We start from the raw sequence: 113363 nt of genomic DNA, 5'->3' as shown, positions 1-113363 counted from the left end.
CATTCCCAGAGGGATGAATATTTAGGTTCATCTTCTCCACTGTGAGCCATGTCTAATTCATTATAATTACAGAAAGTGTAAGTGAAGGCAGCGTGTTATGAGCAGAGGTAACAACCCTAACATAACCTTATTACAGTGAGGTTACGTTTCCCCAGTGCAGAATCAATGTAAAACACGCGACCTGAAACAGCTCAGGACAGGTTAATGAGGCTACATTTGGGATATGCATCTCATCACAGCAGCCAGAGGGAAGGTCACTAAACTCCACTGTTTACCTTAGCCCGCTGTTTTTGAGAATCATCCTTGAAAAGCAGTGTGAAATGTACCAAAACACCAGCAGACCATCACCCTGTTATGGTATCACTGGGAAACAGAAAACACCCAAGCTCACATTCCATTTGGGAAAGGTCATCTGCGTTTGTCCCACGACGATCACGACCGCCATGTTTGACCTGTTGTTAAAGCGACGATAGCAATTGTTTTACGCCAGATGAGTCTGATACACAATATGATTTAGAAGCCATAAAAAGCGATGAGGTAGTGTTGATCTCTCAGACAGCTATCACGGCTGATGAATGATTGAGCCCGGGACGAGCTTAAAGCCGGCGATGGGAGGCCATGAGAGGGTGCGTGTTCATTTATGTGGCAGCGTATCGTAGCCAAAAGCGGTGTGTGGCACTCCTGTCTGTGCCCGCATGCGGAGCGTGGCATTAGTCAGAGTGTGTAAAGCCCTACCAGTCAGACGGGAGATGGGTTGAGGGAGATGAATGGGAGGCAGGTTCACTTTATTACTGTCACTCTGCTCTCTCCCAGTCTGCCTCAACCTCCCCACTACCACCCATCCATTAATCACATGTTACTGCCTCCTCCCTCCCTCTCTCACTGTCTATTTCTCCTCCCTCCACCTTTCTACTCCTCCTCCATCACTCCGGCTATCCATCTATCCTTCTATCGTTCACAATTGCATCACTTTTTTCCAAACTCTGACTTACTTCTCTTCCTCACACCCCCCTTTTTATCATCATATTAATTCCTAACTGTCACGAGTGTGCTACCCCCTCCCTCAGCTTGAAGCCTACACAGACTTGTGGCATTATGTCAGAGGAATGTACCTCTAACAAGACATATATCAGCATAAATAAGAGAATCCTCTTCTGCTGGATTAGGTTTTTTGTAAATGCATAACCATGTTTGTGTGTTAAAGTCTCTTTTGAGTTCTTGGTGACTAGTTATATTCTAAATGTCTTACATTAGGTTTAACAATACAAACTTAGGGTTACTTATTAGTAAAGGAAACATTTGTAGCACTATCCAGTCATGAGCTGTAACACAAGTGGCTGAAATTGGTTTAGGGAATCGTGATATCAATTATATTTCAAAGCCAATTCTTTTTAAATGTACGTACAATGCCTCCTTCATCTTTTTCCCCTTATCATTATTTATTTGGATTTACTGTAATAACGTACCCTGTCGCTAGTTTGTTAAATTATTTATTTTGTTTTGTGTGCTTCAGTGGCTTAGACGCCATCATCCCATGCCTCGTAAGCTTTAACAACTGTTATTGTGCCAGTTCCATTGAAGGGCAGCAAAACATATTTCTTATGATGTAACTATGCTTGCAGAGAGAATGAGTAAACAATATAGAATCATGCTAATCTGATCAAGCCCTGGTTATTACACAAAGTGGCCAATTTAAGGACTCATGATTATTTAAAAGAAACTTGCCAAATAAGTGTCAGATCAAATATTTTGACCACATTTCATATTATCCTATTTTCTCTTTGAGCTAAACAGATATTAGCTTACGATAGCTTAGATAGCACAACATATCACATTACACCTGGCAGTTACTAAACACGAATCTCCATCCAATAATTAGTTTGGTGGTCAAAGCTCTAGGATAAATTGCATAAAGAGCTGAGACTGACTTGTTGTCCATAAACATACGGTGTGTTAAGTTTGGACACGGCAGATCATATGGAGCAGCAGTATTACCCCTGCAGTGATGCCACCAGCCCTCCCTCTGTCCCAGCAGCTATCAGCCTCTCTGCAGCTCCCCTGGGCCTCACGTCAGACAGTACTGCTGTGTTGATGCTTTTGCAACATGCCGTATATATATATATATAGCCATCTAGCTGCCTCTCTGGGGTACCTGGATGAGCTGTGTGCTACGTGGATACCAGGGCTGAGGGGGAGGAGGGAGGGAGGGAGGGAGGAAAGAGAGGCCCCCATAGGCCGGCCATGCCGCCGCTCCCCCGGATCCTAGCGGCTAATGGGTCGGCAGGGATTTGGGGAGGGGGGTGGAGGTGGACAGAGACGGATGGCTCCTGACAAACTCACACTGACAACCAGTGAATACAGGGCAGCCTAGCAGAAAGGTCAGAGCAGGGATGGATAAAGGACCGCTTGACTTTCAAAGTTTCACCCTGCTTGGTGCCACCGCATTGTCAGCGCGGGGAGAGAAGTGTTTACGGCTCGTCGGTCTGTCAAGTTAGCCGGCAGTCTTTGTTAACTGCCCTTTCTTTTAAAATACAAAAAAAGTTTGAGAGTCTTTCAAACATTTACATCCTATGCGGCACACTAACAGATTTGTGGTTACAGGCAAAAAAGGGAGGCAATTTCCACAATGACTATGCCTTTAAAAACAAACTCCAGGTGCAGCACATATATGCAACAGCACTGACATTGTCATTAAGTCCTTAGTAAGCTGTGTACCTTCAAGGAGAAAGAATCAAACCCTCTCTAAATGAACTAATCTGGTGTTCACCCTAGAGGCTCAGTTACTGTGTGTATGTGTTTGTGCGTAGGTGATGTGTTTATTGACTCCAGTAGAGGAGTGGATAAGAGGAGAGCTTCTGACTGAACAACACTGATCCAGTCAGATGTCACCGGCCCTCAGAACTGCCTCTAATGGGGCCCCAGGGACTCTCTCTCTCTCTCTCTCTCTCTCTCTCTCTCCTCTCTCTCTCTCTCTCTCTCTCTCTCTCTCTCTCTCTCTATCTCTCTCTCTCTCTCTCTCTCTCTCTCTCTCTCTCTCTTTCACCCTCTTCCTCTTTCTCTCCCTGCCTCACTAGCTCTCTATAGTCGGTCTCTTTCTGTCATCTGCCCTTAGCACACTGCTCCTATTACACTTTGTGAATCTACAGATACAAGAGTCAATTAAAAGACTGGTTCTAAATACACAAAGTCCGACAATAAATGTTTTCACTTCTAGGAAATACCATTGTTTTCTTTGCTGGTTACAAATTTGATATTATTTTTATGTTTGTAGAGTAAAAATGAAGCTTGAACTCCCATTCAGCTCAGTGGTTACATCTGGCTCTTGTCCTGGGATTCTGTTCCTATACTGCGAAGGACGCAAGTTCTAATCCAGTCTGTGGTGCTTTACGCATGTCATCCCCTCCATCCCCCCCTCTCAGCAGTGTCACTCTCTAACAAAGGCTAATCCAGTGGTTCTCAAACTTTTTCTGTCAGGCCCCCGCTTTGGAGAAAAAAAAAAGTCGGCCCCCCCAACACAAATAGTCACGTAATGGGCCAAGTTAACATTTATTAAAATACATCAATATGAACGTGTGCATTCCTTTGCTAGAACAGTGATAATAAAACAATGCTCCATAATTTATTTTGGGGGTGCTGTGGGGTAGCTTGACGTTTCATAGAGGGTGCTCAAACATTTAGGGTTTCCCATTAATGTACCGGGCGCTACAGTGGAATTTTCTACTGCAACACTCCCCACGCATATACACAGTACCCGCGACTGTTACAATGAAGGCTCGATAATCAGCTCACGGCATATAGGTGTAAGCAGGGGTAAAGTGCTATTTTTACAAGTGGGGAGTGGACCTCACATAGGGGGGTCCGGGGGCATGCTCCCCCGGGAAGATTTTTGTTTAAATATTGAAGTTAAAAGCATCAATCTGGTGCACTTTGAGAGCAAAATGAAGAGATCTATGGATACATCTCTCAACACCCATTTGAAACAGAACTGTAAGCAGATTTACTTTTTCTTTATGGATACAAATCACTCCCCTTATAAACTTTATTCTTTTTTTACTGTCATATAGTATTTCATACCTGTTTTTAATTTATTCTCTTATTTTTTTATAACTATAATGATCATATAAACGTGTCCCTCGGAAACAATTGTTTACATTAATCGTGACCAAAACGTTTGAGACCCGGCCACTAGCTCGCTAGCACCAGAAGCTAACGATCTCCGGTACCGGTGCGCTCTCTCTCTCTCGCTCGCGCACGCACACAAAATGGCTCGTTCCACACACACACAGAGCCGAGCTTGAATGAAACACAGAGACCCAGACGTACTTGTACTGTACTGTATCATATTATTTTCGAATCAATAATTTTTCAATTATGATAAGTAGTAGTAAGGGGTGGGAATTAATAAGCATTTGCTTCCTCCTACTCCCTTTCGGGCACATATGATTTTTTTATTATTATTATTAATATGAAGACTTTTTTGGTTGAATATATAACTATTATCATGAATGTGGATAAATACTGTATTATAACAATACGGTATTCTGTTTTTCACATTTGTTATTATTATTATTATTATTTTTTTAATTTGTTCGAAATAAAGATTGAAATGAAATGAAATGATATATATATTTTTTCAAAACCGGTTGGGGGTTCCTCCCTGTCATGCCTCTGAGCCCCCCAGGCGGGGCGCGCCCCCCACTTTGAGAAACACTGGGACTAATCTGACCCAAAAAATCTTGAAAAAGATGAAGCTAAAATGGAGTGAGATGAGTGAAACTTGAAGAGCAGAGAAGGCTTGCATTGCTCTGTGGGTAGGTTTCAAAGTAGCCTGTTCCTAACACAAGCAAAACACATTGTGTTAATTATCTATCTTCTGAATTGGTGGTAGGCAACTTTTGTTATATTACCTTTCAAAGTTGTTTCCCTCATTAATGTTAAAATAAGATAAGCTAAGTAGCGATATTATCACATTAAAGAGACATATCTGAGAGTTGTTATGCTCATCTAACTCTCGACAAATATACATAAATGAAAATAAATATATCTTGTTAATAAACACTTTCATATAATAATTTGTCTTCTCATTGTGTTGTTTTAAAAAGCAAAAAATCTCATTAGGATTATAACCTGCCCAAATAGGCAGGGCAATACAATCAATGCATAATACATACAGTAAGTATGTTTGTATTTAATCTTCTAAAGTAATCCAAAATCTTAACTTAGCTTAGCTTAGCTTGCTCGGCTAGAAGCTTTTGCTAAAGTGTCGCAGGGTTGGGTAATATAATATATTTTACACAAGTTCCAACAGTCTAATGAATCTAGAAATAAATGCAACTCTATATTTTTTATAGTCAGCACTTTATAATACATTTTAGAGTGAAGCACATACACTTTTAAGCATCGTTTGCTAAGGTTGGTCAGCAACCATGCGAATATCTAATAAACTTTTACAAGCACCGACAAGAGTCAAGCCCCCTCTGAGTACACGAGAAACTGTCCGCACTTAACCACATTTGATTTGCCTTCTTAGCGTGACTCTCATCATGTGAGATCAGCGAGGACACCACTCGTCAGCGGGCCGGAGGAACCAGAAGGGACAGTTCCTGGCAGGACGTCCACTCCTCCCACCGCTCCCAGAAGGCCATGCTTCAGCCATGTGTCCATCATCACCGTCGGGAGGCGTCCGTTTTTGAGTCCTCGCGTTCTCAATCTGAGGCACCCCTGTCTCTTTGACGAGTCGTGTGACCTTTTCCCCACGTCAGGTGTCGTGCTCGGTTACGTCAGGGTGGCGGCTGAGTGTCAAAATGTGCTCCTGTTTGTGTCCGTTCACTCTGTTAATGGTTTTACCCAAAGAGCACCACTTTGGAGTGAAACAGCATCTGATGAGGGGAGACAGGGGTGACACAGAAGAGGCCGGCCTGGCTGTGTCCGATGAACTGGCCCCGGCTCGGTGGGAAGCGTCTTATCAAGATGGGACACACACTGTTCAGTATCAACGTGCTGCAGTGTGTTTACCAGGTTGAATGCCAAATAAATAATGTAGAGGTGTTACTGACACCTTAAGATTAGCAGAGGGTACTGAGGAGGCAACAAGAAGGTGCAGTCACTTTAACACAAGTATCACCGACACTCACTAGCATCTGGCAGTTGTCTTCAGAGGGAAAGGTTACAATTGCCATTCATTCGAAGGAAAATGTACTCTTCTGTAGCACTGGTGTTTATTGGCTCCAGAAATGGAAACATGACACCTGGGACAACAACATCTTGTCCATTTTGCAATGTGATGCAATGACATGTTTAAGTGTACATCTAATACATTACATCAACTGGGATTTGAACAATTATTCTACTGTATTAAAGGTCCCCTATTATACTGTTTTTCATCAATATATTATAGGTCACAGATATATACAAACATGTCTCTGAAGTGTTTGCCTCGAAATACCAAACAGATCGTGCATTGTAGCATCCCATAATCCCCTCTGTTTCAGCCCTGTTTCAAAAGGGCTGATTCTCTGTCTGTTACTCTAGATGAAAATAAGGAGCCACTCCCCACGCTCCTATGAGAGATATTTGGTTAAAAAAAATGGTGCTCTAGGAGGAGATTCAGGTGATAAGGTGGGGGGTGTTACCTTGGTTGGTGATTGGCTAATGGTTACACAAGTCAAAAAATCGTTATGACATCATAAAGTGGCCAAAATCTGATCAGCTCATTTTCAGACAGGTTTTTATATAAATGGATCAGGACAAAAAGTGAGAGAATCGTTTTTCCTGAAACTTTCAGAATCTCTTTACACAGAGGGGACACATGTTGATGTGTAAAAGACAGGAAAAAGTGGATTTTGCATAATAGGTGACCTTTAAGAAACAAAAAATACTATTAAAATGCTCTCCTTAAAGCCACCAGACACAATTGACAGAATCAGTAGTCTTAACTCATATCATTGTAAAACACTGTTATTATTTCCACTAGTCCAACAATGATTTACTATGCTAAGAGAATTTTATAGAAAGACTGAATAAGTAACATATATTAAAAGAGAAGTTACAATTTTCACTGTTTGCTGACCCTGCTTCTGGTACCAGCTGGGCTCGTTCCTGATGTAGAACGTGAAAAATAAAACAGAAAAGACTGCAATACAAGCATTAACTTTGTTGAAAAAAGCACTGTCTTTGTTACAGATTCTTGTGAGATGTAGATGTGCACTGAAAAAACTGAAACGTTGATTTAATTAAATGTATTTACGTTGAAATGTTTTCAGTGTGTTTCATGGCCAGCTTTTAAAGAGGCTTTAACAGGGTGAAATTCAGGTGAACTAAAAGGTTGTTTTTTTTCAAGTGCATGTTTATGTGAGTGTTTTCAATGCACAATGGTGTACATGCTGACCTTGCACCCCCACAAGAGGCTTCATCTAATGCCAGACAGACAGACAGTGTATGTCTCTCCACTGTGTCATAACCCCTTTTCTTCTCCCTCATTACATTTCTTAGGGTGGACAAAACACATTGTGCTCACACACCATTGCCTGATCATGTTAAAGTTGACTGGGACACCAGAGCTGGCGTCCACTAGCCTCCCCTGAGGCTTCTTCCGTACCCCCCCACTGCGACTGTACAATGACTGGAACAAGGGTCAACCAGCCAACTCCTTTGAAAACCTCTAATATGTTCCTGTACATTAGCAAGCGGTGTTAAAACCCCTAACAAACACTTCAGCTAAAGACCTGTTTTGATTGATACGTGTCATTATCTCTTTGTCATGATTTCCCGAGGTGTTCATTTAAAACAGATCTGCATTTGTTTCAGCGCACAGCCATCTTTTGTATTTGACACACATTTTCCCTGGTAAAACACGTCTTAACTGATGGTTTTGTTCCAGCGTTTAAACCTGTGTGAAAAACCGGTTTGAAGCCTCGAACATTTGGTGTTAATAGGGCAGAACGGCGGGGTGTATTTGATAACCGCAGCAGCTACAGTATGACATCCACAGCCAAACGATGGCTACCAGCTTTGCAAACAACCACCACACCCTCGATCCATTTTTATTGTATTTGAGCAGCAGTGTTATATTTCCTGGCCTCCCCTTAGCACCACACACACAGGGCACTCCAAACAAAAAATCCATAGTATCGACCCGCCAATGTCACCACAATTACTCTTCCCAAACAGCCATTGAGGACAAATTACATCTGCACTGCCTTTTCACCCGGTCACTATGGCTGAGCAGTAGCCCCCTCACAACACTGCCTCCTCCTCCTTCTTCTCCTCCTCCTCCTCCTCCTCCCGTCTCCCTCCCTCCATTTGCCCCCTAACTGAAGTCTGGATGGAGATATGGAGGGGTCACAACAGGGGAAAGGACAGCAACAGAGCAAAAGAAACAGCAGCTTAGACTAAGCATATTACAGAGACATGAAATATTGCTTGAGCTTATCACTGATCACACAAGTCTTCTAAGCAGCTGTCACTAAATGCGCAACAGTTATTCTGCTTGAACACTCACTTATCAAAGCAGAGATTTCTTCCCCCCTACACTAACATGATGCGTGGGCAGTCAGAAAAAATATTGCCTGATATTTGCATACGTCGTAATGGAATAGGTGATGTTCAAACATCATCTCCCTGCCGGTGGCAGACTCAAGCTGAGAGCTGCATCTTCCTCTGCACTCGGGCAAGCCTCCAGTGGTGAGAGGTAATCTCGCTCTGAGGTGTGAGGAAAACCACTTCCCATGTTTACATGAATACAGAAGCCCAACGCCACAGAAAACCCTCTGGTATTGATTTCCCTGTCTGTATACACTGCCAAAATCATTTATTCACTATTGGCAGCAGTGCTAGCAACAACCAGCATTTAATGCTCTTAGCTATTAAGTTTCTTTGCAAGTAATCTCGGGAAACGTTGTCCTCCCTCCAACAGCAGACAGGGTGATTGAATTTTCCTGATGCTGCGATGGCCCAGGAGGACATTTAAATGACTTCTGGTGCAGGTGGTGTATACCTGGGTGTCGGGGTTTGATTCTGTTTCAGACGATGTGTAGGTCCCCTTTCTGAATCAGGATCATCAGTCACCGCCCACACACACTCTCTGCCTTTCACCTTCATCTTAAACAATGAAAGGGTCTACAGTCTCTTAACTGTAATAGCTCCAATGCCATCTACTCACTATTTCTCCTCATAGGAGCGCTCTTGTAGAACAATTTCTCTCTAAGGCACATCAGCAGTTTCAGAGATATTTTCTGCAATTGTAAGGCTGGAGCAGATTTTTCTTATTGATACCACATCCAGAACAACACGCATGCAGAGGTGCTTCTGCTGAATTTAAACCAGATAAAGCATATGACTTGTCGGGAGGGTACATCTGAAAAGAAAGAATATAAATAATTTAGTTCAATTTATTGAGATGAGTCAGAAACTGACATCAGATGTCATGCTTACAGATATAAATGATACTCATAAACAAACATTTTTCCCCTCGCAGAATGAAAACAATAGAGTGAAGTTTCAAAAAAGGGAGAAAATGTGAGAGAAATACATCTTTTTTGGTGGAAAACGTTGCAGCCTCGAGTCATACATCAACCAAATCTCATATTCTTGAACTTGATGGAGAGACGGATGATATTTTACTCATATATATACGCTATGTCACTAAGAAACTAATATTCCGGTGGGGAAAAGATGAGACTTAAAATTGCATTTGCACCGGCAGCTGCTGCTGTGTTTCAGGCCTGAGACTCTAATAGCAAAGCAGCATTTTAAACCATTTTGCACCGCAGAATAGCAACAAAGACGTATCCAAATAAATCTTAACTCGCACAGCAACCTATTACGCTCGCTTTTTAGATCCTGCATTAATGCACCAATCTGCATTATAACACTAAAGCTCCACCTATCAAGAGCTTATGCGTGTGTGTGTGTGTGCGTGCGAGGGAATCATTCATGCATCTGTAAGTGTGTATGTGTATGATATATGGTGATCAGTCACAGGAGGGGTTTTTACTGCGTGATTATTTCTGCTGTGACACTAACGAGCTTCGGCTGCAGATCCACTGCAGACCAATTACACCGGAGAAGAGGCTGCTTGCTTATTACACTCAGATAATCAGAGGGTTTTAGCCTCCGTGTTACAGCTCCTGCTACACACATGAACATTTGATTTTTCTGCAGGATGTGCATGACTGAATTGTGCTTTTATATATATATTTACAGTATACATATGTGTGTGTTTGTGGGCATATTACAGCCCTGCAGATGGACAGCAGGCTATTGTCTGTGATGCTGTCTTTATTGTGGAGCTCCAGCTTGTTGATTTATCACTCCTGCATTGTGTTGCCAGTGCTCTCCACTCGATTTTATCTTTTGGTGCACCAATATGCCACCTCTGCATGTGTCAGATTGTGGCCAGGCCCGGTATGAGGGATTTGTGACTGGAGGGGAACCGTGCAAACAGGAGACCTATGAGAGGAAGGCGAAGATGAGGAGAAAAAGAGGGGATCAAAATCTCTCTGTATCCAGTGATTGGGTTATTCTAGACAGCACTGTCAGCACTTTCCACAAAGAGTTGCAGGAAACCAGGGAGGGGCGGTACTGGGGAGAGATCTTTTGATGTATACTGTACAAGTGTGTGGATGTGTGTGTGTGTGTGTGTGTGTGTGTGTGCGTGCACGTGACGCACTCTAATCACCTTAATTATTTCCTCTAATTACCTGCAAACAGCTAATGAATTCCTCAGGAATCCTATCATGTTGTGTATGTGCTCACATCATCATCCGTTTTGCACGGCTGCCATTAATTTGCTCATAAACAAATACAATTAGCATAAAATGTTTCATTACAGGCTCATATATCTGGTTTAGTCTCTGGTAAGGATATGAAACAGCTGAACAACACACCAAAAGAAAAAAAAGCATCGTTCTGCTGGCTTTATAAACGACGTGAGGAAATGAGCGGGGTTTAGTAAAATATTTCATGGTGTGTATGTTTGCTGTCCTTGGGGATGTTGATGTGTGCACTGGTATGCGTGTTTGCGCTGCGTCTGTGTTTGTATTTGTGTGCGTTTGTTATTTTTTCGCTTTATAAATTTCCCTTTCAAGGTCGTCCGGAGAAGAGGGACAATGCACTCTGCGCTGGGCACGCTGATGATGAATGTGTACATTTCATGACAACAAAAGCATAATGACCTTATTCTATAATGAATGGATTCATCATTAAAAATCTCTGGCCTGCGGCAAAGTCTTTTTTGCATATTCTGATGTCACCTCCTCTACGAAACATCACATGCATTTGTAGTCTACGCCTCTGGTGTACGTGTGTGTGTGTGTGTCTCTGAGTGTGTTTTTCTTAGTGCACGTCTACATGTGTGTATCCTCTGTGGTGCACCAACAGTCCAGACACAGCTAACTACGCCAGCCATTTACACAGTGAGACATGCTGGTGTTCAATCACTCTTGTCACAGACATGTTTATGGAAATACTCTTGTTTATGTTACTAATGCCTCCGTGATTGCAGAGTGTATATGCAGCATCTTTCCTCAGATCATTAGAGAAGAAAACCCCCGACCGAAGTTCTCTCCTACACAATGTCACCAAACCCAACAGTGAGGAACAATGTTTATCAAATCATGAAACAATGTTGTAACTCTATTGTGAAATAACCATTGAAAGTAACAGATGATCTGGAAATGGATTTATGGTTTGGTTTTAACTTAATGATGTTTAAGGGCAACTATTTTACAACACATGGCTCTGATGTGACATTACTTGACAACAAAAAAGATAATAACATACTGTTACGGTACGATACTGGTTATTTAAAAACTATTGACATTTAAAGGGACTTTATGCAAATATTGTACTTTTACTGAAATGTATTTGACAGATCGCTCCTGTATAGAAATATGGGATATCAAAGTGCATTTTGCTTATTTAACACATTTATCTTTGCTTATTCGTAGTAGTGAAAGAAGAAATTAGCAAAACTATAGCCAAGAAACCTTTCTTACGTGTAAAAGGCCATCATAAAAGAGCATTGATATATAGGTAATATAAGTACTGGCAGTAAAGCCACTCAATATCTAATATTGTCTTATATTTATTCATGCATTATATGCATCACTTTGTTGCTGGTACAGGTGGGGCTATAGTTTATACTTTATATACTGCTCAGTAGTTTTATTTACAAAAATAATGATTATTTTGTAATAATAAAATGGTTCTGAAGATTGAAGATACCAAAGCTTGACAATAAATGTACTGAAAACACTGAAACGTTGATTTTAATTAAATGATGTCAACAGATTTCACATTACTGTATTAGGTTGGTTGAAAGCAATGATATTAAGTTTAAATAAAACACATTAGGTTCAACTTAATATCATTGCTTTTCAACCAACCTAATACAGTTATGTGAAATGTGTTGACATAATACATTTAATTAAAGTCAATGTTTAGGTCAATGTGTAGGAAATAAAAGTCTGAAGTAGCATACAGTAGTTTGTCGAAATTGAGCTTGAGTACAGTGACGTCCTAACCACCAATGTGACATTTTCAATGCACATCTTCCTCTTGATATTGCAGTATTGCTACTTCTACTTCAGTAAAGGTTCTGAATATTTCTGTCATTGTAGCTGTGAACTTCATTAGAGAGAAAAATCTCAACCTTTTCTTTCTTTTCTCTCACCACGCCTTCTCTACTTCCTCCTCTCACAAAGAGACGGTTAATGGCTGCACAAACACGGCGCTGATTGATTGACAGCGGTCAATTATCAGTGCCTCTCTGTGCCGTATTGATTCCCGGGGCGAGATTAGTATCTGTTCTCTAGCTCTCTGTCCTGCAGGTCATGTAACATGCTCTGACCCTGCCATGGATACAAATGGCACATACATCTCCTGAACCGCTCCAAATGTCACCTGTCAGACAGCGACACAGAGAATGGGAGGCAGAGAGTGGTTTGAAGTAAACATACACTTAAGCACACACTCCCATCAGGGTAAAGGATCAGCAGCTGTAGAGACGTGTCTTTTTAGAAAATGGCAATTATGTCATTTGACAGGTTTGCATCTCGTCCTCTTGTAGAACTTGTCTTCTTCTCTGCCCTGCAGGTGTACATTTTTCCTGAGGTGAAGCAAGTAAAGGCCCTTGAACTGAATCACCCTTTCACAACATTCAATTGGAATATCTAATGCAGGGCGACACTATTACTGAGCCAGCATCGCTTTTCACAGATAAAGAACTGAAGGTGGATGCAGTGAGGGGGGGGGGGGGGGGAGTAGTAGAGGAGTCTGGGTGCCAAGTTGGGAATTCAGAGCCTCCCCTCTGTCTGTAGTCAGGTGGGATGACAGGGGGGGGGCGAGCGCTGCTTGGTGGCTCTCGCGGGCTCTGACAGGCTGTCACAGGGAGATCACTGCCACATGCCTGTCTGTCCACAGCGCTGACGGCTGACCCGTCCAACACGGGCCGGCCCGCTGGTCATGCCATCCCTGTCTGCTGTCCGACGTCTCTGACAGCAGACAAGACACCTGGGACACGCAGGTAGGGGCCAGAGAACTGCTACCTGTATAGACATCAGGATTTACTGCTGCCAAGGAGAAGAGAATAAAAGGAAAGGAGGAGAGCATATTTCTTCAAAAGGATCACATACTGTAGTCGCTTAAATCTATTATTATAAACAATGGGGATTTGCCTCTAATTAGTGAGTCTTTGTCATCAGTCCTTGTCTAAACATAGATACACAATACAGCATATCCTGGCTTTTGACAAAAACGTGTTTCTAAATGTGCTTTGTTTGCGTGTGTGTGTGTGAGCATTACATTTTTCACAGCATAACTCCCTTTAGATGTGGAGACAAAGGAGGCTGGCGGCTAGAGTCTCGGCTGCTGAAACATATGTGGCCTGTCATTTATCACGTCTGCTGGTGAAGGAATGAGAGCCCATCAGTGGCCTGGCATTGATCCCTGTATGGGCCAGCCATTGTTTCCAGCAGCACCTGGTGGAGTTCACTCTGCAGTAATGGGGAGGAGGAGACACGCAGAAGGGGGTAGGGGGGGGCCGTTAAATTGGAAAGGGTGGTGTCAACATTTTCTAGGCTACCCTTTTTAAGAATTTGGAACAAAAGTTAAGGTTGAATTCTAATATAAGCTGTCTTTTTTTATAAGATTTCATCAGCAACGTCTTCTGTTAAAGTAATAATTCTAAAGACTGCAGTCCTGGTTGATTTGAAAATACCCCGTGGGAACTGGGGGTAAGTGTGAGAGTGCTTTAATACTACAGGTCCCAGAATCCCGAGGGCAGCAAAGACTCCTTGAGCAGCTGTTTTGTCGGAAATACAACAAAAGAACAAGTGGCCGTTACAGTGCAGCCACACTAACACACACAGTAGCAATGCACACATGCACTTTAAATCCAGGCTGGGAATGGCGGACTCCTCCACTAACAATGGAACAAACTCCATAGAGAGGTCATTACAGGAATTACAGTCAGAAATGTTTATTGGAGAGATAATGTCCTAAAAACAGGTTGTGATTTGAATTGAAATCTTAAGTATTATTTTATATTTATAATGTCATGTTGCAGTAAATGAATAAAATGTGGTCTATCATAATAATAATAATGAATTCGATTTTTACATAACACCATTTAGTCTCCCTGTGTGCATAATTATAGGTAATGTGATTTTAAGTATTTACCCCTTTAAAAGACACCAAATTCTAATATCTTGCATCAGTATGATACCAGATGTTATGACATACATGTTATGCATTAAGATACCATTTTCTGATAAAAACAGAAGCATGTTTTTAAAGAATTTTTAACCTTTTAACAGCTCCAATTTGTTAAACATGTCACATGCTTAGGAAGCATATTAAATAAATGATTGCATTTTGAAGATAACAATTTAAACAAAATGTGTTATACGTATTAAAATGCTGTGCTTTATTCCCTGCTGTGTGTTATACGCCCCCATAAAGTGAAGCATGAATACAGCTTGTGTTTTGATGTCTGAAGCTCTGAAAAGAAGCCGTAATATTTCCACCTGGCTTTGTTAAAAACACATTTGCTTACTCAGCATTGTTTGTCTGCAGTAATTCATCACGCAGGCTTTGAGCTATTGATGGAGCCAGCATCCGTTAGCAGGCCCCTGTCAATGATTCACTCACTAAGCCCATCTGTCAGACGCCCTCTGCTTCTCCCCTCTTCCTCTCCACCACTGCTGTTCTGCTCCACCCTCCTCTTCCTCACTGATGGATGCATAAAGTCCTCGACAGCCTCAAATGGCCACATTCAACACAAGAACACCTCACAGTTTCACTTGTTGTTATGTAATCCTGCAATCAATTATTGTCTCAAAGTCACCTGTGGCGCAGAGGAAAAACCATTAACAACTTTAGAACAGAAAGGCATTGTGGATGAATTCTTGAGGTGATTGGTAACTATTTGAGTATTCACAGCTTAGCTGAGGACAGTGATCAATAAATCAACTGCTCACAGAATCCATCACGATTGTGCCATTAAAGGCTCCCAATACAGTCAATGATAAAGTGCGGCCAGCGCATTTCTGGGAGGCGGTGTGGTGCATCCTGCAGAGAGATGGAGCACTCAGGGGGGGGGGGGGGGGGGGGGAGGTCTATCTGTCTGAGTTTGAAAAGAAACCTGAGGATCTTGATGTGAGCACTGATCAGTGGAGTGAGTCAGAGCTCAGGTGTGGCAGAGAGTGCCATCTGTGGGCGGAGGACCAGAACTGCATTATGGGATGTTGTGAAACCAGTCCAAACTACATCTATCGCCATAGTTTTAAATTTGCCATTGGAAACAATATTTAGGAGGTATGTTTAGCAGCTTTTCTTGAGCTGTCTATGAAATTGCATGATGGCTGTCGGGTAGTTGAGTTTGCCTAGTTGGTGATTTTTTAAACCTACATGACATCAAAAAATAAATGTGGCTTAAAAGCTGAGGTTCAAATTCAAATCTTTAGGAACTGCTTAAGATGATGATTGAGGCACAATGCAAAACATGACTTGGATGGGGTGGTCCACTCTTATATTTCTATTAAAAAAATATTTGTATCCTATCCCTGACGATGAAAAGAACCGTCACACTCCTTTTAAAATATAATAATGGTTTGGTACAGCTCAAAATGCTAATGAACACACACAATTTAGGATAATGCTTTCTAAATCAAACTTCAATACGGAATAATTGTTTACAACTGATTCTGTACATAGTGAACATGTTTGAATGTTTCTCTTATTAGGCTCTGCTTTATCCACTTGGCATTACAATTAGGGAACACAACCAAAGGCTTAACTTGACTAATTATATCTGGACCTAATTTAGACCACTTTAAACTTCTTGTTTGTTACGATGCATTAATGGGATGGAATATGGATCGATACTGCAGCACCTTCATGACCCACTGCACATAAGAACAATTAATTGTTACTATTTCATTCCTTTACCCTTCGTTAACCCTGCAACGGAGAGCTGAAATGAAAATATGGGGTGGTAAAAAACAATATTAACTTTTTATAACCCTAACCCCCTAACCCTGCAAAAAAGACTACAATTCTGTATCCTCTCTTAATAAATATCTCAGCTCTGATACCAAATCAGACTTCTGCTCCTTCTTCATTATAACATCTGTTAGGCTTTTCTCAATTTATTTGTTTGTCTAAAACCATTTAGTGCTATTCTATGTAAAAATAACGACAATACACAAACACTTCTGCTTCCTTTTTCAAAAACAAAGTTTGAGTTGATTTTTCATTTCTCCGCCATCTGTCTCTGGTGGTTTGGATTCCCATTGCACATACCGAGCCTTTCTCCTGCTGTGTGCAAGAAACTATTACATCTTGCACCATAAAGCAATCCAACATTCATCCTAATATTAAACGCAGTATGGAGGCATAAAGAGGCCTGCCAATCTTCTCAGTGATTGTCTAGTTTGTTAACAACGTCCCAGGATGAGTTTGGTAATGATTTATTGATGTTAACACGCTACACGTGGAGAACCATGTCTCCTGACACGAGGACAGGTTTCTCTTACATCCATTTAGGAACAAAAGACGGTAAGTGAGGTGTAGCGTAGTCGCTGCGTCTCCAGCTGTGCAGGGATCACTGCAGCTTTCACTCACCCTCTGAGGGGCCCGGGCCTTCAGCGGTGACCCCCTCACATCAAACTTGACTGCTCGTGTCCTGTCTGCACGCCGAGGTTGTCGTGTAGGCTGTGTCGCTCTGTCACAAGACATGTCCCACATTTGCAGCCGCCATCGTCGGCCAGCAGGATGAGAGCGTCTGTCAGGAGAGCTGACACGCATGCCACTTTACTGGGCGACTGACAGAGGGCCACGCCACACTGTCACTTCTCCTAGATCCATTGCCTGAGGATAAGCACAGACACACACACACACACACACACACACACACACACACACACACACACACACACACACACACACACACACACACACACACACACACACACACACACACCACACACACACACACACACACACACACACACACACACACACACACACACACACACACGTTAATAACACAAGAGTAAACAGAGCTGGATTCTCAGAGTGACTGACTGACAGTCTGACTGGGTGACCAGGCCGGGGCTGAGGATGCTGCAGCTCTGTGTCACCCCTCATTCTTACAATCTCCAGCTGTCACATCAAACACTCTGCTCCTGTGTTGCTCCGCCTCCAGATTCAGCCCCAGCATCCCCCACCAACCCCCCAACCCACCCTCGCCTTGTGTGCTGAGAGCTCATCAGAAATGTATCCTGTAGAGCGAGAGCATGTACCCAGGCGCAGTGTATCATCCATCCTGATAGGCACTGAGTAAACATCGCCTCATGCTGTTGTCATTCTTTGCGAGTGGTTATCTAATGATCACTCGATGTGAAGACGTTGCTCTTTTCAGGGTTTGAAGTTGCTGGGGACAGCAGTTAACGCTAAAACATGATGTACATGTTCAAATAAAGTTGGGGGGAAAAAAACAAAGGTGTAAGAGGTAGGGGAGAGTGGGGTAAGATGAGCCAAATTGTACTTATGTTGTTCTCTAGGCAAGGAAACATTAGATAGAACTCCAATGAAAACAGCAACCTTTACATTGGGATGTTTCTGTCAATCAAAATGACACAAATCACAGAGGGCCTTTGACTTATCAAAAATAAATTGTCTTGTGGTTTAACTTGCCCCATCTAAGGGGTAAGTTGATCCACGTCAAGGGGTAAATTGAGGCAATCGATCGATTGTATTTTCCAGTTTAAACCTGAGTCGTTTGGTAAGGCCATGGAACTGGTCAGCCAGGTTTTTGAAACGGTCTGCAAGCTCCTTCTCTCTCCTGTGTGAAGACCCTCTTTGCCTCTGCTGCTTCACTGTACCCTGCTGTTTTCATTTCCTTTCCTCCTTCCTTTTTATGTACTGTATCTACAGTATGTCAATATCTCTGTCTTTTGCCACTGCTCTGATGGATTTCCCACTCTTGCCATCAGTGGCTTCTCTGTCTTTCTCTTACTATTTCTTGGCATGATAGCTTTTCTACAATGCTAAAACATAAAAAAACAAATCAGTTGTGTTGTGGGGGGTTAAATTGAACCACTGGCTCAATTTACCCCACAGCATCTGGCTCAATTTACCCCACTGCCACTTTTTGGGAAAAAAACTGTCTAGCTTATTCATTCGTGCCGATCTTCAGCTAAATGATTCACATGGTTTTACACCTTGCTAAATAACCAACATGTATGATTTCAGACCCGGATACATTGACTATGACATAACAGTAATTATACCTGACATGTTCGACATTTCCTTTTACAAGCAAAACATGGTTTATTTTGAAATAAAACCTTTTACCACTTTACCATGTGCTTCTCTCCATCACAGCAAAATAGAAACGATAGGTGCTTCCTGAATTTATGGTCACATGACAACAAATGTGCACAGTTCCCTAGATAAAGGGGGTGGGTCAATTTACCCCCCGGCTTATCTTACCCCATTCTCCCAAATTCAGATAATTTACTTGATTTAAAGTATTTATGCCATATTGTGAAAAAACTTCACTACAAGTAAAAACCTGCATTCATAACTTTACTTAAGTACAACTAGTGTGTATAATTGAATAAGTCAATACAAGTATCAAAGGTAACGTTTGGCATTGAGCTGCAGAAAAAGGTCCATGGTCAGTGTTTAACTATTGAATGTTTCTTGATTAAAGTTGCCGGTGCATTAATGCAGTTTTTACTGTGATAAATGTTCAAGGTTGTACTTCTTTTAACCTGTTAAGCCCCAAAGCCCCCGTCGGCGGGTCTTTTTTTTCTTCCACAAATTAATAATAATTAATTAATTAATGTTTTTTCTTCAGGCGGAGGTAAGAATTTACCTTTTTTTACTATGTTCCATCTGAATTTACTCTGACTGAGAAAAATCTATATTGATTCTGACACTTCTACATCCAACTCACAGATGTAACCTTGCTTTGATAAAAGAAATTATTCATATAACCCTTTTAGAAGTGAAGTTGTAGTCATTTGTTTTGGGCATGTCATTTTCGAGCCTGAAACCTGAAAAACAGGCTCGGGGCTTAACAGGTTAAGCTCTTCATACTGTGTTCTGCTACTTGAATCTACAGCAATGCATCATATTTTATAATATCATCATACGGTAACAGTTAAATTACAGTCTGATAAGAACCAAATTAATGAAAGGTCTATTCATCAGCTAAAAAAAAATATATATTTAAATATATAATATATAAATAGATATTTTGCAGCTTATCTGAGTGTTTTTTGTAGATTATAAAGTTTAAACAGAAAATAAACACTTTGTCCTTCAGTTTATACAAATATTAAATCAAAAATCACCAAATTTGGAAATGTTTTCATTGAACAGGAAGGGTTTTGTAATCTGAAGTAATTTAAGATGTCAAATAAAGGCAGTGGAGTCAATATAACAACATTTGACTCGAAACTTGAAATGTAGTGCAGTAGAACGTTAGAATGGAAATACTCAAGGACAAGTTCATGTTTCTTTTTTTCTCTAGTATAGTACTCCAAGTCTCTGACCTTTACTTTAAGAATGAGCAACATCTGCCCTTATGAGGTGTTTAGCACTGATGGTAAGTTTTAGACGGAAATACATTTTACTCCATTAAATTCATCTGAAAGATATTCTTTTGTTCATGTATCACATTAATAGAAACCCACATTTTTAAATAAAAATGGTAAGTGTATATCAAATAGCTTATAACTTAAGATTCCATTTCAAAGCATACCAATTTCACCTTTGATTCAGTTAATTTTGGTGTCTTACAAATTAATATTTTATGATGCAGCATAGCTTCTTTTAAATAAATGCTAATTAAATTACATGAAATAGTATTTGGCGCCCTCTTTTATCCAAAGTGACTTATACACACTTCAATACCAAAGACATGCCTACGGGGGAAAGTTGGGGTTCTTCTTCTCGCAGTCAGCATGTCGACACTTCGACATGTTGACTACGAGGGGTAGGATTCAACCGGTAACCTCCTGATTTCAAAATCATAAACTTGTGATAAGGAATGCTTTATCATAAATAAATAAATTAGTACGTAATTTTACTTTACACAGACAATGATAACTTATGATACTGCATGGACTGTACTGATTATACTATGAGTCCTAACATAGTAGATTGTTGAGGCGTGTAGGTGAGTACAGGTATAATGTACTGATAGCCCTGTAAGTAAAACTACAACAAGTCAAAAGCATCAATAAGACACATCATTAATTATAAGTCACTTCTTTAATGCTGATAGTGCATATGAAAGCATTATGTGTGTTTATGTGTGGCTATAAAGCATTGCCATTGTCTTGGAGGGGCGCTGCGCCCCGCCAACGGAGCCCCGCGCCCCCCCTGAAATTCAAGGTGTTTAAAAAAATAAATAATTGCAACTAATCTATATCTACTGTCACTTTTCACATTGAACATGTGCTCTTTTATTAAATAAACTAAACGCTTTCATTTTCAACAATAATCCACAGCTCCTCTCTCTGCTCCAGAGGATTTATAAAAAATATAAAATGTTATAATTTTTTTTAATTTATGCTCCCATTTATCGTCATGCAGCACCCTAAGGTTTAGCTTGTGACCTCTGGAGGGGCCTGACCCCTAGGTTAGGAACCTCTGAACTAGGGCTGTGCAATTAATCGTATTTTAATCGCAATTACGATTTTGGGTTGCCACAATTACGAAAACAACATAATCGAAAAAAACAATTATTTTGCTTTGCGAGGTTGTGACAGTGCACTGCAACATATTTGATCTAATTTATTTTTATTTATCATATCATATGTAGTAGCTTGTGGAAGTGCGCTCCAAAATATTTGTTGATCTTGTTTATTGGTATTTATTATTTTTATATTATTCATTTAAAATGTATAATTTATTTTTGTATTGGTTTTTCAGTTGAATTATACGTTCAGGGTAATCAACATTTAAAAAGATATATGTTCAAATTATTATTTGTATTTGTTTTAAAGTTCAATAAATGGATGTTTTCAAAGTCAATGAATAATCGTATTTAATAATCGTGATATCAATTATTGACCAAAATAATCGTGATTATGATTATTGCCATAATCGCACAGCCTTACTCTGAACTACCCAACTGTATACAAATAAATTAAAAACCAAGATACATTTTTCAGCATTTTGTACTTTGCACAATTTTATACTTCAAGTACATGTTGCAAATTATACATTTCCACACTTTATTTTTGTATTGTGTTATTAGTACTTCTATTTAAGTAACAGATCGGAGCACTTATTTCCACCACTGGTGTTTTGATGACGTCTTTGCTCTCAAATATCCCATCGTTTTTCAGGTGGGTTGAGATTTGGTGACTGTGAGAATAATAGAATATGTATCACATATGTGTGTTGTACTTACCAAACCATTCAGTGATGTTTCTCGCCTCATTATCAGGTTTGTTCTTACTTGCTTCTCAGGCTCTTTTTTCAGTTTGCTCCTGTCACCATGCTGCTGCTCGTGGACCACAGTGTCCTCTGGAGGCTGAAAGTTAAATTACATCTATTGCAATTAATAAATGATGTTTTGCTCAGTATACTTTTAAATGTGACATCTGACTTTTTTTAAAATGAACAGTTCACCCTCATGAATGTAGGTCTATTCGAGATCATTCGAGACTGGTTTTGTGTTAGTTGCAGAGTGTTGGAGATATCAGCCGTTTAGTATCCTCTCAAATATAACAATATGGCGCTCAAAGCGTATACAAAATACATTTGAAGAACTCAAGAGCAATGTCTCTTTCAATATCATTACCTGGTTACTCAAGATAATCCACAAACGTAGGTGTGAGCATTGTCATGTAGGAACTTTTCTTTTGAAGCACATCAGCAAATGACCGAGCACAACAGTGTCTATGAGTAAATGCCTTTACTAGTAAATAGTAAATACAGTCTATAGTAAATGCACACTTCCTACAGGGCTGAGATAAAGTTGGTGGATGTAGTTCAGTAGAAGCAAAATAGTTCCTGCATGAAGCTGCTCACAACAAGGTCTGCAGATTATCTTGAGTAACTGGGTCATGACTTCAGGAAAAAAACTGTTTTTCATATTTTGTTGGTATTTAGAGCACCATCCAATTCCATTCAAATTGAGAGAAGGCTGACATTTCTAAGGTTGATATCTCCAAATACTCTGCAAAACACATCAACACTATCAAGATAGATAAACAGCCTTTCAAGTAAGAGGAAAAATATGTTTTAGATTTTGGGGTGAACTGTCCCTTTAAGAACAAGCACCTGGAAGCTGCCCAGTGTTCCCACAGTCTGGTCTGTTGGCTACTGAGCAGCTCCATTGGACCATTTTTTGATCCAGGAATGTCTAAATGTAGCCCCTAAACATTAATGACCTGCAAACAGATGCATGCAGCACCGTAGCCCGATTTAAAATCTTGTTTTTAATTCAAATGTAGACTCTTGTTATGTAACTGTTTATACAGTCAATAGGTAGAAAACACAACAGTAAGTACAATTAGCATTTTAAATGTAGCTCAATATGCATACAGTAATTGGGCAACTTTTAATAAATGTAATTAGAGCATAATTGTAATTCATGACGCCAGAAACAACCATGAACTCATTCCTTAGATCCTGCTTTTGGGAGGAAATCCCACCAGTGTGCACCGCAGAGATAAACTGCAAATCTGAAGTAATGTGTGTGTATCAAATGTGGCGCCAGCAGCTCGCCAATAGGTGGCAGTGTGCATTCATGCAAACCAATCATGACACAGATAATGACTGAACAAGACCACATCAGAAAGATAATTCAGTCATAATATTAATAAACGTACAGAAGCAGATGTACTGTAGCATTAATGTAGTGATGATCTTTGAGCTCACACAGCGAGATCTGGTACTTTATATGTATACGCCGAGGCTCATGAATACAAAATGGATCAGTGTGAAGCTCCTTAAAAACCCACAGGGAGTTGAAAGCATCCTCTCAGCCTGCATATATCTTATGATGCATTATGTAGATGGACCGGATACAGACATCAAGACCATCATGGGCGTGCAGCCACTCTGTGAAGGTCCCCGGCGGCTCGCTCCTGTGTCACAGCTGTTTAACTCCAGTAATGCCGGATAATTAAGTATGGTGTAGGGCGACCTGCTGGGACCCCCACGCTTCTGAGTTCATGCAGGAGACTCCCAGAAGCTCAGGTCAGAAGGCTACAGGCTCTGGACATGAATGATTCATCCTGGAAATTGACTTCTCATCAAAGGCTCTTGTTGCTGGTAATAGTTAGCAGAGTAGATCTGTTCCAGTTAGTCATCCTAATCACCAGGAATAAAAGAAGACAGGAAATATGTAGAAGATGAATCAAGTGTGCAGGTAATAAGATATTACTTCACTTTGTCTCTCCAGAGCGTCTTCATAAAAAAAAAAAACCCATTTATGATGAAAGTTGTTCTTGAACTTCAAAAACGAGAGATTTAACGATCACTAATGCGAACTGGTGTCGGAACAAGATCAAGCCTGAAATATTATCAAAGATAATTATTTATTTAAAAGGAAAAGGATAATACAAATGAAACAAAATCAGTTTTGCCACATAAATGATTTCATGAGTCATTAACGGCAACAAGATCCCGCTTCTCTCGCAGGAAGCTCATTTGCAGTCAGACATTACTCTAGAGAGCTTTATGACATGGATACTTTTGACACAGGGCGCTTCCTGAAAAGTGCTTTCTGTGGAGTAAATACTGTACAGTGCAATGCCAAGTAAACAATACATCACATCTGATCATTCATTGGTAAACATGTTTTATATCAAAGAACTTAAATGTTCAAAGTTTCATCAATACAGTACATTTATAGCAGACTTCACATAGACCCTGGGCAACCTCCCAGTCTCTGAGTATTTCACATTTAATGACCTCCCTTTGGAATTCCACCAAAGCCTTCGGATTGGTGTTGCTTTTCTGCAACCTTCAGTTCGTTTTCAGCGAGTGCAGCCTCACCCGCTCTTCTCGCAGTTCAGCTGCCCCCTGCTCTCCTTCAGTTTGTCTTTCTTGCCCTCTGGAGTCTTGGAGTCTCCTCTCAAATCGCTGACCACGGCTCGGAGGGTTTTGAACCTGTCCATGCGGGCGCTCTGGGCCTGAACTCTGACCTCTGAGCCCTGAGCCGCACTGAGGGAGCTGAGGGAGCGCACCGCGGCCAGGCCGCGCTCCTTTCCGTTGGGGCGGCGCGGCGTTGTCATGGTGCCCAGCTCCCCCGGGTGCTCCATGTCCCTGATGACCTCACACAGGTAGCGGGCCAAGTCCTGGCTGGAGAAGGAGAGGGTTTTGTGGGAGCGGCGAAAGGTCAGAGGGGAGGGCGGGGTTTCTGTCTCTGAGGGGGGGAAGGCCAGGCGCAGAGCTATAGCTGCACTGCCATTCCCATTAGACACCCCCTTCTTGTTGTTGTCCTGGGGAAGCTTAGTCTGTGGGTAGGAGATGATGCTTTGTGGGTAACTGTAGCGGAGCGACTGCGCCGGGCTGGGCTGGAGGGAGCGCTGCAGCTCCACCATATTAAAGGCGTTCTGGAAGACAACAGAGAAAGGCAGACGTTTTTTCCCCCCTTTGTAATCTTTTTTTTGGGGGGGGGTTTAAAAGATAATGAAAACAACACTGACACCAATCTGTGCTCAGAGCAGTGAAACTAAGTTAATGCCTCTGCCAGCAAATGAAGCTTCAGACTACGACTAAGATCCAGCGTGTTAGAAGGAGGTGTTGGCATAAACAGCTCCATTGATCAGCCAAGTAATTAATGATCTGATTGCAGAGGGGGGGGGGGGACTGCTATTACCAGCACTATTAAAGCAGAGGCATTAACAGCTATTGGTGTCTACTTGCTTAATTTCAGCTAATTGGCTTCCCAGATCTCCAGAGAGCTGATATTTGATTATCATTTCAGGGCAACAACAAACACCGTTCAAATGTCTCCGTTTGATGCTTTATCTTCTTCACAATGCCCTGAAACATTTCCAATAACAAGATGGAAATGATAACTTAAAAGCAGTGCAATGTTTACAAGAAGGTACGTTTCATTCCATTGGGGGGTTTTATGCAGCAATTTATGTAGGAAATTATTTAAAGGAAAACTCAAAATCAAGGCGCCAGGTGACCAATCAGAATGTAATGTAATAAAATGCATAATGGCTCTTTTGTTCAGGGAAGCAACCTCACTTCAATAATAAATTAACTTATTCTAATAAATGTATAACCCCTTGGATTTCAATAGCTCAAAGTGTTTTTGCAAGGTTGGCTCATTATTAAAACTGTCTGAACATTCAAAACATATACCATATAACTGTTTTATGAGAAGTGTTTATATTTTGCAGAGAGAAAAATATAATGTAATAAGAATAAAAAGTTAACTGTTGTGTATACATCGATTACACACTGACAGACGACACAATACTGCAAGGAACAAATAAGAAGTTGGTGGATATTTCCTACCAGATCCACACCCTTGAATGTTTGTTTGTCTATTTACTCTCCCTCCCTGTGCAGTAGTAAACACCAGTGTGTGTGTGTGTGTCTCCCCGGGCGCTGTACAATAGCTGCCCACTGCTCCTAGTACTAGACTCCTGGTACTAGGATGGGTTAAATGCAGAGGGTTTCATCCCTCCCAATTATATTCTATGTGTGTGTGTGTGTGTGTGTGTGTGTTTACCTGGTCCTGCTCGCCTCCCCCTTCCTCGTCGTAGTTGAGCACATTTTCTCGGATGTCCTCCCACTCACCGTGGTGCGCGGACACATGGTACACACCTTCTTTCAGACCTTTGTGTCTCCTCCAGCAGGAGTACAGGAACAGGCCCAGCATCAACACTGAGGGGTGCCAGAGAGCAGGTTAACACAGCGGGAACACACACACACACACACACACACACACACACACACACACACACACACACACACACACACACACACACACACACACACACACACACACACACACACACACATAATTAAAAGGAGATGCTGAGCAGAAAAACACGTCTTTGGGTGTAAATGAAATTGACAACTTGAGCGGGGAGAGTGATGATGCAAACACTGAAATACTTAGCACTGGCTATAGGATGAGAATATAGATCCTTCACCAAACATCCTTTTTAAATAAATAGCTAATACATACTAAATGGATTTCCCATCACATTAATTTGTCCTGTTAGACCTATTAGATGCACTTACCGTACAGTTAAGACAAACTAATGGAGCATGCATGGAAACAGAGGCAGCACCTTTCCACCTATTCCCATTGACGTAGCATCTCTGTTTCCTGTCTTATCAAAGACCGCAGCTCCTTTGGAAACTATTAACTGAACGCGTACTCCTCCCAGCTTAAACTCTAAGCCTTGGTGGCTCTGCTGAATGTGAAGAGGAATGCAGCGTGAGCCGAGCAGAAAAGGTCCTAAAGCATACACATCAATCACAGCTATTGTGTGCTGAATTATACAACATGGTGGACTGACCTTTGAAGTCCATTAATCTCAACCAATATTTTTCTCCCATCTGCCATCCCTCTTTCAGCGTCTCCCTTCTTCACTGTCTGTTTTCTCCTAGTTCACCCTTTCTTTTTTTTTATCTCCGTAATTCTTTTTATTTGTCTCTCAGTATTGGAGCCTCCTTCTGTCTTTCTTCTTCTCTTCCCCTCTCATTAAGTCTCTCACGGTTGCTGTTTTCCAGTCCCTCTCTGGCCCCTGTCTGGCCCCAGCTTTTATCTCTCACAGTCGATGGGATCCATTTCAACTAGAATGGTTTATATGGTGCGCGCTAAGTAGCAGTTTAATTGGAAATCTTCTGAGAAATGCAAGGTAATCACATTAGTCTGGATTTTTTAAGTAATTGCTTCGAAATAGAAGAATGTACCGACGGCTCTTTGGGGTCACACTAACAGGCAGGTATTCATAAACAAAGAGAGAAAAACAACTCCCCGGGAGCTAATCTTTGCTTCAAAGAAAAAAGTGATCTCAATTAAAAATCATCATCTCTATTTATTCACTGCCTGGAACATATTTACCACTTCAGCTCCTGCACTTTTTCTTTTGATGCTGCTCTGAAATTATTTAAGAAAAGAGAGTGTCCCTCCTCGTTCCTGAGCTGGCCATTCTCAGTATGGGGCGGAGGGGGGGGGGCTGTATTGATCAGCTGATCCGGCTCTTTCACCGCTGTGCCGGAGCGCCCTCGCAGAAAAACACCAGAATCTCGATGAGGTAGGCGCCAAGCACAAGGCGGCGCTCCTTCTCATCCCCAAAATGACCTGCTCAACCCTTAACACCGCCTCATATTCTACCCATCTATACAGGGGGGGGGGGGGGGGGGGGGGGGGGGGGAGCTCGATACACAGCACAGAGGGCAGCACAAGACCTCCACAAACACACACACAATTAGACCCAGGTAAACACACCTTTGCACACACACAGTAGTTACCTGCTGAAAAACGTACGCCGTCAGCCTCAACTGCCCAGATTTGTATGTGTGTGTGTGTGTGTGTGTGTGTGTGTGTGTGTGTGTGTGTGTGTGCGTGTGTGTGTGTGTGTGTGTGCAGCTACATTCCAGCGAGATCAATATCACTCAGGGTGGTGAACAAACATCTCAGTCATTCATCAATCCATAATGCTGCTGCCTCTCTGCCCTCTAACCGTTGCCATGAGCAGGCTATTATGATGTTAGCCTGGACTCCAATGTGCATTATGAATGAGCGCCGAGTAAACAACTACAACCAACTTGATCAAAACACTTAACCCCTTCACTGCCTCTCTCAGTCTGAGGTTAATGAGAAGAAATGAGCTGCGAGGTATAGGACGAACATCAATGGGAGGATAGGGGGGAAAAGAAAAAAAATGATGAACGAGCAGAAGGAAATGAGACAGATGAGAGATGGGAAAGAGTTGAGAAAATTATTTATTTATAAATCTTTCAGGGAATGAAAAGTACAGGCACTTTACATGATCGCTGAGCACACACGGACCATATGGACAGCTAATTTCTTCCATTCTTCAAAAGCCATAATGTCAGATTTGATGTCGGACTAATGAGTTTCGCTCAGACTTCAGATCATCTGGCGCTGTCAATATCACACGCTCAACATTCTGGTCGGCCCGTGATGGCTTATGTTGAACTTAATAATGGATGATCATTTTAACTTTTAATGCACGTTGAGGCAGAGAAGGAATCCCCCTTTAATTTAGCACCCGGCCAGCAGCCTTACTTAGTGCAGAGTGAGAGAGCATATTTATGCAGTGGTTCCTGTGGTGAGGAGGGTCATTGTTAAACTGCTCCATATTGTATAACCACCTGTTCATCCAACCGCTGCATTCCTCTTGTTGCCACATTCAGAGCATTTTATCCTGAGGTAAAACCAGCTCTTCTTTTTGCTTTCAGTCTGAGAGAAAGAATTGTTTAGCTTGTTTTATTCACTCTTTTTTTCCAAGGTGTGAAAATGTAATTAGAGTCATCAAAGACAGCTCTTTCCAATCTTAATTATATTACGGAACAGTGAGGTGAAGCACTGAAAAGTTGGAGCCTTGAATATAAATGCCTTCGCGACAGCGGGCGAAACCTTTTCAAATGGACTGCACCTTTTTCTTTGGTTAGCATGCAAGCAACACATGAATTTTTATGAAAGATGCCAAGGACACACTTTATCATCTTTGAATTCATTATCAAATATTGAAGACCGCTTTATGCGTTTCACTCTCAAGTGTCAACATAACTGATGTCCCAATACTAGCCACATGCCCTGGAGGGAACGTTGAGTCAGTTATGGAGGCAGGGACAGTGTATTGAATTGCCCAAGCGTTTTATAAGCCTGTCTCTGACAGAAAGACTCATAAACAGTGATGTGGCCCTACAGACGGCAGTGAGCGCAGCAACATGCAAGCCACTTACACACATTCGTCCTTCAATCTTAGTGAGGACCAGAAAACCACATTTCCTTTACTATAATAGCCCATAATGCCTTAAACTAACATAATTAACCCATCCTTTTCCTCGGCCTTAACACTGAACTAAAGGGACAGTAGAGATATCGATGCATATACATTTAACAGGGCCCGGCTGACAGCAGATGTGGGCAGATATTGCATCTTGATCTTATTAGATCTTACCACAGCTTATTACACCATCAACTGTGCAATTGTATTAGACTATCTACATCTAAAGCTCACACATTAACCAAGTAATCAGCATTTAACAAGCAACCAGTCCATGGTTCATTTCAGCTTTTCTCTTAAAAAAAAAAAAAACACTTTAAATGGAAAAACCTTAGACTAAGACTGTTGATCTAAAGCTTTGGAAAATGCATGTGTTGATGCATTGAGAAATCAAATAGAAGATTCATCATTGAAGAAAAATAGCCATTAGTTTCATCCAGATTCAGGTTTAGCTTTAAAACACCTTTTTCAGATTATACCAGAAAAATGGTATGGTGTCCCACAGGGTTTCATTTTAGGCTTTCTGTTTTTCAGTTTGTATATGCTTCCACTTGATCACAAAATGTAAACAAATATAACATTTCTCCATAAATAGTAAACAGATATACTATTGCAGTTACCTAGCAGTGTTTCGCTTTACCTCGGATTGAATGAACTTGTTGATGCTGGGAAAAATAATGTAGTTGAAATGTGCTTTCTTCAACAAAGAAATGTACCCCAAATTATTTGTTGAGTACTACAGTACATACATGTCATTTTACCCATGTATTCATACCATTTTGCCTCAAAGATTTTAAGACCCTACTGCTCATCCAAAGCAGTCAGATATCGGGCTCTGGTAAACATTTCTGAACTTGTGACCTCTTACATGTTAGAAAGCAGCCTTAAATCATCCTTTAAGTCAAAATCTTCAAAGGGAGGCTTTTTCCATGAAGTTCTTAAAACTCACATATTCTGTACCCAAGGCTTGACAATCCTGTTTTTTACTTTTACTAAAATCATTTTTGCTCTCACCTGCTTCTTTTCACACTATTATAAACTCTTTATTAATCTTAATTTGCTTTTATAATTATCTTGTTTAGATAATGACATGACAAATCAGATTAAACATGGTTTGTTGTTGTAGTTTGTTATCGCCATACAGAGGCTTTAATATTAATTTAATTAATTTTCTCCCAGTATTTTTCATTTAGAAAAGCCTGGTTATGAGTTGTGAGACTATAGTTAGTTCAACATTAAGATATCTTATAAATCGTTTTATTTTTCTAAGGATTACATTCCTCAACAAACATTCAAGGGCTGTAGAAAATCCAGCTTCCAACCACATGACCACCTACTTCATTTTAAAAACATATTTCTCAGTCGGTAGCTAGAAATATTTATGCTGAAGTAATCATTTAAATGTAAATAGCAGAAAATGGTGGAGTATCCTCAAGCTAGCATACATTTAGAAATACAAAATGGACAAACAGCTGATATGAACGGCTACAACTTTTTAGCATTTTGGCACATAAGGTTTTTGTAGATTACCTTGATCACCCTATCCCGTGTGTGTCTAGTAATATTATAATGAGACAGAACATAACCAATTTCTTATCTAACCCAATTCGTACTCTAGAAATAACCTGAATAAGGTAAGAGACAATACAAAGTTTTCCCTTAAAATAGCTTAAAATAGTGTACATGTGCACAGTATTGACACATTTAGGGCAGCTTGGGAAACAGGAATGTGAAAGAAAAGGCTGGAAAAAATATATCAAGGAAGTAAAATGGGTGGAAAGTGGGATATAAAATAAGTTGGACAGATAAAAAGTAAGGCGGTAAGGGAAATTGACTTCTGAAGTCAGAGCGTAACATTGGAAGAGACAGGGAACACAGAAGTGAGGAGAATATAGAAAAACACATAAAGAAACTCCACGATTCTCTGGGGACTTGAACAGCTTCCCCGTGAATCACAAATTAAGACATACAATGTTTCCCTCCCTTCTTGTCTTCCAGTTTTCTTTCATATCTCCGCCAACCACCCATGGAGAAATCACATCCTGCCACAACTCAAGAGATCAATAAGGCTAACAGATATATGTATGTAGATTTCACCGGGGTGGAAAACGAATAAAACAGGAGATGTTACAGACATGGTGCAATGATTATACCATGAAGACAAGAACACACACACATAGAAAGATGAAAATCAATGCAGTGAAGATGAAAAAGAAAAAAAATGGCAAACAAAAAACATACATTTAAGAAACATAAGAACAGATGAGGACACGAGTTCCGGTTACCACAGGTAGAAGATGACATAGTCAACATAGCTACCTAGAAAGGCCAAGACACAGATGCTGATGGCGAACATGGAGCTGAGGCTGAGGCTGTTTCCGTCCACGTTGTGGAACATGGCGAGCGTCATCTCGCAGTGGCGTCCCTTGTAGCCTTCGCTGCAGCGGCATGAGTAGCGGGACGGAGAGTGGGCCACGCAGGTGCCATGGCGACAGGGACGGCTGGCGCACAGCGTGTAGACGCACACTTTACCAAGGGAGCTCTCTTTGGTGATGTGGCCTGGAGGGCATCTGAGCAGAGAGATGGCAGTGTAAGGCAAAGAGACACTTGGGGAAACTGTCAGATAAAAAGAGCATTGACTTCTATCATGATGAGAGTTATGTCACCTAAGCTGTCAGTGTAAAAATAAATCCCTCAGGAGTAACACCTCTTACATGAGATTCAAGATATGCTTTTGATGGTTCTAGCGTTGACTGTAATGAGATAAAACAAACGAGGAAAGGAACTGAGAAGCTAGGATTGGCTTTGCAGTAGAAGTCCCACAGTATATTTGTGCAAAACATTCCCTGAACATCATTCACCCCTGCTGCCCCCTGCCTCTCTCAGCGCTGTGTGACCTGAGGCTGTGCTGCAATCACAGAATATGGATATCCAACTGCAGTAGAAAGTCCCACGCTGTTTCAGAGTCCTAAATTCACAGCCAGGGGACTCAGTGGTCCTGCAGAGTTTAAAGGGGCAGCCGAGACTGTGACAGCCACTGCTGTTATACTCTGTTCTCTCAGGTTGACACGTGATTAGACACACAGAGTAAGGGCTGAACTCAGCCAAGCTGCCACCTGGTGGACACTTCAAGGGTGCTGCAGGAGACTCACATTGTACTATAGATGCACAAATACTCACACCTAATCTGCTATGTCATTATGAAATGATTCATAAAACATAACAAAAAAAACATTAGTTACAGCTTACATTTTTTTCATAAATGTTATCTTATTTAAAAGCTTTACCAGACTTAATTTGAGAAAAAAGACACTATTAATAATTTGTTGTTTGTTTTTATCATTTAGTTTATTTAAATCCCAACTCAAAACCTGGTTAGTGAAGAATCAGCTCTGCCAACACTGACACAATCTTCTGCTCCTTACCACCCACTGCCTGTGTTTTATCATGTTCTTCTTTGTTTTGTTTTATTGTTCTGTCTTTTTAGTTTTTATTTAAGTATTCCAGTAATGTATGTTGCATGTTTTTATTTGATTGTATTTACTTGTTTAAAATGAAATGTGTTTTAGGTTGACTTACAACATCTGTCCAGGGACTACAGATGAAAAATAGCCTCTTGGCTAACTGGTTATTTGTCTCAATGTAAAGCCGTTTTAGAAAATCCTCTAAAAACATGAAGTCTAATATCATCATTATTATGATTCATCACTAAATAGTGACATGGTTGTTTGTCTTTGTTTTTTTCCAGGCCATTTTATCTTTGGTTCAATGACCCTGCAATCTGGTCACACATGATTTGTTTTCTTTGGGTAATTTCTTTTGTTTGTCATATGATGCTTTGTAAACTCACACATATAAATGCAGAGTTTGTTTATACCTGACAAATGATAATAAATAGCATTCAACCTAACGTGACCAGTTGTTAATGTTGTGAATGTGTTACGTGACATTTAAAGTTCCTCCCCGAAAGGTTATATTATTATTCTATCTACCTTCAGTAACAGTACTGTGCGAGTGTATTTGCCTTGATGTGGTTTTCTTGTTAAAATGAGCAAGCTCATTGCTGGTGCTCCTAATTTAATATAAGCGAGGCCTTGCAGTCCTTGTCTCTCGATGTATGCGTATAATTTACAGCACCTGCACTCGTGGTGTCTCCAGAGGTCCACGCAGACCAGGGGAGGGGAGCAGTGATGATTCCTGCAGGCGTCTGAAGAGCAGCCGGCAGAGACCCCCTGCAAGGTGACCACCTGAAGCCCATCTGAAGGCGGCTCCTCACCCAGAGGTAAGGAGCGGCTGTTGAACCTCACATCTCGCAAACATCCTGGTGGGCAGATGGAAAAAAAAAAGAGAACGGGAGGGTAAGAAAAAGAGTTTACAATGCCAAAAACTACCAGTCCTCAGGCTAGATCTCTTTATGGTATTTTCACCATGGCAGGGGAGTAAACTCACACACACACACACACACATATTGACACACATAAACAGGCTGGCTGAAACACCTGCAGACTGACGCACACTCGCGCTCAAGCAGAAAACACACAAACAGCCCGAGGCTAAGCTGTCAGCATGGAGCTCTTTTTCTTTTTTTTAGAAGGATATCTTCTCTGCTGGTTAGTTTGCTCACTCTGCAGGACGCATGATGTCCAACACATCTTTTAGATACAGTTCAGTCCCACTAACTCGCTTTCTATCTGCTTGAAACTATGGGATCCAACAACTTTGTGTGCGGTAAGGATAAGCACTAAATTATTTATATGTTCAATAACTTTAACAGGTATACAAGTAGCTGTGGAGTCCACTCATTTGCCAATGAATATATTGATCGTTCACCTCATCCATTGATTTTCTCCCCTCAACATTAATTAATTCGTCCACTCATACAGTCTCATTAAACCGAAACACGTAAGTATCCATCTACCGAGGAAGCTCCTGTTGTGTCCCGAGGGAAAAGAGTTTCCGAGCATCACGGCGGAGGGGTCGATAATGATCTCGTGACTCCGCCCAGGCGAGGCTGTGACTTCTCGTCGCCCCCCGCCCCCGTCCAGTCGCAGGGTGAACTCCCTGCCGTACCGATCCAGCTCCACCTCATGCCACTCTCCATCACTGAGGCGGTGGTGGGGCAGTGTCAGGTTGTAGTCTCCATCCCCGAGGTTGTAGAAAACAGCGAGTAGACCCTGAAAAACCTGAGAAGCACAGCGAAGCTTTGCTGATTGAAATGCAAGCATTAAAACAGACAAGGAAACCTATGAAATAATAAAATATGTTTTTATAGATGGGCTATGGATTTAGTACAAGGCTTCATTTGGAAGACTTATGCATTGTTAAAACTAAAACAAGCTGCTATGTTTTGTCATCAATCCTTAGCGAATACAAATTGTTATATGAGGGTGTCACACATTCTAATCCAGCTGACCTGGACTCCTGCCATATTGATGATGGGCAAAACAGATCTTCAGCATAACAACATCATAAGAAGTAGGCCAGCTCCCGTGGTGGAGTAAAAAAGGCAGCAAAGGTTGGGCAATACAGAAACATGTGAATTTAACTACTAAGAACAGACCCTCTGTGGTGAACCTGCCAGAAAAATGGCATGAAAATTTCAGTGGCAAAAATTAATTCAGGCAATTTTGCTGCGTGGCAAGAGCCGGAGCCATCCCGAAGGGAAGGTACACAAGAAACAACAATTATCTTCAGCAGTTAAGGATGAGTGAACACAATGGACCCAACCAATGAGGGGCTCCCATAACTGCTGCTTGTACATGTCCAACGCTTAATTGGAAACAGTGGGGCAAGATAATTCACATTCAGCCCAGCCTGCATTAACTATTGCTCCCTCAGCATGGGCATCTCAAACGCTTCTCCCCCACTGGACACTCTCTCACAGTAAAAGCTGACTTTGCTCTCCCGTCTGCCTCATCCTGCCCTCGAGTCCACAACAAAAAAATGAACAAAGGACCAAGGACTCAATCAATACTCAGGAAAAGATCTGATTATACAAACTTTCTGCAGCGCCCCCAGAGATCTATGCAATCACCATTAGGCGCAAAAAGTGTCTTCCTGAAGTCTGAATGTCTATAGAACTTTTAAATCACATTTAAAGCCAAAAAAAGTAAATGATTGTAGAGTGTTACTGCTCTTAAGGGTCACTGGTCTTTGCCAAAGCTGAGCATGCCAGTCGCTCCCCCCCAAAAAACCCTTCACAGAGCATTAGATGATTTCTTTCTTTACAGAGACACCATATTCCTTGGAGAGCTGCATGTTGTTTATACCCAGCTGGCCCTTGCTAACCTCTGTGTGAAAGTGTGGTTATTTATTCAGTGTGCACTCTATCCCATATCTACCCTTAAGAAAAAAAAAGAGACAGCCCTTTAAATTAGGGCTTGTTGTCGGCAAACACAACAGGCTTAGGCTCAAGTATTTCTAAGAGCTTTGAGACAACCGGGCTGGAAATGCTGCTGCGTGCTGCTGCGGACAGACATCAGATGTTTTATACAGCTCAGCAGCTCCGCTCCAGAGAGGCTTTCACAGAAAGGCTTCACAGACAGCACACAGTGAGGGTTACAGCTTTTTCCTCTTCCCGTCACCGCGGGGACTGCAACAAGGGAAAGGGGACAACATTGTTTTTCCTCATGAAGTAAAGACCCATAGAAGAACAAGATATGAGGGCGATGCTTTTACACAAAGCTGTCCAATGTTTAACAAGCGCAAAGACAAGATGTTTTCAAAGACAGATCAGTGTTGTGGAATACCCTAAACGAGACAGGTGTGCCGCAAACAGCTGAACCTGTGAGTTAGCCAAAAAATAAAATGACAGTCCTAACCGAGCCATTTACTTCCAGGTGCTGTTTACACTCGACCTGTCACTCAATGAGACGAGAGGCCTTGACGAAACACTGGCTTCAAATCCACTCAAGAATGTGTCAGCCGTGCTATTATGGAGGTTTGGCAAAGTGAGGTAGACTTGTCTCGAAAAGAAACTCAGTGTGAGCACCACTCCACTCCGGGCTGGTGGCAAAGGGAGCAGCATGACTGCAGTGCAGACATGACTTTGAGCCTGACACTCGAAACAGACTGTGTCAAAACCCTCAAGTTCAGAGCAATGGGATCTGACCTTTACTTAAGAGCACTCTCTCCTTGAATTACAGTGCACACAGTTGCATTCTTTCCATGTTGAATTGTGCTTGAATCATTAACCACAGACAGAAATAACCTTGAATAAAGAAGTCCTCATTTCTTAAATAGCAGCCTCTCAATAGCAGTTTTCTTCAGACTCTCTGAAAGACCTCGTCGTGAACATACATATGTCAATCACCCGGCCCCCTCAGTATCCACCCATATGTCTCCAACCCTGATATTACTCACTCTCAGCCTGACAAGCGTTTTCAGAAATCATTGTCCGGGCCCTAATTATCATCTTAAGGCCTACAGAGAAAGACAATCAGAGCTGTCTAGGTGGTGTGGTGCACTAAGCCTCTCACTCACCTCTAAGCGTAGGTATTCATTCTGCTCCTGGGAGAGCAGGCTGAAGATGACACCTGCGGCGGCACGCGTCCGAACCCCGACCTGGACCCTGGTCCGTCGCGCAGGCAGCGACCACAAGAGCTGGAACTGTACGTGGCTCCGGATGTCGAAGGAGAACTCTGGCGCAGCTTGTCAATCAAAAACACACAAGGCTTGTTCAATTAATTCAGCTGTCATGTGGGAAATACGCGAGGATATCGCAGCGAGGGCTTGCTGTTCTGCAGAAGCACTTTATGCAAGGCGAGGTTATCTTCACACTGCAGCAAAGTGACGTTTGGGAAGGTAGAATATTCCTCTATGGATTCACTTTGTGAGTTTTAAAATCCCCAACTCCACTGAGATCTGACTGTTCTTCCCCTGAAAACGTTGTGGTCAATTAAAAAAAAAAACTTGTTATTCTCACCTTGATCACACTGAGGCCCTGTAAAGCCAGGTTCACACAGGCAGCTGAAGGACCCCCACTCTCCATGACAGTGGCCCCTCTTGCCGCAGGAGGACAGGGGCTCCATGTCGGTGCAGTGGTCATCAATAAGAGAGCAGCCTGGCACAGTGTGGGAGGATTCAGCCGGGGAACCAAGGTCGTATAGCTGAGTGGCAGAAGAAGAAGAAACAAATAAGACTCAGTAACCCGAGGAAAATGAAAGGATTGAATGGGGATGTGATTGCAGATTGAGAAAGAAAATTGTATCTTATCATTCAATTTAGGATACCATAAACCGATGTGATTGCTGATTGCTTAATGATACATTGCATATTGATTTACCACACACAGTGACATTGAAGTGGCGCAGCAGCAAAAAGATGTAAAACATGTACCAGAATACTAAATACATTATGAATTTCTGCTATATTATATACAACAAGAACACAAGGAAGTATGAGAAAGGAAGAACTATACACCATGCATACATGGTATAGCAGGGTGCATAATCAAAGTAACGTCACGATATACTATGGACAGTATGTATATATGCAAGTAAGTTCTGCCGTTAACTTACAGAGTAACGTAGTAGGAGTAATTTGTATTGAAATTCAAATTGTATTTGCTGCTGTTTCACTCCACTATACTTTTTATGCCACATTTCACAACATGTTGTACTTTTGACAGCTATAGTAACTACTCATTTTGTATTAAGATTTTACATTCACAACTAGGATCACCTTAGAAAATGTTCTAAATCAAACTATCCAGCATTATGTAAAGTATATAAATGTAGCTCCACCAAAGCCATTTACTTAACAATATTAAAATGACATTACATGGTATTTGGCATACACTTTAATACTGTAGATGTGCCAATGGGAGCAATTTGGGGACAGTTATCTCTTCCAGGGGATTTCTTTAAAACTGCACCAAGTTAGAGAACTGACTTGTAGTCAAATCTTTTTGGGAGTTTGTTCCTCCAAGGCTTATTTTGGATTTGTCACAAATTGCGAGCATGTTTACTACAATCACACAGAAAAAGGTTATATACGACAACAATATGTGTGTGTGTGTGTGTGTGTGTGTGTGTGTGTGTGTGTGTGTGTGTGTGTGTGTGTGTGTGTGTGTGTGTGTGTGTGTGTGTGTGTGTGTGTGTGTACAGTGTGCCGACATGCATGTGTGTGTGTGTGTGTTTGGCTGTGATGACACCATGTGCCACTGTGTGCTTAATGTAAATTGTGTAAATGTGACCGGATATATGAGACTCATCAACTGTTTGTATTAAAGTGGTGTATCTCTACCAGCAAGCAACAATGCAGGTCTGTGACCCAATAAAACCCACCATGTTCTTTGGTGAGAAACGTTAAAACAGAAACTATATTGAGAAGAACACCACAGGGCATTTTTATGAACAAACCTGGATGTAGCACTATATGTTTAGTTTGTTGTGTTGTGGTAGTGCTTAAATAAATAATCTGAATGCTTCTTTTATAACTTTCCTTTTTGTAAACTATTTTGTAAAAGTATATATTGTACATCTGCAATAACAGGTGTAAAAACAACAACATGGATCCCCCAGCACCTACTGTATGTGGTCAGCCATCCAGACAGGTAAACACAAATCCATAGAATTTACAATTCAATACAGAAATCTCTTTATCTACAACATATTTTATAAACAGTCCCCGGGCATTGTGTATTTATTTAACAGCCTGCTCCACACAATACCTTGCTGTCCAGGAGCAGGTTCCTTATGCATCCAGTGTAGTGTTTGTGCTGCAGCTGGGGGTATTCATAAGATATGTTCTGGTTGACCCCTCCGAGCTGCAGTACATGACTTCCATTCAGGTACCTGGGAAATAAAAGCAACTTTCAATAGACAATAAACAGATGAACAGAAAAGGAAACAACACCATGTAGGTTCCCAAGGTTAGAATTCATAGCGCAGCTCTCAATATATAAAGAAACACACAACGCAAGCACAGGAAAAGGAACACACACCTTATAATCCGTCAAGGTTAACATGCATGGTTTATTGTCCTGCTGAGGGTGTCATCACTGTTACTGCTCCCAAAGAAATATGATATCTTATTCCTTTTATTTTTCCCTTATTGTGAAAATAAATCCATGTATAAATTGTATTTACCTGAAACGATAAATACACAAACTCTCTTGCCTTGAAGAGATAAAAAAACTCAATGTATTTCAATGCTAGCTTAAATACATGTTCAATGACACAAGTGTTTATATTACCTAATAGGAAAACAAGGCATCAGGGTTAATGGTTTTCTCTTTTGTAAGTTATTCAAATGAATAGCAGTCGTAAAGCCCTGATGTACATAGTTAAACTTCATAAACTCTTAGCTTAATTACTGAAACAAAACAATCAGCACAGTGCCAGGCCCAGCCCGCGATGGGGGAAAAGAAATTGAGCTGTGACTATGTACACAAACAAAGTCAGACGGATTAATTGGCATTTTAAGAAAATGATATCTGAGGATTTTATTAACAGTTTCTCCCCCCCAGAGAGGACAGAAATTAAACACTGTGAGCTCACAACAGTCTGAGCCACTACATGACTTGATTTCCATAACAGATTCCATGCAGCTGGTGATTAACACCTTTTAAAACACAACTCACGCCACGAGAACTGCCTGATTATGCGTATTTCTTTAAATAAAACCAGAGGGAAGGACATTACTATTTTATTTTTGAAAGATCATAAGCAGTTAAGGTTGTAAATTATTACTTTTAGGGAATATACAGTAAGATGCTAAAGATCCTCCAACTAGATTTTGCATGTTGTAAGGGGATACTTATGAGCCGAAACAATTTACAAAGTTATTTAATATTTGATAAACGGACAATTTATCTGCATCTGTTATTTATTTGCTATTTACTATTAATCAGGTAATCAATAAATATTAATCAATAATTTAAATATTAGGACCTAATCCAAATTGTATTACACATTCATTGCTACTGCGTTATCTAATCTTTCGATCCTAAAAAAATAATACTGAATGTAATAATACATGTATTTTTTGTAGTTTTGCATGCCAGCACACCTAAATCATTAAAACACTACTAATATGGTAGAATAGAGGTAATCCTTTAATATTCCTTATATAAAGTCAAAGCAGTGTACCTAGATGCCACATGTGTATGCAAAGATTGACCTTCATTTATCATTTTTCACTTTTAGCACCTTTCAAAGTGCTGTGCTGTGACTACTAATGCTGCTATAGGATTGTTTACCCCTGTGGGGACATCGGGCACTAAAGACACTGTCCCCATGGGCCAGGCATCCTTTTAGATTTATAAACACTGAAAAAACAAATCCTTAGAAGATTAATAGTTTGCAACCACAAGAAAAACCCCAGCAGGACCTCTGGAGGATTTCTAAACCCTAATTGTTGGTTACCTCAACCAAAAAGACACACAAACATTAAACTCAGTTATTCCTACACCTATACTGTATGTACCATGTATCTATTATAAATGATGATACATACAGCGTGTTATTTATCCCCTGATGAAGTACTTATTGGCTCCCTGTTGGATTCAGTTTTTTATATTGTGCAGTGCTGGTCAGATTTGATCCACTGCATCATTGATCTTACTTGTCCCTGTTGGGTGTGACCCCGCGGATTTCACAGGATGAGCGGTCTTCTGTCATTGCCCATGAGTCCACGCCTTCTGTCTCCATGATAATCGCACTGGAACATCGATCGAGAGTGAGGCGCACTTCCTTTAGATTGGGGGAGAACGGAGAGAGGTCACCGCTGCTGCACATGTGGATATATTGTAGATAGGCGCTCTCTACAAATGACAGCATGTATCTTAATCTGACATATCCCTACACTCGGGTAGACTTGTTGAGGTGCTAATGGGAATCGCTTCTCTTACTTTGCTGTTGCTCCTCACATCGAGGCGGTGCCAGCGCCTGTCAGTCACCCCGACGTTATTGGTTAACTGGAGGACCAGCGTCCCAGAGCCGTGGTTAATCTTCAGACTGGGTGTCCCACCAATCAGCTCTGAGGGAAAGGACGTTCAGAGAAAAACAGACAAGATGTGAATGTCATACTCATGCAGGCATGTAGCAAAAAAAACAAGGGGCATATGGTAGCATCTTGAAGTCAGAACAGACAAACCATAGTTAATAAAAGAGAATTACAGCAGGGACTCAAATCACCTGCTCACCAGAAATAATGGAACTTATTTGCCCATGGTTGTAAAAATAGGAAATCAAAATCAATCAAGAAGAAAGGTTGGTTTGACCAAATGACTGTTCACAGGGAGCTCGGTAAACTAATTATTCAGTAATGATAACACTGTTTCCAGGTTGAGATATTACTGCAGAATGTCCCACAAATGAAATTGAATTAACCTATAATATATTGGGGTGGCAGAAATCTGAAAGACAGACATCTCAAAACAAAACCAAACATTTCTGTATGGCCAAACAATGAGAGAATAAAGGAGAATGTTTTTAATTTGGGTAAACCAACATTTAAATCATCCCCAGCAAATACAAATAGATATGTTGGGAATTTAAGACTGTATGTTTGTGCATCTAAAAGGGAATGGACCCCACGATAGCAATTGGTATAGATATGAAAGACTGGTTGCTATCATATTTTATATCCAAAAAGATTCCCGATACATTCAAATCCCAACATGACTTTTACAGTTGTCTTTATAATTTAAATCATTGTTTTCCGATCATCATTCCCGTGGCAGTAACTTCAACAACAAGCAGCAGCAGTGTGTTTAATGCACTCTGTTCAATGTACTGCTGTGTAATGAAAGATAATCTGGTGAGACCACTATAATACAGGGGTTACAAATCTGTGTACCTTGTGATACCGTAAGCAAGGTGTGTATGGCGCAATCTTTACAAAAAAATCACATTTTGGGAAATCTGTCATAGTAAAAAAAACACACCGAAACATGCATAAGAAAGCATACATGACTTTTTATGCATTTAGAAAAGCGAAAACTGCAGTTGCATTTATCACATGTCCCTGTTACCCTGAATCTTATTTGCAATCTGAGTAAAGGCACAGCCATTTGTCTATATAAAACATATATCTATATATATATATAAAAAATAAAATGCAGGATTTGTTAAGTGACAGATTAAGTTTATAAAAGTTGTAAATATAAAGATGACTTGTATTTGAGAATCGACACTGTATCACAGAACACGTTGCCATTACAATGGTATTTTCTATCTCTACAATGCATTTCTTTTACAATTCAGCTATTTAAAAAGACACCCATATTATCATGAAGTAACATGAATCATTTCAGTAATGCACTTCGGTTTACACCAAAAATATTAGTGTTATGCAATCTGATGACTAACTATCAACAATAGTAAGCTTTATTTATTTACTGTAGATGTTGTCTACTGTCCTTCACATATAGAATTGATGTTCCAGCCTGTATGTCAGCAAGAAGAAAAACCTGCTGACGCGTCCTTGAGTGAGACGCTGAATGTTTACCAGCCACACAGCGTGTTCAGGAGCTGAAGCATTGCTGTGACACTGAAGCGGGGGGTAAGCAATAATACAATTCCTCGTGGCACAGACAGGACAGTATTATACACATAAAACAGTAAGAACGAGTCGCCTGTGTTGCAGCACATTAGGTACTGCACTATAACTCGGTAGACTGAGCGCTCAAATCCCTCAACAGCAGTATACTAACGAACAACATTTGCCTCATATATCTGATTAGCTACCACCAAGTAATTGAACACACAAAATGAAGGTGCAAGTTTGAGCGCAGTAATGGCCCCGCAGGTCCCCCGGCATGCATCTAATTACACAGACTCATTTATTTACCTATGGCCATGTAGTCCTCTTCCTCCCCAGGCAGCAGAGTGGCCAATGGGCCTGCGTACAGTAACAGTCCATCGTCTTCCTCCGTCATAAACTCCAGTGAAAGATGGCTATCAAAGCAAGGCCTGATGGGGGGAAACCAGGCATAACCGTTGCCAAGGAAACTAAGCCTCGTCTGCTGACAGTCTGGCCCTTCGAGCTGCGGGGGGCAGTGACACCTGTAGCACACAGAAGGGGAAAAATAAGAAATAAGAGTGAGGACAATCAGGGCGAAAGATGGGGAAAGAAACAATCAATGTAGTTGATGTTTTTGTGCGCTGTGAAATCTTCTCACTGTCCAATCTCAGCGCAGGGGACTTTGTGTACGTGACGGCGCTGTCGATTCACACAGGAAGGGGCTTTGACTTTTCTCCAACATGCACAGCTAAGAAAGCTCTTATCAATCTATTGTTAGCATAAGCAACAAACCCCTGAATATTCAATCCTACATTAAATCACTTAATTTCGCCGGCCTGTTCTTTATCTGTCACCCGGGCTGAACCCTCTGGAGACGGCTGCTGCTCAGCACATCTCATCTCTTTTGTTCGGAGATAATTCATTATATTTCTCCCACTTTTATAAGCACCATACTATCGCTGATTTCGTGGACTTTTTCTCACTTATCCCCACCTGCCCTGTTCTCATTCTTAAGGTATTACACGCTTTGGTTGATAGCTGTGCAATTGCCTCTTCTTGTAGTCATCTACTTTGATTAGAGCTTGAGTGTTGGCGATCACCGCTCTTACAGGCACTGGAAATTAAATGTTTTCCATGCCTATCTTCAACATGTAGGAGTAGGAGACCGTGATGGTTAATATTAATAATCGTACACAAAGAACGATAAAGGGAGAGATCCCAGCAGTGATTAAAAACAGTCCATTCCATCACTGCGATGCTAGGGCCCGCTTGATCTCATCCTCTCAATGTGAGACAAGCTGGCTTTGCTGATAATGTCAAAGCCATCTATTTCCACACAGTGTCTGAGGGAGGCTGTGTGTGCTGAGACCGTTAGGGGCTGTTTCTCCCCATCTCTGTTTATTCTGCAGAGGGGCAACACATGTCAGGAATACTGATCCATACGCAGCGAAAAAGGACGGATTAGGCGGAGCGTAGCCGTATGCATACATATGCACACGCCGTGCACATCACCTCACTCGCTCATGTGACTCATGAGAGCATTGCCGATCTAAATCAAGAAGTGCGGAGCATGTTTTTCCCACTTCTGACTGACAATATCTGATCAGCTGCCTTCTGTAGTTGCCTGTTAAGCTCCTTCGACAGAGTATAGAATCAAACATTGGATTCTTTATAGTTCTGCCGCATTCACATGAGGGCACATATAGCACATACGGGGAGATAGCCTTGTTGCAGAACAAGGGCTTCTCTCAGCAGGGAGCAGATCAACCGCTGCAGAGGAAATTTAAAAGATAAGAGTAGAAAAAAAGAAGCTCTGTACACTGTTATATGAACGTGCATGTTCATGTTAATGGCATTAAATGAGATTTTCAGAAGTTGTGAGCATAGAGGGGGGCCAGAGTTGTGCTAATCCTCTTGCCCTATATTTATTTAATCTGAGCATTAGTGTGTGCATGAAATGAACTGCGCGCTGTTGCCTACTGTATGACTTCCACAGAGACCCTTACACTCAGTTGAAGGCCTTTATATTGACTTCAGAATAACATAAATATTTAGGTTGAATATTCAAACTACTAGTTTATGACCTTGATACAAAAGTTCCCTTTCTTATTTATCTCCAAGTTCTGCAGCACACAGTGCACCAGAGTTTCAAATATCCGACTAATACCTAAGACCTAATTTAATAATACACGAGAGACACAGTCCTAGTTCGGAATGATATGCACATTCATGCGCATTTTCCCTTTTGCAAATAGCCCTATGTCTCTTGAAAAAACTTGCTACTCTATATTCAGCTGACAACACGGCAGAGCAGCTCAAGCAAGTTAGGTCAAGATGCAGGTGAAGGAGATTTTTCTCACGAGAGGCACCTTCTTAGTAATGCTGGGCTCATTTTCCAGGATGCCACTCTTGCAGTAAGTCTCACAGGGCTAGAGAGAAGACTGCAGCACATCCCATTTAAAGTTATATCCTCTTAAACCCCCTTAGTCCTCCTGAAGAACTGCAGACGTGCCTCTCACCTGTATCCACTCTGGGTGTCGACGCACGTTCCCCCGTTAAGGCAGGGGTTGCTGGGGTAGGAGGCGCAGGGTTGGTGGGTCATTTCCCTGGCAACGCAGCCACACACGGCGGAGGAAGTCACCTTCACTGAGACCAGGGAGAGAGCCCCCGAGTCCACCAGGGTGGGCGAGTCACCGATGCTCAACTGTGTGGAGCAGCCGCCGGACGTCCTGCAGTCCGTGCGCACACACTCATCTATCTGCACCTGGCTCACATTCACACGCAACACTGACTGCAGCTGCGGAGATTCAGAGAAGGCAAAGCAAAAATGCAAATTACAATAATTGTCAGTGAAGATAAACTGATTTGTATCTCTATTGGTGTGAGTTACTAAATGATTTACACTTCAAGGGGAAAAAAGACTTCACAAGCAATACAAAGGAGTTGAAAATCAGGGCCTAATCTGCATAAATGCTTTTAATATTCTATAACTGCTTGTTTATAACAAATAGCTAGACAGGAGGATTAAAAATGATGCACAACCAAAGCATGAAAGATGAAAGCCATTATAGAAAGGAAAGAGAAGAAATGAATGGGAGAGACAAAGAGACATGACAGGGCCAGGCAGTTAACCGACAGGAAGTTGGTGTGGAAATAAAAGGGCAGATAAAAAGGTCTGTTATCTTTTCCCCTCAAGCTCCCAAGTGTATCACTTGATACACGAGCATTGATCTATCTATCAGACACGGCGGTATATATACCTTCTTTTTATGTGCGGCGAGGACAGCGTGCAGTTTCTCTGGGCGCAGGTAGCCATTATCAGTTAGCACATAGAAATGAACGTCCACAGTTTTCTCCTGGCTGTCAGCGATGCTGAATATGTTGATGCTCCCCGATTTGACAGACAGGGTTTCAGACAGGAAGTCCCAGAACGTCTCCAGCCGACTCCTTCCCTCGACGTGAGAGTCGATAAAATCTCTCGCTGTTATGCCTTCAGGAGACAAAGAGAGGAGTACTGACTCGTCAATGACAACTACAGGGCTGATCAAAGTCTACGAGTTCCTCATTCCATTAGCACCAGCGGTAGTCTAACATCTCCCGCTATCGATCCACTCCCTCACTGAATCATCCATAAGGTGAATGAGTCGTGATGCAGTCAAGTACAAATCTTTTATGTCTTCAGTGAAAAAAAGTTAGGGACTTGAACAAAATATTCGAATGTCCGTCAAATCAATCACATACGTGGTGCCACCTCTCAATAACATCTGGAGAATGTGGGCAGGCATCTTTAATCTCCAGAAATGATAATGACTTGGAGTCAGAGGCATCCATAATAGCCTTCGTCGCCGTTCTCCAAACGGCTTTTTAAATGTCAAGGACTTTACCTGACACTTCCAAATTGACCTTTATAACTCCGATTTGCTCCAAGAGACTGACAGAGAAAACGAACACTCGAACATAAACTTTAGAGTGTTAAAGACTACGACGAAGAAAGAAACTGTTACCAACAGGCAGTGTGAAAGGTTGCTTTAGAATGCTTAGAAATGTTAAATAATGCAAGTGTAAAAATGTCTCTTGACAGCCTATTATTTTAGCGTTAACTGGATTGACAAGCTGATAATAAGCCAATGAAAAGTACCATGCCTGTGGCAGAGGCTGTCTCTTTCAACGTCAGCTTCAAAACACAATTGAACAACAACAGCAACGAGGAACACATTTTTATTTTGCGGAGGATGACTGAGGCAGGGAATCCATTTGAATACACAGAGAAACGCACTGCAGTTTCAAAGACGATGCAAATGTAAAACCACAAATATGCCAAATCACATGCAAAAGGAGCAACATCTTCAGCAATATGTCAACTCAAGAAGCTCAAAACACGACGGAAACGGGGAAACTAAAAAGTGACGCACACAGCTGGGACCGGAGCGCCAACTGTCACTGTCTCAGAATTAGTCTGTTTCATGATTGTAAGGGTTTTGTCAGTATATTTGAAAATACTAGTTAGATACGTTATCTAGCTAGCTTACAGCAGATCTGCAAAAATATCGGAAGGAATCAAGCGATCAAAATATTAAAATAAGCCAATAAAACTTCGATTTAAGGCATGGTTCCAGTGACAGTTGGCCAACTTTATAATCCCAGAAACGCTCCGTTGTGTTCTGAGCTTCTTGCAGCATTTCGTGTTTGCAGTGTTTAGTTCATGCAGTGCTTTTAGTTATTACATGTGTTGTTAAGTTGGTGAAGATGTTTCTTCATTTTCACGTGTTTATTTTCTTGTTTGTTTTGGCACATTTCTCGTTTTATATTTGCAAGTGCAGTGCATTTCTCATAATGGAAGTGTTTTTTGGGCCGTAGCGCGCTTGCCCCTGTCGGCCATCGTATGTTTGTGAGTGTTTGTGCCATAAGGGGAGTCAGTGTTTGTGCTAATGTTACCGGTCAGACGCAGCGAGGCGGACGACAGGATGGCCTTTTCCTCCAGATCCCTGACATGAACTCTGACCCCTGAGAACACGTCGGGCCACACACCATCAGACACCCCGACCCTCAACCAGTAGCTGCCTGCTGGAGTGTCTTGGCGGAGGGTCAGCACTCCTGAGCTCTGGTTCAGACTGAAGTATCTGAGGAAAGCAGAGGAGCTGTTTAGGGGGAGAAGACGGCTTCAGAGGAAGATGAAAGAGAAAGAAAAAAGAGAAAGACAAGTGGCCTCTTTTGTCTCTACGCTTTTGTTCAGAGGAAAGAACACCTGACAGATAGCAGACAGACAAGAAGAGAATTGGTCAGCGATAGCAGGGTTTAGTCAAGACGAAGGTTCATTCAAATGAATTGTAAGAAAAAACCACATACATAAAAAGAAAAAGACGACAATTTATTTGCCACCAAAAGAGCTACATAGTTGTCATGGTAACTGTCAGATTTTTTTATATGAATAAAACAAATACGCAATTGGTATTTCTAATCTGATCTTGACGGTATGAATACTGAATAGCTGCACAAGGTCCCGATGCAGTCAGACGGTCGTCGTACAGTTGGTTTCATCTCGGACGGGAACGTCACACAGGTAGACCGAGATTGCTTAATTTGTTTGAATCTCGTCGCATTTTCCAGAAAGGCAATCACTGTTGACAGCTTTTAAAAGTTCCTTTGGAAAGTGTGCCTTATATTAGATGCCAGGGAATTGGATTAAGATTAGGAGAAGTACCTGTTAGGCAAGAATCGCCTGTTTCAAGCCGAGTGATATGAATAAAAGAGATTTTGATAGAGAATAAAAGCCTCATAGCTGAGTCCACATCCTCTTTATTTCTCAAATTCTACACAGCTGGCAGTTCTTCTTGTACTGTATTGCTTTAGCGCTTGTACTTGTGCTGCACATTTGGAGATCAGCAGGTTTTCAGTACAAATGATATGCATGTGACACAGAGCTCTTACTTGGCTGCACTTGTCTCCAGAGTGTAGGTCTTGTTGTCCCAGTCATCAGGATCTGGGGCATACACCATCCCCAGTGCCGCATTCGCCATCCTTCCTGTTCCAGGTAAACACACACACACACACACACCACTCACACACACACACACACACACACACACACACACACACACACACACACACACACACACACACACACACACACACACACACACACACACACACACACACACACACACACACACACACACACTGATTCAGTCCGGACAGAATCTGCTGATGCTAACACATATCTTTTCGTCCCTCTCTTCTCCTTATCTTGCATTCCTGTGTTCTGTTCTACTTATTATGCTCATAACTGTGGAGCCCCACTGCTGGAATGAATCGGCTCTCAGTGCTCCACTTCAGAGAGCGTGGAGCTTAAGGAAGCAGGGCTATCTCAGTATGGATTATGTTATTATCGACCTGCAGTGCCAGAGTACTGCAGCTGGGTAAACAATGGCAGCCTGGATGATTCACGGCATTCCTGTTTTCAACAATTACCAAAACTGCCATGTAGCTGAGTATGCGATCAAAACACTAACAAGCCGACATACCTAACCAACTCACCTGAAGGGTAATAAACTAAAAAAGGAGAAGAAGAATTATGATCCTCATCACAATGTGATGCTCAGATGAGCTTTAGGCGTGGGGCTTGAGAAAGGATTTGACAACGATATTACCATAACAAAACACTGTTAGAATGTAAAAGGAAGAGCACAATTATGAATTCCAGACTACACAGAGCAGGTATGGGAGTGAAAAATGTGGCCTCAGTTACCCCTCTTCACTCAAGCTCTGCCTGCAGTGAAAAGCTCTGTAGCGAAAGCAAGGGGCAGGGAGAATGAAATGAGGGGAAGCCAGAAACTCACCCTTGCGGCTATGCACATAGACATCTTTCTCTCCTGCCTGATGGGCGTTATCATTCAGGTCACCAATGGTGATTGTGAGCGTGTTTGTGGCTGTCATTGGCGGATCGCCGCTGTCAATCATAATCACGGGCAAGTGGAACTCGCTCTGCCTTTCCCTATTGAATCTCCTCAGAGCAGTGAGCGTGGCCGAGCCGTTCCCGTGATCCTGCAGATGGAAGTCAGTGGAGTAAAGTGAGGGCAGAGAGAGTCTGAAAGGAGGCCCGTGCTCTGGGGAGTCTCTGTCCACAACGTGCAGCAGAGTGGAGCCCCCGCTGAGCCGCACCACTTGAGGGGCCGGGCTGTTCTCCCACAGCACCGGAGCGTAGGCTGTCTCCAGCTCCGGCCCGTTGTCATTCAAGTCAAGCAGCGGCAAGTGGACCGTGACACTGCCAGTATGTGCAGGGGTACCCCGGTCTGTCGCCATGACAACCAGCTCATAACCCGCCACTGTCTCCCGATCCAGAGGCCTGGCAACTATGACCACGCCGTCTCGGCTGACTGTAAAGTGTCCATGCGGGTCAGACTGAGGGAGAACGCTGTACAAAACGTCCCCGTTTGGCCCCGAGTCAGAGTCAGTGGCTGTGAGCTGAATAACAGTAGTTCCCACGGTTACATCCTCGGGCAAAGGGGCGAGCAGGTGGGAGGTGGGGTTGAAAGCGGGAGCGTTGTCGTTCTCATCCTGCACAAGAACCTGGCAGTGGATGAGGCTGGAAAAGTCAGAGTCCTCCACCTTGATGGTGAGGTTGAACCGCTGCTCCCCTTGCTTCTCAAAGTCCAGCTTCTTCTTCAGCATCAGGGTGCCCGTCTGCTCCAGTCTGTGACTCACCATGTAGAACCGCTGCTCGGGGTCTCCTGCCACCACGCTGAAGGCCAGCTGTCCGTAAGTGCCAGCGTCAGGATCCACGGCGCTCAATTCCAGGATAGGAGCATCTACCTCTGTGCTCTCCGGCACACGAGCGCCACAGCGGTCTTCTCTGAACTTCGGCACATGGTCGTTGATGTCCGTCACCACTATAGTGGCGGTCGCTGAACCTGTCATACCTCCGCCGTCACGGGCCTCCAATACCAGACGGTGGCTTTCAGCAACCTCCCGGTCCAGACCCTCTGCCGCCACAGATATAGTGCCAGTGCTGGAATCAATAGTGAAAAGGTCTTCCTTGTTTGCGTTGTGCACGTTCTCTGTAATCCGATACGTGAGGATTGCGTTCTGACCTACTGCTGCGTCGTCAAGGTCTAACGCCGTCATTTCCACAACAAAGGTTCCAGGAGGGGAGTTCTCCACAACGCTACTGTGGCAATTATCAGGCGCACACGTGAAGGCGGGGGAATTGTCATTGATGTCCCACACGTTGATAATAACATCCGTAAAGCCAGTAAGTCCCTCGCCCTCTTCGTCCGTTGCCATGACAACGAAGCGCCAGACGGCACGCTGCTCTCGGTCCATGGTGCGCTGGGCATACATCTCCCCCGTGATGTCATTGATCATGAAGTGTGACTCTGCCCCTTGGCCGTGAATGGAATACCGGATGGCGCCCTGGTCTGCGTCTTTGTCGGGGTCATTCGCTGTCACCTGCAGAGACAAAGACAACTTCTTTAGAGAATGGACGTTCATTCATCCAGTCAGACCCAAATGAATGCTTCTTCTTATCTCTTTTCAGTCATCACCTATTCTTCTTTGCTTTTGGATTTTTAAGAGAGCCCATTTAAGTGTTTGCACATTTTCCTGACCACCTAAATTAAAGCAATGAGCTCTGATCAGGCATGGCTCTTACATCTCGCCTCAGAGTGGGTCTGACAGCCTTACTGCTACCTTTCCCTACACAAGATCCATCACTGCTGATTCTCCTACTTAGTGGAAGGATAATTCTGTAATGGTAAGGAGGACATATTATGCTACTTTTCAGGTCCACATTTGTATTTTGCTCTTCTAATGTGATATGTTTACATGCTTCAATGTTCAAAAAGCTCTTTATTTTTCTCATACTGCCTGTGCTGCAGCACCTCTTTTTACAGACTGTCTGAAACCAGAGCCCAGTCTGCTCTGATGTGACCGGTCAACTGCTTAGAGATGTCCCGCCCCTTAGCAAATCACGTACAATGTGTTGGCATGCTAGCCAATAGAAACGCAAGTATTAGTGATGTCACTATGTTACTGAAGTAAACAAAGAGTCCAATCGAGTCGGTTCCCTCTGGAGGGAACTTTGGGATTTTAGTCTTTGCAGACCATTTACATGTACAAAGACCTATATAACACATTACAAGAAATGTGAAAGCCCACAAGAGCATAATAGGGCCTCTTAAAAAACAACAGTTGCGTATAAACACCACAAGACTAACAGAAGATGCACTTCAAGACCATGTGACCATATGAAGTTGTAAGTAATACTAAGTGGCGGCTACACTTGAGAAGCGCTTAAGATAATTATGAATTGCAGTCATTTTTATAAAAAGCAGTGGAGCAATCCTCTCAGCCTCTCACCTGTAGCACGAACACAGGAGACCCGTCAAGCTCCTCTGTGACGGATCCATAGTACTCATTCATGGAGAACACAGGCGCCTCGTCGTTCTTGTTAACCACGGTAACCACCACAGCGGCGTAGTCTTCCCACTTCCCATCGGAGGCGAGGACCAGTAGCTTGTATCTCTTCTGCTGTTCATAGTCCAGTGGCTGTGCAATAAAGATCGTCCCCACCTCTGGCTCGATGTCAAAAACACCTCCTTTGTTGCCAGATGTAATCTGGTAGCGCAGTTTGGCATTGGCTCCTGTGGCAGGATTTACAAAAATGCATGATTGGGAATGAGTAATCACTGTCCTGATTCTGCAAAAATGAAATGTTTTATAATAAACGATTACTGAAATCTAAACAGGGAAACATGAGTATAGCAACATTTTAGGAAGGTAGTATACTTTATAGCAGGTGTTATTCTATATACAGTATTCTTTAAACAGAAGCCTAATTATTCTAGCAAAAACAGAACGGTGAACCACGAGGGTATTACACCTCATTTCCTCTAAGACGTGAGCATTAGTAGGTTTTCATGTATCCCTTTCTTGTTTTGATTACTTAATTAAATGGAAACGTTGTACCTCGTCTCCTCGGCTTTAATCAGATACTAATTAAAAAAAGAGTGCTCGAAAAAAGTAAAAAGCAGCATACAGTAATGCACTTTGATAGTGGCCTCTAGGGAATGATTTCAAAGCCCAAGAGAGGGTGGGGGGATGTAGTTTGGTAAAGAGGAAGTCAATATCTTGAACTTATCTACTGTGTCTCCGAGGACACCACATGGTCTACCGGGTTAACATTGGAATAGATCAGATAATCTCCTGGAATGAACAGTCTTCCTTTTCAATCATCCTGTTGGGTTAAAGTAGCTACAATCCCATGTAAATACACTAATCTCTACTATTAACACAACCCTGGCTGACAAAGTGCTCCCAGCCTCCCACAGGGTTTTGGCAGGCTTACAGCAGGCAGACCCAGGGTGTTGGTTTTTTAAACAAGACAGATTGAGCGTAGCCTCTTAAGACACAAGCGCAACCCTATTGCAACTTTAATGTTGGGGGTTGGTGTTATTTCACGGCTATTCATCATTAGTGCTGCAGCCAAGCCTAAGCTGCACCCCCGCTCTCCATAAATACTTGATTAACGGACCTAAACATGCCTGATAAAGGGATCTTAGACTACTGCTGTACGGAGGATGAGCAACTGCTTTATTTGTGAAATCCCGCCCACCTACTGTGTGGGAGCGTGTCACTCTTTTTGGAACATATGTGCGACCGTGCATTACCAAGCACTCAAATGACGAGTGCTAAATCTAGAACACTGCATGATTTCAGCAGAGCTCAGGCCGGATTGGGAAAGACTGCCCACAGGGTCATTTATTGCATTCTGCTATGAATGCTGGCCATTTTGAAAGAAAGTGTGACATTGGCACACCAATCACTGCTGGAAAACTGACGGATTGACTGCCAATAAATATTATTTCGAGACATAGTGAGAGAAATAAAAGAAGCGCAATTTTGAAACTGTTATCATAAAGTGGTCCACTAAAACTTCTATAACTCAGGTTCTGGTTGGCTTGCTTCGTCAACCTTTTGTGGTATCGGTACAAATCTCCCAATCGGTCTACTGCCTCTTCATGCATACCTTCATCCTCGTCATTAGCACTAACAGTGACAACAGCCAGGCCCACATCTGCATTTTCATCGACACCGACTTCATACAGTCGCTGAGCAAAGACTGGTTTGTTGTCGTTGACGTCGCTGATGAAAACCCTGACATACGCTGTGTCTGCAAGAATGACAGAATGGCAGAAGATTAAACGGAGCAACATGCAGACACACATGCACATACAAACACACACACTTAACGTCAAACAGGTTATGTGTGTATACTCGCTCCATCTGTTTATTGATTCTACAATTTATTGTCACTGTTTAGCGGGGAAGTGGCACTTAACCAAACGCAATGTGCCTCATTGACACGAAAATCAGGAAAAACACAACTCATAAATATGCGCTGTAAATTACATAAATGATTCATTTTGTCAAGAGTTGTATTGTTTTATTTTCAGAGGGAAACTGTTTTAAAAAAGAAGGAAAAACAGTAATGGAGCTTAACCCCTCCAACAAGCTGCTTTTTTGCAGAGTATAAAGACCCTCTCTACAGGGAGGTTAAATATTTATAAGATGACAAGTGTTTGTGTCTTATCTGTGCCCTCCTCATTACACTGTTTCTTTACTTTAGTTAGGAAGAGTAAATTATCTGCTCACTGAACATGGGTGACATGTTCATTTGGAGCTGCTGCAGCAAGAGATGATAGTGCTGGAGGTGGCTCTTTTTTCTTAGCTTGTTTTCACATTTCCCTCCTCCTCTTGGTGTATCCCAGAGGTGACGCAGTGAGACAGGTAATGTTTGCAGAGGAGATGAGCCCCTTCTGGATATGGGAGATTCGTAGCCCAAGACGCAGCTAAGGCTCATTGCAAATGCTAAGCAGCCATGGCACTTCTGGAGAGAAGACTTTACTGCTCCAAAACATCACCCTTTACCCCTAATACCTCCTCTGCAAACATTTGCAAAAGACCCACATGGGAATAGAAAATGTCATATTCTGTCACTTTAGACACAGGATAAAGTTCTATGACTGCCCAAATGTCGTAGAGAGAACATGGTAAACAAACAAAGGACACACAGGTTAAATATTGAACAAGAAAATTCAAAAAGGGTTTGTGACGAAAATAAATCTGAGCTAGTTTCACATTGTATAGAGTCGGTCTGGTCATGGCAGAAGACTAAATCAAATTAGGTTCACCTTTCAAAGTCAATCCCAAGGTGTAAATGAATGTTTTGCCAATGCAGTCTGTTTTTGAACTCAGTGCACAGAGGACAAATTCCTCATATTGTTCAGTATTGCCCTGTAGGCTTGAAGGAAAATAACAATGATGTTTCTTATGAATAGGACATTGCAACAGGCCATAGGTCACTTCAAAGTTAACTCCGCGGCTAACATTGTTTCTTAGAATGAAAAAGAACCATTTTGTATGGCTTAAAATAGTAGGGATACACTAAATCTGTTATAGCTGTAAAACACTGAACATGGGCTTAGAAATAGCTTTATCGAACAGTTTGACATTTTGGAAAATATATTTTCACTGTCTGCCAAGAGTTGGTCAAGTAGATGGATACCACTCTCATGGCTGTACTGTAAATAGGAAGCTAGCAGCTAGCTGATGCTAAGCTTAATGCTTAGCTAGGGAGTTAAGTGGCAGACTGTTTCTGGCCTGACACAGGAGCAGTTTTCCGAATCAATTGAAAACAAAATAAAAAGTGGTAATTTGTTCGTTTTTAGAGATGCTGATGGGATGATTTTGATGCCTTTGGAGCAGGCTGGATATTTCCTTGTGTTTCCTGTCTTTATGTTAAGCTATAGAGAGGCGTGGCATGTGGCGTAGTGGGTTAGTGCGTTGTGCGTTGGTGTTCGGATCAGGAGGTCACAGGTTCAAACCCCACTGCAGTCAGCATGTCGTTGTGTCCCTGGGCAAGACATTTCACCCCAAATTGCTCTTGTGGGGATTGTCCACAGTATTGAGTATGTAAGTCGCTTTGGATAAAAGCATCTAACAAGTAACATGTAATGTAATAGCTAATTGTACTTGTATGAGGGTTTGCAATCTTCTTCAAATTTGGAAAACATCAATAACAGTTGCATGGTAGCTTAAAAAAGTTTGATGCATGTTAAAACAATCCTAATATTTTCTCACCTGAGTTGGGCAGTTTGTTTTTGCCAGGTCGCGCCGACTCCTGGCCGTCTTCTGACTGAACCTCCAGCAAATAGGAGCCACGGGCCTCACGATCAAACACAGCTTCTGTGTAGATGGTCCCAAGTGTTGGGTCTATGCGGAACAGATGGTGGTCCCCGCTGCTGTCAATCAGCAGAGAGTAAGTGATCTGTGGAACACAGGGAATTTGAAAATCAAGCCACAGTATTCTTTCAAGCAAAAACCTGCAGAAATAGGACAAATTAAAGGCTTTGTAGGTGAAAATGACAGGAGCCATCTGTCATTTTCACCATCTGTCTTCTTATTACAGAAAAAACTAGATCGATACTCCATCCCACTGATATTATCACAATCAGTTACTCATTTCCTCTGCACAGTTCCCAATAGCACCTGGACAAATCTGGAACAAAGGTTTCCGCACAGGAGGGATTAAGTTGTTAACATTACAGAATACTTCTTGTCTATTTCGTTGAAGATCTCTATATTGTTTTGCACCTTCACAATATAACAAGATATGCAAAACCACAAACCTCTCCATTCAGACCCAGGTCTTTGTCGTGAGCGGACACTTGGAGAACCGAAGTCCCTATCTGAGCTCCTTCTGTTACTGAGGCCTCGTAGATGGAGGAGGTGAAAAATGGCACGTTGTCATTGACATCTTGGGAGAGAAGAGAGATTTAGTAGCAAATTGATAATGTGTTAATTTCCAGACAGTAATTAGGTCATAAATTCTCCAGCATCCAAAGGTGTAGCCTCCGTAACAGCACACATAAAAGATTTAGTGTCTTCAGTGCAACACAACACATCTTATTGCAGATGCCGAGGGGAACATTCTGGATGCTGAACTTGTTCACCTGCAGATGAACCCAGCCTTATACTTAACAGCGGAAAGATAATCGAATTGTCATTTTAAGAATTAACATGGTCTTTCTATAAATGTACTATTACCTTTTCAACAAATGTCATTCTATGATATTTTGACAATTAATTAAATCATCCATCATTCTCTCACTGTTGACTTAATTATACAAATGTGATTAAAGTGAAAATTGCCAAAAACACAATTAAATCTGAAAGTTTAAGAATATTAATAAAAACTAGCTAAGGGAATAAAGTGTGACAATTTCAATTTGACACCAAAGAACAAAGATAGCTAAGTGAGAATATGATCACACCTGTAATATTGATATAAACTGTAGTGAAAGCTGCGAGAGGCACGGCAGCCACGTTCTGTGCTCGAACCCGGAGAGAGAAGACGGGTGTGGTCTCATAGTCCAGCGGCTCGGACACCAGAATGGACGCAGTGCCGTCTTCGCGGTTGGGGGAGAGGTAGAAACGGACCGGCATGTTGGTTTCAGGGACCATCCCATCCTCCAGGTTATAGGTCACCCTCGGGTCAGCCAGCCGAGAGGTCGCCTTGATTGTCTGAATTAGATGAGAAGTAAAATGTATAGCTGAAGGCCTGAATACAATTTAAAGTAGAGAAAGCCTGATACACATATGATGGGAAACCCACCCTTAGCTGAAAGGGTTAAAAAGCCTTTAGTCCTTACAGAGTGTGACTGACTGTCTCAACATCTTTCCAAGTCATTCCTCTTGCTTTGAAAAATAGTTCAACATTTTGGGGGGAAATACACTTATAAACTTCACAAAGTGGGAGGGAAAAGTTAGCAACAGTAAGCTTAGCATAAAGACTCACAGCTAGCTCTGTTTACATTTTATAAAGATCTGTACCAGTCTTTGCCTAGTCATTCTTTTGTTAACGACATCAAATTGTTAACGCTACAGCACATGAAAGAAGAAGTATAACATTTGTATAAGTCGTTTTCAGCTTTGACACAACCAGGTAAGCTGTTTCTCCGTTTCTCTGTTAATGCTAGGCATGCTAATCGCCTCAGAGCTCTGGTGTCATGTTAAATACTCATCTGCTTTAAGCTGCTAACCCAACAAAAGAAAGTTATTATTCTGATCATAAAGAAAAACTTTCATGCCACGAATTGGATGATACCAATTCTTATGTCAGGAGATAGAGCTAAGAAGCGATTGGCTTAGCCTAGTGAAAGAAAATGGGACATCTACCTGACAAAACGTGTTCATTTCTGAAAATTACACCTGGTGGTAGTATTATTTTTAAACCTTGGTTAGAGCCAGTCCTGATGCTGAGCCAAGCTAACCAGCCGCAGGCTGTAGTTTCATAATTAACGCTCAGGCATGAGAGTGGTATCAATCATCCAACTCAAGAGTTGACAAGAGAGCAAATAAGGGTATATTTAAAATGTTTTCAAGGTACAAAAATTGTGTCTGCAGTACGTCAGGTATCATTTGTCTAGTGACAGGCTTGATTCAAATTAGGACAGACTGTTTTAATGGTTTAGAGCTGAGGGAAGCAAAGGCTTGTCAAATACATATTACAATTGTTTCGTGATTAATTATCTGAGTCAAACATATTCTCAGAGCACCTGAAATCACCTCATATCTGGAAGTGAATCCTCTTTGTGAAAACCTTAGGAGGAAAAGGAGGATTTTGTGCTGTACAGTTTGACAGCAATATTATTTCTCACATCAAAGGAGACGTTTGGAATAGTTTTAATAAGCCTGGAGTCATAAAACTTGCTTAGCACATGTGATACAATGTCAGCTTTCTTCTAAAACATCAAACTAAAACATGTTTACAGATTTTACAGCATGCTGACAAGCTACCAAAGCTGTATTTTGAGCACAAAGAGAACACGCTGTCTGAATAACACTGTGCACTAATCCAGGAGAGTAAGCAAACAAACATTCAGCTGATTCAAGGTGGCAAGAGATAGAGGATAGAGGAGCCAAATCTACAACATATGTGCTCATATACAGTGTTCCTCCAATCATAGCCACACGTACCACTATATGTGTGTCCCTTGCAGAATTTTCAGGAATGACGACGCTGTAGCTGTCCGTCTCCCACTGTGGAGGCTGGTTCTTCACGTCGGTGATGGTGACCGCCAGCTCCACAGAAGTGTTATGATTCCCCCCGTCCGTAGCTATGATGTCCCGCGTGATGTAGGTTCTCTGTAACAATCAGTCACTAAAATGATTATCATGGTATTTAGAGCTGAAAAGATAAACTGATGAGCACATTGTCGACTGAAAATTAATTAGCAACCATCAAATTATACACAGCTCTAATTTCAGTAAAAATTATTGAGACACTCAGCGTGATCAGCCTTTGCATTAACTCCATTAAAAAAAAAAAATTTGATTAGGTGTTAATAGAACAACAGAGGAAGCAGTGCGAGCCTTACACAAAATGTATTAAGCTGTAATTCAGGTTGCACAAAAGCTCCTCTACTTTTGTAATTGTGCTATAATTGAACTGCCACGGAAATAAGGGGGTACATTTGACCGAGGAACTGTTTTTCATCAAGGTGGACAATGCAGGGAAAGCACATTTCCTTAACAGGTCATTAGAGTATTTCATTCTGTTTATCTAGTGGACAATGGGTAACATCAACATTAGACTCACATCAGGGAAGAAAAGAACCTCTAACAGGGGTCTCTTTATGGCCACCCTAGGAAATTCCATTCTTCTAGTAAAAGGTAATGTAAGTCATAGTCACATCACTTTGTTAATGAAAAACTGCTCAAATAATAAATTCAACATTTCAGCCATCAGCTGCATTATTCTATCAATAGAAATCCTGGCCTAGCCACTCTTTTGTTGGCTTCTGATAAAAAGGAAATCTCACTTAAGTATAGTGATTCCATTTTCTATGCCTGGGACAATCCAATTAGTGTTTGTGAACAAGTACAACTCTTTTCTCAAAGCTTGAAACCAGAGAACAAAGATTGTAATCTGTGAAGTCCAACATGGACTCAGCAGCTGCTGCTTTTACAATAAATGAATGAATGACTGTCTTTGTGGTAACATTCAAACAAGGTTTTAAATTAAATTTGTAGGAAGAGTGTCAGATCTGAACCAGAACATAACCATTACATATTCTGAATGTGGTAACAGCAACCTTTTTCCATCATCTCCACTTACAGTAATTCTCTGCGGAGATGTACTGTACTGTATGTTGAGGCTGGCTCTGGCTGTGCTGTCTTAAGAATAAGACTCACTGTTGTCTAATGCTGTTTCCTTCAGGTTCTACTGAAGTCAATGGGGAACCATACTACACACTTGAAGTGTTGTGTGAAAATATAGCCTATAAGTATTCACTGTAATCAGAAACTGTAATGAAAAATTGAAATAGAACAATGCATCTGACTGAGACATTTAACATTTAATGAGGTGCTTTTACAATCTTAGTTACATGAAAGGATTGGCGGATGATTCAAATAGCTTCTGAAACCGTGTTTAAATATGCAACAGCTTTGTTGAGCGAGGTTTTGGGCTTAACATTTTCAATTTTGCATGAAGTCCACAGCAGGATTTCTAGAGAATTATAACACTAAAAAGCATGTTAAATATTGAACGGTTCTATAGTGCTTTATCAAGTTTCTAGCCAAAGAACAACTACATTTGAATAAGTGGAAGACACAAACAAGAAGAAAAGTGCTGATAGGCTACAGAAAACATCAAAGTTGACAACACACCTATCAAAGATGTAGAAATGGGTTACATCACTGAAGTTTTGACTCGGTAAAACACTTGCGGTACATGTATTTGTCGACAAACAACAACTAGACAAGGACAACCTGCTAATAGTTATAGCTAGTTTTCATGTTGGAAATAATAATTTATACGACTTAAAGCTGGAAGGACACTCGCTGGGTAAAGACCTCTGCCAAGGCCAAATGCCTCAAAATGTTAAAATAACTAATGTCCTCGCCCATGATTCTCCTCCAAATAGCTCTTCCTTGGCCGATGCTACACCTTTTGATACAAATCAAGCCAGTAATTTTTTCCTTCCAAGCTGACAAAGAAACCAAACTGAAAACATAACCTCTTTGGCAGAGGTAAACATTAACCTTTCAGGTATTTGTGCTTTGATCAAATGCTTAATATTCAAGGTGCCAATTTGTTTCAGTTAATTCCATTAAAATACAAGAGTCGTCTAAAGCTGCCTGCACACTGTCAGTCTTCCTATTAAAACCTCAGATGATAAACTAAAATGAAATAGCTTTGAATCTGTATATCAAAGCCAGAATACTGAAATGGACAACGGGTCGTGCTTTGTAATAATTAGCTTCTTAAAAACCTGTGCCATACACTTTAAGATAGTCGTTTTCTTCTAGGAGCTTTTGCCGATTTATGCATATTTAACGAATACTTTTTAATATCAGTGCAATGGACAGAAGTGCAGTCATCAAATATAGATCCACAAGAATCCCATGCAGCTCAAATAATTTGTTTAATTTGTTTGCCTAAATTAGTCTCCCTCCGTGGTCTTTTATGGTCATTCCACATGCAGCACCTCTGGGAGTACACACCCCAGATTGGGAGTAGCAGACAGAAGCAGAGGTGGCTTATTCATTAACTTTATTGACACAGAGTCACGGGCCAGCCATGTGTGTGTGTGTGTGTGTGTGTGTGTGTGTGTGTGTGTGTGTGTGTGTGTGTGTGTGTGTGTGTGTGTGTGTGTGTGTGTGTGTGTGTGTGTGTGTGTGTGTGTGTGTGTGTGTGTGTGTGTGTGTGTGTGTGTGTGTGTGTGTGTGTGTGTTTGCTGGCTGACAGAGAGCCTGCTGAACACTGCTGACTGACCTGTGAGATGGGCTGATAAACGAAGACCCATCCAGTGACAGGGTTGACCCTCAGGTACTCAGGAAGCTCCAGGGACATGGAGTAAGTGATAGCTGCATTAGTTCCAAAGTCATCATCGTGAGCTGCCACGCGAAGGAAACTGGTACCGACCAAAGTGTCTTCTCTCAGAAAGTCTACAGACGACAGAAATAATGCATGTGCACTCAGTTTGCCGGACAAAGAGGTAGAAAACCTCACAGGGGAGGGTAAGATCCTGCATGAGGGGTGTTATGGACGTCGTTATTATGCAAAACTAATTTGGGTTATTGCCATGGTCTATTTTATGTCTATTTCCAGTTTTAACACTGAGATACTCATTAAGCAGCCGAATGGATGGTATAAATGTAGAGGCCTATTTACTGCCACACTCTAAAACACATCCTCAATTAAATGTAATTACTAAAGTAGAAGAGGAGCCCCTTTTCCATCATCCCTTTTTACCCTTTTTTTCTTTTTAAAGGAATACTTCACCTCAAATGAGGCATGTGAGATTACAAAGTATTCTTCAAGATGTAAAGGTAACACAGGAGGGGACATTGATATACAGTATAGACATTGTGAAGGTGAATCACTCCTTTAAGGACCTAGTAACGGTCTCGCTTAACTATACTAATTTTTATTTTTACAGCTGTACCATCATCTATAATTTTGATCACTTACACTCATAGCGCAAATTCTCAAACTTGGGGCTGTTATCATTCTGGTCCAGTATTTGGATGGTGAGCTGACAAATTCCGATGAGCGGCTCCTCCGCCCAATCAGTGGCCGTTACTGTAATTGAATACTCTCTCTGCCGCTCCCTGTCGAAACGCCTGGCTGTCACAATCACTCCTGTGAATACAGAAGAAAAAACCCGGTCCCCCGGCAAACAAACACACATGAAGTCTTGTATATTCATCCACCCATTCAGCAATTCTCCAATTCTCCAATTCACCAATCAATGCATGCATTCAACCATCCATCATTTCATCTTGCAACCGTAGATCTATCCATTTAACCATCCACCCATACTTCAAGAAAACAAGTACACATTTTCTTCTGAACAAGTCAATAATCTTTTTTATGTGCAGTGGTTTTCTTATGAAATCAAGAGATAAAATAAATAGGGAAGCCATTAAAGAAAAATGAGTGACAGAATAACACGTGTTCAGACTTCTAAACAGCTTCCCTTCGTTATGTGTTGTCAATTTCATCACATCCATCTTGACCAAATGAACAGAATGAGGATGATATTTTGGCATTTGACTCATTCTTGAGAATACCAAGCATACACATTTCATGTCCTGTTAGATCACAGTTCTACTTGAAAGTTAAATTCGAGTTGTCATTTGCATATAACTCAGCTCTATCTTTTCTAAGGTAACTCTTGGCTCTAATTGAGAGCTATTTTAGCACAGACAATGCGTGACCGCTCTACCTGTGTCTTGATGAATTCTGAAGGCAGGCATGGCGCTGTCTCTGTGCATTAAGCCATATTTGACTTTTCCATTTGCTCCCTCATCTGCATCCGCCGCATGCACTTGCAACACAAAAGTCCCCGATGGCTGGTTCTCTAGCACTGTAGCCTGCTCACGATATTGCTGGCACTGAGATAGAGACAGAGAGACAGAGAGAAAGAAGTGAAAGGAACACAGATACAAAGAACACTTATCATATGTGAGACTATAGTGAGAGTACATTACAGAGAAAAGAGGGATCAAAGGAAATAAATCATTATATAGAAGGTCAATACGCACACATGAAAACAATATGGGAAGTTATAGATGGGGTAGACAATATCAATGGAAAACACTTGCGTTGATTTCTTTTGAAGAGCCAACATTGCACAGCTTTGTCTAAACCAGGAATCCAATCCATTCCCCCTAATGAACGTATGCCCCAGATAAAGAGCAGCTCTCTGGAGACTTTCTTTTTTAATTCACACATAGATGCTAGCTACTCTTTCAAGTAGCTACTCTTTCAACAGAATGACCATGAAAAAATAAAAACAATAGGCAAGGTGGAGCGTGAGCGAAACAGAGGGAGGGAGACGGATCAAAGCATGTGAGCGAGCTAAAGTAAGGAGACTAATGAAAGGGTTCATAGGACGTGATGGCACACACAGTATGGCCTGAAGGTAGCTGTTCATGAAAATCACATAATATCAAACATAAGGTCATTTTAGCACAGATGGTTCTGAGGCGTTACTTGATATTTAAACACATCAAGTTGCAAAGACTTCAAGCCCACACAAGAAAAAAAAAACTCAGGAGCTACAGTAGAGCTCCGCTGAGAATGTCTCCTGCCGAAGTTCAAGTCATTCCTAATTAAGGAGGAAGTTAATTAAACAGGTATAGTATATTGTGATGATATTGCACTTTTTTTCATATAAATTAATTGAAATCCCAATGGAGCGCCTAAAGATAGAGTGGGTGTGCGGGCTAATCAGAACTCCTGGGAAAACAGAGCGGAGAGAGACGGAGGCCAGGGAAAGGAGAATACATTGGCAAAAAAATAAAGCTGGAGTGGGATGAGGAGAGGGAGGAAGGAGTGATCGACGGAGGAACAACTGAAGTGCTCCGAGAGGATGAGCCAGACAGGCAGAGGCGAGGAGACAATATTGTGTAGGCACATTGTTTGAATTGAGGCAAAACAACTGACTGTCAGCTATTTAGAAGAATGCAGGTTGACAGCAATGTCTACAACAACAACAACAACAACAACAAAACTAAGGCTTTAAAATAAACGTTCAAGATTTTAGAAATGTTCCTATTTTTTTTCTGTCATATCTACACGGTTTATTTGTAAATCGAGCAAACAGAAGGTTAGATGTGCTAAGATTTAAAACAGACAGAAACAGCCAGCCTGGCTCTAAAAGGTAACAAAATATGTTTCCTGAGGTCACAACGGATCAGAATCAGAATCAGACACAGATTTATTGCCAAGCAGGTAAACACATACAAGGAACTGGTCTTGGTGTACATGGTGCATACATAAACACAGTTAAAGAAAGTAAGAAAGAACAACCAACAAATCTGGATATACCAAAAAAACGATGTGCAGCATACTATTGCAAAGTACTATTGTACTAAGTAGTATCAAATATGTGCAGTATTGTTTTGGAAGGTTGTAGTATGGCACTTGATACTTACAACTTGGTTCTTGTTCCAATAGGTTTAATTACTGAGATGTAGAGGGGCTGATAGGTGGATTTTGTCACTTTTCGACAGAGCCGATCTAGCTGTTTTCAACTGTTTCCAGTATTTATGCTAAGCAAAGCAACTTGGTGGTATTGATCTTCTGAACATACTCACAGCAGGAAGAAAACAGGAATATTTCAAATATATAAATGTATTGTCTTAAAAATAACTGAAAATGTATAAAAAGGGAAAGTCTTGTTTCTTTGTTGAAATCATGCTCATCATGAATCTCTGAGAATAAGACCCAGGTTGAAAAGTATGAGGGTTTCAGTTAAAAAAACATATCCTTACCTCCCCAAAAACAGGTTTGTTGTTGTTGACATCATCAACTCCCACAATGACTCGGGCGCTTGAGAAGAGAGGGTGTGGCCCGCCTGATGCATTGTCATCTGTGGCCGTTACATTCAAGACGTACTCCAGGCCTTGAAGCTTGGGCAGGGGAATGGAGCGGAGACGAATCAATCCTACAAAGACCGCAAGTCCATTCAATTACACATTATAAAACAGGGTCCCTCATAACATAGCCATACAACCAATCCTTTAGTCATTAGGCAGGATGTTATTGCCACTGTGGCCTTGCATGGTGACGGATGTGCTATCAATAAAAACACACGGCCTGTTTTTGTTGCAGAAATCCAGGGATAGATAGCGAGTTGTGGAAAATCACCTCAGAAGTCCACAGAAAGGTAACAAATCAAAATGCAGACTAAATCCAAAAACCAATTTCACAGTGGTGAGTTTGTCACATTTCTAATCTAATAATTGTATGCTCTCCCCTAAAGATGCCCATCTAACTCACGCACTTGAGTGAAAACATAAAGTACTAAGTGACTCGGGTTAGAAGTTAACCAGGCTCAGCATATGCCTATTAGCTGTTCCTTTACCCCCCCGCCCCACCCCCACTCTGTCTGCTTTCATGTAACAGTCAAGATAAAAGGTGGGATAAAAAGATGCAGCATCTGAGTCAACATCTTTCCTCGTCAACAGTAATACAAAAACATCAGAGGTTGCAGGACCAACACGCAGCCTGTGATGTGGGGGAAACTCATTGAAGTGAGAGCATAGGGAGAATTTGTATTCTTTTGTTGTGTTTCTATTCATCTCTTTCAATGCGCTTGATTAAAGACAACACAGCGTGCTGATACACACAGATGCGAGTGCCTGGCTTCCACTCTCTCCCAATTTACTTGTGATCCCTATGAGCCCGGGGAGCAGAGAAGGGTAGCTCCTAATGACAATGCATGACGTTGACAGCACTGCACCACTACATTAAAATTAAGTGAAGTGTTGGATGTACACACGGTAATTCTCCCAGCTTAAATGTCAACCTTGTTTACAAATGCGACATGAGGTAAAGCATCTATTTCAATGAGCCAGCACTCTTTGAATATATACAGTAAGTGGGAAACCATATAGTGTTTTTTTTCCCCGCACCCACAGGATATCAGCTTTGGCATTTTTCTTGCTCTGAGGATACACAGAAAGGGGGGAGAGGAATATAAAAAGACGGCACAAAAGAAAGAGCAGCTGACAGAGCGCAGCCTGGAGATTGTGAGCTATGATAGAGCAGTTGTTGTGAAATTGAATTGAAAGGGTTGGGTGACAAATGTCACAGTGATTGCCACTGGTTTCGGATCAAAGGGTGAATAAAAAAGATAAACTGTGCAGTCGCCAATGTTAGAAAGCTCTGAAACATCCGAAACATTCCTTTCTGTACCCGCAAAAAGAAGTGTGGAAATGTCCCGAATAATATCATCGTTTATATTTATGTCCCGAAACGTCATTCGTATTGAAATTAACATTCAAATCAACTTTCAAATTCCTTCCTTAATTTGACTTTGAAAGAAGAGGGCGTTCATTGCACACCCCTATAGCAGGAAATAATCAGGGGGAAATGAATGTGTGATTTGACAGGAAGAGTGAGAATTAGAGTGAGAGCAGAGTGAAGAAGTATCACCTTTCTGGCTGTCAATGACGAAGTTTCCCTCCTCGTTTCCTGCTGTTATGGAGTAGATTATGCCATCGCCATCTGGGTCTTTGGCCAGAACTGTGGCGACCAGAGTATTGGGCCCAGCGTCCTCGGAAACAAACGTTCGGTATCTGCAAAATGGAGAAAAATTAGAATCCAACCTCCTGTCTTTCCCAACACGAACCAATCACCGGACCTGGGGGGGGCAGAGCCCCTCGCTGCCCCCTCCCTCTGGAACTCACTCCCACAACAAATAGGAAACTGCACTGACCTCCCCACCTTTAAAGGTCACCTATTATGCAAAATCCACTTTTATACATAAACATGTGTCCCCTCTGTGTAAAGAGATTCTGAAAGTTTCAGGAAAAAAGATTCGCTCACTTTTTGTCCTGATCCATTTATATAAAAACCTTTCTGAAAGTGAGCTGATCAGATTTTGGAAACGTTATGATTTCATAATGTTTTTTTGGCCAATAACCAACCAAAGTAACCCCCGCCACCTTATCACCTGAATCTCCTCCTAGAGCAGTGGTTCTCAACTGGTCAGGCCTCGGGACCCACATTTTTCCTTTTTCAATAAATCGCGACCCGAAAGTTTGAACCACTCAAATCTATTCAACAAAAATCGTGCTGTAATATATACGCCTTTCAGCAGACAATATTAATTAAAGTGAAGTACAGTGCATATATCCCTTCAAAGAACTAAAGAATTCTTTTAAAAAAGGTTTAATGAGATGATGGAATCAAAGCTGAACTGTATAACATAACAAGGCACACATGCTGAAAACCCAACCCTAGCAGGGGTTCTGGGGGGATTCTCCCCCAGGAGATTTTTAGAAATACTAACATATAAACTACGCATTCTGGAACACTCTGAGAAGAAAATAAATACATCTATTACTACCTGAGATATTAATAATATTTGATGCCATTGTTTGTTTTTCACTTTGTTCTGACAGCTTGCTGCTCCACACAGAGAGAAGAGTAAAGAGGAGATAGTCTGTGTGAATTACTTTGAATTGTGGGTAAGGGTAGATAGCTCCCATTGTTCTGTGACCTGTCAATCATCAAACCGGGGGTCGTATTTCATTACATGTTCATTTCTATCTGAAGTTGTACCCATGGATGTATAAAGAAGAGTTCTACCGCAAAGTTATTCTCCGTGGGGACTTCCGGCAACAATCTTGATTCTGATTGGCCAGAAGACTCGAAAACACATCAGCAAAGATGTTTTATTGAGAAGATGATCACTACGTGACAGACGTTTTCAAAAACGTTTATGGTCTCCGGTACTTCCAGTCAACGCCTACTGCATGCACAACATTAGAAAATCGGGCCTTCAAAAAAAAGTTTGGGTCGCGACCCACCAGTTGAGAACCACTGTCCTAGAGCACCATTGTGTTTTTTTTAACCAAATATCTCGCAGAGGGTCGTGAGGACTGGCACCTTATTTTCATCTAAAGTAAAAGACAGAGAATCAGCACTTTTGAAGCAGGGCTGAAACAGAGGGGTTTATGGGATGCTACAATGATCTGCTTGGTATTTCGAGCCAAACACTTGACATGTTTTGTATAACTGAGAACTATAATATATTAATGAAAAATAGTATAATAGGGGACCTTTAAGACACTGACCCTATCTCACCGTTTCAGACTGGCTTTTAATATGTGATTAATGTTGTCTCCTTGGGCTAAATGTTGGTTTATTAGCTCGATTTAAATTAAACTATTTACCTTTTTTATTTCTTTTTTTTACCTCTGTAAATTGTCTTTGAGAGATAAAGCACTTGACAAATAACATTTATTATTTTTTGAATATACGCATAGACCTGATGAAACACACCCAGACAAACAGCAGTTACAAATCATTGACACGGCCCAAAGCATCAGCAGACTGATTAGACTTATGGTTGTGGCTTTTGCTTGTCACTATGATTTAACCTGTCCTCTTAACCGGCCAGACTAGAGAGGAATGATAATGTCTACCGGGATGGTGAAGCTATTGGACAAATGGTGCTTCCGCGTACCCGGGCCCACTGTGGCCCATTTGATCCAGCACCTTTTAAAATGTCAACAGTGATTTGCTTGCTTTGTGGTGCTAGGGCAGCCATATGCCCGGCGAGAAACAGGAGACTGATATAGCTCCGGTGGACAAAGAGCGGCACGGTGGAGATGAACTGCATTGACTTGGAGTACGCGGGGATGAAGAGAAATGAAAATAACAGAGCAGAGGCGAGAGTGGAGCAGGTGACAAGAAAGGCGGCTGACACTGAAGTGACAGGAAAAGTGATATGAGGGAGTGCGAGCGAGGAGAGAGGAGAGAGGAAGCCTGATAGACACGGAGCAGGATGTGAGAGGGGGCGGCGTTCTCACAGATTTTTGAGTTTGACTCGTCAGCAGAACTCATCCCCTGTGAGATTTTGTGCTGTATCCTCTCCCAATTTGTGTGTGTGTGTGTGTGTGTGTGTGTGTGTGTGTGTGTGTGTGTGTGTGTGTGTGTGTGTGTGTGTGTGTGTGTGTGTGTGTGTGTGTGTGTGTGTGTGTGAGTATGTGTGTGTATGTGGGCTGGGAGTCCATGTCTGTAGTGAGGAGTCAGAGGTGATTGATGGTTTACAGAAGAACGCTGATGGGTGATTCGTCTCCGCCAGCTGCGGCAGTCTCCGTGGCAACATGAGTGACCTGTAATCTGTCACCCGGCTCAGAGGCCACCTCTCCGCGGCTCTGTGGGATGAGACGTATACACTCCCTCAGCTTGTCTTCCTGAAGCATCTCCCTTCATCTCACTGAACTGTGAAGTTGTACTCAGACGGAGGAAACCGCCTGTCCGTCTGCCGGCCGGCCGCATGTCGGCTGTTTGCATTTTCTCTGCCTGACCATCGCTCACTGTGAGCCTCTTTACAGATGACAACCGAGAGGTCAAGCCAGGATATTTGCATGGAAGGATCTCAATTAACCCGAGTAGAAGATTAATGAATAAAAGTCATTGGTGTAAGGTAACTAAGTACATGTACTCAAGTACTGTACTTATGTACAATTTTGAGATACTTGTATTTTACTTGAGTATTTTAATGTTTTGCTACTTTGTACTTTTACTCCACTACATTCATTTAATACTTAATAATCAACACTTAAATAAGACTTTAGTTACACCTGGAGTAAATTCACAAACTACCCTGCAGTATACTAAGTCATTAAAACTAGCTGCACCTTTACCAGCTTTGATAAACACTTTAATGCATCAATAATTATGATCAAACCATATCATATATATTATTCTGAAATGGACAATCTGCATAATGAGTACTTTACTCCTTTCAGTATATTTAGATGCCAATACTTCTGTACTTTACTTGAATCCCATTTCGAATGCAGGACTTTCAGTATCCCTACTTTCTGGTACATCTACTATTACTTAAGTACAAAATTTGAGTGTTTCTTCTACCTCTGAGTAATCTACATAGTATCTATCAGCCTTGTAATGCCCCCTTCTGCTCTCACAATGCTTATCTACATCTCAGTTATCCACAGGGTGACCAACACACCCTGCCTGGCAACATGCCTGCGTTTCTCTCTGTCTGCTGGTCTGGCATGAGTATTTGTCTGGCTGCCGACAGCCTTCTCCGTTTATCTGCATATCTGACTGGCTGTCTCCCGTCTCCTCGCTGTGCATGTTTTGGTATTCTCTTCTCGCTTGCCCTGCAACCGTGTTCCAGTGTGTTTTTCTCCTCATTTTTATGTTTGTCTGCCAACATCTCCACCTCTCTGCCCGCCTGTTTGGCTCTGTGTCGAGCCACACACCGAGACTGACACCTGACAATGCAACACGAGCGAGGAACAGAGGTATGCAACAGCCTTCTCTGAAGGTCATTCAAACATGACTGACAGGACAAGGGTTTACTCGTTTTGGTGAATAAATGCAGCAGTGCCACAGTGACAGTTCCTGCCCACCCACTCAAACAGCTTTGCCAAAAAGGCGCTCGAGGACACACTGGATTGCATCCGGATGTCAGTATACTGCATACTTTTGAAGAATGCCCAAAATAAACCCCAGCGATTTCACTGAACTTCTGAACAAGACACATTTCTTTTATCGAACCTCCAGGACAGACTATGAAATGTATCTCTGTGACGTGGTTAATGTGTGATAAGTGAGGAACATGTTGTTTTTCTGGCAGATGGCTGTCATTAACAGAGCATATAAAATATATTGAGTTTGCTTAACTGGTGTGGGTTTTACTACAGCCCCATTGATGCAATTTGGCCAGCAGCAAATATTACCACGCCAAATAGCCTGAAGGAAAACGGGTCTGAGATGTGTAAAGCAACGACATATGTATCCGTGATGCTACTACCTTGTCGGTTTAAAGAGCAAAGCAAAGATTAAATGTGATGAAATGCGATCATCTGGTGGATCCGAGATAACTCAGTGCCAGGAGCAGAAACACTCCTTAAACTTGTCATCTTTGTGACAAACTTTGATCGTCATAGCTGAACTCTGGGCCTGAGAACAACTCACATTTTTGCTTTTATGATTTGGGCTACAGTAACAAAGCCTGCAGCAAAATAAGTGGACCTTGAGCAAGCTGTGTTTTCTGAAGCAACATTCCAGTGTTGTAGTCAAGTCACCAATTCACGAGTCCAAGTCACTCTCGAGTCACCACTCTTCGAGTCCGAGTCCAAGTCCGAGTCACCAAGGGAGAGTCGTAGTCGAGTCCGAGTCCAAGTCCGAGTCACCCAAGGAGTGTCCGAGTCGAGTCCGAGTCCGAGTCATCATTACCTGTGTTCGAGTCCGAGTCCAAGTCCGAGTCACCCAAGGAGTGTCCGAGTCGAGTCCGAGTCCGAGTCATCATTACCTGTGTTCGAGTCTGAGTCCAAGTCCGAGTCACCTAAGAAGAGTCCAAGTCAAGTCCGAGTCACAAGTCTTCATGTATTAATCTTCGTGGATATATGTGTTGAAATGTAGCTGCTCCTCTACATTGCTTTTATCCTGTCATGTTATACTAATCTGTCTATTGAACTGCTGTGAAGCGAGTTTGGCTACAATTCTTGTAATAGGTGCTATACAAATATAAAGCTTATTACTAATATTAATATTATTATTATTATTATATATAAATAAACTATGTTTAAAATGAGTTACCTTTTAGAGAAGTGATTATATTTGTATGCCAATATTTTCCTATGGTAAAGTTTTCGTTTTGCACTTTTATTTTGATAGTAATAAGATCGGGACTCTTATTTTGAAGGAACTTTTACCGGTTAAATCGGTTTACTGATAAAGATTTAGCCCCAGAAAGCACATGGCTACTGCATGCAAAATGACGTCATTCTGCATGTTAAGTAGCCGTGTGCTTTCGTGTTATCGGCTGAATCTTTATTTATTGATTAGATCACGTTACTCTGATGATAGTGTTCAAGACAGCCTATATGTCTGAACTCGATGTTTAGAGTAATGTGTTACGGAGCCTTCTCTTCAATATTGTTTCCACATAGAGCATTTTGCGCTGCTCTTTTCCAATGTCGAAGCAGAATGTGTGAAAGCATACAGCACGATGCGGGGTGTGTCTCTAGACATCTTTAGACTGGAATAGCGGGGCCCAGTACGTGAACTCGCCTCGCAGCCGGTGCACACGCCAGGATAGAGGACATCAGACTCCATAGAAAACTTGCTCGAGTCCGAGTCCGAGTCCAAGTCGGAGCGTCAATGTACAAGTCGAGTCCGAGTCATCGTGGGGGGGAAAATGTACGAGTCCGAGTCCGAGTCCAAGTCAGCGTACGCGATAATTCACGAGTCCGAGTCCGAGTCCAAGTCATCGTGTGCGAGAATTCACGAGTCCAAGTCCGAGTCGCGTCAATCAGTGCGCGAGTCCGAGTCGAGTCACGAGTCCCGAAAATCGGCACTCGAGTCCGACTCGAGTCCGAGTCCAGGACTCGAGTACTCCATCTCTGCAACATTCACAAAGACATATTAACACTGCATACTTTTTGTAATGGCTTATTGATCCACTAGCACCTTTGTGTCCTGGACCCGCACTTTTCTTATTCTTACATACAGCCAATAGCTACATTCTGAATCCTAAAAGTGTAGGAATTATAATTGATGACTACATCAGCATCAGCTTTCTCTTAAAGTTCATATCTCGGTCATTGTTGTATTTTTGTTTGGCAGAAAGGCAAAAATGTGAAAAACGATGGTGTAAAAATGAACAGCACAAATGACGGAGAAGGATTTATGGGAAAGAATGGACAGCTATTATGTAAGAATAAGTGGTAAAGCTGCTCACACAGGCTGGGAGAACTCGGGGGTCTCATCGTTGATGTTTGCCATCCTCACACGAACCGTAGCCGTCCCCGAGTGAGGCTCCGCCCCGCCGTCCGTCGCCATCACAACAAACTCGTACAGATGGTTGGGCCTCTCGTAATCCAGCCGCCCCGCAGGGAAAACGGTCCCGTGCGGTGAAATGCTGAAGTCCGGACTCAGGGTGTAATAGGTGAGCTCAGCGTTTAACCCCGAGTCGCAGTCCGTGGCCAACACTGAGGGAAGACATCACACAAGGACCATCAATTTACAGTTAATCGAAACGAACTGATGAGATGGCATCCGCTGATGAATATGTTGACATCTGTGTAGATCATTATCTCTTTATGGCCTTGCGGAACATGCAATAGATCATAAGCTCTGACAGCTACAATTACTAGCACATAAACTTCACTGACTGAGCCCCTTCAGAGTAATTACCATCATTTGTAAAAATGAGCTTAAAGACGGCAAAAAGACCCACTGAAATAAACAAGTTGTTTTTTCTGCAGCAAGCGTTTGGAAATGATTTTATTCCGTGGTAATTACACAGAAAAAAATATATAGATTTTGTTTCTAACGTGTGATGGAACTACAGCCACTGATATTGACAACCTCCGTTGCCGAGCTAATTTAAGTTTGCTGTTTGAATTTCACTTAAAGTCAGTGTTTCATACACAGCCCCTCTAGCTCAGAACACAAGCATATTGCAAATTCTTTTGATGTGTGTATTTCCTGTTTTTCAGGAATCAGCAGTAGCAGTCTTGCATCTCAATGCTTCTCACCTCAATGTTTTGTAATATAGTGCTTTACTGTTCTATATATAAATACTTCTTTAGAGTGTTTAATGGGAATGAATCATTACATTTTAAAGTTTCACTTAAACCTCACTGACACTAGTGCTTTATCTCCAGACTATTTCTCTTTTTCACCATCAACCTCAGTGGGTAAAGTTCAAGTGAAAGCCTCATTGTTAAGTATTCATCTGTGTCTTTGCCTAGTAGAATGCAATCTGATATTGGGGTAATGGGGATTTCACTCCCTTGGTGCGTGAGCACTTTGACATTTCATTAGTTTGCAGTTCAGACTAACAAATTAACATTCTTTCACTTTTTTATCCAGCTTTTTGGCCACCGATGAGTTGTTGGGGCATTCTGGCTTCAGTGAGATAGAAGATACTTTGTTTGTTATCAGGCATTTCAATATTTAAAAGGTAGAATAAAGTATCACATAACAAAAAATGTTATAAACATAAAACTTCACCTACTTCCATGAAGAAGGGAAAAGGTCTAAAGATGTCAAAACAAGTGTATAGTATAAAGAACTGCTCCATATTTATCATGCTTGACTCAACTCATGCAAATATTCACTAATAGTCACCTACTGTACTGCCAACAGAAAATGACTTATTTTATGCTTTCATGTACTCTTCTTATGAAGAACAATGCATTTTGGCTTGTGGCCTTTTTAGGGTTATAAAAAAAGATCAAAACATAACATTTAAATAGGGTCGGCATAAAGCAGAAAGGTACAAATAAATATGAAAGATGATCAATCATATTCATCCACACACATATCGGCCACTGGCTCAACTAGAAAGGTTGGTTGTGTTCATGGCCGTGTGGCTCAAGGCCAGAAATGCTGATCGTAATGCATTTCATGAAGACCACAAACAAAAGCACCTTGGTCTCACAATTGAGTATTTTCCAGGTGTTGCAGGGGCCTTTTTATTGGAATATAAAGATATATCTTTTTGGTCTGTATTTGTAGCATAGCGATATATAACTTCCCATCAGTAGGTCTCGCTGCTTCAATCTCTCTACCTTTGATCTCTCCTCTGCTGAGTTCCTCCTACGGTACTGGTTGTTTTATTTTTTGTTGATGCATTGGTTTGCATTTGGTGCCATTTTTCCTTCCGCTAGCTCTGCAGAGCCAACAATTTCTGCCGCTCCAGGCTGTGTATTCGAATGTTTTAAGATTAGATTAGTTCCATTTTTCCCAACGAGAATCCACTAGAATCATTCTCCCAGCCGTAGAGTCTCACAAATCACTTTCGGTAGTCCATGTGGAACGGAAATCCCACAGGTGCAGAAGCATTTGACAAAACTAAACAGTCAACATGGTGAAATGCTAAAAAAGAATACTCCTGAATAATTCCTGAAGTTAGGGTTTTTTTTACGCCTTGAGCCCCTTAATTTGTGAGTCAAACATAAGAGAAGTAGTGAAATATTGCAAAGGGAACCCAAAGGTAGAGTATCTAAAAATACCTGAATATCTTTTAACGAGCAGAACATGTTATCGAAAGTGGCAACACATCCTAGTTAGAAACGCATGTTATCACACATTGTTAAACAGAAACTAAATCCAATTATTGAAAGAAATGCACAGTATAGCACTTTTCTACTCTTGCCTCAGAGGGATTTTTCAGTGTGTATTTTTACAAACATTTCCACTCAAGTTAAGCAGCGGCAATGGCAATACATACGCTTTCAGCCTCATAATTGATAATTATAAGGTAGCCTCATGCAGTAACAGATAAATTGACATGTCATCATTCATACAGTACATAATAAATCAAAACAAATGAATGCTGTCTTTGTAGCAGCTAGTTTAGCTGAGTATAATTGAGATGATGATCACAGATGTGAAAGATGTATTAGTTTCTTTCGGTATGTGAAAAATGGACGTATTATGGGTCTATATGCCAAACGACGAATCAAGTTCTGAATTAAGGCCTTGGCATTCTCCCAGAATACATCTGTTGTTTTCCTGCAGAAAAAGGGACTTTTTGGAGAGTTTCTCTCTCTACAAAGGAACAGATGGATGTGAAATATGGGGTCAGAGGAGTCTCACCCTGCAGCAGGGATGTTGCTGTGGTTACAGTCTCAGGGACTCCATCCACACTGTAGATGGATTGGAGGAACTCCGGGACACAATCGTTCTCATCCGTTATCAACACCTGAACCTGATTAGTGCCAGTGTGATGGGGTAAGAAGAGAGGAGAGGAGAGGAGAGGAGAGGAGAGGAGAGGAGAGGAGAGGAGAGGAGAGGAAAACAGACAAAATCAGAATGGAAGATTATAAAATTAGCCTTTCTTTAATAGCGTTCACATCCAGGAGACAACCATACGGAATGCTCGTATACCTGTATATACATTCTCCCAGTCCTTAATCTAAATTGCATTTTATAGTTCTTCAAGTTGCCAGTTCACCACATCCTTTATCTTCCATTTCATGATTTTTCCGAGTCAAAAATAGAAATGTTCTGAGCATGTGTGTTTTTTTTCAACAAAAGCCCCCCTTCCCCTGTCCTACAAGCTCCCCGTCACCACTGTGTGTAAAGTGTGAAGCGACAGCTGAGTAATAGTCCTAAAATAGCTGGGATAGGTTTCCCCAGTCTCCATCTCCTATACTGAGACATGTGGCTGAGCAGAAGGAGATTTTTGCCTGCTGAACCTGCGGTGATAAGCGAGTGCCTGACATGATAATTGAGTAACAAAATCTTTAAATTAATAATTTAAATGATCCTGAATTCATGAATAGTTTATCTAGAAATATTCGTTTGTGTGAATTAAGTTTTTCGGATGTGCCTCAGAGTGTGTGTTATATTTTACACAGTTCATCTCAGGATCACACTCTCAACAACACGCACTTACTGAGATTAGAAAAAGAAAAAAAAAGGCTGAAAAAGAAACGGAAGAAAAAAATAATCACATAGTCCCCCGGTTGACTTGTTAACATTTCAGAACCATTCAGCCATGCCTTTTCTGTAGACAGCCAAAAACTCGGCTGCATCTTCTCTGTTGCTATCACTGTTGATGTCAACGGGTCAGCGCTGACATCAGATCATTGCCTTTGATGCAGACTTGTCAGACACATAACATTTAGGTGAAAACTGGTGACTCTGAAAGCTTTATGGAAGTCCAGTGGGAGAACACAGTGCAGCAACAACAACATCAGATTTCCTTTTTCAGTTTAATTCAGCAGTCAGAGTAAATGCTTGTGTGACAGATTTCAGAATAAAGCATCACAGAGGACCTCAGCTTTGGGCTTGTTTAAACTGAGTGTATGAACTCCTCTATGACTCATGTTGCTGGCTGTATCTCCCTCTAATTAAACTAACCTCTGTGGCAGTGCTGAGGCTGCCGGGCTCTTCGCTGCTTCGCACCATTAGCAGGTAGCGACGCTGGTCACTCTCGTAATCTAGCGTCCTGGTCAGACTGATCTCCCCTGTGTCCTGCTTGATGCTGAAAAGGCTACTGGGATTGATCAGCAGGCTGTAGCTGATAGGCTGGTTCTGGAAAGAAATGGCAAACACAGCCAGGAAGCTGCGGAAACAAAGAGAAAACTGATTTAATAAAAAAATTAAGGAACAACTACTGTTCGATATCAGTTGCACACATGTTGGATTAAAATTGAAATCCTCTTTTCCCACATCAGCACAGCGCTGTAATGAAATCAATTCCTATATGGCCCATTGACTATGTGCTATAAACACAGTCAATCAGTACTCGTCAGTCCTTTGTTATAATGTAATACTATTATGCATATATCAATGTTTATTTTTACGGTTAAGAGAGTTTGCGTTCCCCTAATGGTGTGTGATGATGATATGTCAATTCACGCTCGAGTGCACTGGTGTGACCAAATGAATATTCATCAGCATAAGTCTTAACAGGTAGCGTTTGGGAATCCACATCTTAGACAAGGGTTCCTTTATGCATGTCTGAATTAGTTAATGTAGGAGTTGTTTTTTGCACAGACATGTCTGCATGCATTTCAGTTTTAATTAATTTTACAGGGATATACGTGTAAAACTGTTCTGGTGTTGATTAATCAGTTTGCTTTCATGCAGGCATCCATCCTAGTGTTTAGCAATTTACAGATAAGAGGTACACAATAGTGCTCATCCTTTTTTTTATTCCTCAGTATCAGGCAATTATAACTTTTGAGGCAACAAAAGAATCCGACAAAGAGTGTTTGGTGATAAACCACACAGGAATAGACCATATTTGAATAAAAGCTCCTGTTTAACTACAAGAAAATACTTCAAAGAGATGTCACAATATCGTAATTAGATAGAAAATGTGAGAAATTACAAAACTAAACAAATATTTCTCATGATGTTTTGCCTGTATCATCCCTGCCTATGAATGTCTGAGTGAATGGTAGAATATGGAGTACTCACGGCTGTCCTTCAGGCGTGTTCTCCGGTATGGATATGGCGTAGCTGGTGTTGGTGAACTGCGGTGCTCTGGCTCCTGCCACCACAGAGAGCATGGCGGGGGGGCTGCGGCTGCCCAGGCCATCGAGAGCTACCACGCTTAACAAGTACTCTCTGTCCCTCTGAAGCACCAGCCCTGTGGTCACCACCTGGCCTGTCTGCTTGTCCACTGCAAAGCAGCCGTCACCACCTACAGGGAAACACAATGTCTATATTTACCAGCACTGGATCCAAACCAATCCAATACTGTGGGCTAGAAAAATAAATGTTTCCCTGATGGCAATTTGAAATAGGTGATTCTGACTGGCCGAGTTATGGACCAAGTTCCATGTGGGTTTTTTTTTTTTTTATTATATGATACAAATTAAATTACCATTTAATGCAGTGTTGCTGTGCAATAATGTATGTATCAAAACAAGTTCACAGTGTGGACATATGAATAAATCCAACTCACAAACAAACTGGCTAGGTTTAAACTAATACTTCTGTTTTGTACCACAAGGCAACATATGATATAACACCCAATGGATTAAGATATTGAAAGCAGCCTTATTAAAAGGACTCTGTAATTGCTACTTTGTATTCAGGCAGTATGGTGGACATTCAGCAGTGATTCAAAGCTGAATTTTCATTTACATTTATATTCATTCATTTGTCAGGCACTTTTGTCGAAAGCGATGTAAGAATAAGGTACATAATAGTTCTCAAAGAAGCCTTTGCGAAAAAGTACAAGTGACAGTAGGACTGTCGTCATTGCAGATCGTAGCGAATGAAAGGCTAATAAACCTGAAGGAGCAGGTCAGGTAGGTGTTAGTTGCCACTGCGTAGACGAGCATTGGTCACTTAAAATTAATGTGAGCAGTAACTGGCAGCTATTGAAAAATGATATAGGTTATATAAGATTGTACATGTGAACTTCTGCATTTTTCTGAACAGACCCTTAAGAGAGATATTGAGTTTAAGATTTGATGTTATAATCTTTCTTGAGATACCATTGAGGCATGCTGAGAGCAGCACAGATAGAGCCTAGACCAGGGGTTTTCAAAGTGTGGGAAGGTGAGCCTCCCCTCAGAAAACATAAGAACAGCCGCGCCCCCCCTCCCAATTATCCTAGCTATTATTATTATTATTGTTGTTGTTGCTATAATGCAGGGGTATTCAATTGCATTTCAAAGAGGTCCAGTAAGAGAAAATGTGATTAAATGCTCTGTTTTCGCTGTCTCCCTTTCTCTTTTTTGAGCACGCCATTTGAAATGACTCCGACTGTTTCTCTCCTCTTGTCTCGTCTCTGTGTTTGAATCTATCGTGCTGACTCACTGACTGCACCGATTTGATTGGCTGAGTAGCGTCACCTCCTTAAAACATGAAACAATAACTTTTTAAAACCTTTTTATCTTTATGTTTTAAACTTTTTTTTTTAAAACATTTCTTACATTTTCAACATCGTGGATAAATCCTTATATGCTCCCGGCAACACACTAAACGTCAACTTTGCCTCCTTATTACACTCACCCCTACTTTAGTGGGAACAATGAGTCTGCGTCTTTGATGCGCACAGGCGGATGATGCGGGGATGCAATGTAGACAGGAATAAACGCAGATCATCCTCTGGCTGCAGCCTTGACCGGTACTTGCTTTTATTTTGATAAAATAAAGGGCCGGTTCACTGACGACCGGCCGTTCTGTGCTTCTCCAGAACAGATGGCCAGTCCGCCCCTGCCAGGACCGGTCCATGAAAATCCTAGCTTCAAATAATCGTGGTCATACTTCCTCCGTTTTCAGCCAGACGCTGTCTCCTCTCTCCCTTTAGGTAACTTCACTAAAAATGTATCCATGTTGCCGCACGCATAAAGTTAGCTGAAGTTAACTAGCTAGATTTCACTGTTTCTTGTTATTTTTTTCTCACGCTGCGCCTCCCCTGAAGTTCTCTGGCGCCCCCCCGGGGAGGCGCACCTCACACTTTGAAAACCGCTGGCCTAGACTAATAAGATACAGCAGTGGTAAGAAAACCATTAGAGCGAATAATCAGACCAGGTGCAGTTAGGAGGTGGCGTATATTAAAAAGAGATGAGGACCAAACACTAATCCCTGTGGTACACCAGTCGGTTGAATGAACTTCCTTCCTCATGAGCATTTACAATGCCCATTTCAAGACATGTTTTAAATATTTGTATATATAATGAAGAGCGCTGTCATGGACTAAATGTTGCAATTTCGAAGGCTTTCTATAAAAGTTATGATTTTTTAGATGGTTTAATTCAAGCCGTTTCTCTATTGCAATATGTCTTGAACCTTTTCTCTACATAACCTTAAACTTTAAAATCTTCCATATAATAGTACCAAAATGAAATTTGGTGAGATAGCAGTATTACTCCTAAACCTCATGTGAAGAAAAATTGTACAGAACAGAAGATAGAAAGCAATTTACCTAACTGACACAATTATTCCAACATAAACAAATTGATGCAGTTTGGCACTGTGCCTAATATTTCATTACAGGAGATTTTTGTTTCCATCACTATACACTTTATAAATAGGTAAGCTAGTCCTCAATAGCAACAGCAAGAGAAATACACGCTATTATTTTTAGAGATGTGTCTGATTGAATCTGATACTGCTTTGATGTGATGGTTCATGACTTGCTGTTTTTGTTTTTCAAATATTCCCTTTGTGACTGGTGACCAATAACAAGGCATTATTTCAAAGCTTCATTTATTCAACGTTGATTAATATCATTTCTTGTCACAGGCTTTTTTTCTCCCTGGAAAACTTATGATAATGATATTCAAAATGTCCAGTTAAATCAAATCTGCTTCTTTTTGGCATTCAAGGACAGACGTTTTTTAATGACACAACACAGAATAATAATCAACATTAATATTCAGAAAGGACAATAAGCCTACATTTAAATTGATGGGGCAGTTATTTATGCACAATCTAGAGGTTTTTTGTTTTTTTATTTTAGCAGTATTCATCACTGAATGTGGCGGCTAAGGTAGACCAGAAGATCGGCTATTTGATCACCAGCTCCTTCAGTCTGCATGTCGAAGTGCCCTTGGGCAAGAAACGGCTCCTCTAATTGCTCCCGAAGGCTGTGCCATTGGTGTGTGTATGTCAATGAACATAGATGATTAGCAGTTAGGACCCTTGTAAGGCAGCCCTGCCATGAGTGTATAAATGTGTGTTAATTGGTGAATGTTGACATGTAAAGCACGTGTGGTGTACGTTTGGTGATACAATTCTGTAGTTGCAGGAAAGCAGAACCTTAATTTGTAACACATCCTCCACCCTGTGGAGTTTCTGACCATAAGTAGTGCTATGGTTTTAAATAGTGGCTTCACCGTTTTGTTTGCATCATGCGGGGATTCACATTTGTTTACAAGAAAGCTCCACGGGGCACCTTTAAATAAAATATCTACTTTTCCTACTACTGTTGAATACAAAAAATTGGATCAGACAGATTGACCTCGCTCTGGCCAGCTACTCTCATCCCCTTGAGGTCTTAAAAGTTAAGCACTGCATAAGAGGGTTAAATAAATACATTTGAAATGTTGAAATCAGGGGTCAGCAGTAGCGAAAACAACTCAGTTTGCTTACAAATGGTGCAAGCATGTTATTATAGACCACAGCTACCTTTCGGTAATTGTGGTTAAACACACATAAGTAGATATGTGTGATGGACTTATGTTAGTCAAAGGGAAATCGGTAGTGTTTTGTAAAGCCCCACTGGCAAGATTAGCACCCCCCCCCCTCCCCATCTCTGACATGCTAAAAAATCTCTATCCCCTCAACCACCAGGGGGTCTACTTCTCTGGCAGCCTTCCAACAACCCACTGTGTGCGTTTGTGTTAGTGAGTGCATGTGTGCATGCTTCTGTGTATGAAACAGAGAGAAGCAGACAGATAGACAAGAGTGCATGATAAGTGCATAAACAAATGTGTGAGGGCCTGTGGCTGTGTGTGCGTATGTGGGAGAGAGAGAAAGAGAGAGAGGGACGGAGATACAGAGGTGGATAGAGGCAGGGTGACAGAGAGACAGAGAAACTAATGGACACCTAAAGAGTGTATGAATGCATGAATGAATGTGTGAATGCCTCAGGCTGTCTTTCTGAGCCACTGTGCTGGTGTTTGCTGGTTGTATTTATTTCCAAGGGTCCATAGCTGGCCAGCATATTAACAGCCTGTTTTAATACATCCTATACATCTCATTGGTGTGTGAGTGTTTGTGTGTAAAGTAGAAACTTACCATCCGACAAAAAGTATTCCACCTCTCCGCTTTTGCCCTCATCTCCATCGAGAGCCTGGAGCTGGTAGACAAACGTTCCCGCGGGGGCCTCTGGAGACACCACGGCCAGGTACGGGTACGGCTTCATATTCCACTCAGGGACGTTGTCGTTGACATCAGTGATCTTCAGCTTCACCTTGTTCAGGTACCAGTCTGGGCCTGGGGGATAGTGAAGAGATAGTGACGGAGCTGTGGTTACTGAAAGTGACAGCTGTCATGTAACTGTGTGTGTAGAGTGGAGAAAAGCAGCCAGGGGAATCCGAGGAACCGACTAGCAGCGAGTCAACTGAGGGTAAAGGTATGCCAGTTATAAATGATTCCCAGTAGATGGCAAAACATAATGCCGAAGGATTAGAATATCTCTCAGTCATTCTTGTAACTGCAATGTGGAACTGATACCTATACCGTCTCGATTCAGTTCAGAGTTTTTGGTCAATTACCACACTATCTTTAACACTGCATGTACCCTGTGGGGCAGGGGTGGTAAATTGTCAACGGGGGGGGTTCTAGTGACTTATCCGACCGGCCCACTTCGGTACCGCTAGTATATTGTCAACGGGGGGGTGGGGGTTCTAGTGACTTATCCGACCGGCCCACTTCGTCCCGAAATACACGATGGCCAGTCCGCCACTGACTATAGGTCAGTAAACCAAACATATCGTTTAAAACTGGAGATATAAAAAAAAATGCATGAATAAATAAATGTGAACTAGGTCAAATAAGATATAAATGAACAACAAAAATAAAATACGCTACATTTATTTGTTATTGGCTATGGGTTATTGGTTATGTTCACATACTTATTTGGTTATTAAAATGTAAACCGATCTTTTTCATATGGGTGTTTACAGTTGTACCCCCTAGATCTAGTCTCTAGTAATTCTGCTCAAAGTGCACCAGATTGAAGCATTTTACTTTAAAATGTTAAAACAAATCTTTCTGGGGGGGCATACCCCCGGACCCCCCTAGAGGATGTGACGTCCACCCCCCAATTAAAACATGTTCATACAATAATGAATACATTTGAAACCTTCTTTATGTATATAACCAACATGTCAATACGTTTCAGTTTTTTGTAGTGTATTGGTCTTTTGTAGAGATTTTTCATTTATTCTTTATATATTCTATTGTGTATTGCTTGGAGGGGGGGGGCACCAAATCATAATCTCGCCTAGGGCACCAAAATGTCTAGGACCGGCCCTGGCCCAGGGACACAACGTCATGCTGACTGCAGTGGGGTTTGAACCTGTGCTCCCCTGATCCGAACACCAACGCACTAGTCCACTGCGCCACACGCATCAATTGCATTTGTCTTAAATGACAGCAGAAACATTCTTATATTTAGACTTTTTTTTATTCAAACATGAACACATTTAACAACATTGCGTGGTCATTTTAAACTGTTTTCAATTTTGATCAATGAGTGCCGTGCAATACTTCTACTTGTATTTTTGGTGTGTGTGTGAAGTTGTTTGATGGTTTATTTCTTAAAATAAGAACAAATAAATCTGTTCCATGCCGGGAATTTATGCAAACCAATGCTGTAACTTGTTACTGGTTAATTCTAGCTCAATATAAGATATCATTTTTTAATAAGAAAAAGTAAGATATATTTTCTCAAAGTAAGAATACTTTTCTTAAAGGTGGGGTAGGTAATTTTGGAGAAACCAGCTCGAGTGCGCTAGAATTTGAAAATACACAGCCGGAAAAAATCTGCCACTTCCTTATAGAGCCCCTCCTCCAACACACACAAACGCGCACATGACCAATGAGGGCACGAGATAAGTTTGTGCACAGATGGAAGGCTGACAGGCAGGTAGGCCATCCAGTTATTTTAGCCGGGCCGGCTAAAATGATTGGTCGTGCTTTTTACAGTACTACGGCTTCCACAGATGAAATTTTTTTATGGATTTTTTGTCAAAGCACTTAAGATATTCATTGCTATCGGGATGTTAAGAGCATTCCATGGAATATAACAAAAAGTGTATCTCAAGCCGGTTTCTCAAACTTACCTACCCCACCTTTAAGCAAAACATTCTTAACAAGATAATTTGACTTTTTAGACGAAAAATAAGAATTGTTTCCCAGAAACAATTTTTTTTTACTTTCTTAAAAATCCTTTTTTGCAGTGCAGGGCTCCCATTCAGCCATCCACACATTCAGGATCCCATGGGAGAGAGACTCAGCCACAGTCTCATCTACAGAGTCTGCGTAAAGCTACCTTGATCTTCCCACAGGGGCCTAGGGATGATGCCTCGTGGCTGCAGGCATTTTGTCGCCTGCACACTGCCTCACTGGAGTGAATAAGAAGATTCCAGGAATCCAATTACCAACTCGCTCACTCTGAGTCAGGGCAGACAGCAAGACTGCACAGCAGCGCCCAAGGAGAAGCGGTATAATACTGCGTTGCAGCCTCTATGACATTAGCTTAGCGTGCCTTTTGCTGGAGCTCAGGCTAGGGGATCATTATCTGCATTAGGTACAGTGACAAAATATGGAAACAATGTGCACCAAAAACTCTCCTGACAGTGACACAGGCCCGATCTAGGGCACTTTCTGCATAGACTCTATTATTGCAAAGTAGAGCATGTCACAGGATTGTGAGCTACAGTAAGACACTATTTTTCGCAAATATTGGCTGTGATCTGGTGTCAGCGTGGCATGAATGAATGTCAGAAGAGATGCCAACCAGTTCAGTAGGCTGCGATCCACATAGGCCATCTGCCTTACCCAGAGGAGAAGAGCCCCCTGCCAGGACAAACACACGTATATGAACACAATCGCAAAGATTTGACATGCAGGCAAGTCGTCTTGTCACAACCAGACACATGCTTGCACACTTGACGAAGCTGACATATGTAAGTCTCTTTCCTTCCCCCTCCCTTTCTCCAACCAACACACACCAGTGCACACTTACGCACAGAGGTGAGTTACCTAAGGGCTAAAAGTAACTATGGATTTTAAATCCCATTATGTAAAAGCTCTCCTGTGTGTGACCACAGGCTATATATGCACTTTGTAATCCAGAGCAAAAGCAGCAGGAGTTTACTGTGCCTAGTTAGGGCGGACACGCAGCAGATGTGTTGCTGTTGTAGTAAACAGTTCAACTTTACTTGTTTTCCGATTATTATGTAACATAGTGTCTCTTCGAAGTCAATTATAGTCAATAATAGAAACGTTTGCATTGGCAATGAGCGGTACATGCAAGCTGAAAAATGATATAAAGTCTTTAAACTGTATGAATTGCTATAATAAATCTTTTACAGCACCTACGGTAGCATGCGCTCGAATGAGTTGGAAAGTATAAAACAGATGCTGAGATCCCAATTCCCATTTCCTTTTTTAACTAGCTTACAGTTGAAGATGCATTTTGATGGGAAATACAATGTGTTGCACTCCAGACTAGCTCTGGAGTGTTCACAACTGAAACACAATAGCTATAAAGTGTGTGACAGCTCCTAAAAGGATTGTTAGAGGGATAATAACGGAGGGAGGAAGAAGCTAGAGGAGAGAATTAATCTAGCTTTCTGCTCAGGCTTTAAAGTTGCTCTGCGCGGAGAAAACTTCTGACTCGGATCTGACGACGCTTGGTTGTGGATAAATAGCCAACTGTATAGTGGGGGCACGGAAACTAATCAATGTTTAGATGCTATCTCCTAAAATGTCGACAGCGGCAGTTTATGCAATTTAAGCCAGATCATCCTGCCCTGTAAGAGGGAACAATCCTCCCTGTGATGAATAATGAGAAAGGATAAAGATTCTTTTGCAAAGCAGAGGGCTTTAAAAGGCACTTAATCAAAAAAGAAATCAGCTCTAGCACTTAACATTTAGTTGACGATCAAATCTTTGCGGGGAGCAGTGCAAGACACATTCCTTGCCTCCTGCTTGTTGGTGTCTTTCCCATCCATGTCTCTGTGGTAATGGTGGTGATGATTTTACAAGACTCCATCTAATTAGCTTGTTACAGAGAGACTAATCAGAGCCAAGGCAGATAATTAGAGCCTATCAGCTCTGGAATGATAATGAAGAATGTACTATGTGTGTAAGTGTGTGCGCGTGTGTTTGTGCGGCAAAACACGGGCAAGTGGGAGTGCACGCTGCGCTGCAAACATGTGTGATTTCTCTCTGATCTGGTGAGTAAAGTGCGGGCCCGGCTGTGAGTGATGCCCCATGAGCAGCAACTCGACACAAACTGCCCCACCTCGGCGAGACACAAAATGTGATCAAATAACCGAGGCAAAAGGCTCACGGGCTGCACTGGATTTTATTCAGTCAAATTTGCTTTCTCCTCGCTCAGTATGATGAAAAGCAGGCCTATAAAGTATCCCAGAATCCCATAAGGATAATAGCATCATAACAAAAACACAAAAAAAAGTAGATGACAGGGTTGCACCAAAGCTAAGTTACTACAATGACTACAGTGTGTTTGTTTGTGTGTGTGTGCATGAGTGTGTGTTTTGTATCACTGCAAGCCTGCCTGTTGATGTTTCTTGCCGTTAATCCTCTCCTTGGGAAGTTGCTATATAAAGCAGCTAAGTGGCTTGCCGGTTTGAGAAAGAAAAAAAAAAAGTTGTCTCAAGTGCTTCAATGCACATGTACACTGCCCACAGTACAGGACAATGAGTGTGTGTGGGAAGGGGATGAGAGGGAAAAGAGTGAAGGAGGGAGGCGCAGATACAGAAACACAAATATCTACAGGGGAAGAGGCAGGTGGCGTGGAGGATGGAGTATTGTGTGATGCTTAGCAGAGAACGTAAAATAACATGCCAGAGACGAGAGCATAAGGAAACAAACAAAAAGATGCATCCATGTTGGGAGAGAAATCTCCCAGTAGCAGGCCAAAGGAGAAGAAAATGAAGATATAGAACAAACGGTGTAATTAATGTCAGAGGGTCTTCTAATGGACCCCTGGATCCTCCTACGTCTAATGAGGGAAGAAATTAGGATACAAATATTTCTGTGTGGAATTAAAAAAAACTGCGTCTGCAAGCATAATTATCAATGGCCCGTGCGAGACGTGGAATTTCAGAGGTGCTTCCCTGGCAGCGAATGAATGGAAAGTGAAAATCAGCTCAATAGGGGAGTAATAAGGTACATTAACCAAATGTTTGCAGTGTTAAGGAGGCTCTATTCTAAGCCGCCCACCCCCCAGCTCTGTGCTTAAAGCAGAGTGTGAAGCCGTCAGCAGGAGATCAACACGCTAAAAGCACCAGGGACAGAAATCTATTAACTCTGGGATCCCGACAGCACACACTCTGGACTCTGCAGCTCAGAATGGCTGACACACTTGGAGACACACATTCAGGCTTTTTCAACACAGAACAATTGCAAATGGTAGACGTCTTTAAATTCGGCACATTGCTTACTCCAAATCCGCATCTATGCAGAAAACCCCCATAACAGTGTTTGATAAAGCAGCCAGTGAGAAGTCTTTTCGTAACTGCAAACAATTTGCAACAATATTCCTTTGTGGTACACATTACATCTGCAGTTAATTAAAAAAAGGTCCTGTGTATATAAGTAAAAAAAAGCATCGCTTCAGTTTACTAATGGAGTGTTTAGAGGCTACCAAACAGGCCATGTTACACAACAACAACAATCATTTTCAAAATGGCCACCAAGACATGTAAGAAGAAGCAAATTGGATGTTGGTACTGACTTTTTCAAGAGTACTTCTACATTTACTTGAATACAATTGGAGCTTACAGGTAACCTTCAGAGCTTAATCAGAAATATTTATTTTAAATTAACACGTCACCATGCTGTTTTGTAATTTGTGCCACTTATCTCTACAGCATCTCTCCCTGTATTGTTTTTAATATCTTTCTCTGTTTTAGTGAGTTGTTGTTTTGTTCGGCTCATTTTATGTGCTTCTTTTTGTTATATATTTCACAAAATGATGTTAGCTTAGTTTTATTTCCTTTTTTGTTATTGTTTGGGGAGCTACATATTTGCGTTTCCTCAATTTGAATCCAGTTGCTAAAACAGTTTCTAAACTGAGGACCCCCACCCCCACACAGTACTAGTGACTCGCCAGCTGTTGTACAGCAACAGCAGGGAGACAGAAATGGATGGTAAAATAGAACAATGCATGTACAGGTAAATGCATGACTCACCAAAACAATAGATAGCAAAGCCCTAAATTGGCTCTAGAGAGTCAAGTAGAAAACAGAATAGACCCACACAGCAGTAATTATTCCAGGAGTACAGCTAGAGCCTAAACTGTAATATTAATAATAACGTTAGAGGTTGCTTCACTGAAGATGTTCAGTTTCTCTTAAAATCACAGATATATGCTGCAGTCCCCCTGCATGACCCTGAACAGGATAAGTGGTTGGATGTACAAGATAGTGCCGACAGCTGTAGTCTCTTTTCTGGTGGGTTCATGTTTTTGTAGTTCTGCCAAAATTATTACAAAAGTTATTCAATCCCTTTTGTTTAATTGCTTTGAGCAGAGGAACATGTGCCCTATTCACTCGCATAAAAGAGGAGCATTTAGAGCGAAGCAAGTGTTCAATGGAGATATACTGGCACTACCCTTCAGGGAGAGGGAATACAAGTTAGCTGAAACATTTTAAAGTCGATTTTAAAGAACTATGGCGAATGATTTATTTGTATGGCATATGCATTTGGCTTCACATGTTCAAAATGACTTAATCTGACAAATTATCATATATGTTTTATTCCATCTACTCCTTTACATGCACAGTGATATAATGGAAAAATGAAAGTAGCTTGACAACAAAGGGAAAGAAAATGAAAAATCAATGACTGATTCCCATCCCCACTACAATATTGTTGTTTTTTAAACAAGAGAAAATAAATATTGAGCCACAATTCCCTAGTGATACTTAATGCGTGCTGCTTTCCATAGCCACCGACAAGGACAGATAACCAGACGCACATTATCAACGAGAGCCTATGCATTATAGTCTTATATTCTTTGGGTTCCTCCACCCAAGGCTTTAAACCCCCGTAAGACTGCAGACACTGCCTTCACACAGTCACTCTCATTCATAAAAGAACCCACATGCCAAAGCATTCAGTCGGAAAAAGGATACTCAGGCAAAAACTGAAAAATCACAGTTACTTATCTTATACCGAAGGTTTGTATAAAATATGCAGCCGTAGACTGTAGTTATTAAAGTGAGAACATGTTGTTGTCAAGCCTGGTCTAAAGGTTTGGCTATGAAGAACATGTTGAAGGTAAAACATGGTTTTATCTTTTTAAGGCTTTCAGTACTTCAATAACATGTGTTATGTAATTATGTATCACAAAGTGAACTCTAAAACAGGAGTAAACTCTGTAACCACTGCCGTAATGTTTGATTGAATGAAGACAAACTCTGAGGCAACAGATACTGTCTCATTAAGTGAGAGTGAAGTCTAGTTTTTCAGGAATGCAGGTTTTATTCATTGGCAAATTGTAACCTTCACTGAACATTTACAGCCACTAGACAACTTTACTGCTACACCTTTGAAACTGCCCCGATCGCCTTCACCTGTCTAAAAAAAGTTGTGAATTACCTCAACCATAAGAGGTTCTCCAACATAAGTTATAAATGTGTACAAAATATTATGGGCAGATGCATTCCTTACAATTCGACCTTAGCCGTGGACAGACAGACACATTTTTTGTATATTTTGACTTGAGCAGGAAAACCAACAACAAGCATAACATTAATGTCAACATCCATTAAGCGAAACTGGCTCACATAAATGGAATGCGGCCATCATTAACGTTACTCATTCCAGCTGTGCTTTTCCTGCGATGAAAAATCACAACGGCTGCATTGAAAAAGGCCTATTGTGTTAAGATTGAGATTTGTGTGTGAAAGAGATTGAATAATAGAGTCTGCAGCATTTGCATTTTTAAAGAACACATAAAGGTAGGGTGCATCTCTTCTGACTTTGAGATTGGGCCATATAAAGCTTGTAAATTAGGTAAATTGCTGTAGCAACATGCTGACCAGAAATAATTTGAACGTGAAGTGACGGAAAAGCAGAAAGCAAAAATACATCCATGACAGGAACCTTAGTCACTTTCAAAATGACTCATCAAACCCCTGCTGGCCATAGAAATGAGCCCATCCGAGGTAATCAAAATGTCATGTCTGTACTGAAAATCATGCCTTCTTCCTTTTCTCTGTGGGGCCAGCAATTTTTCTATGTCTCTTATGTACCAACATTTGTGTATTTTTAAAACCGTATTCTCTTTGTCTATCTGAATTTTTTATTTCCACTAAGGGAAGTTTACAATTCAAATTGTGCATGTATCAAATGTTGAAATGAAACAGACTAAAATCAAAACATAAACTTTCCTTTAAGCATTTAACTCCCTGTTACATTTAAGTGCCATTAAAATGTCATTGGCACACACACACACACACACACACACACACACACACACACACACACACACACACACACACACACACACACACACACACACACACACACACACACACACACACACACACACACACACACATCCTATGTTTGTTCTACATAACACTTCAATGCACCGTTCTGTATGGAAGTTGCTCTACAGAGTATGGTATACAAACAGGGGATGATCCACTATTATGCCCACATTGTATGGTATGCAAAGTAATATATTCAGTGGTGTCAGTCTGAGCCTTCATGGAGCCCTGTGGGATGTCTGATCAATTAGCAGACCGGGTCGTTGAATGGTACAGCATGAAAGGGAGTTTTGAGAGCCAAAAATATCTGGAAGCAATAACTGAGTCATAAGGATTGATCAGGAACCACACTGCACCTCTTCACATATTTATTTACGTTTATTTTGTTTTATGACGGATAAGAAATATTTTAAGCCTTTGAGATAAAGTTTTAAAACATCTACTCAGTGTTTCTGATGTACGCTTTTCACATATGCGATTAACACATAAGAGAGGAGAGAATTACTTTAAAGTCAATAGCTGTCAATGGAGCCAATTATTCATTTCCAAATAAAACGTTTGGCTTGCTCTTAAAAGGAATGTGATTCATGCTTATACTGTATGGATCTTTTTAGTCATGTTGTTATAATCGTCATGCGGCAAAGTCAACGCATAAAGGACTCAGCGTCATGAGAGGAGCCATGGTTACGTTCATTGTCATGGTTCTTTAAGTTGTCCTACATATAAAAAGGAAACCTTATTGATTGATATTTCTCTTTGACACTGAATACATGGTTGTGTCTGAAGGCATTTGCTGTTTTCGCAGAAACTGTAGCTGTATGGAAGACAAACTCTTTTACATAAGCTACCACACAAAGTTCTGTAGATGAGTATGAAAAACATTCCTAGCTTTGCTTTCACACAAGGGATAACATTAACTTGGACAAATTGGCCTCAAGGTACAAGCTTTATGTATTTGTGATCACCTTACTGTCGTGACATCTGGCTTTGTTGCACCTCACCCCACATTAACCTTGGCTACAGTATGTCGCAACAAAGAGAAGTGATAATTACACACTCCAGGCTCAAAAATAACATTTGTAAATATGGATGAGCAAAGGAATTATATAAAATGTTTGAAATAAAAAACAATTTCATATTTGACTGAATAATAGAACAGACCAGTACTTAACATGGCCTGCCAAATACGTGTGCCAGCAGTATCTTCCTACAATCTTTTAAACAAAAATAATTGAAAAATGGCATCGTTTGCATCGATGGCGAAATGTCAAGAATGTTGATCGACCGAGCGTATATTGAGTTTTACATCCAACACTAATTAGAATATGTGGATGAGTATAGATGAAGGGACGAAGACTTGTCCTGCCAACAATGGAGACGGATCAGAAAGCCCTTCACTGATCTGACTGCCGATAAATACAATTAATACAAACAACTCCTTATAGAAATATGTTTTTTCTTTAGTATTAAACTCAACTGTGTTTTAAATGTGTAACTTAAGTGAATTTCTTTTTTAAATATGTTGGCAACCACCTGTATTAATGTATCAGATTCTATGAGCATTGCATGTTAAAGAGCTCCTGATCTGCTTGTAGGGGTGCTCCCTCTCCTGTAGTGTGTTCTATAGGTTTCTGTGCATGTAAATGGTCTGCAAAAGGCTAAAATCCCAAAGTTTCTAACAGAAGGAGTTTCTCTCTCCCCGCCTGAAACGCCTCGATTGGACCTCCGTAACGTAGTGACAGTCACGCTTCTAATGGCTAGCAATCCAACACAAAATACAAATATGAAACCTGAAAATGAGCATGATATGTCCTCTTTAAATCTTCTAGCATTAGCTACAGCAGTAAAACAGGATAAATGTAATTGAGTAATAAAATGTCAAAATATTTATGTAAATGAAATACTAAAGTAAAATACAAGTATTTCAATGTTCAGTAAATATTTTTGGTTACTTTCCGCCAGGTTACAGAGCCTTGACACCATGTTTGGCATCCAGGGCTGATTCTGAGGCTCTCATATGAAACTGAACCAAATTGTCCCAGTTTAATCATAAGCACAAACAACACAAACTGAAAGGATTTGAACTGAACAGATGGATTCAAGTCAAATGTCTCTTCTTTGCAGAGAAAAAAAAAATCTATTGTCGAACTCCACCATAGTGAATCCATAATGATTGAGTTTTACATAAACAAGAAAAACCTCTAGAGGGGAAAAATGACACGCACTATTATAATAGAGGGTATGCATTGACGTCAGCTTTTCCTGTAATTCAACTGACTCACCCCCTCAGAAGGCCAAAGTTATACGTGGAATAAAGTGCGTTACTGGAAGTAATACAAAATAAACTTTTAGGGTATCGCTTGGCTCTTTTCTGTCTGCCAGGAGAGAGGGAACCAACAGGACGTCAAACTTGTAACAGGCAGGTTACGAGGTCTCGCTGTTTGTTGGGTGGAAGGTAGACAGGACATGTCTTAATACTTCCATCAGTAGGCTAACATTTATTTGGCGAGGCTAACGTTTTTCCCAATCTTTGCGCTAAGCTAACACTGTGTTAAACGCAACCCCGACCTTCAGCATGTCTGTAAAGAGATCATGTTGATATTGATATTCTTATCTGCCTGTGTCTCCAGGCAGCAACGCATACTAATTCCCCACCAACTGTCGCAGTGATCATCTAATTGTGTCAAGTTGGACAATACCAATGTAAACAAACTATCAGCAAGACCAACAGTTGAGCGTACACTTCCCTATTAAGACCCACACAACAGGAGTATCAGTAACACATAAAACAGGACTAATAGTCCATTCACCGTTTCAGCTAATGCTAAATACACCATCAAAGCCAACAGGCCCAGTGCTCCCAACAAATCAATATTAGTCCTACGGCATAATGAGGGCAGTAACAGGTTGACTGTTCAAAGATAATTAGGTTTTCAGTTGGGTCCTAAAAGAAGACACAATGCTGCTGTATACATTTTTTATAAGGTAAATGTTTTCCAATCCCTGCTTTAAAATGCTTGGTTGTCTTTTATCTCTTATCTAGACTTTTAAACTGTACATTTTTTGTAACATAGTGAGATTGAGAGTTAAAAGCTTGCTAACAGCGGGCGCAAACAGCCCATTTGTTGGGGGAGAAGAAAGGATCTTCAGGCTAAAATTGATTGGAAGGCAACATAAGAAGCTTAAATATGCGTTCCTTAAATGCCACAGAGGTTGGTTTTCTTTGAGCTTTTGATAGGCAGGGGAAGGTAAATAAACAAATGATTACTTTTCATTTTTAGTACAGGTGATTGACATTGTGTGGGATTTCTTGCTTCTGCTCAAATAAAAGTAGGGAGAAATCACCATCCACAGGTATAAGGCTACATTTGCATAAGCACTACATTAGTAGTCAAGTATTGTATCTTCACGACTATCTGTGATATCACACATAATTAGATCGGGCTCTGAAGTATGCTCTCTATTCTCAAATCTGTGATGGAACAATGTCGCTGCTATCCAAACAGACACTTAGTGTAGTAATAATATGCACTCGAGCATACGTACTGTACAGTACATTGCACACAGCCACCGTTCCTCCCATTGACCCACTGGAAATAACATGGATGTGCCACAGCCCGTATGCCCACCCTGTTGCACACTGTAAAGCACAGACCGGTCATTTGGAAAGGTGGCACGAAGAGAGAAGAGAACATATCATTCCAGTGCTCACCTCTCTGCACTGCCTGTATCCCATAGGACAGCAACATTTTAAAGTTATTTTATTGATTTTAAAAGCTCTAAATGAAATGGCCCCCTCACAAATAGCAGAATATCTGTCATACTACACTCTAGTGCTGACTGATAAGCACATTTTCACGGCCATCGTGATATGAACATGTGTGATAAACACATTGCTGCCTGAAACAAATAAGAACAATATTTTTATTTTTGGGATGATAACCGAAACCGGATTTTGAAATGGCTCCAGGGCTAAAGAGCATAATATGTATTATCAAGCCGCATCCCTGCTCTGTGTGATGCTCCTCCACCTACACAAATACTCAAACACAGACACAGACACACAGAAGAAGCAGCAGAGCAGAGCAGTTAAGGTGACTCAACTTGACAAACAACTTTGTTTACTACTGTAAGCAACTGCAATAAAACCTTTGTAAGTATTAAGTCAATAACTACTATCAAAACGAAACTAACTTGAAGCTAATGGCGGATTGTGACAAACTAACAATAGATTTCTATGCAGTATAACTTAGTTTGCCACTTAAGAGTATGGCCAATTTCTCGTACACTTGTAAGAAGTACTGGCTTGAACAAAGCAGCCCCCCCTCCCTGTGATTCAGTGCCTGCAGCGGTACCTGCAGGCACTGAATCACATCAGAGGAGGACAGAGGACCAGACGAATTTCTGATACTGACTGATGTCTGTGTTCCTCCTTCTTTCTAAACTTCTCTCGGGATAATAAATTACTTTATTGACATTTTTAGATTGTTTCCACTGAGATATTAATGATTCTGTATAGTGACTTTGCTGTTGTGAAACATTGCTGTTGCTGCTCCAGAAACAACATCTAGGCAAGTTATTTAGGAAGTGTTCGATTCTAGACATGGACAAAGGAAATGCATATTGAGTATGCAAACTTTAATGTTATTTATCCCAAGTCATTGTCATCACAATATTGAACAATGTTGTCACACATCATAGATTTTTCTCATGTGATTCAGGCCTACAGAATCTGGGCCAAAGGTTCTTTACTTTAGGGACACCAAAGAAGGTCCCTGGGGATTGCCAGTTGGATGTGAAACAAATAACAACCTTACAATTAAAGTAAAAATACATATTTGTGTGGCTTTTATATTACTATTGTCTTTACAAGTTGTCTTTACTTTGCCTTAGAATAGATTTGTTTCATATATTAGTGATACATCTATGATCCAAGAGGGGGGTAGTCACAAACAGCAACCTGATTATTTTAAGGGTGTCGTGACTGGAAAAGATTGAGAACTGCTGCTCTGGACTATTAACACATCCAAGGAATAAAAGCTAAATTGCTGAAGTAGCGTTTAGCGCCTTTACCCCAAAACTATGGAAAACACTACCACTGCATATCTGACAATCAGAGTCTGTGAGTGGCTTCAAGACAAGCATACTTCTTTACCTTCTCTCAGATCAAGAACCTGGTCTATTATCAGACTCCTTACCTAGCTTATTTATGCTCTGCTCGTTTTGATCCTGACTTTATGTTCATACATCGGTTTCATCCTCTTATTGTTTTTGTCATGTTTTATTGCTTTCCATTATGTATGCTTTTCTTTGTTATTGTTTTGTTTTCCCCTGTGAAGCAACATGATCTGCATGTTATGAAAGGTGTTATATAAATACTATTTATTCATATTATTGTATCATTTCAAAATGCAATATTCAAGTGTAGTCTCTCAGAAAGAGGTATACAAGGTGTGTGCCATGTGAGCTTTCATGTGTCCCTGCCTGTAGCAGGGAACGTGTAGAGGTGTGTTTTCTACAACTGAATACATGGGTGCATGTTAAGTGTTACATGTATGTACTCTCTGCACAAGGATTTGTTCGGAGACGCGAGATTTTAGCTGGCGCCCCCTCCCCAGCCAGAGAATCGTACAGTAGAAAAGATAAAGATCAATAGAGTATCCAAGCAATACACAATAGAATATATAAAGAATAAATGAAAAATCTCTACAAAAGACAAAGACACTACAAAAACAGAACCTTATTGACATATGTAATATTCATCAAAAAGGCTTCAAATGTATTCAGTATTGTATGAACATGTTTGAATTGGGGGGTGGACATCACCTCCTCTAGGGGGTCCGGGGGTATGCCCCCCCGGGAAGAAATGTTTGAACATTTTAAAGTAAAATGCTTCAATCTGGTGCACTTTGAGCAGAATTACTAGAGACTAGATCTAGGGGGTACAACTCTAAACACCCATCTGAAAAAGATCGGTTTACATTTTAATAATCAATAAGTATGTGAACATAACCAATAACCCATAGCTAATAACAAATAAATGTAACTTAGGCCTATTTTATTTTTGTTGTTCATTCATATCTTATTTTACCAATTAACATTTATTTAGTAATGCATTTTTTTTAATCTCTCCAGTTTTAAACGATATTTTTGGTTTACTGTCCTATAGTATACATTGGAATGATTTCAAACCTGTTTATCCCAATAATTATAAAGGACTGCCTTGGAAATAATTGTTTACATAAATTGTGACCAAACCGTTTGAGACCCACGGAGATAACTTAGACTTAAGTGAACTATCTAAACACTCAGAGAGTCCTTTACCTCACTGAGCCTCTCAGTCTGACAGGAGAGCTCTCCTCCACCCTGGTTGTAGAAACATCTTCTTCTAATATCCGTTAGCGCAGCTAGCACCAGATTCTAATAACAACAGCGCCGGTACCGGTGTGCCCTCTCTCTCTCTCTTCCTCGCTCGCTCCCACGCTCACTCGCACTTTGGCTGTGAGCTGCGGGCGCCTGATAAGCCAACATCCCCCACTTTCATCACTTACAGCGCCCATCGTACAGGGCAAATGAAACGTGTAACCGGGGTGAAAAGGGCGTTATCTTTACTTAATTATTAATGTTGTTACATCAAGGCCGAAAATTAGGATGAGCACCAACGGTTTTTTTCCCTCCCAGAGCTACCAGCGCAGCGCCCCCCCAGATCTGGCGCCATAGGCGACCGCCTATGGCGCCTATGCCAAAAACCGGCCCTGCGTCAGAGTATTGAAGTATCATCGAATTTCGTCTTGTTTGTGCGTTCATGTGTACTTTGTGTGTGAAATTGTCTGTGCATGTATTGATGTGAAGTCCCGATATGTGTGTGTGTTGTACAGGATGTGTATTGATGTGTAAAAGTAGCAATGCACACGTGTTTCCAGGAGAAACCGCAGGATGCTCATACAGTATGCACCCCTCAGCTCACACCTGCTTTGGTTTAAGTGGAAAGTAGTAGGAGTTCCAAGAATGCCAAAGCAGCTCCAAAAAACTATATTTCCTCAAGGAATGGTGAGCAGGGTTGGGTGTTAATGTTGGTGAAGGTCGGGGGCAGAGAAAAGAGGAGAGGAAATGGCGATTGATATCATGTTGCTACCTCCATTCCAGCCAGAAAAGTGCACTGCTCATATAGAGGCTTTCATTTTGTCATTAGTCTCTATCAGCGGCCGTCTGTTAGTGTTACTGTGTGTCAGAGAGCTATCTTTCTCCCTCTCCCTGGTTTGATGATGGAGAGGTAATTTCAGCTTTATGACAGTACGACTCTAATGATGAGGATGGGAGAGCTGAGAGCATGTGAGGGTGGGGAACGGTGAAAAATACTTTGTGTGTCCCTGTGTGTGTACATAGCAAAAGCACACATCTGTGCCTTTACTCTGTGTGTGTGTTTGAGTGTGCGTGTGCGTGTGCGTGTGCGTGCGTGCGTGCGTGCGTGTGTGTGTGTGTGTGTGTGTGTGGACACAAGTGGGATAGGGTCCAACTTCTACTGCTGTACCCATCACTGAATGGGCTGTTAATGGAGAGTAATGAGGGAGTACTTCCATGGCAGATGTGTCCTCCCTGCAACTCTTTTTCACCCCGAGACTGTAAAGCTGACCCAAGCGAGACATCAGCAGGCAAGCAGCCGCTCCCTCGCTCTGATTAAAGCTATGCATGTGTTGCCGGAATTTCGACCGGGTTTGTTCGCTTTAAGTTTGCCCCGCGCCGGCGTACCCCAGGAAGTAAGAGTAAGTATCATTTCGACATAGCACCTACAGTCACATTAAATGACAAAAGCCCTGGCGGTGTCAGCCAGGCCCAAAAATCAGTTTGAGGGCCATCTTCTTCACTGGAGTGTGAAATTATTTTAGCTCTCGGCTCATTATAGGATTTTAAAATGCATTATAGTTAGGGCTTTTATGGTGTGCCGCGGCATTAATTCAATTTGCCCCATTCACGCTTTTTTGTTATCACGCTCAGTTCAAGCTACAGGGGGAGGAAGCTGCTGAGCATTGCTCCCCGGTCTTATCTTTAAAGGATATAAACTACACTACCCAGCTCAATCAGAGGCAGCCCGGACTGCTCCATCCCTTCATACAGTTTTCCGCTGTCTCCCCCTCTCCTTTTCTCCAAATGCTACTTCCTGTGACGACCTCCATCTCTCTTTCCACCCTCCATCCCTCTCACCATTTCCCTCTGAGTTGGTGATTGATGGCGGTTGTCCTGGGAGCCCTTTCGATATCTATCCATAGAAGCACATGCTATATAGGCAAGGGAACACAAATGCACGCACGGTCAGGGACGCCAACACACACAGACACACACACACACACACAAAGTTAGACCAGGGCCAGGGAGAAGCAACAGGGGGAATCGCACAGGTTTAATGGGAAAACAGGCCACAGTGTATGGGTAAGACAGCATTAATCTATCACTGAAACCAGAACCTGGGTCTGTGTTTGTTTAGCACACCAGAGGAGGGGAGCGGAGTCTTGGAACACCCTATCACTGTCTGTTATTGTGCATAGGTATAATAATGTGTGGCATTATTGCAAATGTATTTCTGCAGAAGTACAGCAGATTAGTATGGAGCAGCAGACTCTGACAGTGTTCCTCCAATGTAAATGCTGCAGGCTTGCACAAATGCACAGAAAAACATTATCCATTGTCTGCTTACACACACATGTGCACACAACAGGCTACACACTGCACTCCTCACATGCATTAAACTGTAACTCAGCATGTGACTGCCGCCTGGCTTATTGGTAATGGGGGAAGAGGAAGAGAGGATGAGGATAAAGTCCTCATTTAGATATCTAATCCAGTGAGCAGTCTGTCCTGTGTGCACCATCATCTCCCGTCATTAGCAGCAGGCCAGCAAGATTAAACAAGATCAATGTTTATCACCCACTGTGCGCAAGAGAAACCAAGTGTTAAAGCTCCCCCACCTCATCACAATAAATCACAATATCTGCTATCAGAGCCACGTTCACAACGGAAATCTATGATTATGTCTAACATATGTAGAAAAGACCAATATTAATCAACTTTAATGCCCCAAATCTGTGTTAATATTCACACATCCCCATTGGATAATCTCCTACTAATATTATTTTTTAAGAGCAATGCTCCATCAGTAGGATTTACTGTAAATATATGTTGGTCTCGCACTCAATCCAAATATTAAGTCAGGCTGAGTGACTCATTTGTAACTTTGAGCGAACGATTATTCACGGGGCTAACCGAACATTTAGGGGCAGATCCTCAATTTAGCGTTTGACAGACGCAGCCATTTCTCCATCAGAGATATCCATCAAAACCAAGTAAACGCACATTTGAACAATTTATTTTTCAAATGACTGATTAAATAGCAGCTGTGTTGTCAGGGCAGAAAGGGCAGGCGTAATTATGAGCCGATAACTTGTGAAAAATGGCATGACCTTAGCTCAGAGTCTAAAAACGCTCATTATTATTTGTATTCGTTCGAGTAAAATGGGGTTACGATGGTTGCTGCAAACCCTGTGCACTCAGCTCCAGATCTTGATCTTCAATGTGTGGCAGTGGCTCGTGCCAATCTTTGTGTTGCCGCGGCGAGGCTGGCACTACTCACGACACTAAGACATCCCTATCCCATCCTCCTCTGCACATCATCAGACTGTAGAGACCATATGGCCTGATTAGAACACAGAATTAAGCCCTTCACTGTCGAAGCAGATAGAAAGAAAAGCCATGCACGTTCGCTGGTTCCGCTGACACTAATTGTTAGCCTGAAACAAAAAGTGAGAAACCCCCTCACACACGCTCCACCCACACTCACACGTTTGGAACAGACATAACAGAAAATGTCCAAATACAGATGGGAAGAACATAACAAAAGCGTAGAATAAACAGTCCAAGCCAGATCACACAGCAAGCAGGAAGAAAAAAGGTCTGTTGTATGTCCTCCTTTGTGGTGTTTGGCTGCTGTTTGCATGTCTACCTATATATCTCACTGTCACACAAGCACACCTACAGTCAAATTGGAAAATATCCATATAACAGCCCATGTATGCTCTCTCCTGAATGCTCATCAGCCCTGAGAGGCACTAACATTTTTCTCCGCATCAAAAACACCTGCTACTCTGTAATCAACCGTCCTCTGGCTGTGATGGAGTTGTAGTCTGTCTCCCTGTTTCCCGGAATTGATTAAATAACTGAACCATGAGATGGACGCCATCTTCAAACACATTTTCTCATTTGAGCAGTAGTTCCCTCGCCTTCTACATATTCTTTCTGATCGCCAGTCAGACCAAAAAGTCTTGTTCTCATCTGTTCTGTTCTTTTTTGTTTCCTTCTGTATGGCAGTCATTTTCATCTTTTCAACAAAAGCCCCACTCACACTGTGCAAATTGGTGTCGCGCAATTACGGCAATTTCTGCCATTTGTGCACTTCCTTGCAAAGCAAAGTTCACGGCATGTCAAAACATCTCACTCGGCAACTTGGCCGTCCATGTGATCTTTTTATTTTTTTCTGCATTAAAAATCTCCTTGTTCACAGTTCACCCGGCAAAGCTTTCAAAGTTGACTGTGTCCTGCGTGTTTATCAGTGCCTTTTTGGCCCACCGAGAGCGGAGCTGCAGCCATTGTTATGCTCAGTTAATTGGACCTTTGGGTACAAAAGGTTGAGAAATTCAACACCAAATAGATAAATAAGCACAAGCATTGAAATCCCATGGCATGTCCCCGCGCTAGCTCCAATTTTCCCCTGCTCATTCCAGCGGTCTTGTCTGAAAGGCTGATTCATTAGAGTGCTTCAAGATCAGCCCTCGGACTCAATCACACACCTACCTCTGTGCGAGTTTGTAAACTATCAGCAACAGTCTGTCACAGCCTGTTCTGCGACAAATAAATTGGTGTTAAAGTGATGTTTTGTGACTGGGAGCAAAACAGCTCCTGGTTAATCAATAGCACAAAATCAATTCAGCTCTTCGGGGGAAAGTCACAAAGAGGCTATCCAGCATGCAAAAGGTGGAGCTGCGACAAAAGTTATAAATGGACACGGAGAATGGCAGGCATTGAGGGGAGAGCCAACTGCTACATTGTGTTAATTAAAAAATCCTAATTTAGCAGGAGGCAACATTGCTGTCATCAAACTCCTCAAACCTTAAAAAAATCACTATTATTAGATAAAACCAAAACTTCTCAGCTGTTGATTGGTAAATGTGCAAATGGTCTTCATTTATCACACAGGGAGGCATTCTGGGGATCTGTGCAGCTTGAGGTCAGCAAGACATTTACCTGACAGCGGCTGACTCACTGTGCAGTGTCTAGGGTTGACAATGTCTGGTAATGGGCATCAATAATGCAGACCCTTGGCCAGATAAAAACTCCCTGTCGCCATGACTGTCCTCACAACACTGCAGCACTCAAAACTCCCACCGCACACACCGCGCTCGTGTAATTTATGTGGGTCGACTGTTTTCATTGCAGGCTTCTGCTGTAATGAGATATATGCACTGCTTGTGTAAACAGTATGACAGACATATTCACACCTCTTGGGCTCTATAATTACGTTTTTTTCACGACTTAAGTCAACATATGACGCCCTGACATAAGCATATACGCATAAATAACTTCTTCACTGTTGCAGTTGCTCTGCTAGTCTTTGCCAATTGGATCTGTCATGGGGTCGATGCTGACCTTAAGCAGCCGTCTCTGTCTTTGTCATTATGTCATGATAAAATGTGGTGCTCATGCTATTAGTTATATTCATTAAGGCATGGCAGGTCTTCAAACCAAACAAAAGTTTTAGTGCCACAGATCTCCCTGCCAAGTGTCCTTCAAAGAAAGAGAACAGCATCAGTCAGCAAATGCCCCGCAATGACCTCTAGGAATAATGACTCCTGTCAGTCAGAAAGGTATTCTGGAGCCGCAAAATCCGACAAAGGTAGGGGGTCAGGGTGCGGGAAGAGTCATCAAAATGTCGGCTTTTGTAATACCCTTCGTTTACTTTCGGGTTTTTTTGTAGTTTGCTATCATTTTAATCCTAATGTCATCACAGCCAAGTCATGTGTGTGTCTTCACCTAACAAACTGTTAACCACACCCTTGTCCTATCATAACAATTATTTATTTTTCAACATTGATTTGAAACAGTTTTATGAGGCACAGAAATAGTGCATCTTTATTTGATATGTTCATCTTGATATTTCGGAAGTTCTCATATTATGGAAGTCTATACCACACTTGTTTGAGTAGCATTCATAGCGTAATCTAGGTTGACTATGGTTATCTTACGGTTCGCTGTCTGTCTGTTATAAAGTGATACAAAATAAGATGTTAAATATATAAATAAAGATTATAAAGAAATAAGATATACCTAAGGAAATAGTTCCTGAAAAGAGTGCATGGCCCAAACAGGTCTGGGAAGTGATGAAGCAGCTATTAAGTTTGCAGGTTTGAATTAGAACACTTTTTTTTGACACTGCACTATGTGCTCGATAGCGATGTGTTATATTTAAGTGTTAGATGTCACCGGATCATCACCTGCCTTGATGCTGTAACTTATTATAATATTAACCATTGACTGTATATATAAATATAATTAGATATATATAGATATTAACCCTTCTTCAGTTCCCCCTGCCTCCTTTGAGTACATCGGGTCTTCATATGATATTAATTGGCACACTAGTCCAAGGTACGTTACAGACTAAGTGGCCTTAGGAAAACCACCATTAAAGGAAATAACAAACAACATATTTTGCCGGTTATTTCAAAGCCTTGTTAAAGAGTCCCTGGCCCCTTGTTACCTATCATAACAGTGTTCCCCATGACCTGCAAGTTAAAAATAGTTTGATCGTCTGCAGTGGCAGCTATATCCTAAATGAATATCCTGTTTCGGGTGAGAAAACACAATATTCTGTCTTTCTATCTCTCTATCTTCTGCTTTCTCTGTCCACGTCATTCCAAAGGTCAGGTCGTATTTTTCTCCTCATCCTCCCTCCATTTGCCCCCGAACAATCTTCAGACAAACACCCGCACACCCTGCCATTTTCACCGCTGTACAGTAGTGTATTTTCTCCCACCCCTTCGGTGCCTTGTAGCCTTCCTCTACATACAGACTGGAGTACATGCGCACCTCATTCCCCTGCTGCCACCCCAATAGCTTCTCACACCTGCCCTCTAACCATCTGACAATTATGTTGCGCCAGGCTAACCTCTCATCAGCGGTACACAACTCCCAGCCTCTGATCTGGCTGCCCTTTACTTATCCTCAGTAAAGCTTATAGGCACAGGGGGGGAAACAATCTTGCACAGACATGCTTTTATACACCCCTCCCATCGTATTCTGCCTACATCTTTTCCCCCGTCTTTCTCATTCCTCCACTGGTTTCCCACCTTTGCCTCGGTTAACCTTTGTGATCTTAAAGCCACGCTCTGTGGCGGTGCCCCCAGCATTACAGCTTGTCCTGACCTTTCTCTGCCCGTGATAGAAGTGCCTTGTTCCCACTTTAAATATCTCTCCACACATGGAAACTACTTTTCCTTCCTCCCCTCCTGGCTTGCTCTTGTTCTCTGCGCTTAATCCCATCTTTCTTTGTTTAAACTGTGACACACACACACACTCCTATTCACTCCTACCTGGCATCAGATACATGCAAGGACTATAGAGAAGAGAGGACTGCAGGGATGTTGCTTAGACACATCCGTTTATCTGAGAGACCAGTGAGCAGAAATCAAATGCTGCCGGCATGTTACGGCTTCACAGCATGTTGTGAGGCAACAAATCTGAGGATCTCTGCTGCGGGGTATGAGGATACTGAAAGGACAATCATAACAGTTAACAGGCTGAAACACAAACACATTTACACGATTCAATTCGTACATGGTGGGGACGAAATCCTCACGTATATTCACATGCAGCCACCACACACATGCTTACAATCACACACACACACATTATAAAGCATAATCATCACGGGCATTTTTTTACTAAATTGAATAAATGCAGGCAGCTTTTTTTTTGTGAAATTGTTTTCTACTTAAACAAACAGCCTCACAGTCACAAATTACAAACAAAAATGAGATCGGGTCTATTCTCAATTCATTTCACATCGCAAGGGGAATATGCAAATATAGTGTTGGGGGGGGGGGGGGGGGGGGGGTGTAGTAAGGAAAGGGAAATTGGATTAAAGACAGCATGAGGCAAGATGTTGACTATGAGACGCAGACAGTAAAAGAAGGAGCACGGAGAGAGAGAGCAGAATAAGGTTGCCTGGTGAAGCAGACTGAGAAGCGGTGATTACCACAGGCTGAATGCCACCCTGCCCACGGACACCTAAAGGAGAGGAATAAACCACTCCACTAGCCCCCCCCCCCACTCCACCTCACAAAGGACTGCAACGCTGGTTCAATACTCCTCTTAAACCGTCAAATACCATTAACAGATTCCTACTCAGGTGTGGAGAAAAGGATTCTTCGAGTGGGACAAACCAAAAGCAAAGAAAGAGAAAAAAAACTCCACCAATACAAATCTAAACTGACGTCCTCTGTGGGCAAACAGAAATCCTTTACAGGAAGAGCTGCAGAGGTCCCTCACTCCCTCTCCTCAAAACAACACCACATAACCAGTTTCTGTGAGTCATGGCCTACTTCCATTACTGTTACCTCTTCTGTTCTTCTTACACTGCTGGTTTGATACACTGGAGCCATGAAGAAAATCTCAATTCATTGTTTACTCCAAGGATTATTGGTGCACTGAATATAGTTTAGAAGTTAAATATTTCTCCGACATTAGCAGGGGACCTAGTCAAGGAGAAAGGAGGAATATCAAGGGGCCCTGAGAAAGAACAGACTCCTCAGGCAAACAAGGTGAAACTACTGTATGCTAAATCTGATGCATCGGGAGGGCTGATTTCAGATTTACACTGCACAGTTATCCTGGCGTAATAATTCACAATAAGAATAGTATTGCATGCTATAGAGCATTTTGAAACAAAATAACAAATAGCCTATCAATCAAATTCATCTTTATATGTGTTTATCGTGTTTTGTCTCTTTTTATGCAAATGAATAACATTTATTAATGAGTCTCTATTATGCGATCAAATATATTGTACGTGATAAGGGGGCGGGACATCTCTAAGCGGTTGACCAATCACAATAGAGCCGGCCAGCTAACCAATCACAGCAGACTGGGCTCTGGTTTCAGACAGAGGGTGAAAAGAGGTGCTGCAGTACAGGCAGTATGAGAAAGGTAAAGACCTCTTTGGACATTAAAGCATGTCCCTGTACAGGAACTAGATACAAATATGAAACTGAAAATAAGCATAATAGGGCCCCTTTAACTTGATATCATTTCCTTCGATAGGAAGGCGATTTAAATATCACAATTACTGTCAATATATATTTCAACATCCATAAATCAGAGTGACAGGAACGGTGTGATAACTTTTCAGGTGATCCTTCAATACTGTCAATGCATGCAGACTTTCACCACCTCTTAACATATCTGCTGCCTAAAAATAATGGTTTATACATCAACTCTGACCATAAGTTACAAAACCTAATTTTTCTTATTTCATTTATACAAGTTTGGAGTGTGGTAATTATTAAAAGAAAAGAAATGAACTGAAAATGTTATTTTTTCTTTTTGCAAAGGAGAAGTCACTCCTTACTTTGCGGGTGTAATTAAAAAGCGGCGTAATGGATCACAGCGTGGTGAATATGTAATATAAGAACTATTACTCCAGAAATGAGAATAATCCTAAACTGGTTAGGCAATGTCACTGTTCACACTGATCGGGCATATGTGACTTATGTTGCATGATCACATTAAGAGGGTTGATTTCTGCAGAATATGGCAATCAAGACCATGATTAATTAAATCAGATATGAGCAGATATATTAAATTATCTTAATTAAATCCATGACTATGAGAAGCGACCACATTTTGGTGCATATAGGCCTATCTGTCTTTTTAAAAATGGATGGAAATTCTTCAAAGCTGTCATGACAGTAAATTGGCGTACTTAGCACATAACAACCGCATTATTCAAAATGTATTCCAAAAAAAACTTTTGAAATTGGTTTTGATTAACACAGAGTACAAAGACATGTAAGTGTTCAAACAAGTCACTTCTTAGAGCCCCGGGGGGGGGGGGGGGGGAAGCAAGGGGAGTTTTTGGTAAGCACATATTCTTTTAGGTAAGTATGTCAACGCGGGTGGACCCATACTGAGAGTAATCCAGTACTGCTGTTCCATCTCCCCCTTATCTGCAGCGTGTCAGAATAATTTATCCGAGATATCTAAGTGTCAAACTAGACTTTTTAATCTCCATTTGAACAGCACAAATAACCGCTCTTCTGATGGCTCTCCTCATAACACTGTACGCACTGGAAACGTATTAACATAAGGAAGCCTCGCACCAGTCTGATTAGCATTTCATTCTCACATTAACCAGCTAATGAATACACACATTTAGCAAATCTACATTCACCAGTTAACACCCACATGTGCTCTTTCCCCCCAACAGACTGCAACAAACATGTTTGCATTCTTGGAATTATCCAAGGCACTAAACATTAAGCAGTGAACCCTGTTAGAAGATAATCAATAAAGTCAACGTCTTACAAAGCAGGAAGATATAGCTTTGTGGTAATTGTGGTAGTTGTAATAGAAATGTTGCTCAATAGATACCATGGAGGATCAATAATGCAATGTGCGCATGCAATTAACTCAAACATGTCATGCTACAACTTTGTTGCTGCTTCACATAAAGATGTATTTTCAAGATAAGTCTATCTGACATGCACAGCAAACGGCCTACAGCCATTATTCCTGATCAATTTATCAAACAACCAAAGCATGCCTTCCAGTCGTCCAACAATAACTGAAAATGGGGGAGGAACAGCAGAAAGACACCAAAAATATTTGTTTGGGTAATATATATGGATATTTTTCTCTTATTCAGGAAATATGTTGTCCAAAACCAGGTACTTTGTCATTATCGTGTGAGATTTCCTGTATTTATACATATCCAAATATATATGGGAAAAATGTCAGTTTTTTCCATTTTAGGTCTTTGCAGCCCTTAACACAAGTAGGGAAGCAGCAATTTTAGTGTTGAAGAAGAGGAGGATCAGAAGTAAGATTTTTCACCAGCATTTGTACATCTGTGTTAGAAAGCAATCGACGGTATGCACAAGGTGTTGTAAAAATGAAAGGCAACAATTCAGTAGAATACCTACAATGATGATGCAATAAAAATAAAAACCTGAACCTGTCTCTGGGACGTTTATTTGATCTCTACTGGTTTTCAAGGCCAAGTTATTCATGCTGTGGCTCTGGATTGTGTAGAGGGTGCCCATTATTTTGTCCAGCCCTATATACATACATACTGTGATGGTGGGCACTGAATGCTGCTGAATTGAATGTTATTTGAACTGCTGGCAGACTGCTTTCTGTTTGACATTCAGCAGGTGACTGTCAGCAGCACGGACAGCTCTGTGCTACGGAGAGTCCACAAAAGGGGAAATAAGTTGAGGCGATGCAACACATGGGGCCTTATTAAAACTGTTGTTATCGTACCTGGGATGAATTTGAGTATGGCAGTCTCATACTTGCATACAAACAAACCTTCAACACATAACAAAAAGCATATTTTTCTCTTTCTGTCTACGCCTTTATCTGTGAGACAGACCATTGCAACGCCCAGGCCAAATCACATCCAAAGGTAAGAAGCAAATTCACTTGGGAGATTAGGTCCAATCTCCAGAAATGGAAAATAAAAAAACCCAGCTAAAATGGACTCCTTTGCTCAGAGAGAGGTGTATGAGGGAATTGGGTATGAGACAAGAAGAAGAAAGGCCTGTCCTCTCGCACTCCCAGATGTAAGGATTCTGTCAGAAAAGCGGTAGTCACAGGATAAAGGACATGCCATGCCTTTGATCAGGAGAGGAGAGCTACGCAGGTGAGTGAGGTAAAATGGAGGGAGGTATCTAAATATCTGTCAGACTCGAGCAGCTTATTAAAGGTACGCATCTGTGCATTAAAGGAAAACCCAGACAGAATTCGGACTAGTTTTGCTCCCTCTAAAAAAACCTCCACACGCCCCATCGCAAGAATGTGGCCCAATCAGGCGTGCAATTACAATCTAGAACATGCTGTGCAATGTAACAGCAGCAGGAAATTCAATTGAAAACAGCACACACTGTTTCCCGCACACCGTGCAGCTCAATTACAAAGCAAATCATTTCGATTCCTTGTTTTTGTTTTCCTGGTTGTTGTTTTTTTGGGAGTCTAACTTTTCGGAGGGAGAAAAACAAAACTTGAGCAACTGATAGAACACTGGTTTCATCTCTCCTTCAAGAATTGGAGAGGTTGTCTGACTGTGGCGGTGCTACACATCAAATCCCTGGGACTAGTGAGTGAATGAGAGGAGGATTAGAGGGGTAATGCCGGCAGATGAGAGGGAGCGAGGGTCGCAGTGGTTTGCCACTCTGCAAGGATTAGCTCTGAAAACAACTTCACAGTCACAAACTCTGTCAATCAAGGATACCTAACCAGTTCACAAAGGCCCTTCAACGTAAACAGAGGGAAAACAATCTCCCCCTGCTACAAATGAGCTTGTAATGTCTGATCACAAGAAATATGTCATGCATATCATAATAAATTGGTAGAATATTTATAATAATTTTATAATATTATAAAAAATCATCATTGTTGGTATGTGTCTGGATGTGTGATAATAAGGCACACCTGTGGAATGAGCTGCAGCTACAGTACTGACAGCCCTGTATGGATATGATGGAGGCCTGTAAAGGGCCACTGATGAAGGGCCAGATGGCAGCACAAACACATATGGATATGTGCAGCAGGGCCATTTAAAATATAGGGCATCATCCTCACAATGCAAATAATTCCTGGGGGGGAAGGAACGTGAGGGGGGGGGGGGTTTGCACAGCTTCACTTAAGTGCGGATTAATGTAGGAATATTCTACACACCTCGTTTGTCCTGAATCTTAACAGTGAGCTCCAGAACAGGCTCTGTCTCCCTATCCAGCCTGCTGCTGATCGTGATATCTCCACTGTCGCGCCCCACGGCCACCGGGGAGCTCTCTGACTCCGGGAAAACCAACTCGTAGGCGGCTGACGGAAACCTGCTGGGGCTCAGGCTCGTTATGACCGAGCCGACGCTGGCGTCTTCAGACACGTTGAGGGAAACCACCGTGCCCGGGTCAAGCAAAGCCCTCGGCCACCGTGCCCCCCTCCCTGACCCCGTTAATTCAGCAGGACGCGTGGCCCACCTCTGTGGAGATATAGTAACCAAAACACCTTTACTGGTCAGAGGGGGCCACCCGTGGTCTCTGGCGAAAACATAGAATTTGACTTTAGAGGGGAGCCCCAGGATTGAGTCAACCAGCAAAACTTCCCCTGTTTTCGGGACAACATAGAAACTGCCATTGTTGGGCACGGACATGTATGTTAACTCTGCGTTGTTGCCGCTGTCTGCGTCCACAGCCTGCAGCCTGTACACCACACTACGGAGAGCAGTGGTGTCGTCTAAAGTTATGTGCACGGTGTCTGCACTGCGAAAAGTCGGTTCGTGATCGTTGGTGTCCAAAACGTCCACTTTTACCGTGGCGACCGGGGAGACGACAGACTCCGAGACGCACGTCTGGCAACAAACCCCGACGCTCAGCAGGTATTCTGAGCGAGCCTCTCTGTCTAAAACCCGGGAAGTTTTTAGCAATATATTCCCCCGCTTGTGGTGGGCGAAGGCGCGGAAATCTTCGCTGCCGTTGCCGTACAGTTTGAAGTGCATCCCGGAGACTGGGCACCATTTTTGCGCGTTGATGCGCCTCACCGGAATGCTCAGTCCGTTCACTTTGGAAGCAGTCGGGGAGTTCTCAAAAACATGCCCGTGAAAGAAAGGCAGCCGCTCCTGCGTTTGAAATCCAGCAGCCGGTTTTAGAAGGCAGCATAAAAAAATACCCCAAATCATGTTGGTGGCAAGTTATGTACCTCCAAGCGACAGAGGGGGGTTAACAAAGAAAGCATTAAAAAAGATAAGAGAAATACTTGAGAAACATATCCGTCATAGTTATCCTCATTATGATCCTTCCCGGATAGCCCTCTCAACTTAGAGCCTTTTCATCCTGAGAGATCCGTCTCTGGGCTCCATGCAGCTCGGCCGCGTGCAGGCAGTCCTCGCGCTGCAGGCAGTGGGGCTTGTGTTCGGATCCAGCGTTCAGCACCAGAGCACCGGACAGCGCCAAGCGCGGGGGCGTGGCGGCGCACAGTGGACGGAGCTCCTCGGTGAACCCCACCCTGTGAGCTGGTCAGGAGGGTCCCTGCCTAAAGCTGTTCGCGCCCGGTTGAGCCTGCAGTGCACGCACGCAGCAGGAGCATCCCCAGCTGTATGACACAAATCCGCTCTCAGCTTGGAGTGTTGATAGAGTGAAAATCACTCATCCTTCCTGTCAGGGAAAGCCGAGTAAACACACATCCCTCCTTTTAACACTGTCCAAAAACTAATACTGGCTCCAGTGAAGCAGTTGGGGCTGCCTTGCTCAAGAACACTTTGACAGCTGTTGTTGAAAGAGGAATCACTCATGCACTGCACTCATCTTCCTCCTGTCTGTCTGACAAACTGATTCCATGACCTGAATTCCCCTTTGAACTAGAGGATGAAGCTTCTTCAATGCACTGCATTCCTGCAAAACAGATCTGCACACAATATTTACAGCTTGAAGAAAAAAACTGGGTAATGCATCAATATAAATGATATTGCTGTTGCATAAGACAGCCAATGATGCAGCTTCTTACGTCTTTGCAAACCAAAGTTCACAGAAACATCTTCACCCTGATTGCTCTCCCTTCCCTCCCCCTTCCGTCCGCCTGTCTAGAACCAAGAGCACTCTAAACCTAATCTGTAGGTGTCTGCTGCTAATTTCCGCCAACTGCATACTTCCAATTCCCCTCACTTCTCTGACAAGTCAGGAGACTAAATATTACATTGACAGTAAGGCTCTGAATCGTCAAAAAGAAAAATAATGGGTAAGAGAGCACGGCTGCACACCCTATCGAGTTTGTCTCCCATGTCATGTCAACCTTTGCGTTAAGACCGGCATGGATCAATATTCATATGCAATGAGGGATGTGGTGTTATGCTGGACAAGTAATTCAATGCCATTCCTCCGCTCACACACATAGGCTACATCTGTATTCAGTTTGGAAACTCATCAAAGCTCCCGCTGAAGGATCCTTATCAATTTGCAACCACAATCCATCACTGCAATTTTAGCCCAATCCACCCTCTGCAGTAAACTGTTCTTTTCAGGCAATAACTCCGGTAACTGTCGGTGTGAGCCCCGAGACAATTTTGAATCACAGCCTGCAGCTGGAGCACAAAGCTCATATTGGTTGATCGCTGTTTTCTTTCACGCGGTGCAAGCTGTGGGCTGTGTCACCACAACACATGAGCCATCCCACGCTCGCTGGTGTCTGACCTGAGGAGGGGAGGCATTTCAAAAATATGTGCAACAAAATAGCCTCAGAGCAAACTGTGACAGGGAGCCTAGTGACGGGAAATGACCGCTTGTAACATTTAGAGGTGAAATTGTGATATGTAAAATAGACCCTGTGTGAACTGTCTGAGGCCTCAGCACTCTCAATTTTGCTCTGTGTAACTTCTCTTTGAACTTCGTAAGTGCTTCATGAATGCAAATCAAACCCTGTCTTTTATCATGTTGCCTCACATGGTAAAATTCACCGTGACTGCCAGCATGGGAGATAGCTGTAGCAAAGGCTAATTCGATCACAGGGCCAGGCCAGAGTGAGAGGGATAATTTACTTAAGGGTTGCAGCAGTTATCCTGTGAGATAAAACACCAACATACACCACATAAAAAACAACAAAGCTTTAATGAATTCAAAAATATATATATTACAATATCATGAAACAGTCTCATCATCCCTCTTCGACAGATAAGTGAGAGCTGCAGGGCATTAAAGGGAGAAAATCTCAGTGAAGAGAGCAGCCGACGAACATTAGAAAGCTTCATGCTTACTTAATGAATAATTGACCGAATCCATTCCCCTCACTTCAACAGAGGCAGACCTAGCTTTTGAAGGCGAAGGTTGTAGCCTTGTA

The 113363-nt window shown here is 41.7% G+C and overlaps 1 protein-coding gene across 1 annotated transcript; it reads right to left on the bottom strand.

The window, feature by feature from the left end:
- Nucleotides 1–24096: 24096 nt before the first annotated feature.
- LOC117491579 (neural-cadherin-like) lies at nucleotides 24097–111213 on the bottom strand. The gene is made up of 33 exons (XM_034141640.1): nucleotides 110214–111213; nucleotides 82750–82947; nucleotides 78469–78694; nucleotides 77404–77608; nucleotides 76135–76246; nucleotides 73268–73517; nucleotides 66973–67115; nucleotides 65307–65479; nucleotides 63254–63422; nucleotides 62497–62667; nucleotides 61798–61970; nucleotides 58995–59162; nucleotides 57290–57539; nucleotides 56645–56772; nucleotides 56097–56283; nucleotides 53983–54126; nucleotides 52314–52597; nucleotides 49796–51404; nucleotides 48888–48981; nucleotides 47895–48079; nucleotides 46220–46449; nucleotides 45479–45756; nucleotides 43287–43501; nucleotides 41344–41471; nucleotides 41058–41185; nucleotides 39163–39286; nucleotides 37414–37597; nucleotides 36972–37138; nucleotides 34408–34672; nucleotides 33627–33810; nucleotides 31809–32059; nucleotides 26228–26382; nucleotides 24097–25091 (listed from the first exon to the last, which is right to left on the bottom strand). Exons 1-33 carry the CDS (start codon nucleotides 111211–111213, stop codon nucleotides 24528–24530), a joined length of 8742 nt encoding a protein of 2913 aa, XP_033997531.1. The 3' UTR covers nucleotides 24097–24527.
- Between the last annotated feature and the right edge of the window lie 2150 nt (nucleotides 111214–113363).

The sequence above is a fragment of the Trematomus bernacchii genome, unplaced genomic scaffold (assembly GCF_902827165.1).
Source record: "Trematomus bernacchii unplaced genomic scaffold, fTreBer1.1, whole genome shotgun sequence".
NCBI classification, from domain to species: domain Eukaryota; kingdom Metazoa; phylum Chordata; class Actinopteri; order Perciformes; family Nototheniidae; genus Trematomus; species Trematomus bernacchii.
Note: the sequence above shows the minus strand (reverse complement) of the source record. Positions and strands in the feature narration are given on the sequence as shown.

Bases quoted from the DNA above. Each gene is read 5' to 3' on its own strand.
- LOC117491579 (XM_034141640.1), bottom strand. From the start codon at position 111,213: ATGATTTGGGGTATTTTTTTATGCTGCCTTCTAAAACCGGCTGCTGGA. The intron at 48,982-49,795 runs GTGAGTTTCTGG...TACCTGGAACAG, and splicing joins CTATGTGCATAGCCGCAAGG to GAAGGATGGCGAATGCGGCA. The intron at 41,186-41,343 runs GTAAGAGAAGCG...CCCAATCTAAAG, and splicing joins ATGTGAGGAGCAACAGCAAA to GAAGTGCGCCTCACTCTCGA.